The 144,179-nt window shown below is 33.0% G+C and overlaps 5 protein-coding genes and 7 non-coding genes across 14 annotated transcripts; 10 read left to right on the top strand and 2 right to left on the bottom strand.

Moving 5' to 3' along the window:
- The first annotated feature begins 333 nt into the window (after positions 1-333).
- On the top strand, positions 334-32,677 carry LOC134708378 (serine/threonine kinase-like domain-containing protein STKLD1). Of its 3 annotated transcripts, none has more exons than XM_063568859.1 (20): positions 334-420; positions 3,432-3,521; positions 4,906-4,950; positions 5,373-5,447; positions 6,172-6,276; positions 7,760-7,830; positions 8,791-8,903; positions 10,411-10,601; positions 12,124-12,191; positions 13,323-13,432; positions 14,834-15,073; positions 15,928-15,939; positions 18,820-18,881; positions 19,587-19,653; positions 20,405-20,533; positions 23,456-23,584; positions 24,785-24,916; positions 25,522-25,674; positions 27,053-27,132; positions 31,656-32,677. In XM_063568859.1, exons 1-20 carry the CDS (start codon positions 394-396, stop codon positions 31,725-31,727), a joined length of 1,971 nt encoding a protein of 656 aa, XP_063424929.1. In that variant the 5' UTR covers positions 334-393; the 3' UTR covers positions 31,728-32,677. The 3 variants fall into 3 exon arrangements, with proteins under 3 accessions (XP_063424929.1, XP_063424928.1, XP_063424930.1); XM_063568858.1 differs by lacking the exon at positions 27,053-27,132 and adding an exon at positions 29,108-29,190; XM_063568860.1 differs by lacking the exons at positions 15,928-15,939; positions 27,053-27,132 and adding an exon at positions 29,108-29,190.
- A 2,585-nt stretch (positions 32,678-35,262) lies between these two features.
- On the bottom strand, positions 35,263-37,937 carry LOC134708375 (mediator of RNA polymerase II transcription subunit 22-like). Its single transcript, XM_063568856.1, has 4 exons — positions 37,824-37,937; positions 36,994-37,145; positions 36,165-36,245; positions 35,263-35,493 (listed from the first exon to the last, which is right to left on the bottom strand). The coding sequence occupies exons 2-4, from the start codon at positions 37,117-37,119 to the stop codon at positions 35,275-35,277; spliced, it is 426 nt and encodes a 141-aa protein (XP_063424926.1). The 5' UTR covers positions 37,120-37,145; positions 37,824-37,937; the 3' UTR covers positions 35,263-35,274.
- Positions 37,938-42,109: 4,172 nt separating this feature from the next.
- Positions 42,110-56,375, top strand: LOC134708376 (large ribosomal subunit protein eL8-like). Its single transcript, XM_063568857.1, has 7 exons — positions 42,110-42,188; positions 46,041-46,161; positions 46,549-46,698; positions 47,397-47,617; positions 49,482-49,612; positions 53,351-53,420; positions 56,227-56,375. Exons 1-7 carry the CDS (start codon positions 42,186-42,188, stop codon positions 56,329-56,331), a joined length of 801 nt encoding a protein of 266 aa, XP_063424927.1. The 5' UTR covers positions 42,110-42,185; the 3' UTR covers positions 56,332-56,375.
- LOC134708668 (small nucleolar RNA SNORD24) lies at positions 47,124-47,200 on the top strand. The gene has a single exon (XR_010105865.1). It is a non-coding gene; the product is annotated as a small nucleolar RNA SNORD24 (small nucleolar RNA).
- On the top strand, positions 48,211-48,286 carry LOC134708666 (small nucleolar RNA SNORD36). The gene has a single exon (XR_010105863.1). It is a non-coding gene; the product is annotated as a small nucleolar RNA SNORD36 (small nucleolar RNA).
- Positions 49,266-49,342, top strand: LOC134708667 (small nucleolar RNA SNORD24). Its single transcript, XR_010105864.1, has one exon. It is a non-coding gene; the product is annotated as a small nucleolar RNA SNORD24 (small nucleolar RNA).
- Positions 50,159-50,238, top strand: LOC134708665 (small nucleolar RNA SNORD36). The gene has a single exon (XR_010105862.1). It is a non-coding gene; the product is annotated as a small nucleolar RNA SNORD36 (small nucleolar RNA).
- Positions 51,153-51,231, top strand: LOC134708695 (small nucleolar RNA SNORD36). The gene has a single exon (XR_010105891.1). It is a non-coding gene; the product is annotated as a small nucleolar RNA SNORD36 (small nucleolar RNA).
- Positions 52,721-52,799, top strand: LOC134708664 (small nucleolar RNA SNORD36). Its single transcript, XR_010105861.1, has one exon. It is a non-coding gene; the product is annotated as a small nucleolar RNA SNORD36 (small nucleolar RNA).
- Positions 53,164-53,242, top strand: LOC134708696 (small nucleolar RNA SNORD36). Its single transcript, XR_010105892.1, has one exon. It is a non-coding gene; the product is annotated as a small nucleolar RNA SNORD36 (small nucleolar RNA).
- Positions 56,376-93,484: 37,109 nt separating the features above from the next.
- LOC134706098 (probable ATP-dependent DNA helicase RecQ) lies at positions 93,485-94,174 on the top strand. Its single transcript, XM_063564807.1, has one exon. It carries the CDS (start codon positions 93,485-93,487, stop codon positions 94,172-94,174), a length of 690 nt encoding a protein of 229 aa, XP_063420877.1.
- A 1,861-nt stretch (positions 94,175-96,035) lies between these two features.
- LOC134705532 (uncharacterized) lies at positions 96,036-98,085 on the bottom strand. Its single transcript, XM_063564248.1, has 3 exons — positions 97,979-98,085; positions 97,184-97,537; positions 96,036-96,651 (listed from the first exon to the last, which is right to left on the bottom strand). Exons 2-3 carry the CDS (start codon positions 97,458-97,460, stop codon positions 96,341-96,343), a joined length of 588 nt encoding a protein of 195 aa, XP_063420318.1. The 5' UTR covers positions 97,461-97,537; positions 97,979-98,085; the 3' UTR covers positions 96,036-96,340.
- Between the last annotated feature and the right edge of the window lie 46,094 nt (positions 98,086-144,179).

Below are 144,179 nucleotides of genomic sequence, written 5' to 3' on the forward strand. Positions count from 1 at the left end.
GGGGCTATGGATTTTTTTTCTGGACAAACTTTTTATTTTCGCCTTCGGCGAAAGACAATCTTTTTTTTGGGCGAAAAGTCGAAAACAATTTTTTATTCCAATTTTAGCATTACATTTAGTAGCAAATTTTTTTTCTCAGGGTCAAAAACTGAAACAAACTTTTTTCCAAAAAAATCCATAGGCCCCCCCCCCCCCCCCCCCCCCCCCCGAAAATTAAATGGTTGCTGCCTTACATATACAGTACTTTTGAAACAGAATAAAGTGGACAGGTTTTCGAGATATGATTTTTTTAAGCTATATAAATTTACGGATAATTTTCAATGTCGCAACCGTTTCAGGTTTAATATTTTTATTTTTCAACACAACAACACGCAAGCGCAGACAGAAAGCTTCATGTTGTCAAGCATGGAGAACTACAAGGTACAAATTAAGATTTTTGTATATTGAATATGTTCCCCGAATTTAACAATGCTTCCCAAATCTGTTCTTAGTATTCCGTACTGAACAATCAATGTGTAGGCGCATTGGGGTCTCACAAATTAAAAGAGAAGGCCCGAAAAAAGATATTTGTTTTTTCAAAATTCTATATTTCTTTTTATGAATTTAATAATTTTGTATTTGGATTATAAGTTTTGAAGCGGTTTAATATATTTTAATATAAGAAAATCCAGTAGACTGTAGTGGGTCCTATCTGAGTGTGGCTTCATGTCAATCTCATTGTTGGATTATAAACCATTTTAAAACTAACAACATAAAATTATTCTCTTTCAAATGATAATTTTGTTTATAATATATGATAGGCAGATAGGTCTGAGAATGGGTCTTCAGTGGTCTCGCTAGCCCAAAATAGAAGGGCGCCGCGCCCTCAGCCGTGCCCTGAGTGCCTTCATCCGCGCCCTTCTGCCCTGACGTCCTTTTCCAAAATTCTGTTGTGCCGTTTTGGTAAAATTGCCATTTTTTCATCGATTTCTGATCTCCAAGTTAATTACATATATGACACCTGTGTGATTGCCCACAGGTTATATAATCATGTCATTACAATGATAAAGACTTCAAAGGTGTTAATAACTAGCTAATTTAATTAGGACAATGCATCTTTTTGTCATACATTTGATGAATGTGTCAGCAAGTGTGTTTAGCTTGGGTTTCGATCTTCAAGTCACAATGAAATGATAAATGAAGACTTTCATGACTTTAGAAATGTATTTAAGTCATCAAAATAAAACTATGCCTTCACAGAAATACCTTCCATCTCAAATTGTTAGCGACATGCACAGTTTTAATTAATCCAAACGTTTTGGAAATTGATTTTGGAGTTACTTCCACTGATTTAGCTTTATATTACAAATTTGTGCCCTAAAAATATTATCTAGTTCCAAAAAATGAAATAAATAACCAATTGAATATATAATAACATAATAATGTTACCGTAAGGATATTAACTGTCTTTAAACATATCAAAAAAAATATATTGCAATTTCTTTTTGATAATTATACTTTTACCAATCCATGTTCTAAACATTGATAAATACAAATGTAAGTAATGCACATGAAAGAAAAAATTGCCAACTGTGCAAGGGGTAAAAAGCCAGTCAAGGTTATTAAACACTTTCATATCTATATTAAGTAACATAATGTATTTAAAGCTGTATTTTTTATAAAATAATAAAATATATAATGTCTCACAATGGGTAGAGTAAACTATAAAAACAAAATATGTTGATCAAGATGTACTATAAAATTCATAACTACTCAAACAATGAAATAAAGACTAAGGTTGAAATGCATCTTTATTTAAAAGAAACACAACATATATACAGTAAAAAAAGAGATTCGGTACTCGTGATACACACAGAAACGGAGTCAAAAATATTAGCAGTGCCTTTTCTGATCATAAAAAGTGCCCTGCCCTCCACTGGCACCCTGCCCCTTTTGATTTCTAGCTAGAGCACTGGGTCTTGAACTAATCTATCAAGACTGATGACAGTATGTCTTTTTGAAAGGAATGCACTTTATATTAGGCATTTATAAATGTCCATTTTAATATTTATACATTGTAAACAAAAATTACAAAACAGCACTCAACAGTGAATAAACTCTTTGTTAAAATTAAATACACCTTATCACTATTTGTCTGCCATTACTGGATATCACACAGGTTCCTGTAAAATTTTGACGTCATACAACAAAACATCTGACGCCACAATGGAAAAGTGATTGCTGTATGCGTCAAAAGTTCAAGTGGTCGGGTCAACTGGGATTAGCAATAAGGTGTATTATACCATTGAATCATGAACGTGAATACATTTTACCTCATGTATGCAGGATTGTTGCAATAAAAATGCAAAATGTGATTGCAGTTTTAACTTTTATCAACTTACAAATGTACTACTCCATGCAAGACAATGCCAGTGTCATTGCAGCTGCAGTAATTCCTCATAATTTAAAGTGCTGTAATTACAATTGCTTTCACAATGGAAACAAAAGTATTGCTTTCTTATTTTCAATTTTATTTTGTAAAGATGAAACATTTTTCTTTCTCAAATCTGTCAACATGGTCAAGCTTTTAAGCAGTTTTTAAACTGAAATGTCATTTCTTCTTGTTAAAAAAAAAGTGCACCATGGCCATATAAGCATGATTTGACAAAAGATGATGAAGTTTATGAGTGAAACATTTTTTTCTGCCCTATTAAGGGACGACATCAATAGATCAATGTTGGATAAAAAACTTGATTCAAATATTTTTTTTTTTTTTTTGGGGGGGAGGTTGAACTGCTGCAAGATTTGGTTATCTGACATTGATTTTTACATATATCCATATGGGTCAATCAATTTTTCCCAAATTAAGTTAAGAGGGGTGGGGTCAGTGAAAAAACTATGTGAATTAAGTTTTTTAACCTTCATTGAACTTTTGATGTCGTCCCTAACGAAAATTTACAATCTACATTTGTACCAATGATGTTTGAAAAAAACTGTGTCTTACATGTGTCTCGAATTGTTACAAAGCTTACATGTTATTTTTCGTATTATACCATATGATTTACTGTCATGAGCATAAAATTATTGATGTAAAAAATTTAGAACTTGCTTTCATTGATAAAAATTACCATGGCAAAAAAGATAATAATTAAAAAAAGACAATACACTCAACAAAACGCATCAAACTAAACTAGATTTACATGTACATGATGTAGCAACACAAACCCCCCAAAAAATGAAAAAGAGTTCTACTGTTTACTGAACATCTGACACATGTCTGATACAGTCTTTTAGAAATTGAATTTTAAAATGCCTTAATGTTTAAAGTCACTCGTAATTGTAGTTAAACGAAAATTCTTTTTGATTAATTTGTCATAACTGTTTGTTATATTATTTTACCCTTGATAGACATTGCAACCATCATTTATTTTAATATCCTTTTTTTTTTACAGATTGTAAACCAGTTAGGGCAAGGAGCCCAGTCTACCATTTTTTTGGTAGAGGATCTGAAAAATGAGAACAAAACATGTATCTTGAAAAAGGTATTGATGAAATGTATTAATTAATCTTCTCTCATTTGGTATGAAAGAAAAACATTATGATGAATAACAGGAATAAAAATACTTTTCATTATGAAAGAGATCAGTCAATAGACCACTTTCCAGTTCACCGGCAAAAACTTGTCAATTATGCACGCCTTTATGACGTCATTTACCAGATAGAGGGGGTCGCCTGTATCCCTCCACTATGTATGCTCATCAAGCATCTTAGTGATCGTCATTGTGCAGGATAAACTAGAAATAATGGTTGATCTGTAGGTACTTACTGACAATTCCCTAATGACAGCAGTGTTGATTGTCAATTTTAATTCGTACAATATAGAATTCCAGTTTTCCAACCACTTGCTCAACATTGGAATGGAAGTGACGACGCCCCTAAACGCACAAATGACGTTCACTAAAACCAGAGTTTTTGACGGAAATGCATTGAACTCAAAAGTTGTCTATTGTGTATAATAAAAACAAAGGTTATTCAAATCACATGGCAAAAGATACATGTACATGTAAATGCCCCTTTGACAGGAATTCCTCATAGTTGTGGCTGATCTCTTGTAAGATATAAATACAAAAATTAAATAATCTCAACACCAAACTGAGTGAGATTTTATATATAATTATATGTTCAGGACATAACTTATATATACATGTACCGTCAGTAAATTGTTTCCAGTATTCAATCACCCAAGTTTTAATTTTCATCTGGCTGTAATTACTGTGTCACCTGTTACTTTCAAATAAAATAATTATAAACCTATTATTAACTACTAATTGTTATTTAGGGAGGTATTGTAAATGCTTAAATATAAGAAGATGTATATGTATGAGTGCCAATAAAACAACTCTCCATCCAAGTGATGATTTATTTGAAAAAGTAAACCATTATAGGTCAAAGTACGGTCTCCAACATGGAGCCTTGTTTAAAACTGTTCAAACAGGAAAACCAACTGTCTAAGCTATATAAAAAAGAGAAACAAGAAACTCTTATGGACTACATTAACAAACGACAACTCCTCAACATCAAGTTCCTGACTAATTAGGACAGGTGCTACCAAATGCAGCGGGTTTGAACGTTTTAAAAGATGCCAACCTTCATCCTTACCTGAAACAGTAGTGTAACATCACAAAATAGAACGACACACTATAAAATATAAATTGACATGGCTTAGCTCTATCAAAAGACATATTAACACAAGTGAACATAGACTGAAAGAATAAATAAGGTCTATGACTCAATGTAAATAAAATAGGGGGTGGGATTTCAGTATAACCTGGAACAAAATACGGCCAAATAGAATAAGGTACAAAGGTTTATGAAAATAATATAAAGTTTACATGACTAATATTATTATGTTTTTGTGTATTTCAGGTTGAGTGTTTTGATGAAAGTGAGGCAAACAAAGCTTTTAGAGAGGTTAGACTTTATATAATAGCTTTTAAAAATATTTTTATTGTGTAGTTTTTTTAAAAATTAGGTTGATTGTGAATGTCATTGACTGTGAAAGTTCACCTTCAATAGTGATTCTGGAGTGAATAAAAAATAATAAGCAGAAAATACCAAGAGGACATTTAAGAAATTGTAAGTCAAAAGAAAAATTACAACACCATTGGAAAAATAAAAATCAATAAAAAGACCAACCTGTCCACAAAAGACTACATGTACATGGAAAGCAGTATATCATCATTATGAACAACACGAGCACCACCATTCTTGTCTCATCAGAATTTTTTTGTTATACACCAATTATTTACAAAATTATATATTTTTATTGTTGAATTAAAATATTTTTCATTTTAATAAAATATATATGTATATTATATTCTTCTATATTCTAGTCTCTGGCTTTACAAGAGTTAAACCATCCATATGTATCAGGCTATAAAGAATTTTTTGTTATGTGGGAGAAGAAGGTGAGTTTGAAGATGAAGAACAGCAATAACAGAGCTGTTCATTTGCTCTTTTTGTCAAGTGTTTGTGGGAATTATGTGTGGTTAAATTGATTCAGCAAATTCATTTCTTTCCCATTGATTATTGACAGATGCATGTATTTTTATTTAGAATATATATATATATATATGTCTACCTTCTTTTAAATATCTAGAGTACTTACATATGATATTATGTGAGCTTTTAAAAAGTATATGATGATCTAAAGCAAAATCTGATTTAATGCAAGTATCAATTTGCAAGTTCATAATATCCATGTTTTCAAAAATTAATTGTAGGATTTATCTGTGTACTGATCTCATGTATCTATTTATTATTTTAAGGATAAATCTACAATGTATGTACTGATCTCATGTATCTATTTATTATTTTAAGGATAAATCTACAATGTATGTACTGATCTCATGTATCTATTTATTATTTTAAGGATAAATCTACAATGTATGTACTGATCTCATGTATCTATTTATTATTTTAAGGATAAATCTACAATGTATGTACTGATCTCATGTATCTATTTATTATTTTAAGGATAAATCTACAATGTATGTACTGATCTCATGTATCTATTTATTATTTTAAGGATAAATCTACAATGTATGTACTGATCGCATGTATCTATTTATTATTTTAAGGATAAATCCACAATGTATGTACTGATCACATGTATTCCATATCTTATTTTAGGATTCATCTATGTACATGTGTATAGCAATGGACTACTTCCCAAAAGGCCATCTTGGTCAATATATTGATGAAAAAAGACAGAGCAAAGAAATTATTCAAGAAGAGGTGAGACTTTAAAAGATTTGATCAAATTGAGATATTGTAGATGTACAGGTATTTTATTGGGATTGATGCATATAAATATCCCCCAACTACTGTCACATTTTATCTAGTGTCCCAGTGTAAATTCATTAATATCTGCAAAATCAAAATATGATAAAAACTCTGTTAAAAGCTCAGCTAGTTGTTCAAAATTTTTATTGACCAAAATTTCATACTCTACAGTCAGTACATTTAGTAACATTTTTGCATAGAAAATATAAAAAATGTAATATTACAATGCATTACAATTACAAATTACCATTACCCCAGGTCTGTGCACAATGATACTCTATAAGAAGGAAAGGAATTTGTCAAACTGCAATTTATTATAGCCAGAACTGATGATGTATGTGTCTCTTATAAATTCTATGCAAGTGTATATGTATTGATATACCTTAAAAAGCAACTTTATAAAGCATTTTATACCATGGTTTAGAAATGTGTAGGTTGGAAATCATAACCTCATATGCACTTCGGATTTTAATTAAATTGCATTTATCAACTTTACATCATATTTTGCTTGCTATAAGTTTTAAAGTATATTTCATGTGGGAATTGTTGTCTTAAGACTTCTGATGACTTGATATTAAAAATTTGTAAGGGTTCCGCGGAACCCAGTGTCTCGCCTATTTTTTGCTGTAAATCGCAGGCTCAACAACGAGGAAAAAAATCAATAAAAATATTCCTCTTGTTACTATTTTATGATTGTAAGAAAATCTAAGTCCATTTTAAAGTAAATTACAGGAAAAAGGGAGTAATATTTTTACAAACATTACTTCTGGATACAATCTTATGATCATAAATAAGCTTCTGTCCAAGTTTGGTACAAACCCAGGATAGTTTAAGAAAGACATTAAAATTTTAAAAACTTTAACCACAGAGTGAATGTAATGGTTCCCCGCAGAAAAACTAAGTCCATTTAAAAGTAAAATATGGAAAAAATGGATTTATTTATTTACAAAATTTACTTCTGGATACTATCTTATGATCATAAACAAGCTTCTGTCCAAGATTGGTACAAACCCAGGATAGTTTAAGAAAGTTATTAAAATTTTAAAAACTTTAACCACAGAGTGAATGTAATGTTTCCCTGCAGAAAATACTAAGTCCATTTATAAGTAAAATACGGAAAAAATGGAATTTTATTTTTACAAAATTTACTTCTGGATATTATCTTATGATCATAAACAAGCTTCTGTCCAAGTTTGGTACAAACCCAGGATAGTTTGAGAAAGTTATTAAAATTCTAAAAACTTTAACCACAGAGTGAATATTTGTTGACGCCGCCGCCGACGGAATGTAGGATTGCTTAGTCTCGCTTTTTCGACTAAAGTCGAAGGCTCGACAAAAAGAATCAAACCCTATGAAAAGAAGACTACTTTCGAAGTCTTGAAATAGCACGGTTTACTTAACTTAACTGTATATTTTACATTTTTTTGCATTTTAGAAAATAAAGACTTGGATTGGACAGATAATAGAAGCCTTAGTATATGCACATGAGAAGGGAATAATTCACAGGTATTTAAACAATGACTCTTCATGGCATTTGATGGAGAGTTGTTTTAAGAAAACAAATGTAATAGAGCACAATGGTACTTTAGATTTAGTTTTCAAAAAAACACCACAATTTTGATGTGCCCTGAAACCTGGTTGTAATTATTTGCAAAATGGTTTAAAGAATTCAGTAAATTTAACATGGTGTTTATTGAGAATGCATGCTTTCCAATTTAATATAAGGTAACTCTTGCTTTCTTATTCCTGAAACACAAACTCTAAAGAAGTTTTCAGAGAGAAAAGGTTAAAGGATTAATTACTACAATCTTTAAAAATTTGAACTCAACGTAAAAACAAAGAATCAGGTATCCAGTTTGATAATTAGTTTCTTCTTCTAATGATAAAGGGAAGTGATTTTGTCTATAAACTGCATTGTCTTGTAAAATACACTTTACAGTCAAAAATATGCACAATTTAGAAGTCACATCCACAATAAGCAAACTTTCTCAAAAAGGGTAACGTTTAATTCCACTGCAAATGTTTGCACCTGTCCTAAGTCAGGAATCTGATGTACAGTAGTTGTCGTTTGTTTATGTAATATATACGTGTTTCTCGTTTTGTTTATATAGATTAGACCGTTGGTTTTCCCGTTTGAATGGTTTTACACTAGTAATTTTGGGGCCCTTTATAGCTTGTTGTTCGGTGTGAGCCAAGGCTCCGTGTTGAAGGCCGTACTTTAACCTATAATGGTTTACTTTTTGAATTGTTATTTGGATGGAGAGTTGTCTAATTGGCACTCACACCACATCTTCCTATATCTATTTACAAAATATATAATATCACAATTGAAGTTATGCATTTTTTTCAGTTTTTCTTGTCCATATTCATTTACAGATTGTTCATTTTTTTAGTGAGCAAGAAAATAGAAAATATAGAGTAAATACCTATGTATTATCCTCTTTCTAAGTTTATTTTCCATTTCAGAGATGTTCGACCCAATAATATGTATGTAAATGAGGATGGTAATTTGGTTCTTGGAGATTTTTCTGTTGCCTCTGTAATGGGAGATACCAGAACATGTACAAGATCAACACTAGGTTAATATTGCTGTTCATTGCCATCAACACCAATTTCCCTAAAAGAACAAAAGCCTTCAAGTGTCATGATTTGGCAAAGTCACATATATAGATATATGTTGGTATTAAGGTAGCACAATACAAAGATTTTATAACTCCAACTACCAAGTTTTAAAATGCTGTAACTTTCTTAATAATGCTTGAAAATTTATAAAAGTGGTAGTTTTGGATAGCTAACAGATTACTCTTTCAAATTAATGCAATGTTAGCATTATGCAACAATTATGTAACCAATTATAATGTTAACAGTGTCTAAAATATTTTTCACCAAATTTCCACTTTCAAATGAAATTAGCTTATGCATAGGTATCCCTAGAGGCTTGATTTTATTATATGTTGTTCCTACGGCCATTATCTACAAAAGGGTGTCTCAGATTTCAGATAGAATGTATAGAACAAATGTTACACCTAATTAAACATTATCTTCTTTTATGTGGTAAGGATGTTTAACTAATTGGAGATTTATGAGAGAATAGAATACCATAGAGACAATCTGAGACACCCTTTTGAAGCCCATGATGTGTTGATTAAGATTTCGTCAAAATTTTCTGTATAGTTAAAGAAATGAAAGAGCTAAATTCATTCAAGTGACCTTTAATATACCAAGATTTTGCCACTTATTACATAATAATTGATTACTTAATGATTGCATAATAAAAAAATTACATTCATTTAAAAGATTAATCTTTTAATTATCTATATGTACTTCTTTTATTATTTTCTATGCATTCATAAGAATGTTACAGCATTTCAAATGTTAGTGATTGGAAGTAAAAAAATCTTTGTATTGTGCTACCGTAACATTTAAACTATAAAAAAAAAATATGGAATAAATTGCCAATGAGACAACTCTCCACAAGAGACCAAATGACACAGAAATAAACAGCTATAGGTCACTGTACAGCAATAAGCAAACCTGATACCGCATAGTCAGCTATAAAAGGCCCTGAAATCACAAATGTAAAACAATTCAAAACGAGAAAATTTGCCGCCTAATTAATATACAAAAAAAGTGAACTAAAAAGTAAAAACAAATATGTAACACCGCAACAGATAACAACCACTGAATTACAGGTCCCTTACTTGGGACAGACACGTACATTTAGAACAGTGGTGTAACAGTACAACATAAGAATGACCTATAAAATTCAGTTGAAAAAGGCTTCTTGCAGCCAAAGAGTCCTTCTCTCATAGCATCTATATTTAAAGTTGTGTTTTGTATACTGTTAATAAGTGTTATTTGTCTTTTGATCATTTTTGCTATGGCATTGTCAGTTTATTTTTTACTATTGAGTTTGAATATCCCTGAGTATGTTCTCTAAGCTCTATTTTTCAAATAACGATACTGAAATTGACTTATACTGGTATATATGTATTATGAGCAAACTTGGTTTAATCAGAAATACATCCTACTGAATTTGGGACATAGTTTCATCACAAAAAAAAAAAATCCTTTCTTTTTCTGTAGATATAACTAACTACATAGCTCCAGAAATGACTGACAAGTTTACCATGGCATCTGATGTGTGGGCCTTTGGTTGTATTTTATTGGAGCTGACAACCACATCCCTATATACACAAGAAGAAATTATGGATAAAATCAGAGACATCAAGGAAGATTCATTTGTAATGGAACAGATATTTGAAGAAATTTCAAGGGTAAATAAAAAGATAAATGTTACTGTGGCATTTGTTGCACACCTCAATGGTAATAAAAGAAAATGGTAGGTATTCCTTTTTCATAGCAAAAGGAATGAATGAATATGCATGGTAATACTAGAAGGACTTTGATCCTACAACAATTTTTTTATCAATGAATTTTTGACTGTAGTGTGTTACCCATAAACTTTTGTCACTTAATATATAAGAATGTGTAGATTGAATATTAGATTATGTTTTTTAATACTTTCAAGCAAATATATTTGTATTTTTACTATTTATTTTATCTTTCAATTTTTAACAAATTTCTGCTTTTAGTTTTAAGATCATGGTTTTCGTTTTGTAAAATGTAGAATAAAATATAGTACTGTAAATTCAGATTTTTTCCTTCAATGGGAATAATGCAAAAAAGATGTATATTAAATTAATAAGAACACGGCTTGAATTATGTACAGATATCTTGATAAAGATTGATCTGAAATCTCAAAAATAATTTCACATTGAGGTCCATCCTTATTTTTAAAAATCACAATGATTTCTGATTTACAGCTTTGAAAGTGAATATATATGAAAAATGACACAATTAATATAAAAAATGTTTCTGTTTGCAATACAGGCTATGAAATAGTGCAATAGCTATGAAATAACATAAGGGGAGATAACACAAGGGAAATATAAGTTTTTTTGTTGTTTTTTTTTAAATATAAAACATATTTTATTAACAATCGCCTGTTACATCAACCCTCAGTTGCCCAGGGGAGCATAAATAATATAAGTTAATAAAATGAGACAACATTACTTTTTCATTGTCAGAATTATTTTAGAACATATCGATTATTAATCTTGTCATGAGATACTATTAAGATAAAATTGATAATTTGATTTCCAGTTAATAAATATATACATGTAAAAATATTAATTAATAGTTCTGAGATGATCAGCATTATATATAAGAAAATGATCAACAGCAATCTTTATATTTATTTTTAAAATCTATTATTGAAAAAAATGAAATGTTGCGCAAACTATACAATCCTTCATTAAAAACAGTTATACAGGCAGCCAACCATAAAAAATAGATTAATTTTAAAATAAAGATTTTTTTTATGTCCCATTTATAGGCATTATGTTATCTGGTCTGTGCTTCCTATATTTTTATGCCCAATTTATGGGCCATTATGTTTCCTTGTCTGTGCGACTGTTCAATAATTTGTTTGTCAGATCATACTTTCGTCTGTCCTGCTTTAGGTTGAAGTTTTTAGTTGAGGTAGATTTTGATGAAGTTGAAGTCCAATCAACTTGAAACTTAGTAAACATGTTTTTTATGAAATGATCTTTCTAATTTAATGCCAAATTAGAGATTTTCTCCCATTTTCACGGTCCACTGACTATAGAAAATGATAGTGCAGATGGGGTATCTATGTACTTGGGACACATTCTTGTTACCATTCCTTTTCGTCATATTTTTACTGCGAACTTTTTTAAAAATTTCAAAGTAATCTTTGTTTTTCTTTTAATTCAGTTCTATTCAAGTGATATAATCAGCTTACTTAGAAATACTTTGAAGAGAAATAAAAGACCAACAGCCAGGTAAATTGTTATTTCATGGTAGATGACTCTTGTTGTGGCTACCAAATTAATACTGGTATAGTTAGCAACTTGATGAAAGAGGAACGAAAGATACCAAAGGGACAATCAAACTCATAAATCTAAAACAAACTGACAACGCCATGGCTAAAAATGAAAAAGACAAACAGAAAAACAATAGTACACATGACACAACATAGAAAACTAAAGAATAAACAACACAAACCCAACCAAAAACTAGGGGTGATCTCAGGTGCTCAGGAAGGGTAATCAGATCCTGCTCCACATGTGGCACCTGTAGTGTTGCTTATGTGATTACAAATCCGTAAAATAGTCTAATTCGGTAGGTCACATTCATGAAAGGGAAAATTATGCTACACTACTACTACATGAGCATTTAACAACCTTGACTGGCTTTTAAGTCCTCTCAAGGTTGGCACCATGATGTTACATTATGATTTAAACAGTTTATTGTTGAAAATTGTCAAAAGTTATGTTTTGAAGAAAGAGAAAAAATCTGATAGCAATTTAAAAATAAAAAAAAACATTTCCCAATGGTAGGAACCATGGGAAGTTCGTCCTATAAGATGCCAAGCCTTTAGAACAATTTCATGTATCATATAATAGTAAAACGAACTCAAGTTACATTGTATACAAACTTTAATTTTCTATATTTATCTTATCTATTTATAACTCTGTATTGCTACTTTCACTTTTCATTGTTTCTCTCACCATGACGACGTCAAATTCAATGCACCACTTTGAGTACTTCAGGGGCTCAATTTCTGTATAAAAATTGTCCTGATGAAGCCTGCCTTGCAGGCGAAACATGTAGACATAGATAATAAAATTGCAGATCTTTTGAAGTGTTGTTGTCAATTTTAATTATTATTTCCCAAATATAATATAATTTTTTAAAATACATTCCAATCAGGAGATGCTTATCAAGTAAATATAAAATTAATCAAAAGATCATAACAGTTTCAATTCATCACGTTAATTTATATTTCCCAGATATTATTTTCATTTATATTCCAAAAAAATATTGAGATTTGTTAGAATGTCAATGACACATCTTCACATTAAAAATACCTAATGGCTAGGTTGTAACTAATTTGTTTTTAATCATTTCAGAGAATTGCAGGACAAAAATAATTATGTACAGGAATGTGTAAAAAGAAGTGATGCTTCACAGTTAGAGAAGAGAAAGAGGAGAGAATCCATTATAATACCAAAAGACAAAAGTAGGTTTACTTCATCATGTATTACATATGTGGTAGATTTAGTATTGCTTGTGTGGTACATACTCAATTTTCTGGAGCGTACCTTGATAGTCAAGTGGTCTAAGTAGTCACTACTGTAATCAATAGCCACACCAGTCAGCACTGAGGTTTTTGGTTCGAACCTTGCTCATGCAGGTGCACTTGACTCTTGAAAATCTTAATTGACTAGGATTGTCAATTTTTATATCGAAAATCAGTGGTTTTCTTCGAGCACTCCGGCTTTATCCACCAATTAAAAATTGAAATAGCCCAAAAAAGCAGTGCTTAAAAGTGGCGTTAAACACCAAAAATCGATCAATCAATTTTCTGGAATTGCAGGTAATAGATCACCACAAATTCAAGTGTACAATGAGCTTCGATGCAGTTTTCTAGATCCATGCAATCTCCTTAATCAACAAAAATTGGTACTCTCAAATTAAACAATCAACAGTTTTATAATGCAACACACTGTTGATTGTAAAGAACACTGAAGGATTTCTAATTTATGAATTTCAAGCAAGACTGATTTTAAATGAGCATATTCCCTTTCCAAAATTATTACTGTATATTAGCATATTCTGCATGTTTCTATTTAAAAAAAAGAAGATTTGGTATAATTGCCAATGAGACAACTCTCCACCAGAGACCAATTGATGTAGAAGTAAGCAACTAATTAAGGTACAACCTTCAACAATGATAAAAACCCATACTGCACATCATACTATAAAATGCTGTAGGCTGAGAATGGCAAATTGCAAAGGAGTAAGTTGGGTAAGGGCCATATTTGGCCCCAATTATAAAGTTCATAGTAACAAGACAATAAATGCTTTAAGTTGCCGTAAAGACATGTTAGAAAGTTAAACAGAACTGTTTTTGTCAAAGTTTAATTCTAACACGTTGATTTTTACATCCAAAAAAGGTCAAAATAAGGGATTTTGGTGAAATTTTACAAAATCAGCTAGATTTCAACCAAATAAAGGACCAGGAAACATAGAGCGCATACGTCGACAAGCTTAAGATTCAAAATAGACATGTGAAATGTCTTCACAAACATTATTTTAAAAGATCTTTGTTTTCGACGTATGCGCTCTATGTTTCCTGTCCAATAATCTATGAAAATTTACCCATTTTCACTGATTTTTTCGTGAAAAATCGATATGAGTACAACTTGTGACGTCATAATGAAACGCAGAAATGTAAAATTTTCAACAAAATGGCTTATATCATAGCTAGTCAATGTATTAGCTGTAATTTATCGTGATATTGGTCGATAAATCTGAATTTGAAATTTACGCTAAAAAAGGGGGCCATTTTAGGACCTTATCGAACATACTCCTTTATATCATTTACTTTACATTATACAATTACTTTTCTATTTGTCAGCTGAATTGCCAAAAGGCCAAGGAATAAGACCAGTAGTACAGTATCTTGCCAATATGGTTGATTATGAAGACAATGTTAGATCTGCTTTGGAGTATCTTGTAGAACTTGCAAAGGAAGTTGAAGTGTTTGAAATTGATGCCAGCGGGAAACGTATGATTAAAGCTGCCATGCGAAATAATCTGCTAGATAAAGACATACAAATAGCTGGCTTTAATATACTTAACAGTTTAATTATAACAGGTAGGGTAGTATGAATAGAATTATAACTGCTTGTAGAGTGCTCATTCAACCATGTTTGTGTTAGTAAAAGTTACTCAGAGATATTTTGATTTAATTGGAGTAAGGGCTGATCCATAAAATCATATATATGACCCAGAGTAGGCAATTCTAAATTAAATCACAACTTTGGGTGGGTGTCAAATATAATTTTTGTACATGAAAGAGGAATACACTAAATTGCTCCTGTAAAAGGGTACCATGCATGTTTAAATGGAACAGCCCTAGCATTGTTCTTGTTGTTATCAATAATGATTACTGTATCTTTCTATCAAAGTCTTATAATTTCAGATTCCAACATTGGGTTTTGAGCACCATAGATAAGAAATAATGATAATTAATGGTTGGACAGTAGCATGAAATTAGCTAACATTATACCATGCATTTTTGATATATACTGTGAACCAACTTAATTTCGCAAGCGATTTATTTTCGCCAGTAGAAAAATAACGCGAATATAAATTGTCGTGAATATGTCAATTTTTGATCTTTCCTTAATAAACTTCATCAAGGTAACAGATAATCGGGAAATTAAATAGCTGCGAAATGGTCAAGAAAGGGTAAAACGTGAAATAAAGTATCTGCGAAAATACGTTGGTTTACAGTAGTTTAACTTAGGATTTTTCGTATATTTAGTGTTTATATGGTAAAAATTGATTATTGAAATTGTTTTAGATGCTAATTTTAAAAATGTTGCTACATAGGCATAACTTTCATTATGTATGTTCTTTTTAACTTATTGTTGTTTTTTTATCCCGACTATTTTTTAAATGTAACTTAATCATTTGATATTGATGAAGTTTGTTTTATGTTTTCAGCATTAAGAGAAGGTATAAATGTAAATGACCCCCAAGATACTAATGAATAATATTCTCTAAACCATAATACACACTGTTTATAACTAATTACCACAGCACACTAGGTATACCAATTTGAAATCTGGGAAGGGATCTGAATATCTAGTAGCAATTGATGAAAAGTTTTTAATGGTACAATGACAAAATCTTGCTATGATTCCCATGAAGCATTATTTATTTGTGAGAATCTGATTCAGATTTTACTTACCCACCATTTCAAACCTCTCATCAGTTGAACCTAGGGTTCAGATCCCTCTATGGTTTTGAATTGGAATACCTAGTGTGCACAGTAAATCATTCAAATGTTTAATTTATGTTCAATGTTTCACATACTGAATTCACAAACGTTTGTTGCAATTTTATGTTGTTTCTATGTATATGAATATTCTGATGTCTGAGGAAAAATTTACTGTTTCACTCAAAGTGAAAAATGAGTGGTAAAAGTGATCAATATTCTTTAAGAGTTATTACTTCATGAATTTGGTTTGACTGGTTTTAGAAATCAAATAAATCCACAGTAAATCAATTGTTACATGAATTAGCAAAATATATTATTGAGACACAAGTAATCTGTGAGTTGCTACTGGGAAGTATTTGGTCATAACAGATATTAAACCCTATGATATTAAGTGGTGTTGAAAAGTAAATTTGTGATCACTATCATAGTTTGTCTTTTTATACCCCCGCTTTAAAAAAGGCCGCTTTAAAAAAGGGGGGGTATACTGTTTTACCTCTGTCTGTCAGTCTGTCCGTCAGTCCGTCAGTCAGTCCGTCAGTCCGTCCCACAAAACTTTCGTCACATTTTTCTCAAGAACTACACATCCACCCTTTCTGTAATTTGGTATCAACATTTATATATGTCAGCCTTACCGTGTGATGCGTTTTCAAATTCATCACTTGACAACTTCCTGTTTACCGAACACTTGTATGATTTTACACATGATAGCCAAGTTGAAAATTTTCGTCACATTTTTCTCAGGAACTACAATACAAGGATTTCTGAAATTTGGTTTCAATATTTATATAAGTCAGCTATACCGTGTGATGTGTTTTCAGATTCATCACTCGAAAACTTCCTGTTTACCGAACACTTGTATGATTTTACACATGATAGCCAAGTTGAAAATTTTCGTCACATTTTTCTCAGGAACTATAATACAAGGATTTCTGAAATTTGGTTTCAGGATTTATTTAAGTCAGCTATACCGTGTGATGCGTTTTCAGATTCATCAATCGACAACTTCCTGTTTACCGAACACTTGCATATTTTTACACTATTAATATTATCCACTTGCGGCGGGGGTATCATCAGTGAGCAGTAGCTCGCAGTTTCATTTTGTACATGTTTAGCCATAATTATCCAAATCATTGTTGACAAAAATATTTTAACTGTGTGTTTATGCTATGCTATACAATTAAAATATTATTGCATTTGGTGATTATTATCCTAGTAGAATATGTATTGCTCTTGGAAGCTTGTGCAAAATAAAAATCTATTCAGGACAGTATTCACCAATAGCCATAGAATAACCCTGTAGTTTGAATGAATCTTCGTAGTCCTTAAATTGTAAAACCACAAAAGTTATTTTTAGTTTTTTTTAAAATGAAAGTGAAATAAGTTTTCAATTAAGAACAATTTTTAAAATTCCTTTGTCCCAAATTTACTGTGGCTTCCTTAGTTTCAATTATTTTATTTACAATTTATGAATAAATAAAAACTAATGTCTTTAGATAACACTGGGCATATATTGGATTCTATATATATATAGTTAATAAGAGTTTATATATATTAATAATACAGTTTTGAATGTAACGTGTCTTCTGATTGGCTGACGTTATTTTGTTACCAGCCCATATACATAATTTAGTCATGTGACCGTGACGTCATCAACATTTTTGCATTGTTTCTACGGTTTAAAATGTAATTTAGAATTAAATTATAAAAAATGACTAATATTTTTTTTCTGTTTAGTCGAAATAACATAAAAAAAATGTGGTACACACTGTTAAAAAACCCGCTACACGCGTTATTCAGTGTGCACCAAATTTTTTTATGTTATTTCTTCATAGACAGAAAAAATATTATAGTCATTTCTTAAATGAAAAATAATAATATGGTTTATGATATGTAACTTCAACATGCCTATAATTTGAAGTTTCTTTCAAGTCAACTGCATAATTAAAAAAAATAACATTATATATTATTGAATGAATTTGCATAAGTCTTATTTTAAAAAGTATGGCATGTCAGAATTCTAACTTAGAGAGTAGTTAAAATATAATATATTAATATGATATATATAAGTAGCATACAACAAAACAAAAATTTAATGTTGAACAGAAAAAGATGGTGAACAGAAGTGCTTATACATAATATCTGTTAACTTAGCAATATTCTAATTTTGCCAGTGTTCTAGACAGAATTATATATGCATCAAGTTAAAATTTGTTAGAATTTTGAAATATGATTTTCACACAAAATTAAAATCAGTACTTATTTTAAATGAAAATTAATCTTCCGCAAGACTTTCTTCTGATTAAACAACCTTCAAATTAAAGTCAATGGAAAAAGTTGAGCATCTTCATGCTTTTCTTCAAGCCCGATTTTTATTTAAACTAGATGTTGCGTATAGTCCAAACAAATTTTTTACCCAGCCTGATCTTAGACCTTTGTGTATATATTATCAAGTTTCGGCTATCTGCGAATCTATAATAATTCTAAGTATCAAAAGACATGTGGTCATCTTTTAAATTGGTAACAGTCCTTCTCTGTTGTTTTCAGTGACAAAGAAGCTTGTTTTATACAGATACTAGCTAGAATTAATGATGATATTCATATGTTTTTATTTTCAGCACAAACTGATGATGTTTTGTTCACACCAGAGATTATATCTATTGTGCCTGTTGCTATGGAGGTATAGTATTTTAATTGTTCTATCATATTCAATTTCTAGTTGACATGTATAACGAGTAATTTAGCCTCAGAACTATTGAGTGCTGGAGGTCAATCATTTTATACCCAGCATGATCATTGAAATAACTAGTTGCTGCTTTCCAATCAAGCAACTGCATTGAGGAGTTAAAGAGCACAGACAGGTTAGCTTGGAGTCTTGGTCAAGTAAAATATTTGTAATCTGACAAGTTATACAGTATCATTTGATGAAACTTATTACAATAGAGAGAGTATTAAAGTATGGCTTTTCTTTATAGTACTTATTCATCATGTCACTCAAAATGTATAGCTGTATAAAGGCAAAGGGCAAATAGATTGCATAAACCCCAATTTTGTCATTTTGAATTTAAATACGATTTAAATTTTTATGATTTTGAGAAAAATCCTGCTTAATTCAGATAAAATATTACAAAATGGGAGTTTTAATTATTGCGTTTGCAACTCTGTTGCATTATTCGCAATAATAAAAACCTCACAATAATTTCTGAATTTACATTACTTATTTATTTATAAAAAAATGCTTTTATTTTCTTGACTATTTTGATATCATCCACAATTCATTTTTCAAAAGCTGTTGGTGAAATTAACAATTACATATGATCAGTTGCAAGAAAGTATATATTAGTTTAATGTAATGCACCTCAATCATGTCAATATCTATTTACAGCACCATGAAGCATCAGCAGAACTCCAACAGTCTGGTGCAGCACTTTTAATGGCATTAGCCTCACAAGGTAATATATACCATCCATCTTTTATTGTGATTTCACATTGTTTTTGTGTACCAATCACAATATCTTATACTACTTTTATTTCTTTAACTGCTGACTATTACATCAATGTAGCAAAGTTTTACTTGAGATCAAGCTACAATAAATTGGCTATGTCAAAGATGTTGATTAAATTTTGCAAACAACTTTGGCTTGTTGAACTGCCTTTGACAATTAAAAAAAAAATGAAGCATTTGTGTCTTTTATATTTGAAATATTACTGATTGAGGTTTAGGTGAACATTTGTATAGAAAACACACAAAAGCAGATAAAACGTTCTTTAATTTGTCATAAATTAAGTCATCAAACCTTGATTTCAAATCCAGAGATTTTTTCTAAAAAAATTATATGTTGCTGTCTCTATGTGTTTATAAATTCTAATGACTTGGTTAACAATTGAATATGAGCAATCTCCACAATTTTTTTTCTTTCTCTTCAAAGAAAAAACCAGTATCACCATTTTAAAATATAGTTCTGAAGTTGCAATTCCATTTAGAAAATATTGTTTCATAATATTTAAAAAATAATTTATTTACCATTTAGTTTAAGATAAAGAAATTTTATAGCATAAATAATTATAAAAGGTATCATCCTCAAAAAGGGAAAAGTTGTGCATTTTAAGAATGTTTTTTTTTTAAAACAAATGGGAGACAACTTGTAGATTTAGAATTAAATGATATATCAGGAATTCATGCTAATGTGTTTATACTTACAGAGGGTGCAGCTGAGGTAATAGGTCTCTATGGAGGTGTAGAACACATTATTACTGCACTTAAGACACATCCTAACAACCCTGAGTTGTGTTCAACATGTTGCCATGCTTTGTGGAGTCTGGCAGTTGTGGGTAAGTACCTTACATTAAATATGACAGTAATGTCTAGTAGGAGAGATTGATGGCCAGGATTATGTATGATCTAATTAATAAATACAGATGCTGTGTAAATACTTGATCTAAAAATGCTGCTTTTGGTATTTATTACATCAGCCAATTGAATTCCTGCCTTCAATTAGTTGAAGGTGCATTTGTTAAGAAAACAACAGTGGATCCTGAAAGGTCAAAAATTAAAACAGAAAGTAGGACTTAACGCTGTCAGATCCTTGTAAATGAAGTGTGAACACAGGATATGTATTTCAATCAGATTATATATGATACCGATACTATAACACACATTAAAAGAACTTATATTGTTATAAATATGATCTCAGTTTGACTGTAATATGACAAGGACAAAAGATTTTGTATTTTCTAAGTTGTAGAATATACAAATTTTCATTTGGTCCAAGGACACAGTTATTGTCATTTGGTTTTCGTTGTCTACGAATATAGTCCCTTGTGTAAACAGTGTATAACTTGCATGTTTTATTTAATACACTTTCCCAATTTATTTCTTTATATAAAATGCATGAAATATTAAGTAGGGGGATGTAATTACATGTCAAAAAAATTTGGGTGCTGAAACTTTATGTTAAGTAGTGAATTGGTCCAGTTCTAAAAGGTCAAATTTTATCACGTCTGAAGCTGTCAAACTGAATTTTACACCCCCTTAACACAGAATTGTCACTATTTTGAGTTAGAGCTGGGAGAAGTTTCTATAATTTTGATATTATTTGTCTCACTGGTAGTACACTACACTGTAAAAATATTTTTGAGAAAGAGCAGGTGCGATTTTTTTAATTTGAATTTATTGTCTAAAAGAAATGCACTACGAAATAACTGTGTTCTCGGGCCTAAGAGATGGATTCCTGAAATCTAGGTTCTGTACTTTGGGAACTTTCCTGAATGATTTGCTGGTTTCAATTTGTCAAACTCAATAAAAGTAAAGGATTTACATCTTTGGTTTACAGAAATTCTGTTAAAAAGTGCCATTTTGGCATTCTACGGCTATAATAAGCATTTTAAAGCAGTTTACATTTCATGCCTAAGAGGCATGCAGACTTTCTATCTGACAGCTTTTTTTTATCCTGATATTTGTGTTTCTATGCTTAAATCAAATTAAATTAACCATTTGTGAACTCTAAATAAAGAGAAAAGTAGAATATCACAGAAAAAAGTGCAGCATATTTTGTATTCATGGCCCTGGTTAAACGGCCTAATTGATGTATGTAAAATGTGAAGCGCTTTGTACATCAAATCTGTAGTCCATCACAAATATTTCACTAAATCTGTAAAAAAAAGTATTTAACTATATTCAGTACACCTTACTCCTTTAAAGGCTACCATATGTTTTTCCTGTATGATAGTAAGTGGTCAAAATTTATGCCTATTGAGACAAAAACTAAATGCAAGTTTTCCATCGAAAAGTGAAAAAACAGGCTGTCAGACCATATTGTCTTTCAAAAAATTTAAAAGCAAGAGTCCTTTTGCATTTAGACTTCTTGTATCATAACACCCTAGCATAGAAATGAACAAAAAGTAACACATTTTCACTTTTGATAGCTTCTGTGTGCATTTTTATATGTCAATATGGACTACCGCCTAAATTGACTCTAAATAATTCTCAGTGCTACATGCTCCAAGACCATTTTATACTCATGTGGTATACTTTTTGTAACTTTTCTATACATTTAAAGTACATTTAATATATATGAAAGAATAATTTAAGCTTAAAAAACTTTAAAAACTTCAAATTGGCTGAGAAAAATGCATATTTATATAAGGCTTCCCTGCATTGGAAAATCTCTATTTTCAGGCATAGGCGCATGTAAATTTGACTTTGGAATAAATACAATACATCTGATAAATAAAATGAGTATACAGATGCTTTTAATACTTAATATCTAATATTCAAGAGCATTTAAAAAGCAAATTTTTGCAAAATTTCAAGTTTTTAGGCCAAAATCTTGACAGTTGAAGATATTTAATTTATATGTCAAAAATAAACATCCAAATGTCAATACTAAAATGACTATAGTTTCTGTTATATATGACATATGGCCATGAAACTTAGCAAACTATCTCATTATTGCCTAAGCTTAGGTTATGGAAAGTTTTATAAACATTGGTCAAGTCATTCTGTCCTATTAGGTCCAAGGACACAGTTATCGTCATTTGGTTTTCGTTGTCTACGAATATAGTCCCTTGTGTAAACAGTGTATAACTTGCATGTTTTATTTAATACACTTTCCCAATTTATTTCTTTATATAAAATGCATGAAATATTAAGTAGGGGGATGTAATTACATGTCAAAAAAATTTGGGTGCTGAAACTTTATGTTAAGTAGTGAATTGGTCCAGTTCTAAAAGGTCAAATTTTATCACGTCTGAAGCTGTCAAACTGAACTTTACACCCCCTTAACACAGAATTGTCACTATTTTGAGTTAGAGCTGGGAGAAGTTTCTATAATTTTGATATTATTTGTCTCACTGGTAGTACACTACACTGTAAAAATATTTTTGAGAAAGAGCAGGTGCGATTTTTTTAATTTGAATTTATTGTCTAAAAGAAATGCACTACGAAATAACTGTGTTCTCGGGCCATTTAGGGACAATTATAACTATACAGATATTTGAATTCCACAAAAAGTCATTGACAAGAGCAACACATAAATATATTGGGTCTTGTAAAAAACTTGTAGCTCACCTAGCACCTAACTTGCCCATATAAAACTTTTATCTTAAACCCCATATAACAGCAGACCTAGATGTCAAGACAAAACCAACAATATTTTTAAGTTTTCTACAATCAAATTCTTCCAATTTGATTACTATTGCAGCCAGAATATCAAGATAAAATTAAGATTAAGATTGAAATAATTTATTTTGTAGAGGATAATGTAAAGATAGCCACAGAACAGAAAGCCATATCTCATGTCTGTGGGGCGCTGAAGACACATATGAACTCACCAGATGTGGCAGAAGCTGCTTCAGCTGCTCTCCTGTCCCTAACACTAAATGGTAATGATAACAACATTATTCATGTTTTTGTCTTAAGATTTTTTTTATTTGCAATTATATATAAAGGAGTAGGTCCGGTAAGACCCCTTTTTGGCCCCAAAATATAGCAGTTTTACAAAATTGTAAAACAGTAAACTTTTAGTTATTTATAAGACAGTAGAATGCTTCTGCTACATAAATATGGGCTGTTTTTGACAATGCAGTGCACGTAGATCGGGTACTAGCACCATTAAGTCATGCTAAATCACTGAATTCTTCACAATTTTAGCATTTAAAATTTTAGACGGTTTTCGTATTAAACGAAAGTGGCCGCATTCGTGTTCATCCTTTATATTAAAATGTAAGTTCTATTTGATGATAATACATAACATTATAAAGGTTGAGGATGAACACAGATGCGGCCACTTTCATTTTTGACAAAAACATCTGAAAAGTGACATTTTTCGGCATATTTTGTGGATTTTTCATATTTGAGCTTAAATTGGATCGTTTTTACTGACAAAATCAGTTAAAATCTTTAACATAAACTAATAGATTAAAATAAAATAGACACTTAAGTGTTTAAAAAGTTGTCAAAATCTTTCGTCAGATGAACCTGAAATTTGAGGCCAAAATCGGTCCTTACCAGACCTACTCCTTTAATTGATACAATTTTTGCTCTGCCTGTTAAAGTAGGTACATAATTTATAACACATAAGCTTGTTCTTATTCTGACACACATGGAACGTGTTCCATTGGAATTAAAATACCAATCCATCATCACCATCATAGGAACAAAATCACCATACATCACCATCAAGAAGGGGAAAAATCACCAAAACATCACCATTATTAAAGGAAAAAATCACCAATAAATCACAATCGAATTGAAAAAATCACATTTTCATCACTATATTCAAGGAAATATTGCAAATACATCATTAAAGGAAGACATTATTCACCAATTAGTGAATACATCACCATCATTGCAACAACAAAAAAATCACCAATACATTACCATTATTAAAGGGGCACTAGCTATGAGATATATAAAACATTTAAAATATGATTTTTCTTGATCAATCATTTATAATGAAAGTGATTTAGTGAAATAATAATTTGTTTTATCAGTAACTATGGTTCAATTTTGTCAAAATAAGCCATATGAATTATTGTTTTCAGCCTATGACATTCTATGTAATAATGTATTAACTTTTACAGATGAGAATTTTGACAATGTGGGAGACTTGGACTGTGTTGGGTTATTAATTGATGCAATAGAAAAACATATGAAGAATGCAAAAGTTGTGAAAAATGCTTGTCTAGCGTTGGCCAGTCTAGTTGAACCAGATGGTTAGTTAAGTTACTTAATTGTGTTATCATAGAAATTTACAAACTACACATTTGAACATTGCTTGATAGACTTTAAGAATGAATTTAAAAATTGAATAACTGTGGATTGGTGTATTTTTATGGGAATTTTTTCCCCCTCCTTTTTCTTATTTTCAGTGTTAACTTTTAACTGAGCGTCACTAATGAGTCTTATGCAGACAAAACGCGCGTCTGACGTATTAAATTATAATCCTGGTACCTTTGATAACTATATTAGCATTAATTAATTATTGAAATTAATAATCTATAAATGTAACCATTTAAGTTAGTTAGCATTAATCAGAACATTTCACTTGTCTAATGACATATTTTTTTACATAGATAAGGCCATTAGTTTTCTGGTTTGAATTGTTTTACATTGTCTTATCAAGACCTTTTATAGCTGACTATGCGGTATGGGCTTTGCTAATTGTTGAAGGCGGTACGGTGACCTATAGTTGTTAATGTCTGTTTCATTTTGGTCTTTTGTGGATAGTTGTCTCAATGGCAATCATACCACATCTTCTTTTTTATATATTACCACTGATTTGCAGATTAATCCTTTAGTACTCATTTCTTTTTTCTAGAGGAAAGTGCATACAGAGTATTGACCAATGAGGTTTCAACTGGAGGTCATGTGGCAGGAGTTCCCATTATACTTAAAGCCTATGACCTTCACAAGGACAATGCTGAGGTTGTGGAAAGTATTGTGTCATTAGTAATGGAATTATCAGAATATGGTATGTAACAGTATTTAAAAAAAATCATTAAAGGGGAGATTGATTTGTTTATTACCATGATAATTAATTTTTTTTATTAAAGAAAATTTTTAGAAGTATATCCCTCAAACAAATTGATTTTATGTTTTTTTGGGGGAGGGGTGGTATATAATTTAGGAATCCCTCTCAGACTGTCTTGCCATGCATGTATCTTGTCATGGCAAATCCCTGTACATAGCTAGACAGATATTTGATGAAACTTTAAACAGGTATAGACATCTACCTGAAGTTTAAGCATAAAGGAATATTATCGGTGTCTAACTTGTTTAAAGGGAGATAATCAAATTGATTTTCTTAAATTTACTAAATGTATTGGTGAGTAGGGGATTTTATTTTGTTAAATGTTGATCTGTATGTCAAATAAATAATCAGTGTTTTCCCCTCAATTTTCTAGTAAACATGCAGGGAATAGACCACTTTCGAGTTCATCCGTCACCGGCAAAAACTCGTCAATTATACACGCCTTTATGACGTCATTTACCAGATAGAGGGGCTCGCCTGTATCCCTGCACTATTTACGTTCATCAAGCGTCTTAGTGATCGTCTTTGTGCAGGATAAACTAGAAATAATGGTTGCTCTGTAGGTACTTACTGACATTTGTCTAATGACATCAGTGTTAATTGTCAATTTTGAGAATTCAATTTGCCGAATAATTCGTACAATATAGAATTATAGTTTTCCAACCACTCGCTCAACATTGGAAGGAAGTGACGACGCCCCTAAACGCACAAATGACGATGATAAAGGCGCGTATAATTGACGATTTTTTTCCGGTGACGGATGAACTCGAAAGTTGTCTATTTCAAAATACCATTTTCCTTTTAGAAATTATAGCATCACATCCATAACACATTGAAAAAATAATTTCCATAGCATCAGAGGTGCATTTAGTGGGAAGTGGCTAGGGTCCCATTTTGTTGAAAAAATTTAGTTGATTATCAAGGGAATCACTGGAGCAGGCCTCTTTTATGGCAGTCAGTGCGCCCCCCCCCCCCCCCCCCCCCTCGTGAAAATTTCTGGAATCACCACTGAGCATCACTTCCAATCAATGTAGTGAGACTCCAGAATTATCAGCAGTAGTGGTGATACTTTTATTTTTTCTAACATGTTAGATTTTGTCATTCATAAGCATTGGTTATAGTTAAAATGATATAACTTTTAAAACATGCAACATGTGTTTCAAAATAGTTTCGGATTTGTAAAGAATAAAACCACAATGAAACTTTTTGACATAGAAATTATTGTCTACAACAACAAGATATTGTTTATACAAAATATGTATGCATGCAGACTGAATTTTTTCGAATATTTTATTACTGTATAAATATCACCTTCTAGATGATATATGTGAGGATTTATCAGACTATAAGATTGGTTTCAATCTTTGGGAAATACAACAAAAATTTACAAAAAATAAGGTGAGGTGTATGTCAAATGGCTGTTCTTTTGTGTGCATTGTGAGGTTGTTGGCATATTACTGTATCATTAGTTAGATGTGTGACTTTTAGCTATTTTGATGTGGTGTTTGTAAACATTTAATAAGATGTAAATGCTTTTGTAACAGAATAAACAATGTATGATGCATTTTGATAATGTTAACCAGAAAGGAGTAGGTCCGGTAAGGACTCATTTTGGCCTCCACTGACGAAAGCTTTTGACCACTTTTTAAACACTTAAGTGTCTATTTCACTTGATTCAATTAGTTTTTATGAAAGATTTTAACTGATTTAGTCATTAAAAACGGTCCGATTCAAGCTGAAATATGAAAAATCTCTCAAATATGCCAAAAAACGTCACTTTTCAGATGGTTTTTGTCAAAAATGAAAGTGGGCGCATTCGTGTTCATCCACAATCTATATATATGTTATGTATTATCATAAAATACAACTTACATTTCAATATTAAGGCCGCATTCGTGTTCATCCACAATCTTTATATATGTTATGTATTATCATAAAATACAACTTACATTTCAATATTAAGGATGAACACGCATGCAGCCACTTTTGTTTTACATGGAAACCGTCTAAACTTTAACTAAAATTATAAAATTTTGAAGATTTCAGTAATTTAGCATGACTTAATGATGCTACAACCCGATATATGTGCATTGTATTGTCAAAAACAGCCCATATTTATGTAGCAGAAGCATTCACCTGTACAATAAATAACTTAAAGTTTACATTTTAATAATTTTGTAAAACTGCTATATTTTGGGGCCAAAAAGGGTTCTTTAATACCGGACCTACTCCTTTATATGACAGCAAAAAGAGCCCTAAGATAAAATATTTATGTTCCCCAATGTCTAACTTGCTAAATACAGGCATAACTAACCATTGGTAAACACAGCTTTCTTCATTGCTTAACCTAAACTTCAAACCCATTTAAAAAAGTTTTCAGATTTTTTTTCACCCACCAAATTCTTCTTTATTGCCATTGTGGACTGTCAAAGCTTTAAAAATCAAACAAGATTGTCATATTTGACATGTGAAGTGATCACAGTTATGTGAATTAAATGGGAAATAATTTTTAAGTTTGGTTGGTGCTCTCATGTCCATTTTAACTAAATATAGAAAATATCTGCTCTTTAGCATGGATAAACTGCTGCAGGAAAATAACCTTTAAACAACCTCTGATATAAAAAAAAATTAAAAATCTTTGCTAAAATGCCTTTGGTCTTTAAGTGTTGGTTTTGTATTGGAAATTTATCTTTAATGAAGCAATATGAACATTTAAATAGTCAAACCTGTATATTAAAGTCTGCCTCAAGACCAGAGGAAACAACCTTTGAATTGAGGTTAAAAATGTAAATGGAGAGCCAGGATAGAAGAGGGCAAACGGTCAAGACAGGACAGGTTTTTCACACAATATAGGTGACCTTTGGTTTGACATATATATCACAAAATAAGCTGTGTTGCAATATACAAGTAAATCTTCATTGCTCTTCTTCTAATTATTTATATTGATATATTGTGTTGGTTTACTGACACATATTGCAACTAAATTCTTCAGTATGTGCAGACTTGAAGAAGATCAAAGCAGGTTTAACTGATTTTATGGTATTTTGCTGGTTTATGCTCAATCTGATATAATTACAGATTTTGTGTCCAAGCTTTGCATACAAGGATCTGGCAACATACGGTTTTGCCTCTTTTTATCAGGTAATTTCAAATCAGCCAATGAAATTCAGAATTCAAAAGTTCAAATTTGTGTAGGTGTGTGTTAATCCAACAAAATCAGAGGACCCCAAAATGTCTTTAAAACAGACGGTGGAAGGAGTATTTTACGATCCTTGTAAGCAATTCTTGGGCAATAGATCTGTGTTTTAATCAGATTCGTTTATGCTTTGTTGTGGTGATTGTTTTAACATGTTTTTTCATGATAACCTTACAGATGATGTGTGTGCTGAAATGAAACATTTAAATGTCGGACCAAATCTTCTATCACAGATATTTAAAAGGTTTAAAGAAAATAGGGTAAGATTAGTTGAAAAAAGAAAGGTTAATATTTCATTCGTACCAATCATACTCACCCTGTAGAACGCCACATACGGGGTGTCGGCTATGTTTGACACGGGGTGGCAATTTCGAAGCGTAGAAAAACTGTCAAAGTAAGTTAAAGTATCAAAATTTCTTTATTTAGAATTCTAAGTACCATATAATGTACTGCACGGAAGGAACGGAAACACAATCTATTTTCTGCAAGCAAAATCAGTCGTTTTCAGTGCTCTGTTTTCACAAACACCTTTCCCTAATTTTCCGTGTTGCAGATTTTGAGGCTTAATACGCAAATTTCTGGATAAAAATCTACTTTAGACGACTTCCCTCTGCGTCATTTATATAGAATTGAATTCCTATTATGGAATTTAACCAAATACCAGCTTCATACTTAAAATTACTTGGTTTTAAAACTAGTTTTTCATCAAAATATAAAGTGTCGCTTAGGGTGTCAGATTTTGCATCTCAAGGGGTAGAGGCTTCCAATAAAAAACGAATAGATTTGCATATTAATCAGCACATAACATAAACTCATAATTTTGTTGGTTACCTAACATATTCAATACAGAATAAAGAATGCCTGGATAACGTTAGAACCAAGATATCTAAAGCAGAGGTCACACTTTGGGATATCTAGGTTAATGCGATGAGATAATTCTTTGGGATATCAATGTCTATTGCGATAAGGTATGATAGTATCTTTTAATTTGGAACTGCATTATTAATTCCTGCATCTTGGGGATCTCCCATTCCGCGCTTACACAAGTGTTCGGTAATGTATCCAATAATTTTTGGTCCTCCCATAAAATATAAAAAATTAACGTGAAAAAGTCTGTAGCAAGTTACCATAGTTCAGATGTTATTCTTTTTGACATAAATCTGAACGTCCCAAAGAAAAGCCGAAGAGAAATATTGTCGAAAAGCCATGATATTTATTTGCTTTTATCATTAGGATAAAAGATAGAAATCAACAGTCATATACTTAAAGTTTTTTAAGATTTTGAATCGCTTTTTAATATTGTTGAGAATATAGTGTCACCGGCTTCAGGTCTCCTTCAAGCAGTATTGTCATTTGATGATAAAGATGCCGGTGAGTTTTTCATTTGAGAGATAAATCGATTTCGTTTCGGAGTGAGTGGTTTTTAAAGCATGCACAAGCGCTTTTGAGAAGAACCTGATGAAAACATGTGATGCCAATGATGGAGTTTAACTGTTCAGTGGTGGCTTCGGCAAAATCTTACATGGAGATCTACTCTATGATTTTCCTACATCTTTCGGTGCATTGAGCCACATCAGTGACTTTATATCTGACCATGATAGTGACTGAAAAAGACAGGGAATCATTTTCTAGCTTCAAATCAAAATATTTTGAGTCATTTTTAACTATTTATGAAATCAAAACCACATGTCTTATACGACTAAAAAAGAGGCAAAATAAAGTACTTTCAGTTTTTTTATTTGTTATCATGATATAGCAGTTGTGTTTGAATTAGAAAGGATCAGATAAAGATCGATTTACATAATTCATATGGAAATCTATTCGTTTTTTATTGGAAGCCTCTACCCCTTGAGATGCAAAATCTGACACCCGAGCGACACTTTACATTTCGATGAAAAACTAGTTTTAAAACCAAGAAAACTAGGGAGAGGTGTTTGAGAAAACAGAGCACTGAAAACGACTGATTTTGCTTGCAGGAAAATGATTGTGTTTCAGTTCCTTTCGTGCAGTACATTATATGGTACTAAGAATTCTAAATAAAGAAATTTTGATACTTTATCTTACTTTGACAGTTTTTCTTCGCTTCGAAATTGCCACCCCGTGTCAAACATAGCCGACACCCCGCATGTGGCGTTCTACACGGTGATACTTTCAATTTCTTTTTTATTGTTTAAAAAATTAACTTGCATGTCTGCCATTCTTGTGGATTGACCTACTCAATGGGAGAAAATCCTTCTTTCCAGCTACCCTAAGAGGGAATTTATGAGTTACAAACTTTTTCATTCAAAGTTTAGAAATCAGTAACAATGTATGTTAATTTGTTTAAAGAAGGAGCCTCCTTACTAAATCTGGTGTGTTGACAGGTATGTTGGTGTGGCATCAACAGATTTTGATTGAGAGTTTACAATTATTTTATGGTATTGATATAATGATCCTTTGATAATGTGTAGATTATTTAATCTTTAAATTTATGACAACAAAATTTTAAAAAGCTTAATATTGCCTTAACAACACAACGTAATTAAAACGTTTATCTGATTTTACAGAGTTATCTCCCTGTAGTGTTAGGTACCACCTTAACAGGAAGAGATTACTTGATGTTATTTAACTCCATCAAAGTTTATATGGTTGTTTGCATTGTACAGCATTTTGGCAATTTATCTTACCCTTTCACAATTGTGTATTATAACAAAAGTTAAATTGTTTATCTTTCTTTTATTCTTAGGATATAATGGACCCATGTGAAAAGGCTTTAGGAAAGCTACAGTTAATATCTGGACAGAAAGCTAAAGCATAATCAAATACCCATCATGCACCTGATTGCTCATTGAACTAAGATGTGAACTCTAGACAGTCCATATGGATTGGATCAGAATAAAGAGTGAACTTTAACAATATTTTATGGTTGAGAAGATAATATGTATTGTAAAGATAAACACTAAACAGAATATGCACCATAGAATATTTTATTTAAGCATTAGTCTTTTGTAGCATGATAACTGCCAAAACAATGAGGAACCAATTTGACAGGAATAATGTATTATTTAGGGCCTTTATAAAAACTTTGATGAAAAAATGGTCACACTTGAAATTGCAAGGCTAACTTTTGTTTTGGAAAGAATGAATATTACAAATATCAACACTAAGAAGGTTTCTAAAAGGTTACAAATAGTATTAACTAGTATTAAAATGGTATATTTGATTCATTTGGCAGAATTCAGTTTTTTTAGCAAGATTCTGACATTTTATACATGTATATTATTAGTTTTAAGTCCACAAGCAATCATATCTTATGTGTATTTTTGAATCTAAAATATGGCATTCTTTATGACACGTAAAAATGGCAATAAAATATAGTTTTGATTGACTGCAAGTATCTTATGTTATATATACATATGCAGGTCAGAAGATAAATTTATATTGTTACTTATTTATCGTTGAGAGCCTTTGGTGCCAGTTTGAAAGATATTGTAAATTAAGGGATGTTAGAATTACAATGTTGAGTATTTTTGTGTCTTAGACTGAATAATATGGTACAATTTACTGGTAATCAGTATTTTTATAGTCCATGCCATACACTGAACTCAAACTACTATTGTATTATTTGTGAATTTCATGTTTTGTATGACACATTTTATCTGTGATATTGTCAACTGTGATTTGTTTTTTATTCTTATTGTTTTTAAGACGTGTTATGTATATGGTATTTTTTATGACATTTTTATCAAATAAAATTAAAAAACCTTTTGAGAGTTTTGAGTAAGTGCAAATACTTTTGTTTGTCCTGTAAGTCAATCCATGTTAATAAAATGCACAAAACTATCAGATGAACGGCATTAGTAGTATACAGCTGATCAATAGTAAATTGTTTAAGCAAAAACAAAACCGGGTCACAAACCAAAATGGAAGGAAATACATCAAATATAAGAGGAAAACAAATGAACAGAAACACTGCGACAAAAACCAACACTTACATCCATAGAAAGTATTAGAAACAGACTATTTGATAACAACTGCCATATTCCTGACTTTGTAAATGAACTTTGTTACCAGAGATGAGCAAAAGATATGATGTACATATATGTGCACACAACAATGTTGAAAGTATAAAACATAATCATGCACATGCTGAACTGTCTCACCTCCTTCACTTATGATTAAATTTATGTTGAAATTCTGTTATTCGAAGCTGAAGGTTTCAACAAAACTTCCACAAGTATCACATACACTAAACATTATCAACAATCCATGAAAATGATGCCAGGGTCAGATGAACTCCATCAGACTGATATTGGAATTATTTTATGCACAAAATATAGTTACTCTAAGGTCATGCCAGCTGTATGTAACGGAGAAACAGACAAAATCACAAAGAAACTTCCCATTAAACAATTGCAATGAACCATAAAATGTGGTCAAAGCAAAACAAATCCTGCCAGGCAGATATGTTAACTTAACAACCATTCCGTACACTAAATGTTGTTGACCTTCTACTAATAGCATAGGAGAAACTGACAAAACCATGAAAACTTTACACTGAACAATGTACCATGAAAATGAGGTATAAGATCATATGAAACCTGCCAGACCGACTTACAATCTTTCAATACACTGATTGTAATGGCTCTAAAGCTTATACAATATGAGAAATAATTACACTGAAAATTATGCCAAATAGACCAAGCATGGATAGTTTGGTGAAAATTGACAGAAATTGTCTCAATTTCAGCCACATTTTGTCATAACAGAGTGCATGGTTAAACAACCCATAATCATTTAAGTAAGAAAGGAACATAGAAAATGATCGTGCAAGTGGCGGATCCATGTACTTTGGACACATACTTGTTTAAATTTCTTGGCTCACATTTTGAAAATTGCATGATTTTAAGACACGTTTCCTACAATAGTAGAGGGGCATTATGTTTTCTGGTCTGCGTTCGTTTGTTAGTCAGTCCATCCGTCTTTCCAGCTTCATGTTCAAGTTTTTGGTCAAGGTAGTTTTTGATGTAGTTGAAGTCTAATCAACTTGAAACTTAGAACACATGTTCCGCCAAACTAGACTTTTGACCCCAATTTCATGGTCCACTGACCATAGAAAATGAAAGTGCGCGATTCAGATTAAAGTTTTTGGTCAAGGTAGTTCCTGATGAAGTTGAAGTCCAATCAACTTGAAACTGAGTTTTCATGTTCCTAATGAAATGATCTTTCTAATTTTAAAGCCAAATTAGAATTTTTACCACAATTTCACAGTCCACTGAACATAGAAAATGAAAGTGCGAGTTTCAGGTTCAAGTTTTTGGTCAAGGTAGCTTTTGATCAAGTCAGAAGTCCAATCAACTTGAAACTTAGTACACATATTTCTTCTTATGGTATGATCTTTTTTATTTCAATGCAAAATATATTTTTTACCCAATTTCACAGTCCATTGAACATGGAAAATGATAGCGCAAGTGGGGAATCCATGTACTTTAGACACATTCTTGTGAATTAAATAAATAAAAAAAACAAATTTGTTGGGCACAAAATTTATTTGTTTCTGTGCCTCACATAAACATGTGTTAGTGGGGTCCTAGTTGACATGTCAGGGTTTTTTAGTTTATAAGAATCAAGATAATAACAGAAAATAACTATCAGTAGAATGCTACAAGGTTCTTTGGGTTTTGCTCATTGTTGAAGGTTTTCGGTGAACTATAGTTAACCAATCTCTGATGGAGAGTTTTTATTGACAATCAAATCTTGTTAATCTTCCTTCCTGTATTGTGGAGTTTTATTATTACAAAAATGCAACTTGGTTATAATCGCAATAATTAAAACACCATTTTGAAATTCTGTTTATGAATTAAGGAGGTTCAAGGGTACAAAAAATTTAGCAAAAATTTAAACATTTTTTTCTTCATTACAAATTTTATCTGTGACACATAAGTTGTTACTTTATGATATGGGACAAAAAAACAACAAAAAAATCAATTTGTTTTGGCCTAAGATGACTTTCAAAAAATTTTATCTTTGAAAAAGCTCCAAATTATCTCCCTTTGGTGAAAAATTGTCATTTTTTTTTGCATTGAAATTGAAATATCTTTTTAAACTCATCGGTGACTTATATTTTAATTTTTTTTTCAAATTAACTGCACTTAAACTCAACTATTGTACAATTTAGGCAATTTCTATAACTTATAACCGTGAGCCCGCTTTAATGGGATTTTTCTCCATATGGCAATAATCAAAATTGCATTTTAATTTAAAATGTCAAAATCCCAATAATAAATGCAAGCAAAAATTTTCGAATTTACAATAATCTATATAACAGAAGGTATCAAAACAAAAGACTAAAATCTATTTTAGATTTATTTATACGATGACGAATAATATTCATCTTCTAGTTCAAAGAGTTCAACAGACATCTCATCCTTCAAGTTCATCAATGTTTTGTCACATTCACTTTGTATGTTTTTATACAGTTGAGTGTTAGTGGTGATGGACTCATTCACTGATGGAAAGTCATTTAATACAAGAAACTGTTTGAGATCTGATACCAGCTTCATTAGAGATTCTCCAGCCCTTCCCTGCAAAAAAAAAAATTAGAAATTTTAATTTAGTACATACACATATAAAACTTAGAGGGAAAATCTTACCAATTGTATCATCTGCCTTAAATCTGTTTAGGATTTTCCTTTCTGCAGGTATGTTATTATATTTTGAATTATAGGAGACTTGAGAAAAAGTTACTGGTGAAATATTGGACTTACAAAAACTGGCTATTTTATAATCTTTAAAATAAAGAATGGATATGAGGAATGTGTCAAAGAGTCCACTCTTGGCAATACATTAAAATACGTTGCATGTCAACCTCTGTATTATGTTATAATATTTGGTTAAGTTTATATCTCATACACTTCTGGCAATATCTTTAACTCTTGCTGGTGAGACCTTGCCAAAAACCATGGCATATTCACAGTCGACTTATCGTGCAAGTATCTGATTTTGCTATAATGCTGGAATTGTACTTACAATGTATCACTTTTTCACAATCTTTTTTTTCAATTTTCATTCCATTTTGAACTTTTTTATCTTATAAAAACACAATTAATACCTGTACAGTCATCATGGTCATGACAGTGAAACAATCAGTGTTTGTATTTTCAAATAAAATATCTCCCAAACCTTTAATCCACACTTGGTATCCACTAAGAATTAAGTGGATCCCATAGTATGTGTAGTTTATTGGAATACTTACAATATTAGAAGCTCTGACTTGCATTTCATACTGGTCCTGCTCCGTCTGAGTCATCTTTGCAATCTGGGAATCCTCCTCTACCTGCCAATACAAATGTCATGCTCCAGATTAATAAATATAACCCAATACATGCATCTAAACCATCAACATTTTCTTTTTTGTCCTTGATATTCCGTTTCAATTTCTTACACTGACCACTTTAAAAGTTCCATTGAAAAAGATCAATATATTTGATTACAGACAGTGTTTATACTTGTTCAACAATTTCTATATAAGATTTTGAACAAATTTCTATTGTTTATAATTTGCTGTTTCAGAATCTAATGGATTCTGGGTATTTTTTCTAATGCATACACCTAAATGTAATGATTGGTTTAAAACGTTCTAACAATGGAAATTCAACCAATGAACTAAATAAAGGTAATTTTCATGTTGTTGTATGAACAATGAGATAAACCATAGTCCTTTAGTTATTAGAATCTAAAGGACTATGGTTTACCTTTAAAGGGGAATTGTTGGACTTACTAATGTCCTACAGAGGTGTTTTGGAATTTTTACAAATGTATTTCAGAATCTTTTTTCTATTTAAACGAAAAAAGTATATTAATATTTATGAAAAAATTACATCATTGTCATGTTTGTCATGTAAACAAACTACTTGATCAGAATTTCAATTTTCCTTATTTGGTGATGAAATTCAGTGCTGTTTATTTTAAATAGTAGGCCTAATTAACCTTCTCAGATAATCTGTAAAAGTAAAATTTCTGTATTAACATACATTTCAAAAAATTAATCTTATAAACAAAATTTGTCTCTTTGGTACACTCACCCTAGCTAGTCGTATTATTTCTGTAAAGTTATCAAACATGGACCTGACATCATCCTTTAACTTTTTGTGGTAGGTTTTTAACAAAGCCTCTTTTGTCTGTGATATTGCTCTTTGAGGTTGAGACATGATGTATCTATTTCAAACAACCATAACTACAAGAAAATTGTTATTATAATTTAATATTGGTAAATATAGGATAAATAGAGATTCCACCACTCAGGATTCACTCAGGTTCATCATAATCTTTTGGCTAATATGGCAGTATTTACACCACAAATTTTACTCTGAGTACAGACAAATCTGTGCACCTGCAAAAGTTTTAAAGCATGGGTGGACCTAGGAAATCAAATTTTAAATGCAATTTATGTTTAAGAAAATAATAAACTTTTCTGGATTTTGCTATCTATCATGTCTATTGTTTCTTCATTCCTGCAAAACATACAAAAATAAACTAAGTTGGGAAAAAGTTTGAGAAGCCCTATAACATATGACCTCAAGGGCATTCTTTACTTTATTTATTTACTATAGATCTCTTATAAAAAAAAAAATACTATCAATTTTTACGGCGTAGGAAGGCGCCCAGAAAAAAATAAAATAGCCTTCTTGTCATGGTTGTTGTTGTAGGAAGGCGTTGATGTAAGGCGTCAAAGAAAAAAAATATAATAGCCTTTCAAGACGTCATAATTATTTGGACTATCTAAATAGTAGAACGTCCCATTCCCCTGGTTATAAATTAGGGACTAGGAGTGGAAGATGTATCTATCTTTACCGCTCTTTCTTGACCGCATATACTAGTTGTTTCTTTAAATAAAAAAAGAGAGGTAGCTCACCAAAAGTTATCTTGACAATACCACAAACAAATGTTAGACGAGATTGAAATTATTCTTTTGTAATTTTTTTCCTCAACTAAAATGCATCAAACATTTTATTGATTTAGATTTTCACATGTTTTCGACCCTAAGTACATTTCGGCCCTTTTGTTTGTAAATAAGGATTATTTATGTCTTATACCTGAGACTACTATAACACAAACAGACTGTAGTCTCAGCTTATATCAATCAAGCGGAAATTTATTCATCAACAATATACACAGTTTTACAGAAAAATCTGTGGATTTTAATTGGAGACAACACTCCATCCAAGTAGTCAACATTATAGGTCAAAGTATACTGTCTTCAACATGGAGCCTTGGCTCACCGTGACGGAACAGCTAGCTATAAAGGGCCCCAACACATTGCTAGCTAGTACAAAACCAGATTCGAAGTCGATTTTAAAAGCTCCCTAGAGCTACTTTGTTTACAAAGTGTTACTTTGTTTACTTTGTATCGACAATAAATAAAACTTTGATTTGATTTGATTTAGATTCAAACGGAAAAACCAACGGTATATAATCTATATAAATAAATCGTAATGGTTCTATTTTTACCCATGTCTGTCATATTGGTTGCAAGATAGGATCATCAGACACTTTTTAAAAACTAGATATCCTAATGCTGATTGTGGAAAGTTTAGTTACATGTTAATTTGTCACTCAGTTGTTTTTAGGAAAAGACTTCAATTGTAAAAGATTACAGACATTTACGAAAAATTGTTATTTGACTTTAAAGGGCAGTTACTCTTAATGGGGTCAATTGACCATTTTGGTCATTTAAGTTATTTGTAGATCCGACTTTGCTGAACATTATTGCTGTTTACAGTTAATCTCTATCTATAATAATATTCAAGATAAAAACAAAACAAAACAAAAAACTTCAAAATTTGGCTTAAAACTAGTACGTATAATGGCATCAACCTAACAACGACTTGTTTGATTCGTCTGAAAATTTCATGACAGATAGATCTTATAGTCAATATAATACTTCCATGGGTTACAAACTAAAAGTAACTAAAGTGTGGCGGTCTTCGCGGCAATCAAGTTTATAATGATGCATAGGCTAGTCTAGTCTCGTGCAATTATAAGAGTACTGTGGGCACATATTAAATACTTAGTCTATCGCATGAGAAGGGGACATCCGCATTCCGAATTACATTGTAAAATGATATGTGTTATCGATTTGGAAATATATTTTGTGGAGCATTTAACAGAACAACCCGACAATATATATTAACATTGTGTTTTAGGAAACTTGTGTGATTTTGGTATCCAGTATGTTGTAGGGATGCCAGAGTTTTGCATCTCAGTTGTGACGTATCTAGAAAATCCTTGAGTTTGGCGTAATGAAAGATAGTTGATTATAAATAACAGTATTTTACAATCAAACAACTTAATCCAATTTCATATGACCAATGTTCCATATCGGGAAGTTTAAATATTAATACAAGAGACTCACTGGGTTCACATATACTCTATTTATCCATCCAACATATATGAGACATTAAAGATCTGAAAAGTCTAATTTCCATGTCCCGTCTTTCACCAGTATTTTTTTTATTCAGGCATCTTTTAGGAAACTTTTAAGTTCAAGTTCAGTATTAACTAGAGTATATAATGCACCAACTGCAACAATTTAAACATTCTTTTTAATATTGCTTCTAACAAAAAAAATATAATTTAAAGGATCAATCCTCCAAAAAATCATGTCCCCTGTTATTTTCTGAAAATTAAACCATTCAAAGAATATCTAAATTAAGTAAACAGCCTTCCATTTTCACAAATCAGATAGATTATATAAAACACTTCTCCATTAATTACTGGTCTGATTTTGTTTAAACTAAGGCATGTAAGAAAATTTTGAATTTTTAAGGGTATTTCAAATGTTGTCCCCAGGTGTAATTTCTTTCCTGTTACCCCTGGGTTTTTCCACCTGTCATGGGACACGTTTGAAAGACCAACATTTTATTTATTTTTATGTAATGTGAAGAGCATCATTGCCTGAATAGGTGAATAGCAGCCCGTTTGAAAAATGTGAACTCCCTAAAGATCAGAATTTTGAGAAAATAATTGTGTTGTTCTCTCCTGTTACAGCCTTTTTGTTTACCTTCTGAGAATATTTCATTGTCAGCACCATAACAGTACACGTTTTTTTTTTATAGTATCTTATCAAATTGATATGTAGATGGAATTAAACTTCAACATAATAATTCAAGTAAATGAACAAAAAGGACGTTATGTCATGTTACTTGATAAAAAGTAACAGCTCAACCATAATCAGTAACAGGAAGGATGTTCAAGACAATTTCACTGAAATATTCAAAAAGTTAATTTACTATATACCAACCATTTCATTTAATATAAGCTATCATCACCATATTAAATAAATTTCTAAATGATATACAGTATATTGAATGAAAAATAGGTTTTTTTTTGCTTTTAATAACAGCAGATAACATTGTGCAATTCTAGTAACAGAAAGAAATTTATTTTAGAATTTTTCATTACCTAGGCAGGTTTTTCATCTTGCAAACACAGTTTCAAAGGATAATTGACATTGTTTGATGTTATCTTCCAATTGTGACCACTCTGAAATGATTTATCTTTCTTAAACTATAAAATAAAGCATTTTTTGGAGGGAAAAATTATTTCCAACTCTGTTTTGTTACCGTTGTCCTGTTACTCAAGATTTTTTCATGTTACCGACATTCTGATTATATTTTATTATATTTTCTAAACCTTTTGTATTGCAAATGCTAAAAGCAATGATTGACATTTGATAAACTATTACAGAATATACTAGTAAACCACAAATAGTATATTAAACTAATTACTTATTCCTTATTCCCATTAGAAGCTTTAAAAAATTAATTCACTTTGGTATTGATATGCCAAAAAATTTTTGGTAACATTTTAAAAATTGCCATTGTTTCCACACTGTTTGAATTACAGACAACAGTTCCTAGATTCTCAAATTATGTGTGTTCTTCGATTTGTACTATTAAAATACCGGGTCTAAAGACATTTTTGGTTTTTTTTTCTTTTTGCCAAAAATTATACTTATCCAGATATTGTCTCATATACAATTAGTTCATAAGACATATTTACAAAACAGTAAGTCACATGGCGACATACATTAATAACCCGCCGCTCGAAGATCGAAAGCGGGGTGAACCGGTGCGTCACATGTTTCTCTCTCAGTTTTCGTTTCGAAATTAGCTTTTTTAAAGCATGATCATAGATCATCATAGAAACCTATGAAAATATAAATAAAGGTTCTTACATAAAAAAAATAATGAAATATAACGAAAGCACTTTATTCTGTTCACTCTATATATGATCGTTTATAAACGAGTCTAAATCGAAAACTACGTTCAAACCCATAATTGCGATGGATAAAAACCTCAATTTTTATACGTGTGCATGTAAAACAAATTTCATTGTAGAAGGGTCTAAAAACAGCACAACAACTTTTTCCAAAAGACCAAAAAAGTAAAAAGTATATTTAAACAAAACGCATTTGACTAACAGGTTGAACAACTGATGTTCTTTAACCCTGCTGACTGCCATTGGCGATTCCCAAATAAAATTGATCACTACTAGAGATGTAACAAAATGGATCTTAATATAATTTTAATACTAAACAGAAGAGAAAAAAAACTAGTCCGGATTTCGACAATAAATGTCTCGTATTTGGAAGGCCATATAAAAAGTACCCTCATTTTTAGAAAGAGTACCCTCTTTTTTAGATAGACTCTTGAATGTTGTTTGTGCTGTTTTTATACCCTTTTACAATGAAACTTGTTTTACATGCACACGTATAAAAATTGTGGTTTTTATCCAACGCAATTATGGGTTTGAACGTAGTTTTCAATTTAGACTCGTTTATAAACGATCATATACAAAACTGACTCTTGAATTTGAAGAGTCAATATAGGATGAACGGATCATATAAATTGGAGGGAAAATATGATGCAAGCCCAATCGAAAAAATATAAACGAGTCTAAATTGAAAACTATGTTCAAACCTATGATTGCGTTTGATAAAAAAAAAACGCTATTTTTATACGTGTGCATGTAAAACAAATTTCGTTGTTCGTATAGTACACATAAATGTGTATAATTTTTCAAGAGTTAAAACAAAATGTCTTGTGAAATGAGCAAATAATTTGATATATACCAATGATTTTCGATTTGTAGCCGTGTCATAGCTAGGCTGATTCTTAACATTTTGGGTCGATTATAAATTATAAGGGCGAAAGTATAAAGTTCCACAACCGGAAGTGAATATTGATGCTTTGTCTCTTCCGGTTAAGTCAACATGGTGGGTGAACTGTTTCTAAATAACAAATTTTCAATCTGCCCTTATCTTTGTAATCCTATATTATATTCATCAGAATACTTGATTATAACTTCACTGTATATCATTTAAGTCTGTTACACTGCAAATGTATGATTTTAATATTGTTAAAATTGGATGTCCGATCAAAATTGCTAGTTTACTAGCGACTATATCCATTCAGCATACATTGAGTTGAAAAACACGTATACATATTTATTATTGGTATGCTAAACCTTCAGTATGATTTGGGTTGAACCTGTCTTTTAAAGTGACAAAAGGAAGAGACTAGTGTTCGAATTGCTAAATATACTTTGCGTGAATGTTTGGCAAGTACTTGTCTTGTGAAGGTAAATTTTAAAGTCGGCATCGCCGCATGCATTGAAACTTAAACGGAGAAACTTGAGTTATTATATAGCTGACTGTCATGCAAATGCCTTTTACATTTAAGTCATGATATCAAATAGAAAGTAAATGTGTTTTTTGTACCACCAGTTTCCATGCACATGTTGCAAAAACTTGATGTTCTACAGTGAATGAAAGAACAGCAAACACTGACACATGTCATTCCAAAAAGATAACATTTAAAAGCAGATATTGACGTGTAAAAAGTAATGAACAATTGATACCCAATTTATATAATTTCAAGGCCGTTAATTTTCACCAGAAGCAAAGAAGCAGTGCATCTATTTTTGTAAGGGCAAATATCCACTTTTCATTTTATATTAGGACAAGATTTGATGTCCCACAGCCCCAGCTTGTCTGGCAAAACAGCCATTAGATGCCAGAGTAATCTCTGAATACTTCAAGCCAGACCTTAGATTACATTTTATCAAAGTTGGGTTGGATTCAGTAGGCTTGTACTGAAATTTGCCTTAGCTGTATGGCTAAACTTTAAGGAATTTTGGTTATCCATGCTCTTCAACTTCGTACTTCATTTGTTTTGTTTTTTTGATATTTTTTTATTTGTATTTCACTTATAAGTCTTATGCAGACAAAACACGTGTCTGGCCTAAATTAAAAAATCGGGTATTTATGATGAGTTGATTTACAAGCCTGCAAGCACTTTAACAAGCCAATGCCATAGAACTTGGGCTTGAGGGTAAAGACTGATGGGACAGAAATTTCTACAAAAATAAATAAACAAGTTAGAATTGAAATATAAAAGGCAGTGATTTCACCAAAGTTCTGACAATAAAATTAAAATATAGTGTGCCTAGTAGATTCAAACTAAAAATGTGCTAATGCAGGGTGATTAGGGGTTTGGAACCCCCCTTTATTTTTGGACGATCAATGCATTTGAATGGGGACATGTGTTGTAACTCCCACCCACTTTGTCCTGGATTAAGAAACCCCACCCCCTTTTTAAAAATGACTGGATCTGCCCCTGTAATGCTATAAGATGATGAAATTTTCCATTAATCCATTCTCTGACAACATATGAAGTAACAATGACAACACCAGCTCTGTGTAATAAGGTGACGGTGAATCTTTAATGCAAGGTTTTCTTGTGTTTAGGGTGACCTTGAACTTTATCGTCTAGTTATGGATTGTGTTGATGAAGAGAGCTTGGCTCTGATTATAGCCCTCCATTAACACTTGTATATCACAATTAATGATGTAATGGCACAATTGATCTTTGGGTGTTTATTTACCTTCTATTTTATTGTTAAGTGTTGAACCCCACTCACCCCAAAATAAATTTTAAAACATAAAACCTTTAACATGTATAAAAAAATGAAATAATCCTAGATCAGGGTCTAGACCAACTAATTTAACATTTAAGTTAGTATAACTCGTCATGTAGCTACAAGCACAAATAATAAAAATTGCAGGGGTTCACCTACATTAAGTTGTGAAGATAAAAGAACCCTAGAAAATTGTCTTTACTACATGTAGTTTACTGAAATCTTTTGTCTAAATAGTCGGGAGCCTGTAAGTCGGTGGTTGTCGTTTGATTTTTTGTTACATATTTGTTCTTTTTTATACAAATATGGCCGTTAGTTTCCTCATATGAATTGTTTTACATTGTCATATAGGGGCCTTTCATAGCTGACTCGGCTGTATGGGCTTTGCTCATCGTTGAAGGCTGTGCAGTGACCTAAAGTTGTTAATGTCTGTCATTTTGGTCTCTTGTGGACAGTTGTCTCATTGGCAATCAAGCCACATCTTCTTTTTTTTATATCAAACTGATATTTACTGATAATGATGGATTTTTAAGTGAAAATTATCCCGAACATTGTTAATCCAAACCAAATTATGACTCGATCGGTAAATCACCATTTTACTAGTATTGCTATAACATGATGAAATTTTCCATTAATCCATTCTCTTACAACATATGAAGTAACAATGACAACACCAGCTCTGTGTAATAAGGTGACAGCGATGTCTTTAATGCAAGGTTTTCTTGTATTAAGGATGACCTTGAACTTTATCGTCTAGTTGTGGAATTTGTTAATGAAGAGAGCTTGGCTCAGATTATAGCCCTCCATAAATGCTTGTTAATCACAATAAATGATTCAATGGCACATTTCATTGATTAGTGTTTGCCTACATGTACCTATAAAGGCTAGCAAGTGTAATTAAATAAAAAAAAAAAATTTAACATCACTTTAAAAAGAGGAAGAAAAATTGAAATTACCCAAGGTCACCTTTCTATCCTAGACTTGGTATAAATGAAATAACCACAGCCAAACAAAAGAAAATTTTCTGTGGTTCACTTGCATCAGTTTGGAAAGTAAGAAAACTGATTCATCTAAATATTGACTTTACTAATTATAAAAAATAAATTTTGAAATAGTCATCAATCTGATATAGTATTGCAATTTTTAGCAAAATTCATGAAAAAAGGATTAATCCAAACCAAATTATATCTCAACCAGTAAATCACTGTTTATTTGGTATTGCTACAACATGATGAAATTTTCCATTAATCCATTCTCTTACAACATATGAAGTAACAATGACAACACCAGCTCTGTGTAGTAAGGTGATGGCAAGTCCTAAATGCAAGGTTTTCTTGTGTTATGGGTGACCTTGAACTTTATCGTCTAGTTATGGAATTTGTTGATGAAGAGAGCTTGGCTCTGATTATAGCAATCAAGATGAAGCATACAGACAATTTGTGTGAAAAAGATGGCATCTATGCCTCTCATTTTGAAAAAAAAGTTGTTCTGTGCATTTTTACAAAACTTTAATCACAAGGTAGTTCAGAAGCTATCTTCAATAGATTTGGGAAAAATCACTGAAACGATCTTTTAAGACTCTAAAAGGTCCAGATAATAATTGCTTATAGTTAAACTGTCTTTTTACATTTGCCTATAACAAAATATATTTTTTGGCTTGGGAATCAATAACATGAAAGGAATGAAGAATGAAAAAAGTGTTAGTCTTAATTTTGTAGTAATGAAAAAAGTGTTAGTCTTAATTTTGTAGTATCTAAATTTACTGACAAACCTGTACTATGTTCTTACTATGAATTATCATTTAGTATTTTATTCCAAGAAGAATGATAAGTGTCAAGCTTGAACATGATGAAATTTTCCATTAATCCATTCTCTGACAACATATGAAGTAACAATGACAACACCAGCTCTGTGTTATAAGGTGACGGTGAGCCCTAAACCCAAGGTTTTCTTGTGTTACGGGTGACCCTAAACTTTATCGTCTAGTTATGGATTGTGTTGTTGAAGATAGTTTGGCTCTGATTATTGCTTGGCATTTTTAACACATCTAAAGTTATTAAATTATCAAGCCTTAGTACCCTTCAAATATATCCAGACAAACAATAGGTAACAAATCAAGATGTTTAACTAACTATAATTTATTTTGTAGCCCATTAAAAAGGGGAAAAAGAAGAAGGTGGCATCTGCCCCTTCTGTTATCAAGAAGGCCATAGAAACCAAAAAGACTGTCAACCCCCTGATAGAAAAAAGACCAAGGAACTTTGGCATTGGTAAGTTGGCATATACTAAGCTCTGATAAACAAAAGATACAAACCTCAATGTTAATTTATTTGTTGAGAAATAACTGTATTTTTAAGTTTGTTTTCAGATTGGTTAGAAGTAATGACAAAATTTTCCAGCATTCATGAAAATCTCGATGTTTGAAATAGTTATATGAAACCACTGTAGTCTGTACATGCTACATATACAATCTGTAGAAAAACATGTAAAATGGCAAAATAATGGAAGTTAATATTGACTCATTTGCTGAGGTGTTATATGCACACTTTTGTGTTCAATTAATTACAAAAATCTTTGACTTGCTGGTTCTTAGTTCTGTACTAAATGATGCAATGACTTCAAAATTTTTTTTTATAGAGAATGAATTTTAATTACAGGCCAAGATATTCAGCCTAAGAGGGATCTCAGCCGTTTTGTCAGATGGCCTAAGTATATCAGACTCCAGAGACAGAAGGCTGTGTTACTTAGGAGATTGAAGGTTCCACCACCAATCAACCAGTTTAGACAAGCTCTTGATAGACAAACAGGTAAATCCATCATTGTATTCGTCTGTCAGCAAATAAAATGGGCAGAAAGGCTTTTTGCTGTCAACATTTAAGATTTTTAATTTTTGGCTTAGCATCAGAAAGAGGCAAGAATTGACCATAAATATGGTCACATAAACTTGAAACTAATACTAATACTACACCATGATCATCATAAATATGCCAAATGAGGGTTCTGACATAATTTTGCACTTGTAATACTAGACATGGAAATATAAAAGTGCCAGTGAGTCATGATGTCTTATGTACATGATGGACATAACATTTTTGTTTGTAAATGAATAATTTGTGATATATATATTAGCTCAAAAATGCACTTGAAATTACCAACTATTTTTAATTAATGATCATAAAAACATAAAAAAAGTTTCAATATGTACGAGTGAGAATGGCATTTACAAGCATTTGAACGATGATGATAAACATATTTGCTATTTGAGAGCAGCATGATACAAAAAAATCTACCACCTAGATCTCTGAGTTCAAATTCTTGAAATGTACAACTCTTTTGAAGTATATTTCCATATTTTTTATATGAAAACTGATGTTGTGTACATGTATGTTGCTTTAACTTGAAACAAAGTGGTGAAATTCGAACAAAAATTTAACAAGAGTAAAAAGTACATGGAGTATAAACAAACAATTTGTATGTATATTTAAGAATGTCTATGATATTTTAGCCACCCAGGTATTCAGGCTGTTGGAAAAATACAAGCCAGAAACAAAACAGCAGAAAAGACTGCGTCTGAAAGCTCGTGCTGAAGAACGTGCTGATGGGAAAGACGACAAACCAACAAAAAGACCACCAGTTGTAAGATCTGGTATCAACACAGTTACCAATCTGGTAGAGCAGAAGAAAGCACAACTTGTTATCATCGCTCATGATGTTGAACCACTTGAAGTAAATATATAAACAAATATTCTGCTCGTTAAACATGGGGGGGGGGGGGGGGGGGTAAGAGAACTTTTTGTAATAGTATGCAAAATAAAGTTATTCTTCTTTTCCAAAGCAATTCTAATTGAAAATCAAAGGAAAAGTATGTCAAGACAATAATATATTAATTTGCTTTAAATGTAATAATCTTGAGATGTTTTGGTATCTTTGTCCACAATTATTTGGTGATTAATAATTGTCATTGGGAGAGGAGGGGAAAAAGTAAAGCTGACAAATATTTGGAGATGACTAAGAAAACATCTCTTGTTAAAATACAACAATGTTATCCAAGACAAACATGAATGTCTTTCTGCCTTATGGCTAGCATAGGCAGATTTAGAGAGTGGGCCCAGGCCCCCCCTTTTTGGGAAAAAAATGGTTGCTTATATAGGAAATCACTGGAGCGGGCCCCCTCTTAGCGCAGTCAGTAGGCCCCCTTTTATGAAAATTTCTAGATCCGCCAGTGGCTAGGATAGACTTTATCCACAAATACACTTTCATGTGGGTTTGTAAGCATGAAATGAGAATCTTCAGATACTATGCAGAAAAAGTATGTTAGATAGCAGTGATGCATGAATTTCTTCACCTGAATACTCTATGTGGATCAACATATCGAGCTTTTTAAGTCTGAGCTTTCTAACATGATTTATATTTGAAATTTCTGGTAAATAACCATCTTTGCTGGCCAAATCCCCAATGCAAATTTCCATAAAAATGAAACATATTTCCTTAAAGTTGAAATCCATGATAATTTCAAAGCTGATTTTTATTTTCATTAACAAGAGTTGTTATTTTTGTCGGTGTATTGAATAATTTATAATCTGAAGGTATTTCTTGCTCTTTGTGTAAATAGTTAAAAGTAATTGTGGTTTTAGTTTAAAATTTGTGTTTTGCTCTAGCTTTTGTGAAATTTTAAGGAAAGGTTTTAATTACAGTGATATTCTGTCAATCAAGGGCCTAATGCAAGTTAGAATTCAATATATTATAAATTCAGTCTTGTATACAGGGAAATCAAAAGAAGAACCTGATCTAATATATTTAACTGTTCATAAATTTATAGTCGTTACAATCTATAATAATAATTGGCTTCTTAAATACTAGTTAGATCTCCCCATGAACATGTACATAAACCTGAGAATTTCAATCAAAATTTGGTGATAATGATGAAGACAATATTTGCTATCTGATGCAAATTGATGGATAACAAATCTACCACCTAGATCTCTGAATTCAGAATTTTGATGAAAAGCTGGGTTTTTAATTAAACAGTTATTTTTGTTTAGTCTGTTTAAAAATATCTAGATTAAAATGACTCCAGTTTTGCCAGAGAATTGAAAGAAATAGTCTAATTAACTGCTGCTGTCAATCATTATTATCAATGGTAAATTTCTCAACAAATACTACAAGTCAACTAGGCTACCTTGCCTATCATGTGTATTGTATATGAACCCGGAAACTTATACTTATACTAAAAAAAAGCATATGAAATGTGCCTGTGCATCAGTAGGTTGTCTTGAAGCAAGTGACAGTTTAATATTTACCAAAACTTCGATAAGGAAAAAGAAATTTTGTTCCAATAAAAAAACTATTGAAATTATAACTTATATTAAAATCTGAATAGTGATGAGAAAAATATTTGCTATCTGATGTAAGTTGATGGATAAAAATTCTACCACCTAGATCTCTGAATTCAGAATTTTTGTAATTTTATAGAATAACACTAGAGTCTAGAATTTTAAAGAATTCAATATTCTTAATTACCATTATAAACTCATTTAAATCACTTTTGTTGCATTGGAAGTTTGAAATGATAAGTTTTTCCTGTTTTCAGATTGTGATCTTTTTACCAGCTCTCTGCAGAAAGATGGGTGTTCCATATTGTATTGTTAAAGGAAAACAAAGACTTGGACGTGTTGTACACCGAAAAACATGTACATCTTTAGCTATTACAACTGTTAACCCGTGAGTAGTGTATCAAAGATCAGCCATGGTTAGCTGTGACAATTATACCTAGGCCCCAAATAAAAAGGATGTGTGTTTACTGTACCCCTTCCTACCGTAAAGTTTTTTGGTCATTTTTGATAAAGCACTGTTAAAGTCACAATGTTCCTTAGACTCGATGTAAAAAAAAACTAACTACCTTCCCTGGTTTTTCTCCAGCATGTGACCGTAAACACTTTTTTTTTGCCTTAAAGTTATATACAAGGAAGGTGGTTTTTGTGATAAATGACCCCACCTTGATATGCCATTCATTTGAAAGATACCTCCATCAAGTATCATGTTGAATACAAAATAAAAAGCTTTTTATGCAGGTTGTCAGTTTATATGACATTCAATGGGTAGTGTAATGTTTAATAAAATAGACCTTTTACATCATTAAAACTTGTAAAGTATAATCCGGAATTCAGTGCCTGTATACCACATACCTACAAAATTAATATTTTTTACATTTATAGAATTTGATGAATTTAAGTTCTGATAACAAAAATAATTTATGAAAACACTTACTGGCAATGATGTAAAAAAAGAATTTCTTCACCTGACACTTTAATGAAGATAAAAAAACGAGCTTTTTAAAACTGAGCCAGCATTATATATATCTTGAGCAGATAAAGTCTAGGTAAATGAATTGGTTTTTGTTTCGAAACACTGAAAAATATAATCCAAAAGCTTGTAAAAGACCTAAACATGCAGAAGTGCAAAGAATTATGTACATTCTATAAGAAATGTTATGGTGTATAAGGGTGGATATAGTCCTATTCTCCCACTGACACTACTGACGACAAGGTCATGACAAAGCCATAGTTGCTGAAAGTGATGTTAAACACAAAAAAAAATGCCAATAATATTTAAGTACATATTGAATTTGAATTATGGAAGTACACCACTAATTCATGGTCCCATTGCTTTCTATGTTAAATTCCTCCGTTTCAAGCAGGCACACCTCTTTTATTTTAAGTTCAAATAAAGTGGCAATCATTGCATTTCAAAGCAACACTTTATGGTGTCTTGTACTGAAAAAATCAACATACCTTGCATGGCATATAAGAAAGAACTGGTTCCCAGAACTTCAGATGTACCAAAACAGGTACTTTAGATCTGACAAACAGAAAATGTACCCTCTTTTTACAATTTGATGCAGTTTTTTTAATATTCAAAACTAAAAGTCCAAAAGTGTTCTACAATGATCACTAGTCCTTCAGCTTTCATTTGATACCAACAATACCTAAATATTCTACATATTTTGAAAGTTACACTCATGCGTAGGAACTATTTTGTGTTAAATATGTACTACTTTCTGGTATGTGCTTTCTGGCCGGGTCTGAATTAGTGGTGTTACACCTTATGCCACAGTTAAATCCAAATAAAACTTGATGGGGATTAAAGAGTTCTTTGCAGTTCCACAACCCTTTCTATGATAGCATGATTTTAATTAAGTTGGTCAGAGAGCATGTGTAAAGAATTTCCATTTTTGAGAAGTTATTTATTATACTGTTAATGTTAGCAATGATGATTTAAGAATTTCTTCACCTGACAGAATTCATGAAGATTAAAATCCGAGCTTTTTAAAACTGAGCTAACAATAATTATTTTTTATTTTGTCAATGGTAAAATGTTTTCATCTTTGGGCATTAAGTGAATTAATGAAAGACTTTTAAAAAACGTGAGTAATGTTTCCGTTTGATCTGGGTAAAAGGCCAGAATCTAACCAAGTTTTAGGTTTTACTTTGATTGACCAATAATAATTAAAGTAAGAAAACACTCTTTTTAAACTAAGATTAAAAATTTGAATCCATCAATTGTTGATGGTTGGTTTGGACAAACTTTACTTCAACAAATAATTTTGGTATGTGTTTAACATGATGAAGGCTTTTCCAGAACTAATTGTAGGGGAGGGGGAATGGAAGGCATTTTTATTAATAATTTGATGGGTGGTGATTATTTAAGAATGATTGCTTGACAAATATCCAATTTGAAATGTATGCTTCTGCTGTTGTTTTTGTCGAGCCTTCGACTTTAGTCGAAAAAGAGAGACTAAGCGATCCTACATTCCGTCGGCGGCGTCAACAAATATTCACTCTGTGGTTAAAGTTTTTGAAATTTTTATAACTTTCTTAAACTATACTGGATTTCTACCAAACTTTGACAGAAGCTTGTTTATGATCATAAGATAATATCCAGAAGTAAATTTTGTAAAAATAAAATTTCATTTTTTCCGAATTTTACTTATAAATGGACTTAGATTTTTCTGCAGGGAAACATAACATTCACTCTGTGGTTGAAGTTTTTAGAATTTTAATAACTTTCTTAAACTATCCTGGGTTTGTACCAAACTTGGACAGAAGCTTGTTTATGATCATAAGATAGTATCCAGAAGTAAATTTTGTAAATAAATAAATCCATTTTTTCCATATTTTACTTTTAAATGGACTTAGTTTTTTCTGCGGGGAAACATTACATTCACTCTGTGGTTAAAGTTTTTTAAATTTTGATAACTTTCTTCAACTATCATTGGTTTGTAACAAACTTGGACAGAAGCTTGTTTATGATCATAAGATAGTATCCAGAGGCAAAATTTATAAAATAATAAATCCATTTATTCTGTATTTTACCTTTAAATGGACTTAGTTTTTTCTTCGGGGAACCATTACATTCACTCTGTGGTTAAAGTTTATAAAATTTTAATAACTTTCTTAAACTATCCTGGGTTTGTACCAAACTTGGACAAAAGCTTATGTATGATCAGAAGATTGTATCCAGAAGTAAAGTTTGTAAAAAGATTACTCTGTTTTTTATGTAATTTACTTTTAAATGGACTTAGATTTTCTTACAATCATAAAATAGTAACAAGAGGAATATTTTTATTGATTTTTTTCCTCATTGTTGTTGAGCCTGCGATTTACAGCAAAAATAGGCGACACACTGGGTTCCGCGGAACCCTTACAAATTTTTTCTATGGTAGGGTTGTTGTCTCTTTAACACATTCCCCATTTCCATTTTCAATTTTATGGTAGGGTCAAATAAAGTGCCTCCCCCTACAGCCCTTAATGATTGGTTAACTTACATTGTTAGCAATGATGATGCAAGAATTTCTTCACCTGACAATAGTCATGAAGATTAAAATCCGAGCTTTTTAAAACTGAGCTAACAATAGTTTAAACTTTAGTTTGTCAAGCATAATAAGATTCACAAGATTCTTATTTTTTTTTGAAACAATTGTAAAATGTTTTACATGTTTGGACTTTTATAAAATCATTTAAATAAGACTTTTTAAAACATGAGGAATGTTTCGCTTTTATCTGTGTTAAAGGCCAGACTGACCAACTGATAGGTTTTACTTTAATTGACCAATAAAATTAAAGAAGTAAGAAAACAGACTCTTTTAAACCAAGATTAAAAGTTCAAACCCATCAATTGTTGATTGTATTTGTTGAGGTATAGTTTGGACAGACTCTCTAGTTATAATTTTTGTCTGTCTTTAACATGCTTAATGAATTGTTAATTTTCATTGTTAGCAATGATGATGCAAGAATTTCTTCACCTGACAAAAGTCATGAAGATTAAAATCCGAGCTTTTTAAAACTGAGCTAACAATAATTTCATTAATTGTTTATGACTGACAGCTTAAAAAATGCATTGAACTATTCATCTCTATTAGATTCTAGGAGTAGTTTATAACAATTTAAAAATATTTTGCAGAGAGGACAAATCACAATTGAATAAATGTGTAGAAGCTGTAAAGACAAACTTCAACGACAGAGCTGAAGAGGTAAGCTATTAGTTACTTGAATGTTCAAATGTCTTCATTTGGATTTTCCTGAAATATGCTTGTTTGATTTGATAAAAGATCAGAGGTGCATTGCCTAGAGAATTGGATGTTTTTTTTTTACTAAAGGATTTTATATGTTATGCTTTGTTACGTTAAAGTATGTTGTCCTGTTGCAAATTGAGACACTTAGTGACGTTTTGGAAGCTATATAAGTGGTATTTTTTTTACAGTACCGTCAATACCAAAGTACAATAAAGTTATCTCCATTCAAATGCTACTTTTAAAAAAAAGGCAGTTGATAAAAAATTTGTCAGACTCAATGAAGTTCATATAATGTTTAGAGAATTTGTTATGACCATTCCCAGGTCCTTTAAAAAGATGGGATAGATGTAATTGATTTAAAGGATGTTTTCACTTTTGTGATGCATACAGTTTTAATAGGATATGATAAAACATGATTCATATTTTCTTGGCTGTGCCTGAGAAGTGTAAACAGATGGATGTGTCGATATGTGTTTAAATCCGGGTTGGCAACATATAACCAGTGAGAAAAATGGCCTGAGCAATACTCCTGAAATCCAGTTTTCTGATTTTGATTTTAATATGGATGAAAGCACTGGAGCTTGTTTCACAAATATTATTTCGAAAAAAATTGTTACTAAGTTGTATTAAAAAAGTGATTTAAAATGTCTTCAGATAATTTTTTATGCATAAAATTTTACCCTTGTCTGAAGTTTTTACCCTTGTCGACTGGTTTCCATTCTCCAACTTTTAAGTTTGACTAAACCAAATGTTATGAATCTTTTACACAATGCTTATCAGTCTTCACAGTAAACTGTCTACAAGCCTGCAGCTACATTTTTTTGAAAATTTTAGTTGGTTTCTGGTTTGTAGAGAAGAATTTTACAAGCCATGACTGTAGGACTTGTGGTTGAGCATGAAGAATGGCTTATTACCACAAAACTCCGATCTGGTCTGTTCTAGAGTTGTGCCTCTTTATAAATGGGAAAAAATGTAGAAATTTTCATATCCATTCCAAAACATCAGTTTGTCTCGACCAAGTGTTATGAAACTTGTACCTAATGTATAGGAATTGTCTAGGTCAAGTATGGTCAGATTTCCACTTCATTTTACCTGGATTTGACATTCACATTGGATATCTTCATTTCAGAACTAGTTAACCATTGACAAATGTTGTGGGAATTTTTCATTCAGGTTTTAAATGGGCTACATGTAATTGATCTTTGTTCTTTGTTAAGTGACTGGTGGTGATTACATGTTGTTTCTCGCTGGCAATCATACCACATCTTTATTTTTGGCCGGGGATGGATGATGTCCAATAAGATGCACATATTTTTTAGCCCGGACTAAAGGACAGACTACAATGATGGATACTTATAACAGGAAATGATTTAACCATGATTTTACTATTCCTTGGATGTGTCTGAGTAGTCTTCCTTACTGGAAATATCAGTCTAATCAATCTGCATTTAACTAATTTCATAAGGTAGTTATCAGCCACTAGGTTTTTGCTTGCTCAATTTTCTTACTCGTCAATACAATATCTTTTGGACCAACTTATCATTAATTGGTAAATTTCAATTTACAACGACAGATTTGTGTGCATTTGGGCCTATTTTGGGTAATAATTTTAAACATGTAATGTTTAGTCCCAGTGTACTGCAGATCCATTAACTAAATGAAGAATTGCAACTTTTATTTGACTTTTATTTACATTGATAGATACTGTAGAAGATTATTCAAAAGGCAATATAACTTTCTTGCTGCCTGTACCAATAAGGCTTATTATATTCAATAGATCAACAGCTTGTGTTTTGTCTCTATTCTGTTTATCAGATACTTCCTGTATAGTATTAGGGCTCTGAAGAAATTTTGATTTTGAGGGCGTTTTATTTTAAAAGAAATACACCAACGACTGGTTTTTATAATGAGACCACTTTTTCAATGATGGAAACTTATAACAAGAAATGATATAACCATGATTTTACATTCCTTGGATGTGTCTGAGTAGTGGTCTACATTGAAAATAAATTGTCTGATACATTGTATCTGACAGTTTCCACTGGTCAAATAATATTTTTTTCATATACAAATGTGCATTTTTTATATACAAATGTGCAACATTATGGGTTTGATTTAAATAAATGAACACTCAATTAGAATTATTACTTTTATTTACATTTACAAATACTGTAGAACAAGTTTTCTGTGGACTCGGTAGTTGAAAAACACTTTGTATCCACCACATCAGCAGGCTCACATTCTTCCCCCTCCATTCACTTTAATATCAGAAACTTCTTGTTAAGGTGAAAGGGACATTTTAAATTGATTTTGAGGGTGTTTATATCAAAATAAAAATAAGACTGGACTTCATTAGACTTACTTTTACAATGATGGATACTTATAACAAGAAATGATGTAACCATGATTTTACATTCCTTGGATGTGTCTGAGTGTAGTCTTCCTTATTGAATACATTGAAATATCTGTCTAATTAATGTTCTGAACTCTGAATACAGATAATAAATTTCCTTCTCTTGTCCTCCAGTACATGTTTTCTTGATACTGAATAAAAGTCCCTTCACCTTCATCTTGGACTGGGAAAAGAAAGTACAATTAAACATTTAAAAAGACACCTATCAAAAAAAAAAAAGTCACAATGTAACACACTTTTTATTATACTTGTCTCTAGAAACTGAAATAAATATTTACAATAACAAATTTAGTGTTATTAAACTGTATTTATGCGAGTAAATATGAAAAATGTATTAATTGTATTTTTCAGATCCGAAAACACTGGGGTGGTGGTGTTATGGGTAACAAGTCACAGGCTCGTATTACCAAGCAGGAGAAGATCAGAGCTAAAGAACTGGCACAGAAGATGGGTTGAGAGATCCATAGACATTATAAATAAATTATGGCTGAAGAAGAGAATGTTGTTCTTTGTTTAATATATATATATATATTACAGTTTAAGGTGTTGCTCTAGTCAATGCTAGTAAAAATATTATACGCTACAGATGCTTTATACCATAAACTGCCAAATGGCATGATTATTGACATTGGGAAAGGTCAGTAAAAATCACCTGAATATTGTTGCTTTGAAGAGGATTGATTTTTGCATCTTGTGATTTTAGAATATTTCTTGCAACATGTTAAGGTGCTCAGCACAGGGTTCCTGGCATCTGTTTTGATTTCTAGTGGATTATTGTCTCATTGGCATGTGCTTTTGTATTTCATTTTGAATTCATTTTGGACAAACAAAAAACAACTTTATTAACAAGTTTTGGAGTTGTTTTCATTGCTCTAGTATTATGGTCAGTTCACAAATAGGTATAGAGAAACTTCTGGGTGATTGTGACCGTGCAGCCTAAAACTCCATTGGTGTTGCTGGTGGGGAATGTAAGAAGCGAATCGAGCTTAAAACATTTGTGCAGTGCACTTGGATCTCCAAAAAAATTCCAGTTAGCAGTTTCCTTGTGTGATTGAAGTTTCTGTCTGTCGCATGCCATTGTCTTTGACCTCAATTTCATTGTTATTCAACAACTTGAAAAAAAGCTCATTTTGGCATGAGAATTTATCACAAATTATCTGGCACACTGACCTCAACCTTCTTTATTAAAAATGGATTAATATTGTGGTCAAGTCTATATCTTTTACTTCAAGTAATAGTTCAGCTGTATTTGATGTATGGGGTATTTATAATGTGTTCATGTCTGACTAGCAGTTTTCATCTAACTTTACCACATTTTCCTAGTTCATTGTTCGACATAGTTTCCATTGTTATTTCTGTGTATCACTTTGATCAATAGGTCAACTTTATTTGGGAAATGTCTATCTTAAAGGGCTCATCTGACCTTGACCTCAATCTCATGTTTAATTAGTCCCTTACGTTTTCATGGTGATGGTTGTTTCTCAGATGCTATAATCAATAGGTCAACAATATTTGGTGTATGGATTGATTACAAGGTGTGAACATATTTCTGATCAGGTTCATCTGACTGACCTCTTTTTATTAGTGATGTGAAGTTGTCGTGGTTATTGTAAAAGAAGATTGGTATAATTGCCAATGAAACTCTCCACACTTTTTGGACACTTGTGCAATGGAAAGGATCAATTATATACGGTGTTTGGAATGATTGACCAGTAAAACAGTAAGATGAGATCCGCAAATAAGTTGTCCGTCCACTCCTTGCTAGAGTTTTGGGCCAAAAAATATTTTTGAAGAAAATTTGATCAGCTTTAGATGACATAAAAAATGAGGGGTTTGAATTATATTCCAATCACTGCTGGAAAGATGTCACTTCAGATTGCACATCGATTCAGGTGAGCTACAAGGGCTCTATTGAACCTTATGTTTGACTGAACTGCACTTTATACTTGGTTAGTTCAAACACAGTAATAAGGTTCTGGATTCTAGTATGACGCTGACCTTGAGTGTTGACTGCTGTATTTTTGAGACCACGTAGGTGATATATTTTGTGGATGAAATATAAAAAAATATATGCTTTTCTGATGTATGTGAAGTTAGCAGCCGGTTCGTTATTCGTTATTCGATATTCAATATCCAATCGGCTGCTAGCAGCCGGTTTGATATTCAAAATTTAGTGAAAAAAATTATAAGAAAATTAAATACTTGATAACATAAAAAGCATGATTTTCATATTTAAAAAGACTGATAAAATACGTAGGAAATCGTTAAATGACCTTTTCAAGCTGTCGTAATTTCTCGTCGTAATTTCTCGTTGTCCTCGAATATAAACCCTTTTTCATGTTACATATTTGTCTATATGTAATATAGAGTTTTGTCAATAAAACGACTTCAAAGATGTACTTTTGTGTATAATATTTCTTAAGACAAAAAGAAAAACCCATAACTCTAGAAATATTTATAACTATAAATAGAAATATATATGAAAAGCCAAAACAACAAAAACAAATCATTCAAAGACAAAGGGCACAGGGTAATGGTGAGAGCCCCCTGATCTCTCAATCTTTCTAATATTTGACAGACATTTAGTCAATAGGTTGATACACACGTGACTAAAAGGAATTTGGGTACACTTCCTGTCTTCTATGTTTACGGAGCGCCCAAAGTGCCAGTTGGATATTCAAAATATATAGCGAAAACCTACCCGAGACCGCTTAAATGAGGTTGAGACCCCCCGGTTCTTTCAATGTCCATAAAATTCAACCAAATCATTGACTCTGTATATATAAAGGTTGTATTAGATGGATTTACCAGAATAACGTCATCTTCCATATCTACGGAGGGCTAAGATTGTCACTTTTCAGTCGAAAAATGTCAAAATTTTAGGACAAAGGGCACAGGGTAATGGTGAGAGCCCCCTGATCTCTCAATCTTTCTAATATTTGACAGACATTTAGTCAATAGGTTGATACACACGTGACTAAAAGGAATTTGGGTACACTTCCTGTCTTCTATGTTTACGGAGCGCCCAAAGTGCCAGTTGGATATTCAAAATATATAGCGAAAACCTACCCGAGACCGCTTAAATGAGGTTGAGACCCCCCGGTTCTTTCAATGTCCATAAAATTCAACCAAATCATTGACTCTGTATATATAAAGGTTGTATTAGATGGATTTACCAGAATAACGTCATCTTCCATATCTACGGAGGGCTAAGATTGTCACTTTTCAGTCGAAAAATGTCAAAATTTTAGGACAAAGGGCACAGGGTAATGGTGAGAGCCCCCTGATCTCTCAATCTTTCTAATATTTGACAGACATTTAGTCAATAGGTTGATACACACGTGACTAAAAGGAATTTGGGTACACTTCCTGTCTTCTATGTTTACGGAGCGCCCAAAGTGCCAGTTGGATATTCAAAATATATAGCGAAAACCTACCCGAGACCGCTTAAATGAGGTTGAGACCCCCCGGTTCTTTCAATGTCCATAAAATTCAACCAAATCATTGACTCTGTATATATAAAGGTTGTATTAGATGGATTTACCAGAATAACGTCATCTTCCATATCTACGGAGGGCTAAGATTGTCACTTTTCAGTCGAAAAATGTCAAAATTTTAGGACAAAGGGCACAGGGTAATGGTGAGAGCCCCCTGATCTCTCAATCTTTCTAATATTTGACAGACATTTAGTCAATAGGTTGATACACACGTGACTAAAAGGAATTTGGGTACACTTCCTGTCTTCTATGTTTACGGAGCGCCCAAAGTGCCAGTTGGATATTCAAAATATATAGCGAAAACCTACCCGAGACCGCTTAAATGAGGTTGAGACCCCCCGGTTCTTTCAATGTCCATAAAATTCAACCAAATCATTGACTCTGTATATATAAAGGTTGTATTAGATGGATTTACCAGAATAACGTCATCTTCCATATCTACGGAGGGCTAAGATTGTCACTTTTCAGTCGAAAAATGTCAAAATTTTAGGACAAAGGGCACAGGGTAATGGTGAGAGCCCCCTGATCTCTCAATCTTTCTAATATTTGACAGACATTTAGTCAATAGGTTGATACACACGTGACTAAAAGGAATTTGGGTACACTTCCTGTCTTCTATGTTTACGGAGCGCCCAAAGTGCCAGTTGGATATTCAAAATATATAGCGAAAACCTACCCGAGACCGCTTAAATGAGGTTGAGACCCCCCGGTTCTTTCAATGTCCATAAAATTCAACCAAATCATTGACTCTGTATATATAAAGGTTGTATTAGATGGATTTACCAGAATAACGTCATCTTCCATATCTACGGAGGGCTAAGATTGTCACTTTTCAGTCGAAAAATGTCAAAATTTTAGGACAAAGGGCACAGGGTAATGGTGAGAGCCCCCTGATCTCTCAATCTTTCTAATATTTGACAGACATTTAGTCAATAGGTTGATACACACGTGACTAAAAGGAATTTGGGTACACTTCCTGTCTTCTATGTTTACGGAGCGCCCAAAGTGCCAGTTGGATATTCAAAATATATAGCGAAAACCTACCCGAGACCGCTTAAATGAGGTTGAGACCCCCCGGTTCTTTCAATGTCCATAAAATTCAACCAAATCATTGACTCTGTATATATAAAGGTTGTATTAGATGGATTTACCAGAATAACGTCATCTTCCATATCTACGGAGGGCTAAGATTGTCACTTTTCAGTCGAAAAATGTCAAAATTTTAGGACAAAGGGCACAGGGTAATGGTGAGAGCCCCCTGATCTCTCAATCTTTCTAATATTTGACAGACATTTAGTCAATAGGTTGATACACACGTGACTAAAAGGAATTTGGGTACACTTCCTGTCTTCTATGTTTACGGAGCGCCCAAAGTGCCAGTTGGATATTCAAAATATATAGCGAAAACCTACCCGAGACCGCTTAAATGAGGTTGAGACCCCCCGGTTCTTTCAATGTCCATAAAATTCAACCAAATCATTGACTCTGTATATATAAAGGTTGTATTAGATGGATTTACCAGAATAACGTCATCTTCCATATCTACGGAGGGCTAAGATTGTCACTTTTCAGTCGAAAAATGTCAAAATTTTAGGACAAAGGGCACAGGGTAATGGTGAGAGCCCCCTGATCTCTCAATCTTTCTAATATTTGACAGACATTTAGTCAATAGGTTGATACACACGTGACTAAAAGGAATTTGGGTACACTTCCTGTCTTCTATGTTTACGGAGCGCCCAAAGTGCCAGTTGGATATTCAAAATATATAGCGAAAACCTACCCGAGACCGCTTAAATGAGGTTGAGACCCCCCGGTTCTTTCAATGTCCATAAAATTCAACCAAATCATTGACTCTGTATATATAAAGGTTGTATTAGATGGATTTACCAGAATAACGTCATCTTCCATATCTACGGAGGGCTAAGATTGTCACTTTTCAGTCGAAAAATGTCAAAATTTTAGGACAAAGGGCACAGGGTAATGGTGAGAGCCCCCTGATCTCTCAATCTTTCTAATATTTGACAGACATTTAGTCAATAGGTTGATACACACGTGACTAAAAGGAATTTGGGTACACTTCCTGTCTTCTATGTTTACGGAGCGCCCAAAGTGCCAGTTGGATATTCAAAATATATAGCGAAAACCTACCCGAGACCGCTTAAATGAGGTTGAGACCCCCCGGTTCTTTCAATGTCCATAAAATTCAACCAAATCATTGACTCTGTATATATAAAGGTTGTATTAGATGGATTTACCAGAATAACGTCATCTTCCATATCTACGGAGGGCTAAGATTGTCACTTTTCAGTCGAAAAATGTCAAAATTTTAGGACAAAGGGCACAGGGTAATGGTGAGAGCCCCCTGATCTCTCAATCTTTCTAATATTTGACAGACATTTAGTCAATAGGTTGATACACACGTGACTAAAAGGAATTTGGGTACACTTCCTGTCTTCTATGTTTACGGAGCGCCCAAAGTGCCAGTTGGATATTCAAAATATATAGCGAAAACCTACCCGAGACCGCTTAAATGAGGTTGAGACCCCCCGGTTCTTTCAATGTCCATAAAATTCAACCAAATCATTGACTCTGTATATATAAAGGTTGTATTAGATGGATTTACCAGAATAACGTCATCTTCCATATCTACGGAGGGCTAAGATTGTCACTTTTCAGTCGAAAAATGTCAAAATTTTAGGACAAAGGGCACAGGGTAATGGTGAGAGCCCCCTGATCTCTCAATCTTTCTAATATTTGACAGACATTTAGTCAATAGGTTGATACACACGTGACTAAAAGGAATTTGGGTACACTTCCTGTCTTCTATGTTTACGGAGCGCCCAAAGTGCCAGTTGGATATTCAAAATATATAGCGAAAACCTACCCGAGACCGCTTAAATGAGGTTGAGACCCCCCGGTTCTTTCAATGTCCATAAAATTCAACCAAATCATTGACTCTGTATATATAAAGGTTGTATTAGATGGATTTACCAGAATAACGTCATCTTCCATATCTACGGAGGGCTAAGATTGTCACTTTTCAGTCGAAAAATGTCAAAATTTTAGGACAAAGGGCACAGGGTAATGGTGAGAGCCCCCTGATCTCTCAATCTTTCTAATATTTGACAGACATTTAGTCAATAGGTTGATACACACGTGACTAAAAGGAATTTGGGTACACTTCCTGTCTTCTATGTTTACGGAGCGCCCAAAGTGCCAGTTGGATATTCAAAATATATAGCGAAAACCTACCCGAGACCGCTTAAATGAGGTTGAGACCCCCCGGTTCTTTCAATGTCCATAAAATTCAACCAAATCATTGACTCTGTATATATAAAGGTTGTATTAGATGGATTTACCAGAATAACGTCATCTTCCATATCTACGGAGGGCTAAGATTGTCACTTTTCAGTCGAAAAATGTCAAAATTTTAGGACAAAGGGCACAGGGTAATGGTGAGAGCCCCCTGATCTCTCAATCTTTCTAATATTTGACAGACATTTAGTCAATAGGTTGATACACACGTGACTAAAAGGAATTTGGGTACACTTCCTGTCTTCTATGTTTACGGAGCGCCCAAAGTGCCAGTTGGATATTCAAAATATATAGCGAAAACCTACCCGAGACCGCTTAAATGAGGTTGAGACCCCCCGGTTCTTTCAATGTCCATAAAATTCAACCAAATCATTGACTCTGTATATATAAAGGTTGTATTAGATGGATTTACCAGAATAACGTCATCTTCCATATCTACGGAGGGCTAAGATTGTCACTTTTCAGTCGAAAAATGTCAAAATTTTAGGACAAAGGGCACAGGGTAATGGTGAGAGCCCCCTGATCTCTCAATCTTTCTAATATTTGACAGACATTTAGTCAATAGGTTGATACACACGTGACTAAAAGGAATTTGGGTACACTTCCTGTCTTCTATGTTTACGGAGCGCCCAAAGTGCCAGTTGGATATTCAAAATATATAGCGAAAACCTACCCGAGACCGCTTAAATGAGGTTGAGACCCCCCGGTTCTTTCAATGTCCATAAAATTCAACCAAATCATTGACTCTGTATATATAAAGGTTGTATTAGATGGATTTACCAGAATAACGTCATCTTCCATATCTACGGAGGGCTAAGATTGTCACTTTTCAGTCGAAAAATGTCAAAATTTTAGGACAAAGGGCACAGGGTAATGGTGAGAGCCCCCTGATCTCTCAATCTTTCTAATATTTGACAGACATTTAGTCAATAGGTTGATACACACGTGACTAAAAGGAATTTGGGTACACTTCCTGTCTTCTATGTTTACGGAGCGCCCAAAGTGCCAGTTGGATATTCAAAATATATAGCGAAAACCTACCCGAGACCGCTTAAATGAGGTTGAGACCCCCCGGTTCTTTCAATGTCCATAAAATTCAACCAAATCATTGACTCTGTATATATAAAGGTTGTATTAGATGGATTTACCAGAATAACGTCATCTTCCATATCTACGGAGGGCTAAGATTGTCACTTTTCAGTCGAAAAATGTCAAAATTTTAGGACAAAGGGCACAGGGTAATGGTGAGAGCCCCCTGATCTCTCAATCTTTCTAATATTTGACAGACATTTAGTCAATAGGTTGATACACACGTGACTAAAAGGAATTTGGGTACACTTCCTGTCTTCTATGTTTACGGAGCGCCCAAAGTGCCAGTTGGATATTCAAAATATATAGCGAAAACCTACCCGAGACCGCTTAAATGAGGTTGAGACCCCCCGGTTCTTTCAATGTCCATAAAATTCAACCAAATCATTGACTCTGTATATATAAAGGTTGTATTAGATGGATTTACCAGAATAACGTCATCTTCCATATCTACGGAGGGCTAAGATTGTCACTTTTCAGTCGAAAAATGTCAAAATTTTAGGACAAAGGGCACAGGGTAATGGTGAGAGCCCCCTGATCTCTCAATCTTTCTAATATTTGACAGACATTTAGTCAATAGGTTGATACACACGTGACTAAAAGGAATTTGGGTACACTTCCTGTCTTCTATGTTTACGGAGCGCCCAAAGTGCCAGTTGGATATTCAAAATATATAGCGAAAACCTACCCGAGACCGCTTAAATGAGGTTGAGACCCCCCGGTTCTTTCAATGTCCATAAAATTCAACCAAATCATTGACTCTGTATATATAAAGGTTGTATTAGATGGATTTACCAGAATAACGTCATCTTCCATATCTACGGAGGGCTAAGATTGTCACTTTTCAGTCGAAAAATGTCAAAATTTTAGGACAAAGGGCACAGGGTAATGGTGAGAGCCCCCTGATCTCTCAATCTTTCTAATATTTGACAGACATTTAGTCAATAGGTTGATACACACGTGACTAAAAGGAATTTGGGTACACTTCCTGTCTTCTATGTTTACGGAGCGCCCAAAGTGCCAGTTGGATATTCAAAATATATAGCGAAAACCTACCCGAGACCGCTTAAATGAGGTTGAGACCCCCCGGTTCTTTCAATGTCCATAAAATTCAACCAAATCATTGACTCTGTATATATAAAGGTTGTATTAGATGGATTTACCAGAATAACGTCATCTTCCATATCTACGGAGGGCTAAGATTGTCACTTTTCAGTCGAAAAATGTCAAAATTTTAGGACAAAGGGCACAGGGTAATGGTGAGAGCCCCCTGATCTCTCAATCTTTCTAATATTTGACAGACATTTAGTCAATAGGTTGATACACACGTGACTAAAAGGAATTTGGGTACACTTCCTGTCTTCTATGTTTACGGAGCGCCCAAAGTGCCAGTTGGATATTCAAAATATATAGCGAAAACCTACCCGAGACCGCTTAAATGAGGTTGAGACCCCCCGGTTCTTTCAATGTCCATAAAATTCAACCAAATCATTGACTCTGTATATATAAAGGTTGTATTAGATGGATTTACCAGAATAACGTCATCTTCCATATCTACGGAGGGCTAAGATTGTCACTTTTCAGTCGAAAAATGTCAAAATTTTAGGACAAAGGGCACAGGGTAATGGTGAGAGCCCCCTGATCTCTCAATCTTTCTAATATTTGACAGACATTTAGTCAATAGGTTGATACACACGTGACTAAAAGGAATTTGGGTACACTTCCTGTCTTCTATGTTTACGGAGCGCCCAAAGTGCCAGTTGGATATTCAAAATATATAGCGAAAACCTACCCGAGACCGCTTAAATGAGGTTGAGACCCCCCGGTTCTTTCAATGTCCATAAAATTCAACCAAATCATTGACTCTGTATATATAAAGGTTGTATTAGATGGATTTACCAGAATAACGTCATCTTCCATATCTACGGAGGGCTAAGATTGTCACTTTTCAGTCGAAAAATGTCAAAATTTTAGGACAAAGGGCACAGGGTAATGGTGAGAGCCCCCTGATCTCTCAATCTTTCTAATATTTGACAGACATTTAGTCAATAGGTTGATACACACGTGACTAAAAGGAATTTGGGTACACTTCCTGTCTTCTATGTTTACGGAGCGCCCAAAGTGCCAGTTGGATATTCAAAATATATAGCGAAAACCTACCCGAGACCGCTTAAATGAGGTTGAGACCCCCCGGTTCTTTCAATGTCCATAAAATTCAACCAAATCATTGACTCTGTATATATAAAGGTTGTATTAGATGGATTTACCAGAATAACGTCATCTTCCATATCTACGGAGGGCTAAGATTGTCACTTTTCAGTCGAAAAATGTCAAAATTTTAGGACAAAGGGCACAGGGTAATGGTGAGAGCCCCCTGATCTCTCAATCTTTCTAATATTTGACAGACATTTAGTCAATAGGTTGATACACACGTGACTAAAAGGAATTTGGGTACACTTCCTGTCTTCTATGTTTACGGAGCGCCCAAAGTGCCAGTTGGATATTCAAAATATATAGCGAAAACCTACCCGAGACCGCTTAAATGAGGTTGAGACCCCCCGGTTCTTTCAATGTCCATAAAATTCAACCAAATCATTGACTCTGTATATATAAAGGTTGTATTAGATGGATTTACCAGAATAACGTCATCTTCCATATCTACGGAGGGCTAAGATTGTCACTTTTCAGTCGAAAAATGTCAAAATTTTAGGACAAAGGGCACAGGGTAATGGTGAGAGCCCCCTGATCTCTCAATCTTTCTAATATTTGACAGACATTTAGTCAATAGGTTGATACACACGTGACTAAAAGGAATTTGGGTACACTTCCTGTCTTCTATGTTTACGGAGCGCCCAAAGTGCCAGTTGGATATTCAAAATATATAGCGAAAACCTACCCGAGACCGCTTAAATGAGGTTGAGACCCCCCGGTTCTTTCAATGTCCATAAAATTCAACCAAATCATTGACTCTGTATATATAAAGGTTGTATTAGATGGATTTACCAGAATAACGTCATCTTCCATATCTACGGAGGGCTAAGATTGTCACTTTTCAGTCGAAAAATGTCAAAATTTTAGGACAAAGGGCACAGGGTAATGGTGAGAGCCCCCTGATCTCTCAATCTTTCTAATATTTGACAGACATTTAGTCAATAGGTTGATACACACGTGACTAAAAGGAATTTGGGTACACTTCCTGTCTTCTATGTTTACGGAGCGCCCAAAGTGCCAGTTGGATATTCAAAATATATAGCGAAAACCTACCCGAGACCGCTTAAATGAGGTTGAGACCCCCCGGTTCTTTCAATGTCCATAAAATTCAACCAAATCATTGACTCTGTATATATAAAGGTTGTATTAGATGGATTTACCAGAATAACGTCATCTTCCATATCTACGGAGGGCTAAGATTGTCACTTTTCAGTCGAAAAATGTCAAAATTTTAGGACAAAGGGCACAGGGTAATGGTGAGAGCCCCCTGATCTCTCAATCTTTCTAATATTTGACAGACATTTAGTCAATAGGTTGATACACACGTGACTAAAAGGAATTTGGGTACACTTCCTGTCTTCTATGTTTACGGAGCGCCCAAAGTGCCAGTTGGATATTCAAAATATATAGCGAAAACCTACCCGAGACCGCTTAAATGAGGTTGAGACCCCCCGGTTCTTTCAATGTCCATAAAATTCAACCAAATCATTGACTCTGTATATATAAAGGTTGTATTAGATGGATTTACCAGAATAACGTCATCTTCCATATCTACGGAGGGCTAAGATTGTCACTTTTCAGTCGAAAAATGTCAAAATTTTAGGACAAAGGGCACAGGGTAATGGTGAGAGCCCCCTGATCTCTCAATCTTTCTAATATTTGACAGACATTTAGTCAATAGGTTGATACACACGTGACTAAAAGGAATTTGGGTACACTTCCTGTCTTCTATGTTTACGGAGCGCCCAAAGTGCCAGTTGGATATTCAAAATATATAGCGAAAACCTACCCGAGACCGCTTAAATGAGGTTGAGACCCCCCGGTTCTTTCAATGTCCATAAAATTCAACCAAATCATTGACTCTGTATATATAAAGGTTGTATTAGATGGATTTACCAGAATAACGTCATCTTCCATATCTACGGAGGGCTAAGATTGTCACTTTTCAGTCGAAAAATGTCAAAATTTTAGGACAAAGGGCACAGGGTAATGGTGAGAGCCCCCTGATCTCTCAATCTTTCTAATATTTGACAGACATTTAGTCAATAGGTTGATACACACGTGACTAAAAGGAATTTGGGTACACTTCCTGTCTTCTATGTTTACGGAGCGCCCAAAGTGCCAGTTGGATATTCAAAATATATAGCGAAAACCTACCCGAGACCGCTTAAATGAGGTTGAGACCCCCCGGTTCTTTCAATGTCCATAAAATTCAACCAAATCATTGACTCTGTATATATAAAGGTTGTATTAGATGGATTTACCAGAATAACGTCATCTTCCATATCTACGGAGGGCTAAGATTGTCACTTTTCAGTCGAAAAATGTCAAAATTTTAGGACAAAGGGCACAGGGTAATGTTGAGAGCCCCCTGATCTCTCAATCTTTCTAATATTTGACAGACATTTAGTCAATAGGTTGATACACACGTGACTAAAAGGAATTTGGGTACACTTCCTGTCTTCTATGTTTACGGAGCGCCCAAAGTGCCAGTTGGATATTCAAAATATATAGCGAAAACCTACCCGAGACCGCTTAAATGAGGTTGAGACCCCCCGGTTCTTTCAATGTCCATAAAATTCAACCAAATCATTGACTCTGTATATATAAAGGTTGTATTAGATGGATTTACCAGAATAACGTCATCTTCCATATCTACGGAGGGCTAAGATTGTCACTTTTCAGTCGAAAAATGTCAAAATTTTAGGACAAAGGGCACAGGGTAATGGTGAGAGCCCCCTGATCTCTCAATCTTTCTAATATTTGACAGACATTTAGTCAATAGGTTGATACACACGTGACTAAAAGGAATTTGGGTACACTTCCTGTCTTCTATGTTTACGGAGCGCCCAAAGTGCCAGTTGGATATTCAAAATATATAGCGAAAACCTACCCGAGACCGCTTAAATGAGGTTGAGACCCCCCGGTTCTTTCAATGTCCATAAAATTCAACCAAATCATTGACTCTGTATATATAAAGGTTGTATTAGATGGATTTACCAGAATAACGTCATCTTCCATATCTACGGAGGGCTAAGATTGTCACTTTTCAGTCGAAAAATGTCAAAATTTTAGGACAAAGGACACAGGGTAATGGTGAGAGCCCCCTGATCTCTCAATCTTTCTAATATTTGACAGACATTTAGTCAATAGGTTGATACACACGTGACTAAAAGGAATTTGGGTACACTTCCTGTCTTCTATGTTTACGGAGCGCCCAAAGTGCCAGTTGGATATTCAAAATATATAGCGAAAACCTACCCGAGACCGCTTAAATGAGGTTGAGACCCCCCGGTTCTTTCAATGTCCATAAAATTCAACCAAATCATTGACTCTGTATATATAAAGGTTGTATTAGATGGATTTACCAGAATAACGTCATCTTCCATATCTACGGAGGGCTAAGATTGTCACTTTTCAGTCGAAAAATGTCAAAATTTTAGGACAAAGGGCACAGGGTAATGGTGAGAGCCCCCTGATCTCTCAATCTTTCTAATATTTGACAGACATTTAGTCAATAGGTTGATACACACGTGACTAAAAGGAATTTGGGTACACTTCCTGTCTTCTATGTTTACGGAGCGCCCAAAGTGCCAGTTGGATATTCAAAATATATAGCGAAAACCTACCCGAGACCGCTTAAATGAGGTTGAGACCCCCCGGTTCTTTCAATGTCCATAAAATTCAACCAAATCATTGACTCTGTATATATAAAGGTTGTATTAGATGGATTTACCAGAATAACGTCATCTTCCATATCTACGGAGGGCTAAGATTGTCACTTTTCAGTCGAAAAATGTCAAAATTTTAGGACAAAGGGCACAGGGTAATGGTGAGAGCCCCCTGATCTCTCAATCTTTCTAATATTTGACAGACATTTAGTCAATAGGTTGATACACACGTGACTAAAAGGAATTTGGGTACACTTCCTGTCTTCTATGTTTACGGAGCGCCCAAAGTGCCAGTTGGATATTCAAAATATATAGCGAAAACCTACCCGAGACCGCTTAAATGAGGTTGAGACCCCCCGGTTCTTTCAATGTCCATAAAATTCAACCAAATCATTGACTCTGTATATATAAAGGTTGTATTAGATGGATTTACCAGAATAACGTCATCTTCCATATCTACGGAGGGCTAAGATTGTCACTTTTCAGTCGAAAAATGTCAAAATTTTAGGACAAAGGGCACAGGGTAATGGTGAGAGCCCCCTGATCTCTCAATCTTTCTAATATTTGACAGACATTTAGTCAATAGGTTGATACACACGTGACTAAAAGGAATTTGGGTACACTTCCTGTCTTCTATGTTTACGGAGCGCCCAAAGTGCCAGTTGGATATTCAAAATATATAGCGAAAACCTACCCGAGACCGCTTAAATGAGGTTGAGACCCCCCGGTTCTTTCAATGTCCATAAAATTCAACCAAATCATTGACTCTGTATATATAAAGGTTGTATTAGATGGATTTACCAGAATAACGTCATCTTCCATATCTACGGAGGGCTAAGATTGTCACTTTTCAGTCGAAAAATGTCAAAATTTTAGGACAAAGGGCACAGGGTAATGGTGAGAGCCCCCTGATCTCTCAATCTTTCTAATATTTGACAGACATTTAGTCAATAGGTTGATACACACGTGACTAAAAGGAATTTGGGTACACTTCCTGTCTTCTATGTTTACGGAGCGCCCAAAGTGCCAGTTGGATATTCAAAATATATAGCGAAAACCTACCCGAGACCGCTTAAATGAGGTTGAGACCCCCCGGTTCTTTCAATGTCCATAAAATTCAACCAAATCATTGACTCTGTATATATAAAGGTTGTATTAGATGGATTTACCAGAATAACGTCATCTTCCATATCTACGGAGGGCTAAGATTGTCACTTTTCAGTCGAAAAATGTCAAAATTTTAGGACAAAGGGCACAGGGTAATGGTGAGAGCCCCCTGATCTCTCAATCTTTCTAATATTTGACAGACATTTAGTCAATAGGTTGATACACACGTGACTAAAAGGAATTTGGGTACACTTCCTGTCTTCTATGTTTACGGAGCGCCCAAAGTGCCAGTTGGATATTCAAAATATATAGCGAAAACCTACCCGAGACCGCTTAAATGAGGTTGAGACCCCCCGGTTCTTTCAATGTCCATAAAATTCAACCAAATCATTGACTCTGTATATATAAAGGTTGTATTAGATGGATTTACCAGAATAACGTCATCTTCCATATCTACGGAGGGCTAAGATTGTCACTTTTCAGTCGAAAAATGTCAAAATTTTAGGACAAAGGGCACAGTGTAATGGTGAGAGCCCCCTGATCTCTCAATCTTTCTAATATTTGACAGACATTTAGTCAATAGGTTGATACACACGTGACTAAAAGGAATTTGGGTACACTTCCTGTCTTCTATGTTTACGGAGCGCCCAAAGTGCCAGTTGGATATTCAAAATATATAGCGAAAACCTACCCGAGACCGCTTAAATGAGGTTGAGACCCCCCGGTTCTTTCAATGTCCATAAAATTCAACCAAATCATTGACTCTGTATATATAAAGGTTGTATTAGATGGATTTACCAGAATAACGTCATCTTCCATATCTACGGAGGGCTAAGATTGTCACTTTTCAGTCGAAAAATGTCAAAATTTTAGGACAAAGGGCACAGGGTAATGGTGAGAGCCCCCTGATCTCTCAATCTTTCTAATATTTGACAGACATTTAGTCAATAGGTTGATACATACGTGACTAAAAGGAATTTGGGTACACTTCCTGTCTTCTATGTTTACGGAGCGCCCAAAGTGCCAGTTGGATATTCAAAATATATAGCGAAAACCTACCCGAGACCGCTTAAATGAGGTTGAGACCCCCCGGTTCTTTCAATGTCCATAAAATTCAACCAAATCATTGACTCTGTATATATAAAGGTTGTATTAGATGGATTTACCAGAATAACGTCATCTTCCATATCTACGGAGGGCTAAGATTGTCACTTTTCAGTCGAAAAATGTCAAAATTTTAGGACAAAGGGCACAGGGTAATGGTGAGAGCCCCCTGATCTCTCAATCTTTCTAATATTTGACAGACATTTAGTCAATAGGTTGATACACACGTGACTAAAAGGAATTTGGGTACACTTCCTGTCTTCTATGTTTACGGAGCGCCCAAAGTGCCAGTTGGATATTCAAAATATATAGCGAAAACCTACCCGAGACCGCTTAAATGAGGTTGAGACCCCCCGGTTCTTTCAATGTCCATAAAATTCAACCAAATCATTGACTCTGTATATATAAAGGTTGTATTAGATGGATTTACCAGAATAACGTCATCTTCCATATCTACGGAGGGCTAAGATTGTCACTTTTCAGTCGAAAAATGTCAAAATTTTAGGACAAAGGGCACAGGGTAATGGTGAGAGCCCCCTGATCTCTCAATCTTTCTAATATTTGACAGACATTTAGTCAATAGGTTGATACACACGTGACTAAAAGGAATTTGGGTACACTTCCTGTCTTCTATGTTTACGGAGCGCCCAAAGTGCCAGTTGGATATTCAAAATATATAGCGAAAACCTACCCGAGACCGCTTAAATGAGGTTGAGACCCCCCGGTTCTTTCAATGTCCATAAAATTCAACCAAATCATTGACTCTGTATATATAAAGGTTGTATTAGATGGATTTACCAGAATAACGTCATCTTCCATATCTACGGAGGGCTAAGATTGTCACTTTTCAGTCGAAAAATGTCAAAATTTTAGGACAAAGGGCACAGGGTAATGGTGAGAGCCCCCTGATCTCTCAATCTTTCTAATATTTGACAGACATTTAGTCAATAGGTTGATACACACGTGACTAAAAGGAATTTGGGTACACTTCCTGTCTTCTATGTTTACGGAGCGCCCAAAGTGCCAGTTGGATATTCAAAATATATAGCGAAAACCTACCCGAGACCGCTTAAATGAGGTTGAGACCCCCCGGTTCTTTCAATGTCCATAAAATTCAACCAAATCATTGACTCTGTATATATAAAGGTTGTATTAGATGGATTTACCAGAATAACGTCATCTTCCATATCTACGGAGGGCTAAGATTGTCACTTTTCAGTCGAAAAATGTCAAAATTTTAGGACAAAGGGCACAGGGTAATGGTGAGAGCCCCCTGATCTCTCAATCTTTCTAATATTTGACAGACATTTAGTCAATAGGTTGATACACACGTGACTAAAAGGAATTTGGGTACACTTCCTGTCTTCTATGTTTACGGAGCGCCCAAAGTGCCAGTTGGATATTCAAAATATATAGCGAAAACCTACCCGAGACCGCTTAAATGAGGTTGAGACCCCCCGGTTCTTTCAATGTCCATAAAATTCAACCAAATCATTGACTCTGTATATATAAAGGTTGTATTAGATGGATTTACCAGAATAACGTCATCTTCCATATCTACGGAGGGCTAAGATTGTCACTTTTCAGTCGAAAAATGTCAAAATTTTAGGACAAAGGGCACAGGGTAATGGTGAGAGCCCCCTGATCTCTCAATCTTTCTAATATTTGACAGACATTTAGTCAATAGGTTGATACACACGTGACTAAAAGGAATTTGGGTACACTTCCTGTCTTCTATGTTTACGGAGCGCCCAAAGTGCCAGTTGGATATTCAAAATATATAGCGAAAACCTACCCGAGACCGCTTAAATGAGGTTGAGACCCCCCGGTTCTTTCAATGTCCATAAAATTCAACCAAATCATTGACTCTGTATATATAAAGGTTGTATTAGATGGATTTACCAGAATAACGTCATCTTCCATATCTACGGAGGGCTAAGATTGTCACTTTTCAGTCGAAAAATGTCAAAATTTTAGGACAAAGGGCACAGGGTAATGGTGAGAGCCCCCTGATCTCTCAATCTTTCTAATATTTGACAGACATTTAGTCAATAGGTTGATACACACGTGACTAAAAGGAATTTGGGTACACTTCCTGTCTTCTATGTTTACGGAGCGCCCAAAGTGCCAGTTGGATATTCAAAATATATAGCGAAAACCTACCCGAGACCGCTTAAATGAGGTTGAGACCCCCCGGTTCTTTCAATGTCCATAAAATTCAACCAAATCATTGACTCTGTATATATAAAGGTTGTATTAGATGGATTTACCAGAATAACGTCATCTTCCATATCTACGGAGGGCTAAGATTGTCACTTTTCAGTCGAAAAATGTCAAAATTTTAAGACAAAGGGCACAGGGTAATGGTGAGAGCCCCCTGATCTCTCAATCTTTCTAATATTTGACAGACATTTAGTCAATAGGTTGATACACACGTGACTAAAAGGAATTTGGGTACACTTCCTGTCTTCTATGTTTACGGAGCGCCCAAAGTGCCAGTTGGATATTCAAAATATATAGCGAAAACCTACCCGAGACCGCTTAAATGAGGTTGAGACCCCCCGGTTCTTTCAATGTCCATAAAATTCAACCAAATCATTGACTCTGTATATATAAAGGTTGTATTAGATGGATTTACCAGAATAACGTCATCTTCCATATCTACGGAGGGCTAAGATTGTCACTTTTCAGTCGAAAAATGTCAAAATTTTAGGACAAAGGGCACAGGGTAATGGTGAGAGCCCCCTGATCTCTCAATCTTTCTAATATTTGACAGACATTTAGTCAATAGGTTGATACACACGTGACTAAAAGGAATTTGGGTACACTTCCTGTCTTCTATGTTTACGGAGCGCCCAAAGTGCCAGTTGGATATTCAAAATATATAGCGAAAACCTACCCGAGACCGCTTAAATGAGGTTGAGATTTAGATGAATCCAGATCAGATCAAACCAGAACCCTAGTAGAATCGAGTTGTTTCAAGTACAAACCGTCACCATAGGTTGAAGTTAGCTTTGCGGGGGAAGATATACAGACCTATACCACGCACCTTCACACAGCTTACACAACCACCCCGTTTGATGTAAAATCCAGGTCCAAATGCGTTATTGACGGCTATATTTCACACATGCAACTTATAAGGGCTCCAACACTTCATGCTGGCAGAATTGTGTTTGCCAACATAGGAAGGGCTCCCATAGCCATTCCCGCTAACATGGGTAGGAATCCCCTTTCTTTTTGAATGTTTTTCTTCAATTGGGTAGTGCTTATTTTCAGAGTCATACCACTAGAACCTTTTCTAGGAGCTTTTTCAATCTGTCGCAGGGTAAGCAACATTTTGTGTGCACCTTGCAGGTTTGTGTTGGATAAACGAATGGTGACCGGGCAACCTTTTTTGGCTGCTTTTTGTAATTTATTAGCTTGACCTTTTATCAAGTTCAAACCGTATTTTGATAGACTATTTATGCATACCTTGCGAAAAAGGAAGCGGATGGTGAGATGTTCACTGCGGAGATTGATAGGATCGCCGTTTTGATCGGTGAGGTATGTCTGCATGCGATTGATGGTTCTCAAGATCATGGGTAAGTACACCATGCTTTTTAGCTATGAATGATCTGTATCCCGGGATCGATTGCGGGGGAAAAGCTGTAGATAGTGGACTGTTGGGTGACGTGTACGTAGCTTCCATTGATGATGCTACTGTTCACCAGAATGCTGTTGATGCTTCTGATGCTAACAATGTATTCTCCCTCTTTGTAACCGTTTGTTGCCCGATCAAATGTGTAGAGATATCGCTTAAATCCCAATATGGTGTTCGATTCCTTAAATTGTAGTTAGGTAAGGGGTCAAACCAGGTAAGAATGCGACTATCGTTTCCAGAGACAAGAATGGAAAACCCTTGTTTTGGATCTGTGTTGTTGACGATTTGTTGCAACAGTATGGTGTCCATTTATTTATTAAAACACGACGTTCAACTTCTGACCTTTCGATTCGAACTGAAGGACATTGCAAGTGCAAATTCTTCGGTGTTGGCGGGAACATAACGCTCGAATTCCGCTCGAATCTGCATGTCCACTCGGACTGATGACTTACATCGATGACAAACAGCGGCTATAAGTCAATGAAACCAGAGGGGTTGACGCCACCGTTAACGTTACTGAGGAGGGTGTCAATGTTGTAGAATTTCTTTCTGAAGTCTACAGCCTTCTTGAACACTATGGCAACCTTGTTTTGTGAGAAACCGGCATTAAAGTGGACAACTGAGCACTGATCGAACACGGAAGCATTATGGATTTTGTCATTATCTCTGTCGGTTTGGAAGGCAATGGTGATATATCTAGGCTTTTCGCGACCACTATTGGCAGCTAGGCAGCACTTAAACTGTGAGGCTTGGGGAACGGCTATGAAATCGCAATGTCTCATTAAAACTCCTTAGTGGATCTTGGATTTATTCTGGATGGTTTTGTACAGTTGCATCTTGTTTTCGTCTGCAGGAGTGACGTGAGGGAGGAACCAAGAGATTTAAATCAGGATTATTTTTGCCACGTTATTGACGGCGGCTGCCCTAAGAATGACATTTGCATCTGAATTGCGAACGAGTGGGAGTTTGTGCCTGTACAATATTTTGTTGTAATCATTCCAAAATATGTTTCAGGGGGATGGCAAACGAGTATGATCCTTTGTTAGTGGTCTTGGTGATAATGAATCCATGGCAGGCTGCAAATCCAGTGTTCTCAGCCTCGGCATCGGTGGTCCTTATGCCACAGTTGGGACCCTGCGATTTTGAGAAGTCGTCGGGGTAGGTTAACATTCCCAGCATAGTGGTGGCGATGCCAGGGTAGTTAATGTGTTCAATTTGCTGGCCGGAGGGTCGATAACAGATAGTTTTGAAGAGATACATGATACCATTGTGAATGAGATCAACGTCTGCATATGGAGTGCCGTCGTGCTTTTGAAGTCGCCCTCCTACCAAGCGATAACGCTCGGTTTGGTGGAGGAACAGGTCCTGCGTTTCGATGTTGATTCGGGTCTCCGCTCCAGAGTTGGCGCCGGCTCCAGGTTCGAATACGTGAACTTGGTATTTATATTTTTGAAGACTTTCATCGAAGGTTAACACTTCTGTGATTGTAAGGATGTCAGACATTATGTATTTATTTATAGCGTTGGAGGAAGTTGTGGATGATAGCGATGCCAAGACCAGAGATGAGATTGCTTTACTGGGTTTGGTTGTGGGGCTTACTGCGTTTAACAATTATCTGTTGATTGGGTTTGCTGCGTTAGACACTGGGTTTTCGAGGGCGGGTCACTTTGTCAACGACATGGTCGACGACTTTGGCTACCACCTTTTTAACTCCTATCATTGCTGTATTGGTGGCAGCGCTGATAGCCTTACTTTCCAAGGTCTTGGCAGCAAAGGAGGTGAACATGCGACCAGCGATAGATAACGCAGATAGTGTCAAACAAACTTCTACCACCGTATGCATTCTTCAACCAAAACCTTTCTTAACTGATATTACGATGGAGTTGCTTATATTCCTTGATAATGATGTGTTCACCTTTCTTCATGGCATCGAGGATCGCTACAATTGCGTTGCGCACACCATTGTTTCCAGCACTGTAGGCAGCGTTGCACAGATCAAAGCGATAGAGGAGCTGGTCAAAGTCGGAGGGTTGAAATAAGGTTTGAAGTCCGCTACATTGCTCATCTTGCTTTAGATATGCGACACAATCTTCTTTATTGCCTTTGGGTTCTCGAGGTTTAACTGCCTTGATACATGGCACCGGAACTGTTCAGGATCTCTGCATAGTCGACAAGGTCTTAAAAACTTCGGGCTCGAACGATTCTGGTTTCTTTTTCACCATGAGTTCCTAGAGGTCAAGGGTTCCTTTGTGCCTTACACCATCCACGAAAATATCATCGCCGTCAGAAGTAACTGCATGCTGGTTAGCTTCCGATGAAGATACCATCGGTTTCAGGTGTGTTCGGCGGAAGGATTGTTACTGATCTGCAAATACTGCTGTGCTCGAGGTCCGAGGATGATGTCTGTAGGTGGTGCTATGGGCAGTGGGTAGTCAAACTTGGGCGGTGTAGGAGGGATGGCTGTCACTGCTGCAAGAAGGTATATATACGATCGTTTTGGTGATCGGTGAAGCTGCCTCTCCCACATGCTTAACACCTTGGAAAGGTCCCGGTTAAGTTCAATCTTCTCGAGACGATGCTGCATGTTACTGGCTTAAATCTTTCGCTTGATCTCTTGCAACTCCCTGGCGAGCGCCTCACACTGTTTAGGGTCTGTAATCTTTATAAACGTTATTTATTTACAGAGTTGACGTGAACTCCCCTAGGCGATGGTTTGAACACCTCTAAGCGTTTGTTTTTAACGTCCCTAAGCGTTGGTTTGAACAGTGATACCTTTGCTGAAACCATAGGCAAAAATCTATCGAAAGGTAAAAAAAAAAAACCATAGGAAAAAAAAAAAAAAAAAAAAAAAAAAAAAACCTAAAAAATACATGCATTTCTGCTCGTTTTTCCATAAAATTGAAATGAAGAGATCGAGCGATAAATCTTTGTTGATAAACACTACAATAATTTACGGACCTATTGGTGGTAGGAATAGGAAAATACGGACTGTCAAACAGGTAAATGCCATATAAAACATGCTTAAAACAATCTGAATGTTCATATAACCCCACTGTGAAGGCTATATTATTCTTCAATTATCTAAAAGTCTATTTTATTGTACAAAAACTTTCATATTAAAAAAATTCACCATGTCCATAATGCGTAACTAAACTTCTAACTGTGTATTGCAACCTTATCGGTAAATTAAAGCACTCAAAGTCCGCGTACACCACGAAAGAGACTCTCATCGAATGGGTGGTGTTGACAAAGGTCAGCTGGTATTTACCTTTTTGGACAGCTCGATCTTGACTGTCTTACGGTTGATGCAACACTCTTTGTTGGTCTCCAGGACATTCTTGCTATAAAAGTGTTTCGAGCACCTGTAGCCTTCGATCATCAATAAGTTGAGTTCTCTATCCCGCTGTTTACCAACGTTTGAAATGTGCAGCGGGTATACTTCACTATCATCTATTCTAGATACAGTAACCGCCAGGGTGGAATTGGCCTTTTCAAATTCATTAATATCCTTAAGGCAAACAAGATTGAGCTCTGTGTAACCTTGTCCGTTTGTTTTGGGTCTACTTTTTTTTTCTGCCTATTTTTCACATTGATTACAGTCTTCTTGGCTTTGATCCACACCGGCTAATCAATGTACTAGGACTCACCCAGCGGTCGGTGTTTGTTAATATTGACTTGAAGTTTTACAATTGCCTTCGAAGTCCAGCCCTTTTTTCAAATGTCCACTGTGCAATCTTTTCTACGATCTTTTCATCCATCTCCTCAAGGCCTAGGTTTCAAGCAAGTCCGTGGTTAAGGTGAAAATCTGGTTTCCCGAGTGAAAGTATCCCTCGTTCTCATCATCCATCTTACCTGTTTGGTTAATTTTCACTGTGCAGCATTACATTGACTTTTTGATCCTTTTTATCCTTTTAATGCACAATCGTCTATAAGTTGAGAGACCTCAAGGTAGGTCGTCACATCCATGTCAATAATGGGGTCATTTTGCAAGTACTAGTAGTTTTAAAAATACCTTCTTCAGTGGACAAATGGTGGATGTACCTCAATTTTATCCCCAATGGCTTTCCTATCTTCTCTGAATTTTCCTGTAACTTCTCCAGTAGTTGATCTTTCGACATCCTGCTAACCCCTATCAACTCATCCTTTTTGGCCTGGGTGATTATATCCTTCCTCGTATAGGGTTGGGACAAAGATCAAATAATGTTGATCCTCGTTTCGATCAACTGAACCAACTGATCCTTCCTCATCCGGGAGTACCATCGGAGGTGGTTCATTTTGGCAATACCTCTCAGGGCATTAACGTTTTCAACAACTAATTCCAGCTATTTTAAGCTATTGGATTCATGTCTTTATCCTAACAATCCAAAATAAAATCATTTTAGGTCACCCAAAACAACTACTAGTATCCCAAATTCAATGGGTTTTCAAAAAGTATAAAAGTCGTGGTAATCATACCCGGTGCGCCTGGTTTTTTCATCCCAAAGCTCACAATTTGCAGAGCTCAATTGGGCTCTCTCTTTGCCAAGACGGTGGTCAGCTGCTTGTTTAATCTCTCACAATCCCAATTGAGGACAGTTACCCCCTTCCAACATAAGGTTATAATTTTTGCCTACCTATTAACTAGATGTCTGCTAAATATTAGGCAGATTGAAGGATCAGGGAGCTATCGCCATAGCCCTGTACCCTTTGTCCTAAAATTTTGATAATTTTTAGCTGAAAAGTGACAATATAAGCCCTCCATAGATATCGAATACTGTGGATTCATTTATTTTCGTGGATATCAATTTTCGTGGAATGCTGAAAACTTGCATATTCGTGGATATTTGATTTCGTGGTTTTTGTCAATCACTGTATACAAAGCCTATTCAAAATATGCTATTCGTTGTACATTTGAATTCTTGGTTCACCAGTACCCACGAATTCCACGAAAATTGGTATCCAACGAATATTAATGAATCCACAGTATAACAATATTCTGGGAAATCCTTCTAATACAACCTTTATATCAACATATTCTATGATTTTATTCAATTTTATGGACATTGAAAGACCAGGGGGGTCTCATCCGCATTTAAGCGGTCTATGGTCGGTTTTCACTATATATTTTGAATATCCAACTGGCACTTTAGGCGCTCCGTAAACATAAAAGACAGGAAGTGTACCAAAATTCCTTTTAGTCACGTTTTGATCTACCTGTTGACTAAATGTCTGCTTAATATTAGGCAGATTGAGAGATCAGGGATCTATCGTCATAGCCCTGTGCCCTTTGTCCTAAAATTTTGATAATTTTTAGCTGAAAGTGACAATATAAGCCCTCCATAGATATCGAATATGACAATATTCTGGGATATCCTTCTAATACAACCTTTATATATATCGAGTTTATGATTTTGTTGAATTTTATGGACATTGAAAGACCAGGGGGTCTCACCATCATTTAAGCGGTCTATGGTCGGTTTTCACTGTATATTTTGAATATCCAACTGGCACTTTGGGCGCTCCGTAAACATGAAAGACATGAAGTGTACCCAAATTCATTTTAGTCACGTTTGTATCTACCTATTGACTAGATGTCTGCTTTATATTAAGCAGATTGAAAGATCAGGGGGCTATCACCATTGCCCTGTGCCCTTTGTCCTAAAAAATTTTTGATAATTTTTAACTGAAAAGTGACAATATAAGCCCTCCATAGATATCGAATATAACAATATTCTGAGAAATCCTTCTAATACAACCTTTATGTATACAGAGTCTATAATTTAATTAAATTTTATGGACATTGAATGACCAGGGGGGTCTCACACTCATTTAAGCGGTCTCAGGTAGGTTTTCACTGTATATTTTGAATATCCAACTGGCACTTTTGGCGCTCCGTAAAGATGAAAGACAGGAAGTGTACCCAAATTCCTTTTACTCACGTTTGTATCTACCTATTGACTAGATGTCTGCTTAATATTAGGCAGATTGAACCATCAGGGGGCTATCACCATTGCCCTGTGCCCTTTGTCCTTAAATTTTGATAATTTTTAACTGAAAAGTGACAATATAAGCCCTCCATAGATATCGAATATAACAATATTCTGGGAAATCCTTGTAATACAACCTTCATGTATACAGAGTCTATAATTTAATATAATTTTATGGACATTGAATGACGAGGGGGGTCTCACACTCATTTAAGCGGTCTCAGGTAGGTTTTCACTGTATATTTTGAATATCCAACTGGCACTTTGGGCGCTCCGTAAACATGAAAGACGGGAAGTGTACCCAAATTCCTTTTAGTCACGTTTGTATCTACCTATTGACTAGATGTCTGCTTAATATTAGGCAGATTAAAAGATCAGGGGGCTATCGCCATTGCCCTGTGCCCTTTGTCCTAAAATTTTGATAATTTTTAACTTAAAAGTGACAATATAAGCCCTCCATAGATATCGAATATAACAATATTCTGGGAAATCCTTGCAATACAAACAACCTTAATGTATACAGAGTCTATACTTTAATATAATTTTATGGACATTGAATGACCAGGGGGGTCTCACACTCATTTAAGCGGTCTCGGGTAGGTTTTCACTGTATATTTTGAATATCCAACTGGCACTTTGGGCGCTCCGTAAACATGAAAGACAAGAAGTGTACCTATATTCCTTTTAGTCACGTTTGTATATACCTATTGACTAGATGTCTGCTTAATATTAGGCAGATTGAACGATCAGGGGGCTATCACCATTGCCCTGTGCCCTTTGTCCTAAAATTTTGATAATTTTTAACTGAAAAGTGACAATATAAGCCCTCCATAGATATCGAATATAACAATATTCTGGGAAATCCTTCTAATACAACCTTTATATATACAGAGTCTATAATTCAATTAAATTTTATGAACATTGAATGACCAGGGGGGTCTCACACTCATTTAAGCGGTCTCAAGTAGGTTTTCACTGCATATTTTGAATATCCAACTGGCACTTTGGGCGCTCCGTAAACATGAAAGACAGGAAGTGTACCCAAATTCCTTTTAGTCACGTTTGTATCTACCTATTGACTAGATGTCTGCCTAATATTAGGCAGATTGAAAGATCAGGGGACTATCACCATTGCCCTGTGCCCTTTGTCCTAAAATTTTGATAATTTTTAACTGAAAAGTGACAATATAAGCCCTCCATAGATATCGAATATAACAATATTCTGGGAAATCCTTCTAATACAACCTTTATGTATACAGAGTCTATAATTTAATTAAATTTTATGGACATTGAATGACCAGGGGGGTCTCACACTCATTTAAGCGGTCTCAGGTAGGTTTTCACTGTATATTTTGAATATCCAACTGGCACTTTTGGCGCTCCGTAAAGATGAAAGACAGGAAGTGTACCCAAATTCCTTTTACTCACGTTTGTATCTACCTATTGACTAGATGTCTGCTTAATATTAGGCAGATTGAACGATCAGGGGGCTATCACCATTGCCCTGTGCCCTTTGTCCTTAAATTTTGATAATTTTTAACTGAAAAGTGACAATATAAGCCCTCCATAGATATCGAATATAACAATATTCTGGGAAATTCTTGTAATACAACCTTTATGTATACAGAGTCTATAATTTAATATATTTTTATGGACATTGAATGACCAGGGGGGTCTCACACTCATTTAAGCGGTCTCAGGTAGGTTTTCACTGTATATTTTGAATATCCAACTGGCACTTTGGGCGCTCCGTAAACATGAAAGACGGGAAGTGTACCCAAATTCCTTTTAGTCACGTTTGTATCTACCTATTGACTAGATGTCTGCTTAATATTAGGCAGATTATAAAATCAGGGGGCTATCGCCATTGCCCTGTGCCCTTTGTCCTAAAATTTTGATAATTTTTAACTGAAAAGTGACAATATAAGCCCTCCATAGATATCGAATATAACAATATTCTGGGAAATCCTTGCAATACAACCTTAATGTATACAGAGTCTATAATTTAATATAATTTTATGGACATTGAATGACCAGGGGGGTCTCACACTCATTTAAGCGGTCTCAGGTCGGTTTTCACTGTATATTTTGAATATCCAACTGGCACTTTGGGCGCTCCGTAAACATGAAAGACAAGAGGTGTACCTATATTCCTTTTAGTCACGTTTGTATCTACCTATTGACTAGATGTCTGCTTAATATTAGGCAGATTGAAAGATCAGGGGACTATCACCATTGCCCTGTGCCCTTTGTCCTAAAATTTTGATAATTTTTAACTGAAAAGTGACAATATAAGCCCTCCATAGATATCGAATAAAACAATATTCTGGGAAATCCTTCTAATACAACCTTTATGTATACAGAGTCTATAATTTAATTAAATTGTATGGACATTGAATGAGCAGGGGGGTCTCACACTCATTTAAGCGGTCTCAGGTAGGTTTTCACTGTATATTTTGAATATCCAACTGGCACTTTGGGCGCTCCGTAAAGATGAAAGACAGGAAGTGTACCCAAATTCCTTTTACTCACGTTTGTATCTACCTATTGACTAGATGTCTGCTTAATATTAGGCAGATTGAACGATCAGGGGGCTATCACCATTGCCCTGTGCCCTTTGTCCTAAAATTTTGATAATTTTTAACTGAAAAGTGACAATATAAGCCCTCCATAGATATCGAATATAACAATATTCTGGGAAATCCTTCTAATACAACCTTTATATATACAGAGTCTATAATTCAATTAAATTTTATGAACATTGAATGACCAGGGGGGTCTCACACTCATTTAAGCGGTCTCAGATAGGTTTTCACTTGTCTATATATTTCTTTTTTGGGCATTCCATAAATATTTCTATTTATAATTCATAATGTTTTCTAGAGTTAGTGGTTTTTCTTTTTGTTGAAAGAAATATCATGTATAAAAGTAAATCTTTGAAGTTGTTTTATTGACAACAATCTATATTATATAAAGACAAATATGCAACATAGAAAAGGGTTTATATTCGAGGACAACGAGAACTTACAACAGCTTGGAGAGGTCATTTTACGATTTCCTACGTATCTTATCATGCAGTCATTACATGTATAACTATGAGAATCATGTTTTTAATGTTATCAAGTATTTCTTTTTTTTTTCAAGATTTTCAACAAATTTTTGAATATCCAACCGACTGCTAGCAGCCGGTTGGATATTGAATATCGAATATCGAATAACGAACCGGCTGCTAACTTCACATACATGCTTTTCTGTAAGGCTTTGACTAAATACTTTTAATTTGTCCCAATTAAGTTTCAAAAGGCAATTAAGTCTAGTTTGTTGGATGTGAAAGTTGAACCAAAGAGGAAGAAGCCTCTTGAATTTTAGTTTAAAGAAAAGGTCACTTGTAGAATTTTTGGACAACTGGTTTCCTGGTGCTAACTTTAGCTTGTATGCAGGATTTGGACGACACTTGTACTATGGACAACATAGGCCAGGGGGAAGTCTATCGAATTTAGGGTCACTTTATCAAAGTCACTTTTTTTGTTTAAAAATTACATTTAGATAGTTTCTCTAGCCTGATTGCATATGAAAATTAGGAAAAAGATATAGTAAAATTAGTTTTATGGTAAAGGGACCCCATATTCAAATTATAACATTTCGGAAAAATAGTTTCTGGATGTCAAATTATCTCCTTTATTTAAGCTTCGTTTTGGTATGATTTTCCTCTATCATTTTACGCTTTTATACAGGTATGAAAAAAGCAAAAATTATACTGGGTAAATTTCCTCTCCTCTCGAGGGTAAAAGTGTTTTGAACCAATGAAATAGATATCCTTAAAAAGTGAAGTTTAGTTATATCAGTTGTAAGCCGTTTGTTAGGTATGTGGTTAACTATGCAATCGCGGTGTAAACCGTTAGTATAAAGATCTATAAAGCTTTAGATATCAGATGGTAGAAGAAGACCTGGATTCAGATAACAACGCTAGATGAAAACTGACGAGAAAAGGTAACACCCGGCCCCGAAAGCTTTATTATTGTAGAGCCTAGGTTGTATATCGCAAAGCGATTTGGTGATCTTTGGTGCCACGATATCTCAGAAGCACGAGTTCGAATCATGGCGAGGGTAAAACAAAAAAAATGCGAAAACAAATTTACTTATCTAACATTGTTGGGCAGATGTTTAGACTAATCTTGTGATAAAAACACTTGTGTCAAAATTATCCTTGAAACGCACATCACTAAAAGAGTCCATAGTTTTTTTTTATATTGACAGCTTCTTATTTTATACGTTGAGGGTGTTTTTTAACAGACCGTGCACATTGCTATGACAGAGTTTGCATTGTTGTTGAAACAATATGAGAAATTTAACATAAACTTGATGTTCTATGTTTTCAACATATATTCATGATATTGTTTATGTTTTTTTAACGTGTTTTTAACAGACAGTGGGGATTGTCATGGAACTAAACTGTACTTATCAAAAGAGACTATTGACAACATATAGTTTATGTTTGTTGAGTGTGTTTTCAGCAGACAGTGGGGATTGTTATGAAAACAAACTGTGACTCTCCGAAGACTTTCCCCCTTGTTTTTTTAGCAGACAGTGGGGATTGTTATGAAAACAAAATGTGACTCTCCGAAGGCTTTCCCCCTTTTTATACATGGGCTGTTCAAGAAAAACAGAAGCTATCAATCTTCGTGTCGTGATCTTTGTAATCATCTGTAAAGCATTTAAGATAATGACCTTTTACAGCTAGACTATGTACATTCCTGCATCTGATTTAGCACACATTAGATGATACGACAGCTGCAGTTTAATGTCTGCTTTTTATATTGACATGTTATTGTATAAATTCAACAGCCTGCTTTTGTCACCATCCGTCTGTGATTCAACGTAATTTAATCGTCTTCGTAAAAGTGCAGTTGATTCATAAATTTTTGATTTTGGAGGATGAGAGGGACCAAAAACAAAGGGACATAAAAAATCTAGGTCGAAGAAAAATAGACAAAAACGTTTCGAAAAAGGAAACATAACGAAAAGATAAGCAACAGATGACAAAACACTGCATAGAAAAATAAAGAATAAAACACACAAACGATAATTTGATGATATATTATTTTATGCATGGCCGTCTCTTTTCTGTATTAAAGATAATCCCATTGAACAATGAATGAAAGACAATTTCTAAAAACTGTAAAACATATTAGGTTTAAACTATATCATGCACTGAAAATCAAATGACAGCCGTTTTAAAATTTGATAATGGTATTCTAATCTTCCTGCAAACTGACTAAGAGACTTAATAAAAAATGTCTAGATGATGCTTTGATAATTCTTCAGAAATAGTCTCAGAAAATACATTAACAGTGTCCAATAGGAGAGAGAAATGTAAGTGTGTGCTCTTATAAAATGTTAAAATCAAAACTAGAAAAAATGAATTTTGAAAAATTGATACGTTGACATATTGATCATATCCATAGTTCCGTTCTATAAATGTGGCATATATACAAAACATATTCAAACTTAGCAAATCAAAGTAAGGATGAACAACTATAAATACCAATACAAATCAAATTAAAAAAAATGTGCAATTGAAGATCCCAAGAAGTATGATAATTGTATATATCATGAGACAGCAACAGGTAATCCTTTAGTTATTTTACGTTTTTTGATTGAGTTAAGCCTTCAAAGTGATATTTAATCGTGTGTTTTTCTATGGTGTGATGTTATACTAATGTTTATGAAAAAGGGAGAAGGTTTGGTACCATTAAATTGTTTAATCCCACTGCAAATGTTTGCACCTGTCCTAAGTCAGGAATCTGATGTACAGTAGTTTTCGTTTGTTTATGTTATTTATACGTGTCTCGTTTTTCTTTTTATATATAGATTAGACCGTTGGTTTTCCCGTTTGAATGGTTTTAAATGTCTAGTAATTTTTGGAGCCCTTTATAGCTTGTTGTTCGGTGTGAGCCAAGGCTCCGTGTTGAAGGACGGACATTGACCTATAATGGTTTACTTTTATAAATTGTTTTTTGGAACGAGAGTTGTCTCATTGACACTCATACCACATCTTCCTATATCTATGTAAGTTTTTGAGATAACAGAATTTTTAGATGTTCAAATTCTGAAAACATATTTTGATTGTATCTATAATAGTTATCAAAGGTACCAGGATTATAATTTTGTACGCCAAACGCGCGTTAAAAGCGGCTTCGTGTACTTATTTAAATCGAAGACTTCCAAAAGTTTAACATGCCTTATCATTTCCGAATAGAGGACACATTTCTTTGTATTTATTATTAATATAAATAATATTTATATCACTAAGCAACTTTCTCTGCTTGACTATATCACCAACCGAGGGGCCATCACTGTTGTAATGGTATTCACATATGATGAGATTAAAATTATGCAACTATTTTCATGACGGAGCAAATTAATGTGCTTTATGTGACACACAATATTCTGATTTTTTGTTTTGGATTGGTCATACTATTGGTGATCTTCAATTCTTTAATTGGGTTGTGGATTTTCAAATATTTTGTCATTGAGCATTGCCGACAAGACATTACAAATGTCATAATACACATCTATGTCAACTCAAAAGGCAATTATTTTACCATGAACTCTTTTGATTGATTCACAAATGTTAAAAAATAAATGACATATTTGAAATATATATTTTCACTAGTTTGCATAAGAGCAAATGACTTTTCCCCCATATAACATTAATTAGAATATATATATATTCGATGCGTTAATAGTTCTTGTGTTTTTTTTAAATGTTAATAAACCTAACCTAACCAACATTTAATATTTTAGACCAGTTGGTCTTCAACATGATAAATTTGAAATGAAAAGGTCACCTTTACCTTGACTGCTTTAATTTACTCTCAAAACTTTTTTGAATGATTCACTAATGTTAAAAATAAATGACATATTTGATATCACATATATCTGCTTGTTTGGAAGAGAACAATGACATTTTCCCCATACAAAATAAATTAAAAAATATATATTCGATGCGTTAATAGTTTTTGTGCTATTTACAAATGTTAAATACACCTGTTATTACCACACAAATGTCTCAGCGTATTTTATACCATTTCATTAAAAAAGACTCATAAAATAGACATAACGACTAAAGAAAATTAATTACATATATTTGAAAAAATTCACACAATAAAGATGATGATCAACAACTTTGGGACAAAATGAATCAGACAGTTTAGGCATCTTTGAATATATATATATCAGACTTTGTTGAATTAGTATAAAACAAACTCGTATACATCACCAGAGAAATGAGTCAGTAAAAAACTGAATTTATTGCCCTAAAGAAATGATAGTTTTAGATGTTTTTGAACTCCATAGTAACTGTTGAATGTGTGATCTGACTATTTTGGTTCGAGCGTAACTTGTCAGTATCAAGTGCATGAAACTTGCGCTGGCCGTGTCTGCTAGTAAAAACAAGAAAAAGCGGTATGATTGCCAATGAGATAACTATCCACCAGAGAACAAATAGATTACCGTACGGCCTTCGACAATGAGTGTCACCAATACTGTATATTCAGCAAAAGGAAGACAGATTTAACGAAACGTAAATTCAAATGACCAGAATTATGATCCAAAAAATGATTATCAAAAGATAATACGAGAGATAGTAACGAACGACAACAACTTCAGACTTGGGACAATTACATATAGAATGAGAGTTGGTCAAACCCTTCACTGACCTGAACCAATAGTGTAACAGATAGTAACAAAAAAACTTTTCGAATACGACGAAAAAGACGGGACATACAGATCAACATAGATAAAAAAAAAAATCAACTTACTACTACAGTACCGACCCAACAATATTCGCAGGTTAAATCGGATGCAAAATGAGAAGCTTTTCACCTCTTTGCTGCACTAAAAAAATGAAAAGTTTATTGTTTGATCTACGAAATATGTTATTGTAATAATTAAAGGTATCAACGTCCACGTACTGAACATAATTACAGAAATAGTTAGAACGATGCCAAATTATAAACTTTGTCTTTGTCTTACTATAGCAATTAGTATAAGTCTTTTTCATTCATATCACAATGTTCAAAAGTATAGAGCTTGTGGATCCAAATTTTTCTCTTTCGCTTCCATCAACTGATTCTCAATTACTGGTCACTTCTATAATTTAAAAGGTAGCTTAATCACTATGATCACAATGATGTTTTTTGAGCGAAGATGACTTGTAAGGGGACAGATTTTTATTGGGTTTCTACAATGGTCGAGTAAAAAAGTAAACTGAGTTCTCCGTTTTCCAGTAACAGTTGTAAATTATAACGATTGACGTATAGATTTGTTCTGTACCAGAGCTCATGAAAGACAAACCAGTGTTGGCTTTACAAATTGCCTACATTCGCCCCATTAGGACACTGGCTTGTAGTTCTCTCTTAGGCAGTCGTACGTTTATAATAACAAACGATCAGTACATGCGCTAGTGAACTTGTACGAAAGAAGGATACAGTCTGATTGACAATTTGGTGTTATTTTATTTTGGAGATCATTCCCAATTAAGGAATTGTATCTCCACCTCTTGCAATGGTCTGATACCCTGGTCATGCTTTATATCCTTTGGATTGATTCGGCTCTACAAAGATTCTTAATAAGTATTATACGTTTTGGAGGTTCAACTACTCACTGTAAAAATAATCATATTATAACCAGACCATTTTAACCTTTTGTTGAATAAATCTTGTAAATTCTCATTACTTTGAGATGATTTGGACCACATGCGTTATTTTCTCTATTCTAAAAGTAAACTCGGTTGATAAATATTATGTTGTTTAAATGTCAGTACTGATGTCAGAAACAGAAAATGATATCAAATAAATAAAAATAATTATCACTTATCTGGAAAATTTGGTATATAAACCTGTTAGTAATAATAATAATCATCATTCTTTATACTGTCAGCACATTACGGAAAGTTGTTAAGCTCAGCTATAATGTCTATTGTACTTCCATCTGTCTTTACCTGCGGAAATGATTTAGGAAAGGAATGGTCACTGGGTCAACAATTTGAAAATGACGGATGGCTAGAATCTAAACTAAAATGTTCGATGCGAAGGGGAGAATACAACAGTTTAATTGCCTGTGACAAGTTAAGACTCTTCGTTGGAACAAAACAAAACAGTACAGATAAGTTCCACTGACAATCAAAGATTATCTGGTTAATTTGAAATAATTTGATGTATTCGAAAAAGATCAAAAGAAAAAAAAGCAGTAAATACAAAACAACAGCGAAAAAGAATGTACAGGGCAGTTTAAAGAGGAACTGATGGATACCTGTCACATATAGTGCACGCCGTGTACTATAAAACTAGAAATACAATAACCACGACAACTTCACATCACTAATAAAAAGAGGTCAGTCAGATGAACCTGATCAGAAATATGTACACACCTTGTAATCAATCCATACACCAAATATTGTTGACCTATTGATTAAAGCATCTGAGAAACAACCATCACCATGACAACGTAAGGGACTAATTAAACATGAGATTGGGGTCAAGGTCAGATGAGCCCTTTAAGATAGACATTTCCCAAATAAAGTTGACCTATTGATCAAAGTGATACACAGAAATAACAATGGAAACTATGTCGAACAATGAACTAGGAAAATGTGGTAAAGTTAGAAAAACAAAAGCACATGCCAATGAGACAATAATCCACTAGAAATCAAAACAGATGCCAGGAACCCTGTGCTGAGCACCTTAACATGTTGCAAGAAATATTCTAAAATCACAAGATGCAAAAAACAATCCTCTTCAAAGCAAAAATATTCAGGTGATTTTTACTGACCTTTCCAAATGTCAATAATCATGCCATTTGGCAGTTTATGGTATAAAGCATCTGTAGCGTATAATATTTTCACTAGAGCAAGACCTTAAACTGTAATATATATATATATATTAAACAAAGAACAACATTCTCTTCTTCAGCCATAATTTATTTATAATGTCTATGGATCTCTCAACCCATCTTCTGTGCCAGTTCTTTAGCTCTGATCTTCTCCTGCTTGGTAATACGAGCCTGTGACTTGTTACCCATAACACCACCACCCCAGTGTTTTCGGATCTGAAAAATACAATTAATTCATTTTTCACATTTACTCACATAAATACAGTTTAATAACACTAAATTTGTTATTGTAAATATTAATTTCAGTTTCAAGAGACAAGTATGATAAAAAGTGTGTTACATTATGACTTTTTTTTTGATAGGTGTCTTTTTAAATGTTTTATTGTACTTTCTTTTCCCAGTCCAAGATGAAGGTGAAGGGACTTTTATTCAGTATCAAGAAAACATGTACTGGAGGCCTTGGACAAGAGAAGGAAATTAATTATATGTATCCAGAGTTCAGAACATTAATTAGACAGATATTTCAATGTATTCAATAAGGAAGACTACACTCAGACACATCCAAGGAATGTAAAATCATGGTTACATCATTTCTTGTTATAAGTATCCATCATTGTAAAAGTAGTCTAATGAAGTCCAGTCTTATTTTTATTTTGATATAAAAACCCTCAAAATCAATTTAAAATGTCCCTTTCACCTTAACAAGAAGTTTCTGATATTAAAGTGAATGGAGGGGGAAGAATGTGAGCCTGCTGATGTGGTGGATACAAAGTGTTTTTAAACTACAGAGTCCACAGAAAACTTGTTCTACAGTATTTGTAAATGTAAATAAAAGTAATAATTCTAATTGAGTGTTCATTTATTTAAATAAGACCCATAATGTTGCACATTTGTATATATATAAAAAAAAAATATTGACCAGTGGAAACTGTCAGATACAATGTACCAGAACGTTTATTTTCAATGTAGATCACTACTCAGACACATCCAAGGAATAGTAAAATCATGGTTACATCATTTCTTGTTATAAGTATCCATCATTGAAAAAGTGGTCTCATTATAAAAACCAGTCTTTGTGTATTTCTTTAAAAATAAAACACCCTCAAAATCAAAATTTCTTAAGAGCCCTAATACTATACAGGAAGTATCTGATAAACAGAATAGAGACAAAACACAAGCTGTTGATCTATTGAATATAATAAGCCTTATTGGTACAGGCAGCAAGAAAGTTATATTGCCTTTTGAATAATCTTCTACAGTATCTATCAATGTAAATAAAAGTCAAATAAAAGTTGTAATTCTAAATTTAGTTAATGGATCTGCAGTACACTGGGACTAAACATTACATGTTTAAAATTAATACCCAAAATAGGCCCAAATGCACACAAATCTGTCGTTGTAAATTGCAATTTACCAATTAGTGATAAGTTGGTCCAAAAGATATTGTATTGACGAGTAAGAAAATTGAGCAAGCAAAAACCTAATGGCTGATAACTACCTTATAAAATCAGTTAAATGCAGATTGATTAGACCGATATTTCCAGTAAGGAAGACTACTCAGACACATCCAAGGAATAGTTAAATCATGGTTAAACCATTTCCTGTTATAAGTATCCATCATTGTAGTCTGTTCTTTAGTCCGGGCTAAAAAATATGTGCATCTTATTGGACATCATCCATCCCCGGCCAAAAATAAAGATGTGGTATGATTGCCAGCGAGAAACAACATGTAATCACCACCAGTCACTTAACAAAGAACAAAGATCAATTACATGTAGCCCATTTAAAACCTGAATGATAAATTCCCACAACATTTGTCAATGGTTAACTAATGATTTAAAGTGTTTTCTTTTGGTGTGATGTATGTTTAAATAGAATAACCATTTATTTTGGTGGCAGTCAAATATTTTGGAGGTGGTGTTTTTGACATTAATATTGAAATGGCAGTACATGTAATGATTTTTTACATTTATTTCATTCAACAGGGGGAAGTCCTTTCGGAAGGCTTTCCAACATATGAGGGAGCTTCCTGGATTTTTTCCAGGAGTACCTAGATTAGGGTTAAGTGCAACCATCACTACCAAGGACTAGGCAGATGTCATTGAATCACTTGGGATGACTAATCCAGCAGTAGTAAGAGCAAGTCCAGACAGAGAGAACATTTATCTACAGATTAAAGTTAAAGAGCCATCACTTGACATTTATGATTGTTACGAAAATTTATACAAACCAGTTTGTAATGATTTGTTAAAAAACCCTGATATTTTCCCAGTTACCCTTTTTTTCATGCCTCTACAGTATATTGGTAATGCAGCTACTTACTGTAATTTCATATTTGAAATACCAACCTTAGATACTTGTTTATATGGTTTTTTATGTAGTGGGCAAGATGATGATGTTAAAAATCATGTTATTAAAGATTTATCATGTGAGAAGCCCAAAATAAAGCTTGTGTTTTGCACTTCAGTTGTAGGAATGGGCTTTAATTCACCCTCCATTGAGAGAGTCATACATGCTCGTCCTCCAAGGTCACTTTCAGACTATATACAGGAGATAGGTCGTGCTGGTAGAACTGGAAAAGATTCAACAGCACTTTTATATTGCTTTAATAGGGATGTTGCTGCTAATGTAAAAGATATTAAAGATGACATAATTGGTTTTTGCAAGGAAAAAGGTTGTCTTAGAGAGTACATTTTGAAACAATATGGTTTTCAAAAATCAGAAATAGACCTTCATCAATGTTGTAACAACTGTAGACCACATTGTTTGTGCATTGAATGTCAGATGCTCAGAATAGATATTTAAATTGATAAAACTGAAATATACTGTGTAAAATAATACACCAGATGAAAATTTAGGATTAAACATCTGTAGATCAATAATCTTGTAAAGATAAAATAAGAATACAACAGGTGACCAATCAAGGCTACAGATAAGCAGCCTCTTTTTTTATTTTATATAGCATATTTATTAAGTCAAATGCAAGATTTAAAACTTTTTAAAAGCATATATACATTAAGATAACTGCAAACATAATTACTTTTTTTTCTTAGACTTACATAGTGAAGTGCACAGGCTCACAAAAATTAGACTTTATATTCAGTACTGTATCATTAATAAATTATTGAACAATGTTGAAGTTAATCGTATATTAAGTATTTTCTTCCCACCAAAAAATAAATAAACAATACATGTATAACCTGCCCATACATATAAATTAAAATATATGATTTGGAAGGACCTGCTTTGACTTTGTCTGAAATATATCTTTTATTGTCTTCTGGTATTATTTTGTTCAAATTCTTCAGCATTGCGTTTAACTGTTCAAAATTGTGTCTCAAAAATAAAACTTATTTTTTTTAAGATGTGAATACAGAAAAATATTCATACAATGTCATGAAATTTTACATCTTCTACAGAGTTTTATTCTCGTTAAAACTTTTCTCTCCTGCTATTTTTTTTTTCAAAAACATTTTTTTAAAACTGATATGAATGCTAATGCTTTCAAATTTTTGAATTGTTTATGGTAGTTTTAAATCTTATGACATATTTTTGCATACTATAGCTATAGTATCTACATCATATATATCTTTAATCAATAAACAATTATTTGACAAGGTATAGAGAAATACATATGTACAATATTTACAATATATACAATATTTACAATATATACAATATTTACAATATATACAATATTTACAATATATACAATATTTACAATATATACAATATTTACAATATATACAATATTTACAATATATACAATATTTACAATATATACAATATTTACAATATATACAATATTTACAATATATACAATATTTACAATATATACAATATTTACAATATATACAATATTTACAATATATACAATATTTACAATATATACAATATTTACAATATATACAATATTTACAATATATATATGATATTTGAAAAGTCCAATTAGTACAAGACATGTTACAAAAATTAACTGGGGGGCTTCATACTAGATAAAGCCTGGTGTACACATAGATTAATTTATAATTTTGATTATTTGCAGAGTTTAATAACCTTAAATTTCTTTTTCAATGACATTAATAATTTATATTTTAAAATATTTGGTTTGGTGTATCTATATTTTTGTATGTAATTTTCACTCTCCTGTTCACAAAAATGACATTTTAAAAGACAGTGAAAGTTATCCACGAGTTCATTGTTTTTACATTGAGTGCAGTTGCTACATGTATTTGGTCTGCTGGTATATAAAAAAATAAATATATATAAAAATTATTCCATTGTGCTTCAAGTGTTTTGGGAGTATTAACACGATTGCAATATATGTTGAATGAATTAATTTGATATACAAAGAAGGAATTTAAAAAAAAATAATATGTTTCATACATTAGTAATGAAATTAAAAAATATCACAGACAGTGCTTATTGTTAACTTTGAATAAAATAGTAACTGATAAAAAAAAAAAAATAGTTCCAGACTACATGTGGTATAAATGAATATATAAAAAAAGTGTCAGAAATTAATTTTTAACAAGACTAATTAAAAAATTGGTTAAACGTGTAACAGTGTATGTTCCTGGTTTAAATAACTTAAATCAGATTATAGGTTTTTCATGTAAAAAAACGGTATATATATATTTATATACTTTATGACAATATCCTCTCTTTTAAAATGCTAGTAAATAATATATAACTATAGGAATATCTGTATTTATACATTTCTAATATATGTTATAATGCCATAATTCATTTCGTCCTTCAAATTAAAAGTTTCAATAGATATACAGGTACAACTACACAATGATGAATATCCATTTCTAGTTATTTGATGTACAATGCCTATGTTTAGACAAATAAAGAAATATATAAAATTTAAAAAATCCACCATAGTTGCAAAAAAAATCTTAGGAAGTAGCACACATGAATAAGATAGATTTCTTACATTTTTAATAAAAAGACAACAATGTTAAATCAACAGTTCAAAAACAACCTTTGAATTTTTTTGTGGATCCCACCCACAAGATCTTTCCTTTTAACAATTCTTTTGGGATTTTTTGGGATTTCTTTAAAACTGTCAAATTTTCGCCCTTTCACATAATTAAAAGGGCCAACCTTCCTCAAAATGCTTACAGCAAGATCAAGGTCTTTAGATGTAGTTTTTTTAGTATGGCTTGTTGTCGGTTTTGGGATATTCAAAAGTTTGTCTACATTATCTCCTATTTTGTAAATTATGTTTGCTGACCCGCTGGCCCTTCTAGTTGCAGTCTCTGTTTTGTTGGCACCTATAAATAAAAATAAAATTATGATGCAATTCTCTTGTAACAGTAATATTTGAGCAGATACTATAAGCATTCAATCGATAATATTTGGTGTAGTTTGTAATTTGCACATGTCTGTAGTGCAGTTCTCATCAAACTGACCTCATTTGCATGGTTCAATGATGACTTAAAATGTTATTTTAATGTGATGCTTATGGTATGGTTTTTTGTTTATATTTTTAACATACATTCAATTATGAAAAACAATATAGGCCAGAATATTTTACATTTTATCTTTGATGATGATTTTGGAGATCAAGTAGATAAATTCCACACTCACCGTTCCGGAGTTATGGTTCTTGAAGGTTACAAAATTGCATTTCCATTTGACACAGTGCCTTAACAAATTTTTTTACCATTCTTCCAAAGCTTTTAAAATGTTAGTTTGTTACTTGTTGTAACTGATGACAAAATATTCTGTTTACACTCAGTATGACAACTCCTTTCTTTTTAAACTGAATTAATGAATGTTTTTTTTTTAAACAACTACTCTTACCTAGACCTCTTATGATGTCTTTCTGGTTCCTGATAGCATGCTCCTGAACCAGGTCTGCCTCCTTGTTTTGACCATTTCCACCTTTGGTGTTGACAAATGCTCCTTCCAGAACTCTCGTTCTTGTGTGTGGAGACAACAAAAAGTTAACCTGCAGGATGGTGTTGACACATTCCGTGAAATATTTACTCATTGTTGAGTTGGAATAGAAAAATTCTGCATTTTCTTTCATATTCAGTATGAGTCTTTCTGTATCCCCTTCCTTTGCTGTATCACTCATGTTGATGATTTGCAGTCCCCATGTTATTAAATTGCAATAATAGTTGTAGATGAAATCATCATTACTGCAATTTAGACCTAATAAGAAACAAAATACTTTTTAAAGATTAATTTTATACGTTTCAAAAAATTCTTCTTCTATGTGATTTTTTTTAACTCATTCACATCCAAGTGTTATACTTTATAGTAGCAAAGTTAAAAATGAATGACATCATAGGCTGTTTGTTGCCTTTGACATGTGTCAGTGTGTAAAAAATTTTTATTGACAGATAATAGGAATAATATTCCTCCTATGCAAATTGGTGATTGTTATGGAAAAAGAGAGTTTATATACAGGAATTTGATTTCATTCAGTTTCAATAAAGTCTTTGATCAGTTATTTTACTTTTTTGTTAATTTGTTGATCTTACACCCTTCGCTGTGAGGTATTACATTCATTTCGATATTCCTTATACTGTTATGACAATGTTTAATGTCTTTTAAAAATGGAAATTATATTCATTATATTCTAAAATTAACCGTAAATCTTGGAGAATATGTGACTCAGCACAGTATCTCTATTTTGTTCTGAGCTGTGAGGTAGGTCATCTGCCGCTATGCGAATCAACGCTTTAACAATAAGCAACAGCAACTCTTCGTGTGCTTGGTAGTTAGACTTCACATTGCAATTTGCATTCGTTCTCCTTAGAACAGTTTTCAAATGGAACAAAGTCCCACACTGTCCTAAGGATTCTTGCTTATAAAGCGCTTTATATGCTTTCTGAAAAAAAATTTATAGGCAGTGTACAAATATCTGAATAACTGTTCAAATTACATAGCTAACATACAGTTGATGGCTGCTATACATTATTAGATAAATTAAATTTATACACTTATTTTTTTTGTGCCTTAAGGGCATATGAAGATTTGTTCACCCAAGAATATTCACATTCCATCCGATTCCAAGTGAATTTGAATATGGTATATGAGCTGCATTACCTTGTGATTAAAAATAGAGATACAAATGGTTGTGTATATGTTCTCCCGTTGAAATTTCAGGGAATTTGATTTTAATTTCAAAATTTCTTCAAAAACAATGTTTATGTAGCATTCTTTTTAGGACTACCCAAAATCAGTATAGAAAAGAAAAAAATAAACTATATATATATATAAAAAAACATACGGCCAAAAGATCTTGCTTGACATGCCACAGTTCACATGTCACTGGAGCCAAATGTTGAAAGCGACCCCTTGGTGTCAATGCTAAATGTCTTATATTTTTGGCATTTTGCAGCCTCTCCCTGGTCAGCATATCTCCACCCAAAACAACCCCATGCCTATCTAACATATCTGTATTACCTGTTAAAAAAATCTGATATTTTCTATTTATCAATATTGATATATTTATTAAAACTTATTTTTCTGCACATTTTCAGGTTGCCGTTTGTTAATGTGTTACATATTTGTTTTTCCTTCATTTTTTTTTTATATAAATAAGACTTAGTTTTCTCTTTTGAATTTTGAAACATTTTATTTTTGGCCTTTTTAAGCTGACTATGCTGTACAGACTTTGCTAATTGTTGGGGGGCCGTACAGTGACCTACAAGTGTTAATCTCTGTGTTATTTTGTTTTTTTATGGAGGGTTGTGTCATTTGAAATCATACCACATTCAATAATGACCGCAATTCTGATTAATATATTGTCTTGTATGTGATATAATTTCAGATCATTTATAGGTTTGGGATTGTGACGTCCATTTTCTCTGAATAAGAAACACAATTTCATATATAGAGGCCAGCTGATCACATGCTTGATTTTATTGCTGTGCTGAAGACATTTTGGTTGATCTCTCTTTGACATATTCCCCATTTCCATTCTCAATTTTATCGTATACTAATTTTATTTTAATGGATGTTAAAATTAGAAGATTAACTGATCATATATTAAAGAAAAATCAATTAAGCACAATTAAAAGAAAAGGTTTCCTGACTCTATTGTAAAACTATGATCAGATAATTACCATATGCCTTTGTGTACAACTCTATTATTTGGTCCTCATAGTCACTCATGATATTTAAACAATCCTCATTTTTTTACTCATCCTTGAACATGATTTTTAATGTAAAAACCTGTTGTTTTTTTTTACATTCTGTCACTGTAACTTAAAAAAAGAAAGCATATACACTTTAAATGCAGGAAAACAGGATTTCTTGAATGAAGGAGAAGACATTGTTTCTAATACATTTAAATTGAAATGAGATTGATGATTTATCATATAACAGTAAGTACACCAAAGAGATTCAGGTATTATTATTATTATGTTCCGGTTATCTAATATTTGACATGAAATTTTAGAAAAAACTGTATTCACAATTTGAAACAGACAATATGTACAGTATATTAAATATTTACTATTTCTAGTGTAACTATTGACATCAATTTGTATTTGGTAAATTCTAAAATGTGTAATTTTTTGCCAAAGTTCAGAGTTAATATTGGTACCGATGTGGTATGTGTTGTGGTAATTTTCTGTTCAGCCACTCAAATTCCTCACTGTCGCTCAGAAGACGACCAATCAGTAATTTCTTCACATCAATCATTTTAACAGTTTCACATTGATTCAACACTGTACTGTTTTGTTTTGTTCCAACGAAGAAGCCTAACTTGTCACAGGCAACTAAACTGTTGTATTCTCCTCCTCGCATTGAACATTTTAGTTTTGATCCTGGAAAGCCGTCATTTTCAATTTGTTGACCCAATGACCATTCCTTTCCTAAATCATTTCCGAAGGTAAAGACAGATGGAAGTACAATAGACATTATAGCTGAGCTTAACAACTTTCCGTAATGTGCTGACAGTATAAAGAATGATGATTATTATTATTACTAACAGGTTTATATACCAAATATTCCAGATAAGTGATAATCATTTTTATTTATTTGATATAATTTTTTGTTTCTGACATCAGTACTGACATTTAAACAACATAATATTTATCAACCGAGTTTACTTTTAGAATAGAGAAAATAACGCATGTGGTCCAAATCATCTCAAAGTAATGAATTTACAAGATTTATTCAACAAAAGGTTAAAATGGTCTGGTTATAATATGATTATTTTTACAGTGAGTAGTTGAACCTCCAAAACGTATAATACTTATTAAGAATCTTTGTAGAGCCGAATCAACCCAAAGGATATAAGGCATGACCAGGGTATCAGACCTTTGCAAGAGGTGGAGATACAATTCCTTAATTGGGAATGATCTCCAAAATAAAATAACACCAAATTGTCAATCAGACTGTATCCTTCTTTCGTACAAGTTCACTAGCGCATGACATTGTACTGATCGTTTGTTATTATAAACGTACGACTGCCTAAGAGAGAACTACAAGCCAGTGTCCTAATGGGGCGAATGTAGGCAATTTGTAAAGCTGCCAATACTGGTTTGTCTTTCATGAGCTCTGGTACAGAACAAATCTATACGTCAATCGTTATAATTTACAACTGTTACTGGAAAACGGAGAACTCAGTTTACTTTTTTACTCGACCATTGTAGAAACCCAATAAAAATCTGTCCCCTTACAAGTCATCTTCGCTCAAAAAACATCATTGTGATCATAGTGATTAAGCTACCTTTTAAATTATAGAAGTGACCAGTAATTGAGAATCAGTTGATGGAAGCGAAAGAGAAAAATTTGGATCCACAAGCTCTATACTTCTGAACATTGTGATATGAATGAAAAAGACTTATACTAATTGCTATAGTAAGACAAAGACAAAGTTTATAATTTGTCATCGTCCTAACTATTTCTGTAATTATGTTCAGTACGTGGACGTTGATACCTTTAATTATTACAATAACATATTTCGTAGATCAAACAATAAACTTTTCATTTTTTTAGGTCAGCAAAGAGGTGAAAAGCTTCTCATTTTGCATCCGATTTAACCTGCGAATATTGTTGGGTCGGTACTGTAGTAGTAAGTTGATTTTTTTTTATCTATGTTGATCTGTATGTCCCGTCTTTTTCGTCGTATTCGAAAAGTTTTTTTGTTACTATCTGTTACACTATTGGTTCAGGTCAGTGAAGGGTTTGACCAACTCTCATTCTATATGTAATTGTCCCAAGTCTGAAGTTGTTGTCGTTCGTTACTATCTCTCGTATTATCTTTTGATAATCATTTTTTGGATCATAATTCTGGTCATTTGAATTTACGTTTCGTTAAATTTGTCTTCCTTTTGCTGAATATACAGTATTGGTGACACTCATTGTCGAAGGCCGTACGGTAATATATTTGTTCTCTGGTAGATAGTTATCTCATTGGCAATCATACCGCTTTTTCTTGTTTTTACTAGCAGACACGGCCAGCGCAAGTTTCATGCACTTGATACTGACAAGTTACGCTCGAACCAAAATAGTCAGATCACACATTCAACAGTTACTATGGAGTTCAAAAACATCTAAAACTATTATTTCTTTAGGGCAATAAATTCAGTTTTTTACTGACTCATTTCTCTGGTGATGTATACGAGTTTGTTTTATACTAATTCAACAAAGTCTGATATATATATATTCAAAGATGCTTAAACTGTCTGATTCATTTTGTCCCAAAGATGTTGATCATCATCTTTATTGTGTGAATTTTTTCAAATATATGTAATTAATTTTCTTTAGTCGTTATGTCTATTTTATGAGTCTTTTCTAATGAAATGGTAAAAAATACGCTGAGACATTTGTGTGGTAATAACAGGTGTATTTAACATTTGTAAATAGCACAAAAACTATTAACGCATCGAATATATATTTTTTAATTTATTTTGTATGGGGAAAATGTCATTGTTCTCTTCCAAACAAGCAGAGATATGTGATATCAAATATGTCATTTCTTTTTAACTTAAAAAATAAATAACATATTTGAAATATATATTTTCACTAGTTTGCATAAGAGCAAATGACTTTTCCCCCATATAACATTAATTAGAATATATATATACATTCGATGCGTTAATAGTTCTTGTGTTTTTTTTAATGTTAATAAACCTAACCTAACCAACATTTAATATTTTAGACCAGTTGGTCTTCAACATGATAAATTTGAAATGAAAAGGTCACCTTTACCTTGACTGCTTTAATTTACTCTCAAAACTTTTTTGAATGATTCACTAATGTTCTTTTTTTCTTGAACAGCCCATGTATAAAAAGGGGGAAAGTCTTCGGAGAGTCACATTTGTTTTCATAACAATCCCCACTGTCTGCTAAAAAACCAAGGGGGAAAGTCTTCGGAGAGTCACAGTTTGTTTTCATAACAATCCCCACTGTCTGCTGAAAACACACTCAACAAACATAAACTATATGTTGTCAATAGTCTCTTTTGATAAGTACAGTTTAGTTCCATGACAATCCCCACTGTCTGTTAAAAACACGTTAAAAAACATAAACAATATCATGAATATATGTTGAAAACATAAAACATCAAGTTTATGTTAAATTTCTCATATTGTTTCAACAACAATGCAAACTCTGTCATAGCAATGTGCACGGTCTGTTAAAAAACACCCTCAACGTATAAAATAAGAAGCTGTCAATATAAAAAAAAACTATGGACTCTTTTAGTGATGTGCGTTTCAAGGATAATTTTGACACGAGTGTTTTTATCACAAGATTCGTCTAAACATCTGCCCAACAATGTTAGATTAGTAAATTTGTTTTCGCACTTTTTTTGTTCTACCCTCGCCATGATTCGAACTCGTGCTTCTGAGATATCTTGACACCAAAGATCACCAAATCGCTTTGCGATATACGACCTAGGCTCTACAATAATAAAGCTTTCGGGGCCGGATGTTACCTTTTCTCGTCAGTTTTAATCTAGCGTTGTTATCTGAATCCAGGTCTTCTTCTACCATCTGATATCTAAAGCTTTATAGATCTTTATACTTACGGTTTACACCGCGATTGCATAGTTAACCACATACCTAACAAACGGTATTATATATTCGATAGACATCCCCCTGGCATATGTTGTCCATAGTACAAGTGTCATCCAAATCCTGCATACAAGCTAAAGTTAGCACCAGGAAACCAGTTGTCCAAAAATTATACAAGTGACCTTTTCTTTTAACTAGAATTCAAGAGGCTTCTTCCTCTTTGGTTCAACTTTCACATCCAACAAACCAGACTTAATTGCCCTTTGAAACTTGGGACAAATTAATAGTATTTAGTCAAAGCCTTACAGAAAAGCATATATTTTTTTTAATTTCATCCACAAAATATATCACCTACGTGGTCTCAAAAATACAGCAGTCAACGTCATACTAGAATCCAGAACCTTATTATTGTGTTTGAACTAACCAAGTATAGGCCAGGGGGATGTCTATCGAATTTAGGGTCACTTTATCAAAGTCACTATTTTTGTTCAAAAATTACATTTAGATAGTTTCTCTAGCCTGATTGCATAGGAAAATTAGGAAAAAGATATAGTAAAATTAGTTTTATGGTAAAGGGACCCCATATTCAAATTATAACATTTCGGAAAAATAGTTTCTGGATGTCAAATTATCTCCTATATTTAAGCTTCGTTTTGGTATGATTTTCCTCTATCATTTTACGCTTTTATACAGGTATGAAAAAAGCAAAAATTATACTGTGTTTTCTTTCTCTCCTCTCGAGGGTAAAGTGTTTTGAACCAATGGAATAGATATCCTTAAAAAGTGAAGTTTAGTTATATCAGTTGTAAGCCGTTTGTTAGGTATGTGGTTAACTATGCAATCGCGGTGTAAACCGTTAGTATAAAGATCTATAAAGCTTTAGATATCAGATGGTAGAAGAAGACCTGGATTCTGATAACAACGCTAGATTAAAACTGACGAGAAAAGGTAACACCCGGCCCCGAAAGCTTTATTATTGTAGAGCCTAGGTTGTATATCGCAAAGCGATTTGGTGATCTTTGGTGCCACGATATCTCAGAAGCACGAGTTCGAATCATGGCGAGGGTAGAAAAAAAAAAGTGCGAAAACAAATTTACTAATCTAACATTGTTGGGCAGATGTTTAGACGAATCTTGTGATAAAAACACTCGTGTCAAAATTATCCTTGAAACGCAAATCACTAAAAGAGTCCATAGTTTTTTTTATATTGACAGCTTCTTATTTTATACGTTGAGGGTGTTTTTTAACAGACCGTGCACATTGCTATGACAGAGTTTGCATTGTTGTTGAAACAATATGAGAAATTTAACATACACTTGATGTTTTATGTTTTCAACATATATTCATGATATTGTTTATGTTTTTTTAACGTTTTTTTAACAGACAGTGGGGATTGTCATGGAACTAAACTGTACTTATCAAAAGAGACTATTGACAACATATAGTTTATGTTTGTTGAGTGTGTTTTCAGCAGACAGTGGGGATTGTTATGAAAACAAACTGTGACTCTCCGAAGACTTTCGCCCTTGTTTTTTTAGCAGACTGTGGGGATTGTTATGAAAACAAATGTGACTCTCCGAAGACTTTCCCCCTTTTTATACATGGGCTGTTCAAGAAAAACAGAAGCTATCATTCTTCGTGTCGTGATCTTCGTAATCATCTTTAAAGCATTTAAGATAATGACCTTTTACAGCTAGACTATGTACATTCCTGCATCTGATTTAGCACACATTAGATGATACGACAGCTGCAGTTTAATGTCTGCTTTTTATATTGACATGTTATTGTATAAATTCAACAGCCTGCTTTTGTCACCATCCGTCTGTGATTCAACGTAATTTAATCGTCTTCGTAAAAGTGCAGTTGATTCATAAATTTTTGATTTTGGAGGATGAGAGGGACCAAAAACAAAGGGACATAAAAAATCTAGGTCGAAGAAAAATAGACAAAAACGTTTCGAAAAAGGAAACATAACGAAAAGATAAGCAACAGATAACAAAACACTGCATAGAAAAATAAAGAATAAAACACACAAACGATAATTTGATGATATATTATATTATGCATGGCCGTCTCTTTTCTGTATTAAAGATAATCCCATTGAACAATGAATGAAAGACAATTTCTAAAAACTGTAAAACATATTAGGTTTAAACTATATCATGCACTGAAAATCAAATGACAGCCGTTTTAAAATTTGATAATGGTATTCTAATCTTCCTGCAAACTGACTAAGAAACTTAATAAAAAATGTCTAGATGATGCTTTGATAATTCTTCAGAAATAGTCTCAGAAAATACGTTAACAGTGTCCAATAGGAGAGAGAAATGTAAGTGTGTGCTCTTATAAAATGTTAAAACCAAAACTAGAAAAAATGAATTTTGAAAAATGGATACGTTGACATATTGATCATATCCATAGTTCCGTTCTATAAATGTGGCAAAATATACAAAACATATTCAAACTTAGCAAATCAAACTAAGGATGAACAACTATAAATACCAATACAAATCAAATTAAAAAAAATGTGCTATTGAAGATCCCAAGAAGTATGATAATTGTATATATCATGAGACAGCAACAGGTAATCCTTTAGTTATTTTACGTTTTTTGATTGAGTTAAGCCTTCAAAGTGATATTTTATCGTGTGTTTTTCTATGGTGTGATGTTATACTAATGTTTATGAAAAAGGGAGAAGGTTTGGTACCATTAAATTGTTTAATCCCACTGCAAATGTTTGCACCTGTCCTAAGTCAGGAATCTGATGTACAGTAGTTGTCGTTTGTTTATGTTATTTATACGTGTCTCGTTTTACTTTTTATATATAGATTAGACCGTTGGTTTTCCCGTTTGAATGGTTTTAAACGTCTAGTAATTTTTGGAGCCCTTTATAGCTTGTTGTTCGGTGTGAGCCAAGGCTCCGTGTTGAAGGACGGACATTGACCTATAATGGTTTACTTTTATAAATTGTTTTTTAGAACGAGAGTTGTCTCATTGACACTCATACCACATCTTCCTATATCTATGTAAGTTTTTGAGATAACAGAATTTTTAGATGTTCAAATTCTGAAAACATATTTTGATTGTATCTATAATAGTTATCAAAGGTACCAGGATTATAATTTAGTACGCCAGACGCGCGTTAAAAGCGGCTTCGTGTACTTATTTAAATCGAAGACTTCCAAAAGTTTAACATGCCTTATCATTTCCGAATAGAGGACACATTTCTTTGTATTTATTATTAATATAAATAATATTGATATCACTAAGCAACTTTCTCTGCTTGACTATATCACTGTTGTAATGGTATTCACATATGATGAGATTAAAATTATGCAACTATTTTCATGACGGAGCAAATTAATGTGCTTTATGTGACACACAATATTCTGATTTTTTGTTTTGGATTGGTCATACTATTGGTGATCTTCAATTCTTTAATTGGGTTGTGGATTTTCAAATATTTTGTCATTGAGCATTGCCGACAAGACATTACAAATGTCATAATACACATCTATGTCAACTCAAAAGGCAATTATTTTACCATGAACTCTTTTGATTGATTCACAAATGTTAAAAAATAAATAACATATTTGAAATATATATTTTCACTAGTTTGCATAAGAGCAAATGACTTTTCCCCCATATAACATTAATTAGAATATATATATATATTCGATGCGTTAATAGTTCTTGCGTTTTTTTTAAATGTTAATAAACCTAACCTAACCAACATTTAATATTTTGGACCAGCTGGTCTTCAACATTATAAATTTGAAATGAAAAGGTCACCTTTACCTTGACTGCTTTAACTTACTCTCAAACGTTTTTGAATGATTCACAAATGTTAAAAATAAATGACATATTTGATATCACATATCTCTGCTTGTTTGGAAGAAAGCAATGACATTTTCCCCATACAAAATTAATTAGAAAATATATATTCGATGCGTTAATAGTTTTTGTGCTGTTTACAAATGTTAAATACACCTGTTATTACCACACAAAAAATTTAAATGTCAAATAGCAATGTATTTTCTCAGCGTATTTTATACCATTTCATTAAAAAAGACTCATAAAATAGACATAACGACTAAAAAAATTTGATGACATATATTTGAAAAAATTCACACAATAAAGATGGTGATCTACAACTTCAGACAGTTTAAGCATCTTTGAATATATATAGATATCAGACTTTGTTGAATTAATATAAAACAAACTCGAGCACATCACCAGAGAAATGAGTCAGTAAAAAATTGAATTTACTGTAAATTCAGAAATTATTGCGTGCATTTATTATTGCGATTTTGTCATTTTACACTTGAATGCGATTTTAATTTTTACGATTTTGAGAAAAAGTCATGCTTAATTCAGTTAAAATATTACAAAATGCGAGTTTTAATTATTGCGTTTACAACTCAGTCGCATTATTCGCAATAATAAAAACCTCGCAATAATTTCTGAATTTACAGTATTGCCCTAAAGAAATAACAGTTTTAGATGTTTTTGAACTCCATAGTTGAATTTGCGATCTGACTATTTTGGTTCGAGCGTAACTTGTCAGTATCAAGTGCATGAAACTTGCGCTGGCCGTTTTATGCTAGTAAAAACAAGAAAAAGAGGTATGATTGCCAATGAAATAACTATCCATCAGAGAACACATTGGGTAAATGTAAACAACTAGATATAGGTTACCGTACGGCTTTCGACAATGAGTGTCACCAATACTGTATATTCAGCAAAAGAAAGACAGATTTAACGAATCCAAAAAATTATTACCAAAAGATAATACGAGAGATAGTAACGAACGACAACTACTTCAGACTTGGGACAGTTACATATGGAATGAGAGTCGGTCAAACCCTTCACTGACCTGAACCAATGGTGTTACAGATAGTAACAAAAAAAAACTTAAGATAATTACGACGATAAAGACGGGACATACAGATCAACATAGATACAAAAATCAACTTACTATACTACAGTACCGACCCAACAATATTCGCAGGTGAAATCGAATGCAAATGAGAAGCTTTGAACCTCTTTGCTGCCTAAAAAAGAATGAAAAGTTAATTGTTTGATCTACGAAATATGGTGATGTAATAATTAAAGGTATCAACGTCCACTGAACATAATTACAGAAACAGTTAGGACGATGCCAAATTATAAACTTTGTCTTTGTCTTACTATATCAATCAGTATAAGTCTTTTGCATTCATATCACAATGTTCAAAAGTATAGAGCTTGTGGTCTCTTTCGCTTCTATCAACTGATTCTCAATTACTGGTCACTTCTTTAATTTGAAAGTTAGCTTTATCACTATGATGTTTTTTGAGCGAAATGTCTTGTAAGGGGACAGTTTTTTATTGGGTTTCTAACATAGTCGATGGTTACTAAGCCAAATGTAAAAATTCGTTTATTTTTACTACGCTCTGAATGTCATAAATGTTACATATTAATATTTATATAGTAAATTGAGATATCCGTTTTCCAGTAACAGTTGTAAATTATGACGATTGACGTATAGATTTGTTCTGTACCAGAGCTGATGTAAGACAAACCAGTATTGACAGCTTTATAAATTGCCTACATTCGTCCTATTTGGACACTAGCATGTAGTTCTCTCTTAGGCAGTCGTACGCATCGTTTGTTTTATGTTTATAATAACAAATGATCAGCACAATGTTATGGACTAGTGAAATTGAATGGAAGAAGAATACAGTCTGATTGAAAAATAGGTGTCATTTTATTTTGGAGATCATTTCCAATTAAGGAAGTGTATCTCCACCTCTTGCAAAGTTCTGATACCCTGGTCATGCTTTATATCCTCTGGATTGATTCGGCTCTACAAAGACTCTTAAAAAAATATTTTACGTTTTGTATTTTCAACTACTCACTGTAAAAATAATCATATTATTACCAGACCATTTGAACAATTTGTTAAAAAAATCTTGCAAATTGGTTACTTTGAGATGATTTGGACCACATGCGTTATTTTCTCTATTCTAAAAGTAAACTGAGTTGATAAATATTATGTTGTTTAAATGTCAGTACTGATGTCAGAAACGAAAAATGATATCAAATAAATAAAAATAATTATCACTTATCAGGAATATTTGGTATATAAACCTGTTAGTAATTCAAGTAATAATAATAATCATCATTCTTTATTCTGTCAGCACATTACGGGAAGTTGTTAAGCTCAGCTATAATGTCTATTGTACTTCCATCTGTCTTTACCTACGGAAATGATTTAGGAAAGGAATGGTCATTTGGTTAACAAATTGAAAATGACGGATGTCTAGAATCTAAACTAAAATGTTCGATGCGAGGAGGAGAATACAACAGTTTAGTTGCCTGTGACAAGTTAGGCTTCTTCGTTGGAACAGAACAAAACAGTACAGATAAGTTCCACTGACAATCAAAGATTCTCTGGTTGATTTGAAATAATTTGATGTATGCAAAAGATCAAAAGAAAAAAAGCAGTAAATACAAAACAACAGCGAAAAAGAGCAGTTTAAAGAGGAACTGATAGATACCTGTCTCAAATAGTGCACGCCGTGTACTTTAAAACTAGGAACAATAGTGATTTTGGTTTCTTATTCTTGAATAATTATTTTGAATGTCTCGAATGTTAACTGTATTTTAGTAAATTAATAGAAACAATTTATAGTTATTATGAAAATAAAAACAGAAAATCTAGAAAATTGCTTGTTTCTTTATTGATAATGTGGTCATATGTATATATTAGATGTGTGGTTTTCACTTCATATTTTTAGCTCACCTGGCCCGAAGGGCCAAGTGAGCTTTTCTCATCACTTTGCGTCCGGCGTCCGGCGTCCGTCGTCGTCGTCCGTCGTCGTCGTCCTGCGTTAACTTTTACAAAAATCTTCTCCTCTGAAACTACTGGGCCAAATTTAACCAAACTTGGCCACAATCATCATTGGGGTATCTAGTTTAAAAATTGTGTCCGTTGACCCGTCAAACCAACCAAGATGGCGACCATGGCTAAAAATAGAACATGGGGTAAAATGCAGTTTTTGGCTTATAACTCAAAAACAAAAGCATTAAGAGCAAAACTGGCATGGGGTTAAATTGTTTATCATGTCAAGATCTATCTGCCCTGAAAATTTCAGACAAATCGATAGTCAATTTTTAACAATTTTCATAAAATTTGTAAATTTTTACTAACACTTTCAACTGAAACTACTGGGCCAATCATTATAGATGGTGATATATGTACGCAGCAAGAATGTTCAGTAAAGTTAGATCTACAAGCACATCACCATCACCAAAACACAATTTTGTCACGAATCCATCTGTGTCCTTTGTTGAATATTCATATATACCAAGGTGAGCGACACAGGCTCTTTAGAGCCTCTAGTTTTATTTGGTATTGTTATTATCGTACTGTATACTGTTAACTATATTAATGCCCGGACATCTAGAATATTAGGCAAGTAGAAGATGTTGAGCGTTGTATTACTTGGTTGTCCGACTTTATATACGTGCATAAGACGATTAATTACAAACGCGAATTTAAGAAAAGCAGTGAAATATAATTTTCGCTTTAATTGCCAACAAAAATACATCTGCTAAATCTTTATAATCGAGGGAAATTGTTCTAAAATTTACATACAAACCAAAAGAACAGTTTTGTCAGTAGAAGGTAAAGAAAGGCAATAGTAGAAAGTAAAATCACAAAAATACTGAACTCAGAGGAAAATCAATTTGGAAAGTCCATAATCACATGGCAAAATCAAAAAACAAAACGCATCAAAAACGAATGGACAAGAACTGTCATATTCCTGACTTGGTACAGGCATTTTCAAATGTAGAAAATGGTGGATTAAACCTGGTTCTATAGCGCTAACCCTCTCACTTTAATAACAGTCTCATCAAATTCCGTTACATTTACATGATGCGTTAAATAAACAGTCACAATCAATAAAATAGTCAAAATATGGGAACATCAGTCATCATCGTATAACAATTTAACAGGACACAACAACATCTACTATCTACGAACACATGGATTGATTTGAGTGTCTGACGTCAGAAAAATTATATACGTCACATAAATTTGTCGTGACGTAGTATACTGCTGTTCGAAATTCAGAAATCGATTATGAAAGAAACCAATCCGGGTTACAAACTAAAACTGAGGAAACACATCAAATACAAGGGGAGAACTACAACACCATTGAGTTACAAAACTAAAAAGTAACAAACAGAGAAACGAACTATAATATAACAATGACCATGTTCCTAACTAAGTACGGGACATTTCAGAAAAAAATGGTGGGTTGAACCTGTTTTTGTCGAGCTTGCAGAAAGCTCGACATACGGATAGTGATCCGGCGGCTGCGGCTGCGGCGACGGCGGCGGTGTTAGCTCACTTCTTAAAAGCTTTATATTTTAGAAGGTAGAAGACTTGGATGCTTCATACTTTGTATATAGATGCTTCATGTTACGAAGTTTCCGACAGTCACACGTCGAATGTCCTTGACCTCATTTTCATAGTTCAGTGACCACTTGAAAAAAAAGTTCAGATTTTTTGTAATGTTGAATTCTCTCTTATTATAAGTAATAGGATAAATATATTTGATATGTACGTACCTTGCAAGGTCATCATGTTTGTCAGACAGTTTTACTTGACCTCGACCTCATTTCATGGATCAATGAACAAGGTTAAGTTTTGGTGGTCAAGTCCATATCTCAGATACTATAAGCAATAGGTTGTGTATATTCGGTGTATGGAAGGACTGTAAGGTGTACATGTCCAACTGGCAGGTGTCATCTGACCTTGACCTCATTTTCATGGTTCAGTGGTTTTAGTTAAGTTTTTGTGTTTTGGTGTGTTTTTCTCATACTAAACGCAACAGGTCTACTAAATTTGTTTTATGGAATGATTGTAAGGTGTACATGTCTAACGGGCAGATGTCATGTGATCTTGACCTCATTTTCATGGTTCAGTGGTCAAAGTTAAGTTTTTGAGTTTTGGTCTTTTTATCTAATATCTAATGCCATAGGTCAACTATATTTGGTGTATGGAAATATTTCATGATCATTATGTCAGTCGCGCAGGTTTTATTTGACAGTGACCTCATTTTCACGGTTCATTGCACAGTGTTAAGTTTTTGTGTTTTGGTCTATTTTTCTTCAACTATAAGTAAAAGGTCAACTATATATGTTGTATAGAAGCATTGTTAGCTGTACATGTCTGCCTGTCATGGTTCATCTGACCTTGACCTCAGTCTCAAGGTTCATTGGTCATTGTTTAGTTATCTTGATTAAAGTTTATGTGACAGTTGTAATAAAGCTTTATACTTAGGACTATCAAAATAATATCAATGATAAGTACAGAAGGCGAGACATTTCAGCGTGTGCACTCTTGTTTTTATAACCTTCCGCTTTTATGGCAATGTTAAATATAATTCAAATGACAACGTAACATGACAGGACTACAATACAAATAAATGGGAGAACATACAGAACAGAGAAGCACACAAATAAGAGCTATCAGAAGGTATCAGCTTTATAATTGAATACGACAGACGCGCGTTTCGTCTACACAAGACTTATCAGTGACGCTCAGATAAAAAAAACACTTCATCAGTTCTAATTTTCAATTATTGATTCTCTTGGAAGTTTCTGATATCTTGATTGACAACCTATTTGTTACGTTAAGAGGACATGTTTTTAAACTGACTATCGGCATTCTCATGGAAACTAACTGTGTCCCTTTTGATGCCGACTTGTTTCGTTATTCATATGAGGCTGGCTTCATATAAACAGTAGATTGTAACGCGGAGTTCACAATATGTTTATTATAAATAACAATAGACTAAAGTGTTAAGACCTTATAATAAGGTGAATATTTCGACGTGATCATTCAAATAGAGAAGAAAGAAAAACTGGGATCCTAAATTGAATTAAAAGATTTAAAATACCTCTCAATAGACAAAAGTGACGCTTGACAAAACAAGTTAAGGACCAAATCGAAGACCCTGATCAAGAACCTGTAAATTGATTAAATTTCAATAAAATGTCACATGTGATGACTTAGTTTTATTTTCCCTTTCGTGACATTTTTTGTTTTGCCTCTCATTTTTTTTAAACCAACACCTGCTCGCTATAATTCATTTGACATTCATACATTTCATTTATGTCCACGCCCTTTACGACTTCGTTCAACGAAATAAATCTGACTTTTCATGTCCACTTATATCTAAGAAGTCATTTTCTACGCTGTGTACTCTCCATTGCATGGTGAACAGCAATTATATATTATTATTAATTTCACCAAGGATACTCCTGCTTAAATACCATATCAATATACAAATTAATACTTCTAATACAGATACAGATACCCCAAGGGTGACTGGGGAATAGAAATATGGTCACTTGGTCTTCTCCCGACCGGCAGTAAAACACTTGCCGAAGTGGGGTGTCCGTTTGGTTGTGTGGGATGTATCAAGTTCGCAGTCACGTCCGGTCAGAAGGGGGACGTTAAATCCGATGTCTCGTGTAAAGAGGGTGCCACGCTCTTTGCACGTTAAGAACCCTTGTAACAACTCTTTGAGGGGTCCGTAGGTGACCTGTTGCAAGGCAAAATTTCTGTCCCTATCCAATATACCCTCATTTTTTAATGGCAGTCCAAATTTCCCCGACCATCATCCCAGATGGCCACTATTATATCAACCTACCTATTGTATTTATTGTGAACTTGTTCTCGTCCTGAATATGCATGAAATATTCCCACTGGACGTTAAGCAACCAACAATCAATCAATCTAATACAAATGTTTACTGTTTGATGTCGGCTCTGGTTAAATTAAACCTTGGAGTCTTCAAACCAAAGAATAGTTAACCATAGCTGTATTTAGCAAAATATTTCGGAAATGTGGGTCACCAATGTTCGACAACTAGGTACGTTACTACACGCTCTTTCATGTTTTAATTCGAGCAATACTGGTACATTATTAAAGAGGACACGTGCGTCTGATGTACAATGTTATAAGCTTGGTATTTTGATGAATGTCGTTGGTAACAAAACAAGTCTTACTAATACTTCAATGTTACTACCATAGCATACGTTCCACATTTTTCTATATTTGGAAATGCTTGTCCATTCGTGTCATGTGTTTTAAATTTGTAATTTGATTTTGCTATGTGATACGGGACTTTCCGATTAAATTTTCCTCGGAGCTCAGTATTTTTGTGATTTTACTTTTTTTCTATTACGTATTCAACCTTAGTGACTGCTATCATTACTGTGATCAAATGATTACATTTAAACATTGTGCAATAATGAATTGAAGATCCCAAGAAGTATGCTACTTGTCCTGATTTTTGTATTTCACTGTTGTTCAAGTAAAAGTACACGCGGGTATTGTTTACAACAATGAGATAGTAACATGTATTATAATCCTTTAGTTTATACATATTCAAACATAATGTTAATATGAGGAAGGCGCTACCTTAAATGCCAGCTTTATAATGTCCTAGATATTGATTGGTTGTTGGTTGTTTAACGTTCAATGGCAAATATTTCATGCATGTTCAGAACGAATGTCCAAGGCTACAATAACGTTTTGTTTATGTCTCAAATTAAATAAAGTTCAGATGGAAAATGCTATTTTTCTTGAAAAAACTATTCTGATTCCCAAATTGATGAATAAAAAAGCATAGGACAAAAAAATATTTTGAATCCAGATCTTTGCCAAAAACGATTTTATCTTTCAGATATGCAAAATAAATTTAACTTAATTCATATATCTAAAAACATAAAAACTTCCCAAACCGCACATGTCAGTCTGTACACAGTATTTTTTAGGTGATAATAAGACTGTATTTGCCAATTTGTTATGATAAACCTTAATACTAGTGTTAAATTTTGAATAAATAATTTTAAATGATAGCGCTGAAGGGCTTCAGTAAAAAAAAATCTGACTCGAATAAAAAAAACATTTGTATTTCTGATCATCTTCAGTTTGTGAGTTCTACATTAATATCATGTACTTTTAAATTCAGAGTCGGTTTTATATCATTTCTTGCATTTTTATTTTTGTTACATGTACATAATGTAGCTTACTTTTCAAGTTCTTATATGACAGCAAAAAAAATTGAGAATGGAAATGGGAAATACAAGCATGTTAAAAAAAAAACACATTTGGTTTCAGACAATAACTTGAGTTAAGTAAATGGATTTCCATGAAATTTTACCAGGAGGTTCAAACACAAAACTCAAAAGGAACATAAGAATTGATTTTGGGGTGATACATGTAGTACATTATTGGGGGTATTTTTATTTTTTTATTTTGGGTTTTTCTTCCAAAATTTACCTTATTTTACATCAATTATACTCATCTAGTACAGCTTTGGCAGGAGATGCACTCAAAATAGGGTGTTTTAAACATTTTATCTGTAGTCTGTGCATTTTTCCTATGATGTACATGTACTTCTTGATAATGTTGATGTGAGTATCATGATAAAGAAAATATATTTGGTAACCGTTAGTATATATTCACAATTGACATGCACCAGAGCGAGAAACCGATCTTCTTTCCCTTTAATTCCAAAAATTACACATGATTTTTTTCTCTCTCAGAAACACATGAGTTATTTGGTAAATAAAACATTTGTCAACTTTCAGTAATAAAAATTCAGTTTAGCTTGTTTGAATGTTTCACTGATTGTGTGAAAATTTTAACAGCAATGTACAAAACACTTGAATAAATTGCATTATCTGCAGAATTATTGATAACTTTGCTCACAATAAATTCACAAGGACTTAAAACTAACATATTGTCCATGCTATTCTGATCTGAGTTTTATACATACATATACTGGCATGGCTGTGCTGTTTCAAGTTGTCTTCTTTTTTTGATTTCTTTAGAAGTATTTGTTTAACCTGTTCAGTCACTATAAAGTGTTACAATTCTTATTTAGACGCAACACATTAATAGTGACCAAAAAGGTACTGCTTTCACATGAGAGAAGCTAGAAAAAAATTAAATGTACACATTTTCAATATTTTTGTAGGACTTACTATCATATGAAATTAAGGAGATATGTAGTTAGAGACTTCTGCTGAATAGAAATATGTGGGTCTACCTGCTACCTGTTTTCAAATTAGTCCATATTGAAGTTTAAAGGATCCAAAATTAAAATATGTTTGATTTCAACTGACAAAAAATTTTGTGTTATTAATATGCTCAAAATACATCTGCGGTCGTATCAGGGTGTGCATGGAAAAGCATTTTATTGCCTTTAGGTTTGTACTTTTTTGTTTGTTTTGGTCATGTAAATAAGTTTGTAGTTCTGTTGTGAAGTTGCTAACATGAGAGTACACAAATTGCACCTATATTGTGAGTTTTTTTCACCAACTTTTTCTATGAACCAGACAAAATAGATATAGGAAGATGTGGTGTGAGTGCCAATGAGACAACTCTCCATCCAAATAACAATTTAAAAATTAAACCATTATAGGTTAAAGTACGGCCTTCAACACGGAGCCTTGGCTCACACCGAACAACAAGCTATAAAGGGCCCCAAAATTACTAGTGTAAAACCATTCAAACGGGAAAACCAACGGTCTAATCTATATAAACAAAACGAGAAACGAGAAACACGTATATATTACATAAACAAACGACAACTACTGTACATTTTATTCAAAAGTTTATTCTGTGCTGATTTTTTTTAGACTATCCTTGTTTACAATATAGTTACACGGTCACCAATTTAATTTTGAGTTCATCCAGAGTCAGCGAAAAATGGTTTTCAACTGACCTCCAAACAATCCATGATTCTGTAATGAGGTCAGTACCCAAATTTCATACATCATTACATTCAGAAAAAAAGGACACATTAAATAGTATTAATAATATGAATATAAATTTCTATCACTTAGTCAATATCACTGTTTGCTGTTTGTATCATCGATCTAGAACTCGACAGTGGGTACTGGCATGCAAAACCGATTTTATTTAATTGAAATGTCCTGCTTATAAAATATGAGAAATGATGTTACAACAAGAAATGTTTCTCCTAATACATGTTATATATAAATCTGAATCCATGTTTGGGTTTGTTCATATTGTTGATTTTTCTACTTGTTTGCATAAGAGCAATGGCTTTTCATCTTTTTTTTATTCGAGCGTCACTGATGAGTCTTTTGTAGTCAAAACGCGCGTCTGGAGTATATACTAAATTTAGTCCTGGTATCTATGATGAGTTTATTTTCCTCCATATAAAATTTATTAGAAAATATATATTCGATGTGATTATAGTTCTTGTGTGTTTTAAAAATGTTTATGCACCTGTTATTACCAAACAAATGACAAATATAAATATATCTTTTATCATTTGGTTAAAAAGACTCAGAAATAATGACTAATTTTTAATAAAATATATATGGTAAATGCACATCTTTATTGGTGGTGATATAGCAATCAACCACTTCATTACAGAATGACCCAAATAGCCCAAGCTTCTTTGGATATATCAAACTTTGTTGAATTAGTATAAAAAGACATTTGAAAGAAAAAATAAAATATTAATTGATCTATAAGTAGTAAAAACATTATGGTTTTTGATGGTTTTCAACTTCATAAATTACTGATTTTGTGCACCAACAATTTTGATCCGACTGCTACGTGTGATAATCAGGTGTAAGAAACGTACGCCAGTCTTGTATGCTTGTAAAACAAAGAAAATATAGGATGATACCCTATGAGACAACCATCCTCCAAACATTAATGAAATTAGATAAATGAAAACAAACTTTGATCACCTTAAAGCCTTTGAAATGAGTGCAACTATTATTGTATATTCAGCATACTGAGCTGGTGATTTCATCGGGGAATTAAAACTCCACTAGAAGTAGCATCAATCCAGTTGTTGTTAATAAACTCACCATAGAAACAAGGATTATATTAATGCCAGACGCGCGTTTAAACTCTTGGAAGTTCAGGACATATAACTGTTGAAATTATGCCGTACAGTCATATATTTTGACCTTTGTAATAGTAGTCCATATCAATTTTACTTTCTGGGATATGTTTTTACGATACCTAGTAAAAGTTTTAGCCACAAAGGGATATCCTATGGGGAATTGCATATTTACAGAATTGCATTCTATATAGGATTAAAGAGAGAACATCTTTAATTTTACCAAATCTGATTTATATACAGACGAATGAATTCATCGTAGTAATAATCTTTCAAAACACAGTTTCTGATTAGCCGTAAGTTCAAAAGGGTGTTCATTCAAACAGTTAATATGTGTGTGAGAAAAAAATATAAGTAAAGGCAACAGTAGTATACCACTGTTCAAAACTCATTAATCCATGGACAAAAAGCAAAATCGTGATAATAATCTAAAACCGAGGGAAACGCATTGAATATAAGAGGAGAACAACGACACACCACTGGAATGTACCACACACAGAAACCCACGAGAATAACATATATAACATCAAAACCAAATACATGAATTTGGGATAGACAAGTACTGTGACACGTCTTATCGCAATGTGAATTTGCACACAAAAATAAGACAAAAACAAACGACGCAACGTTAAAATGTAACACACACACAGAAACGAACAATAATATAACAATGGCCTGATTTGGTACAGAACATTTTTAAAGGAAAAAATGGTCGGTTGAACCTGGTTTTGTGGCATGCCAAACCTCGCACTTTAATGGCAATGTTAAATATAATATTGAAATGACAACATAATATAACAGGACTACAATACAAATAAATAGGAGAACATATTAAACGAAAAAAGTACAAAGTTCTTTTAAAAAAATTGTTAATTTTTAAAACTTTTACGTTATGGACATTTAACATGATAGATGCAATATTATTGATGAGATGACTGCCTGAAAATTTTGGAAAGAATTAAGGGACAGTTGAGGATATTTGTTGAACCATCTGCCAAAATAAATTAAGGTATTTTCGCTTCGCCTCTCTGCTAATCATTGTTACGTGCTTTTTTGCATATGGTGTAAATAAAATCATTACATATACCAGGATAAGAAAGTTCATTGTTGAAATCCTGGCTCACTCCTTAATGGTTTCCTTAGCAGAGAGGTATCACCGACAGAAGTTATATATACCGAAGTGCTAAATTGAAACGATAATCGAGGAGGTGACTTCATACACCAAATAAATTGAGAAAAAACCAGTAGAGATACATAGAGAATAATACATGGCAAAATCCGTATCATATGTCGTATCATCCCGAGACATCAATATCAGCCCAAGGGCCGTTAGGCCCGAGGGATGATATTGGTCGAGGGTGATACGGCATGTGATACGGATTTTGCCATGTATTATACGCTTTATCATATATTTCAACAGAAGAGTTTTATATTATATGAACTGTTTTCTGATCCATAGCTATGGGTTACCTTCAGTTCTGCTTTTGTCTTGTTTCAAAGCTTTGAAATAACTGCTCAATTATTTATACGAAGCACCTAGGTTACCTTACAATCTGTTGTTTTGAAAATATTTTGTTTATTTTTGTATATATTTGGGTGTTTTGTATTTTTTATAGTTGCATTTAGTGTGCCAAAAAAATTGTTGTAAAAACTTGATGTTCGTGACGTCACATACAATATGAAAACTTGATGTTCGTGACGTTACATACCAAATATGACGTCATTCAAAAAACCTATTTTTAGAAAAAAAATTCTTAAGCAAAAAAAAACAAAAAAAAACTGACTTTAGTTTAAAAAAAAAAAAAAAAAAAAAAAAAGGTATGCGATACGGATTTTACCATGCGATACGGGGTATGCGATACGGGTTTAGCCATGCGATACGGGGTATGCGATACAGGGTAGGTGATACAGACTGGAAAAAAGAACCTTTATTAGATATACAAAATAGCTGTATTTTGTACTAAATATATGATAAATAGTTTTATCTGACTCAATATGAATAGGGAAAGAATTGCGAGCATGAATTAGTTAATAGATCAATATCTGATTGACATTCTGCTAATGTACCTGCGCAATTAAAAGTATACACTTTTCCGTGAAGCAATCACAAATCTATTCCTTACATCTTTAAATTGAATAATACACTTTTATTTTACCTGCACATGCAAGAAAGCATTGACTTCGAACTGTAAAAAATCTCAAAGTTTAAGGAAAAAAATGCTAGCATTGAGATTTAACTCGGAGTTGACATGAATAGAAAAGTATGAAAATAGGTAGACCTTTATAGGGTGAATAATTCGACGTGAACATAGAAAAAGATCAGAAAAAGTGTGATCCTACATTGTTGACAATTAAAACTTCATCAAAATAGAGATCAGTGACGCTCGGACGAAACAAGTTAATGACCAAATCAGTTAGATTAATAACCTGTAAATTGGAAAAAATTATTTAAAGATGCCTGAGAAAATGCCTTAGTCTTATTACCCCTTTCGTGACCTTTTTTGCCTGATTGCCTCTGTGCAATATTTATTAACAACACCGCCTCCGGCATAATTCATTTGACATTTATACCCGTGTGTAGTCACATTTCAGTCATGACTGTCAACGCCATTTCCGACTTTGTTCAACGAAATCAATCTTACTTGTCATGTCCAACAATATAAAGAAGTCCATTTCTACGCTATATGTTCGCCATCGCGTGGTGCCCAACACTTATATTTTTTCCCCGACATTTGGTGACTATGTCGAACCCATTGAACTAGAAATAAAGGATACACCAGATACAGTTAAGTCGGCCTTATATCTTGACTTACATCTAAAAATTTACAATGAGGGTCGATTGAAAACCAAAGAGATGATTTCAGCTTTCCAATTGTGAACTTTCAATTTCTAAGTAGCAAAATTCAAGAAGCACCTGCATACGGTGTATATATCTCCCAATTGATACGATATTCCCGTGCTTGAATTTCCTAAAACTATGTCTGTGTTATAGACGTATATCTTTGGTGTTTCAAAGTAACAGTATTTTTCAATTTGGTGTTTTCTATAGAATATTTTGGAAACTTGAGGTTATCTGGTTATTAATGCTTGTATACAGGAAGAAAAAGGGTGAACTTTCGATTGGTTTACTTCCAGTAAGTGTTATTTCTTATTTTCAATGGAAATTTATGTGAAATTTGTCTTTAGTACTTGACAGGATAAAATTGTCCCATGCCAAGTATTTCTTTATTTGAAACAAAGATAAATTATGTAAAATGTTTTGAAAAGCTCAAATTCAACAAAGACTCATAGAGGAAAAATGAATGATGGTATGATATCTTTAAACAGGAAAACCATTTGCCTGATTAATGACATGAAAATCATAACGAAAAGAAAAAAACGTAAGACAGCAACTAAAGACAACCATTCTATCTTTGATTTATGTTTATGATAACAAATGTTCAGCATGAAATCCTAAAGGACTAGTAAACTGGTATAAAAATACGGAAATTGTTTGATTGAAAATTTGCGTTTATTCAAATTTGGACATCATTTCAAAAGTAAAGAATATATCTTACAGTAAAGATATGATTCCCTGTTAGAATTTGGCTATGCTTGAGATCCTTTTACTTTGTTAGGCTCTACGAAGTTTGTAATACGTTTTTGAGTTTCAACTATTTGAGACTCTCTGATAATACACGCATCTTAAAACATTATCATCCGGTACAGTGTTAATAGTATTACCAGAACATTTGAACAATTAGTTAAATGCAAGTCCTAAATTTGTGATGATTTGAACCACATCATTAATGTGTGTATTCGTTACCTAATTTTAGACTAAATTGACAAATGCCAAAAAGATTAGTACTTTTGATGTCAGAGACAAAAACTGATACAAAATAAAAAAAATAATTATCACTTATCGAAAAGATTTGGTATATAAACCTGTAAGTAATTCAAAGTACAATAATAATCATCATCTGTTGGACTGTCAGCGCATAACTGAAAGTTGTTAAGTTCATCTATAATGTCTATTGTACTTCCATCTGTCTTTACCTTCGGAAATGATTTAGGAAAAGAATGGTCACTGGGTCAACAAATTGAAAATGACGGATGTCTAGAATCTAAACTAAAATGTTCGATGCAAGGAGGAGATTACAACAGTTTAATTGCCTGTGACAAGTTAGGCTTCAATAGTGACTTTTGTTTCTTATTCTTGACTAATTATTTGTTATGTCTGGAATAGTTAGCTACAACATGTATGTTATTATTGTATTGTTCTCTGTTACCAGTCTTTGTCACATTATGTATATATTATATATTGCCATAGCATGTTCTATAAGCTTTTGCAAATAAAATTCATTCAATTAATATGTGGTCATGTGTATATATTGGTGTTGTTGTTTTCATTGATATTTTTATTTGGTATTATTATCATCGTACTGTAGACTGTTAACCATATCAATACCCGATTGAATATGCTGACATCTAGAACATTATGGAAGTTTGGAGGTTTTGAGAGTTGTATTACTTGGTTGTCTAACTTTATTTGTGCATATAAAACGATTCATCACAAACGCGAATTGTTTTTATGATCATCGTTTTACCTTGTCTGCAAGGTAGTTGTAATCTCAAAAACATGCATTTTTGCGCCTGTCCCAAGTCAGTAGCATCTGGCCTTTGTTAGTCTTGTATCATTTTTAATTTTAGTTTCTTTTGTATAATTCGGAGTTAAGTGTGACTTTCATTATCACTGAACTAGTATACACATTGATAAGGGGCTAGCTGAAGGACGCCGCCGGGTGCGGGAGTTTCTCGCTGCATTGAAGACCCATTGGTAGCCTTCGGCTGTTGTCTGTCCTAGGGTCGGGTTGTTGTCTCTTAGACATATTCCCTATCTCCATTCTCAATTTATGCATAATTCGATTTTTATTTAATATTTTTTTTTTCTAAAATCAACATACAAACCAAAAGAACAGTTCTGTCAGTATCAGGTAAAGGCACTTCATCAGTTCTAGTTTTTGATTGTTGATACTCTTGTAATTTTCACAGTAGATTAAATATACAATTTGAAAAATTCACTTTTTTAAAGCTATTTAATTCTATCATTAACATGCAATCAGAATTTTCATTTCATTCATGACTGGTGTTTGATAATATATTCCATATTAATGACGTTACAGGTTTATATAAGGCCACACCAATTTGATAAATAGTTCTTTGGACATTTGCTCTAAAAAATATGGGGCGAGCGAACGATTTTTTTTTTGTTTTTTAAAACATTCTTGAAAATTTTTGACAAGCGAGTGGTCTGCAAACGGAGCGAACGATATATTTAAAAAAAAATTATTACATGCTAGTTTTATCAAACAGAATAAGAAGGAAAACACTAATGTTTTGATGCATAAGACCTGTTATCCCATTTGAATACTTTATTCTGACTCTAAAACAACTGTAGATTCTTTCACCTTGCAGCAGCAAATATTTGAAAAAAATTCTCTTAAATGTGACTTAGAAATGGCAATACCAATGACCTTCACAAATATAAAGAGTATGCAAACTATATGACAACTATCAAATTGATACTCTCAGTTTGTAGTTTTTTGATGAATAGCCTTTTTTGACAATGTTTAAGGTTAAATTCCACCAAGGGCTGTTCCAAAAATAAATGTAGTGGGGGGGGGGGAGAGGGAAGGAAGGCACTTTTTATTTATTTACATACATTTTAAATTGGATATTTCATTTAAATGTTCAAGCAATCTTTCTTAAATACCACACATCAAATTTTAATACAGGTGCCTTCCTCCCCCCATACAATTAATTCTGGAAAGACCATAAACAAAACATGTGATTATCCATGGTTGAAGAATTTTTGATTGTTTATAATTGCTTACATCTACTTCTAGTTGTCTTATTGGCAATTAACCACATCTCCTTCTTGTTATATTAAGAGATGTGATTGGAAACTAAAAGACAAACTGGAGGATATGTGTTCTCAAAACTAGCTACTACTGTGAAATGTAAGATGCACTTACTGGGAATGAATACATTTTTAATATCGGATCGATTTATTTTTGATAGTAGGATTTTGACATGTTTCATAGTAAATTGCAGTCTTTTATATGGATGTGGTCAATATACTACAAACGTCAAAGCTTTTTGAAGTTTATTCTGCACATTTGTCCCTGATTCTTATGTTTCTGAAGGCCACCTATAGTACTATCCAGGTCATTGAGGTGACACGAAAGTTTCTCTGGGCCTAACAATATCTCCTGCCCTGTTCACACGATTTTGTTTTATTTTTTTTAGGAAGTTTTATTGTTTTTTTTTTATTAACACATTTTTAAGGGGACATGTGGGTAATTCATTTAAATTATTGTTTGGATCGGAGGGTGTTCTATCTATTTCAAAATTCACAAATTTACAGTTTAACTATCCCAACACAAAAATGTCCATGTCAGTGCCAACATTGATAGGTGAAGTCCGAAATTACTCTTACGTCAAACGGCTGTTTTGTCAGACAAGCCCCAGCCCAGCTTTTCTGGCAAAAGAGCCGTTGGACGTAGGAGTAATCTCGGACTATGAGAGGTGATGCCAACGGCTGTTGACGAATTTGTATGTGTTTGATATCGAAATATTGACTTCATCCTTTTGGCTTGATAAAAGATATGTAAATAATGACAAACAACGGAAAGCCGTTTGTTGATCTTTGTTCAATGATTGCCGATCCTCGGCATTGAGCAGAAACCACAACAACTGATGGCTTGACATTTTGATTTTAATCATGTTTATATTTCCTTTCACTTTTTATTGATTGACCACACGTGCGTTTGAATCCAGCTTTGATAACAGGGGAAAAAAAGCGTCAGTAAGAAAAAAAAATTCAAGGCAAGACTAATTTCGGAGCAGCATCCGGACCAGAAAATACAGAAGCGGTAGGTTTTTTTTGTTGAAAACTTGATTTCGAAAAAACAGGAGCGGGAAAATCCAAAGAACTATAAATCAAATTGGTGTGGCCTAATAATGGGAATTTAGGTCCACCATGGTTGATATGTTTTTTTTCATGTGTATCACCGTCTATCAGAGAATATCCCATGTCAAATTGTGGCTGATTGTGTTCAGATAGAACAGAAATATCATTCATCAGAGTTTCTTTTCTGATGAAAATAGGGACAAAACATTAACGCAAAGTTTTATAATTTAAATATCCATTTCCGAAGTGTGTTTGTTAATAATATTATGTTTTTGATAAACAAAATGGCATTTTTTCTCTGTTAATTGAAATCAAAGGAAATTGAGTTCGTCATTTTAATATTGCAAATTGAAAGAGAAATTAAAATAGTTTTTTACTTTGTCTAATAAAAAAGAATGGCCAACGTAGATATAAGTATCTTGTCTTATGGAGGAATAAAGACTACTCTGTAAAAAATATCACCCTATTTCAAACAAACAAAAAATCTGAAAGAGGGACGAAAGATACCAAAGGGAGAGTCAAACGCATAAATCTAAACTGAAACTGACATTATCAAGATGCTTGATATCTTGATTGACAACATATGTGTTACGCTAGGAGGACGTGTTTTTCAATATAGTATCGGTATTCCCATGATAACCAACTGTGTCCCTCTTATAACCGACTTGTTCCGTTATTCGTATGAGGACGACTTCCTACGGAAACTTCTTAAGAAGAAAGAATAGAAGTTAACCATATCCTTTAACTTTCCTTTCCGATAAATGGATGATGTTAACTAAATAATTCAAAATTTGGTGACTATGTTGAACGCATCAATCCCATCGATCTAGTGATAAGGGATACAACAGCTACAGTTAAGTTTGACTCATAGGTTGACATCTAGATATTAACCATAAAAGTCGGTTGAAAACAAAACTTTACGACAAAAGAGATTATTTCAGCTTCCCAATTGTGAACTGTCCATTTCTGTGTTGCAACATTCTAGCAGCGCCTGCATACGGAGTATTTATTTCCCAATTGATATTGGACGATATATTCCTATCATAATTTACTTGATAGAGGGTTGTTACTCACAAGGATGCTATCAAATCATGAGTTCCAAATGGAGAAGTTGAAACCATCCCGTCGTACATTTTACGGATGTCATCACGAGTTGGTTGACCGTTATGCATTACCAGTTTCACAGATAATAGCTGTTAAATTCTAATGTCGTGACTAGAATCCAATTTCCTTTTCACGAATGTGACCTACCAAATTAGACTTATTACCGGGTTTGTACTAATATGAGCAATTAAGTGGGTGGCACATGTAAAGCAGGAGCTGCTACCCTTCGAGAGCATTAAGGAACCCCCAGTTTGTCGTTGGATTCGTGTTGTTTATTTTTCTATGTAGTGTTTTGAGTACTATCGTTTGTCTGTTTGTCTGTTTGTGTTTTTTGTCAGTGTGTTGTGTCAGTTTATTTTAAGATTTATGATTTTGAATGTCGTTCCAGTATCTTTTGCTCCTCTTTAATTGGACTTATGTAGTATGGGGACAACTCTAGAGGTTTACAATATAAAAAGGTGATGTGGTGTGATTGCAATTGAGACAGCTCTTCAATAGAGACCAAAATGACTATTTAGGTCATCGTACGGCCTTCAAGAATGGGCAAGCCCATACCACACAGTCAGTTATAAAAGGTCCGGAAAGACAAATGTAAAAGAATTCAAACGAGAAAAGTAACGGGACTAATTGATGTGAAAAGAAAAACGAAAAACAAATATGTAACACAGCAGCAAACGTTTACAACTGATTAACAGGCTCCAAATTTTGGACAGGTATATACAGAATGTGGAGGAGTAAACTTGTTAGTGTTTTTTAGGTACAATATCAAACTGCTTTACTAGATCTTTATATGGACGAATTAAAAAAGAAAGGAAACATTTCCCGTGTTTAACTGAAATATCTTAATTCAGAAAAGGACAGTTAATATTTGAATTATATTTGATTTATTTAAAGCAAGTTCCTTTAAATAAATTTCGGCAGTATATGTAGAAAATTCTGAAATATTTTACGAAATAATATCAACTGCAGTTGATGTTGAATTTATCAATTACATACAATTTAGACGGGTCTTTACTGATTTTGGTCATAAACTGGTGAGTTAAATAGTTATCAAAGGAACCAGTATTATAATTTAGTAAAGCTTTCCATGAAACAGTCATTAGTCAACTCCTTACACCTACATACTCAAATATTTCCGTTTAATTTGTATTCTTTCTAAACATGCAAAAAAAGCATTTTCAATCGGACATTGTCAGACTTTTAAAAAAACAAAAATCGAAATGTACGGGGGAAAATGCAAACACTTAATTCAAACGCGGAGTTCACAATATGTTAACTATAAATAAAAATAGATTAAAGTGTTAAGACCTTGTAATATAATATGGTTAATTTTCCGACGAGAACTTTCAAACAGATAAGAAAGTTAAAGCTGTGATCCTCAAGTGAATTAAACGATTTAAAATACCTCTAAATAGACATCAGTGACGCTTGACAAAAAAAGATAAGGACCAAATCGAAGACCCCGAGAAATAACCTGTAAATTGATTAAATTTCAATAAAATGTCAGAGATGATAACTTAGTTTTATTTTCCCTTTCGTGACATTTTTTGTTTGGTTGCCTGTCAATTTTTTTTTAAACCAACACCTCCTCGGTATAATTCATTTGACATTTATACCCGGCGTGTGTTGTCACATTGTATTTATGCCCACGCCCTTCGCGACTTCGTTCAAAGAAATAAATCGGACTTTTTATGTCCACGAATGTTTAAGAAGTAATTTTCTATGCTGTGTACTCGCCATTGCATGATTAACAGCACTTACATACAATTACATTATTGATATTCTTAATATTATTATTAGTAACTGCGATGTTAGTTTATGGGGTTTTAGATGTTCAAATTTAGAAAACATTATTTGAAAAAAATATTTGTTTTAAAAAAAAACCGACTCGTATATTATCAAAATCTGAGTTTTGCAACAGTATAGTTCAGTTTTAAATACCTTATAAATCGCGAAAAAAAGACATGTTAAATAACATTAATAATATGAATATAATTATCTTTCACTTAGTCAATATCACTGTTTGCTGTTTGTATCACCGATCTAGAACTCGGCAGTGGGTACTGGCATGCAAAACAGATATTATTTAGTTGAAATGTGCTTATAAAATATGAGAAATGATGTTACAACAAAAAATGATTCTCCTAATACATGTTATATATAAATCTGAATCCGTGTTTGGGTTTGTTCATACTTTGGTCATGTTCAACGTTTTTGTTATGTTGTGGATTTTTCAAACATTTAGCCATCGACCATTGCTGACAAGGCATTAATTGTCGAAATACAAATCTAGGTCAAATCAAAAAGCAATTATTTTACTCTGAGCTATTTTGCATGATTCACAAATGTTAAAACTAAATGACATATTTCAAATTGATATTTCGATTTGTTTGTATAAGATCAGTGCCTTTTCTCCCATATAAAATTCATTAGAAAAGATATATTCGGTGTGTTAATAGTACTTGTGTGTTTTAAAAATGTTTATACACCTGTTATTACCAAATAAATGACATCTTTTACCATTGGCTAATATGACTCAGAAATAAAGACTAATTTAAAAAAAACCAAAATGAACCAAATAGTCTAAGCTTCTATGGGTATATCAATGTTGAATTAGTATTAAAAAGACATTTGAAAGAAAAATGAAATATTTATTGATCTTTAAGTAGTAAACATATTATGGTATTTGATGGTTTTCAACTTCATAAATTACTAATTTTGTGTACCAACAATTTTGATCCGACTGCTACTTGTGAGAATCAGGTGACAGAAACGTACGTCCGTCGTGTATGCTTGTAAAACAAAGAAAATATAGGATGATACCATATGCGACAACCATCCTTCAAAGAACAAATTAGGTAAATAAAAACAAACATAGATCACCTTGAAGCCTTTGACAATGAGTGCAACTATTTTTGTAAAATAAGCAAAAGGAAGACAGACATGGCAAAATATGAAACTATTAAGGTGTAATAGTAACAAATTATAGTACCTCACATCCGGTTGGATACACAAAAGGGTAAACAAAATATATACCCTTGAATTTGACAGTCGAGGAACTAATCTTATATTTCATTGAAGTAAACCATGTCTGTGTCATAGACATATATCTTTGGTGTTTAAAAGCACCATTTTTTTTATTTGGTGTTTTCCATAGAATATTTTGGAAACTAATGATGTTATCTGGTTACTTAAGCTTGTACACAGGAAGAAAAAGGGTGTAAATTCGATTGGTTAACTTAAATTCATTTCTATTTTACCTGTACATACGAGAAAGCATTGAATTCTCAAAGTTTAAGGAAAAAAATGCTAGCATTGAGATTTAACTCGGAGTTGACATGAATTGAAATGTATGAAAGTGGGTAGATCTTTATAGGGTGAATAATTCGACGTGAACATAGAAAAAGATCAGAAAAAAATTGATCATACATTGTTGACAATTAAAACTTCATCAAAATAGAGATCAGTGACGCTCAGACGAAACAAGTTAATTACCAAATCGAAGGTAAGATTAATAACCTGTAAATTGGATAAATTTATTCAAGGATGCCTGAGAAAATGCCTTAGTCTTATTACCCCTTTCGTGACCTTTTTTGCTTGATTGCCTCTGTGAAATATTTATTGACAACACCTCCTCGGCATAATTCATTTGACATTTATACCCGTGTGTTGTCACATTTCAGGCATGACTGTCTATGCCATTATCAACTTTGTTAAACGAAACATATTTTACTTGTCATGTCCAATAATATTAAAAAGTCCACTTCTACGCTATTTGTTCGCCATCGCGTGGTGCCCAACACTTATAATTTTTTTCCCGAAATTTGGTGACTATGTCGAACCCATTGAACTAGAAATAAACGATACAACAGTTACAGTTCAATCGGCCTTATATCTGGACTTACATCTAGAAATTGACAACGAGGGTCGATTGAAAACAAAAGAGATGATTTCAGCTTTTCAATTGTTAACTTTCCATTTTTAAGTAGCAACATTCCAGCAACACCTGTATACGGTGTATATATCTCCCAACTGATACGATATTCCCGTGCTTGTATTTCCTAAAACATGTCTGTGTCATAGACATATATCTTTGGTGTTTCAAAGCACCATTTTTTTAATTTGGTGTTTTCTATAGAATATTTTGGAAACTTGAGGTTATCTGGTTATTAATGCTTGTACACAGGTAGAAAAAGGGTGAAAATTCGATTGGTTTACTTCCAGTAAGTGTAATTTTCTTATATACAATGAAAATGTATGTGAAATTTTGTCTTTAGTACTTGACAGGATAACATTGTACTCATGCCAAGTATTTCTTTATTTGAAACGTTGAAACAAAGATAAATTAAGCAAAATGTTTTGAAAAGCTCAGATTCAACAAAGACTCATAGAGGAAAATGAATGATGGTATGATACCTTCAAACAAGAAAACCATTTGCCTGATTAATGACATAAAAATCATAACGAAAAGGAAAAACGTAAGACCGCAACTAACGACAACCATTCCATCTTTGATTTATGTTTATGATGTTCAGCATAAAATCCTAAAGGACTAGTGTACTGGTATAAAAATACAGAAATTGTTTAAATGAAAATTTGCATTTATTAAAATTTGGAAATCATTTCAAATTAAAGAATATATCTTACAGTAAAGTTCTGATTCCCTGTTAGAATTTGGCTATGCTTAAGATCCTTTTACTTTGTAAGGCTCTACGAAGTTTGTAATACGTTTTTGAGTTTCAACTATTTTAGACTCTCTGATAAAACACGCATCGTAAAAGATTATCATCCGGTACAGCAAAACTGGTGTTGTTAATTGTATTACCAGAACATTTGAACAATTCGTTAAATGCAAGACTTAAATTTGGGATGATTTGAACCACATCATTAATGAGAGTGTATTCGTTACCTTATTTTAGACTGAGTTGACAAATGCCAAGTTGTTTAAATGTCAGTACTAATGTCAAAGACAAAAACTGATACCAAATAAAACAAATATAATTATCACTTATCGAAAAAAAATGGTATATAAACCTGTTAGTTATTTGAAATATAGTAATAATCATCATCTTTATACTGTCAGCACATTACTGAAAGTTGTGAAAATTAACTATAATGTCTATTGTACTTCCATCTGTCTTTACCTTCGGAAATGATTTTGGACAGGAATTGTCACTGGGTCTACAAATTGAATATAATGGATGCCCTGGATCAAAACTTAATTGTTCGATGGGATACAGCAGTTTATTGACCAATGGCTATGTCAATTTAAGCCTCTCCACTGGAACAGAACCAACCAGTACAGATAAGTTCCACTGAAAGTCAAGGATTCCCTGGTAGATCTAAAATAATTTGATGCACGAAAAAGATCAAAAGAAAAACAGCAGTAAATACAAAACAACAACGTAAAAGAGAAAATGTACACAGCATGTACAGAACAGTTTTAAGAGGAATTGATGGATGTCTCATATAGAATACGCCGAGTATCATAAAATAACGACTGTTGGTATCTTATTTTGACTGAATATTTTTCATGTTTCGAATGATAACTGCTTTTAAGAGCTATTCAAACGTGAATGAATACAAACAATGTAGTTATTAAGAAAATAAAAACAGAAAATATAGAAAATTACTTGTTTCTTGATTGATAGTGTGGTCATGTGTTCATATTGATTTTGTTATTGTTGTTTACATTTCATTACTTCAATTTTCAATTGTAAATGTTATGTAAAGTAATGTAGATTATTTAACACATCAACTTAACCAAACGGTACCGGTAACTTCCAATGAAAATCAAATATTGTCTTTGAATTTAAAATAATCCTATGTACGCATGTGATCAGCAGAGGATACAAAATAAAAACCAAATAGCATTCACATGACAGTTTCAAGTGGTAATGATGGATGCCCGTCTCATATAGTGGCTGTGCATGCAGAGGTTGCACTTTGTAAATACAGCTATTTCACAAGCCACGTCTCTTTTGGGGAGATATATAATATTCATTAATATGTAATTTGTTAACGTACTGATTCCCTGATTTAATATTTGTGTTTCAACTCATAGAGACATAACTTGAGAATTTTACCAGTAAAGAAAAAAAAATGGTAGCGTCTAAAATTTAATACTTCGGAGGTACAAAAGTGGACGTAGGGGTAGTATAGAATTTTAGTATACATAAACTCATTATAGATACCAGGATTGCACTTTGATATTTATGCCAGACACGCATTTCGTCTACAACAAACTCAGTGACGTTCGAATTAAAAATGTTAAAAAGGCCAAAATAAAGTACGAAGTTGAGGACCATTGAGGACCAAAATTTCGAAAAAGTTTTGCCAGCTAAGATAATTTATTCCTGAGGTAGAAAAGCCTTAGTATTTCATAAATTTAAAGTTTTGTTAACAGTTAACTCATAATGATGAACATATCAATTATAACTCAAGTCAACATAAGTGTTGACCACTGAGCTGGTGATACACTCCCGGGGTTTAAAACTCCAATAGGAGTGGCATCGACCCAGTGGTTGTAAATAAACTAATCATAGATACCGGGATTGAAGTTTTGTATTAACGCAAGACGCGCGTTTAACTCTTGGAAGTTCAGCACAGCCATATTGTTTGACCTTTGCTAAAATAGTAGTCCATATCAATTTTTCTTTCTGAGATACCACTTTCCACAATACCTAGTAAAAGTTTTAGCCGCAAAGGGAGTTCCTGTAGGGAATTGCATTGTTTATATTTACAGAATTGCATCCTATATAGGATAAAAAAGAGAACATCTAAAATTTTACCAAATCTGATTTATATACAGACGAATGAAATCATAGTAGTAATAATCCTTCCAAACAAAGTTACTGATTAACCCCAAGTTCATAAGGTTGATCATTTAAACAGTTAATATGTGTGTGAGAAAAAATATTAGAACTCTTTTAAAAAGTTGTTAACAATTAACATGAGAGATGTAATATTATTGCTGAGATGACTGCATGAAAATTTTGTACCGGTGTGTGCAAATTGTAATAGAAGGGACTGTTGATGATATTTGTTATACTTCTCCCAATATAAATAAAGGTATTTTCGCTTCGCCTCTCTGCTAATCATGTTTACGGGCTAATTTTGCATATTGTGCAAATAAGCTCATTACAGATACCAGGATAAGAACGTTCATTGTTGAAATCGAGGTTCACTCCTTAATAATTGCCTTAGCAGAGATATATCACCGACAGTAGCTATAACCTAAAGTGCTTATTTGAAACGACAATCGATTTTATGAGTAGGTGACTTCGTACACCAAATAAATTGAGAAAAAAAAAACCACTAGAGCCACATAGATTAATCTGACTCAATATGAATAGGGATAAGAATTGCAAGCATAAATTAGTTAAAAGATCAAGATATCATTGACATTCCGCTAACGTCCCTACGCAATTACAAGAATACACTTTTCTGTGAAGCAATCGTAAATCTTCTAATTAAATCATTAAACTTGAATTATTCATTTTAATTTTAAACGTTTAAACTCTTGGAAGTTCAGAACATATAACTGTTGCAATTATGCCGCAAAGCCATATATTTTGACCTTTGAATAAAATAGTAGTCCATATCAATTTTACTTTCTGGCATATGATTTTTTACGATACCTAGTAAAAGTTTTATCCGCAAAGGGAGATCCTATGGGGAACTGCATTGTCTATATTTAAAGAATTGCACCCTCTATAGATTTCCCCAAATCGGATTTATATCCAGACGAATGAGCCCATAGTAGTAATAATCCTTCCAAACACAGTTACTCATTAACCCTAAGTTCATTAGATTGTTTAAACAAACAGTTAATATGTGTGTAAGAAAAAAATATTAGAACTCGTTTGAAAAGTTGTTAATTTTTAAAACTTACCACGTTATGGACAATTAGCATCATAAATGCAATATCATTGCTGAGATGACTGCCTGAAAATTTGTACCAGTGTGTGCAAATTGTAATTGAAAGGGCAGCTTATGATATTTGTTGAACCATCCGCCAAAATAAATGGAGTTATTTTCGCTTCGCCTCTCTGCTAATCATGGTTCACTCCTTAATTATTTCCTTAGCAGAGAGGTATCACCGACAGTAACTATATCCTGAAGTGCTAAATAGAAACGACAATCGATTATTTGAGTAGGTGACTTCATACACCAAATAAATTGAGAAAAAAGCCCAGTAGAGATACATAGTTTGATCTGACTCAAAATGGATAGGAAAAGAATTGCAAGCATAAACTAGTTAATAGATCAATATCTCATTGACATTCTGCTAACGTCCCTACGCAATTACAAGAATACACTTTTCCGTGAAGCAATCGTAAGTCTTCCAATTACATCTTTAAACTTGAATTATTCATTTTAATTTAAATGCACATGCAAGAAAACATTGACCTTCGACCTGTAAAAAATCTCAAAATTGAAGGAAAAAAATGATAGCATTGAGATTTTGCTAGCAATTCGGAATTGACATAAATAGAAATGTATGAAAGTGTTTAGACCTTTATAGTGTGAATAATTCGACGTGAGCATAGAAAAAGATCAGAAAAAGTGTGATCCTACATTGAGTTGACAATTAAAACTTCATCAAAATAGAGATCAGTGACGCTCAGACGAAACAAGTTGAAGACCAAATCGAAGGTTAGATTAATAACCTGTTAATTGGATAAATTTATTTAAAGATGCCTGAGAAAATGTCTAAGTCTTATTACCAATTTCGTGACCTTTTTTTGCTTGATTGCCTCTGTGTAATATTTATTAACAACACCTTCTCGGTATAATTCATGTGACATTTATACCCGTGTGTTGTCACATTTCAGTCATGACTGTCCACGCCATTACCGACTTTGTTCAACGAAATCAATCTTACTTGTCATGTCCAGCAATATTCAGAAGTCAACTGCTACGCTATATGTTAGGCATCGTGTTGTGCCCAACACTTCTAATTTTTTCCCCAAAATTTGGTGACTATGTCAAACGCATATATCCCATTGAACTGGCGATAAAGTATGCACCAGATACAGTTAAGTCGGTCTTATATCTTGACTAACATCTAGAAATTGACAATGAGGGTCGATTGAAAAAAAAACTTTACGACAGAAGATATGATTTCAGCTTTCTAATTGTGAACTTTCCATTTCTAAGTAGCAACATTCCAGCATCACCTGCAAACGGTGTATATATCTCCCAATTGAAACTATATTCCCGTGCTTGTATTTCCTATCATGATTTCTTGATAGAGGGTTGTTACTCACAAAGAAGCTATTTAATTGAGAGTTCCAAATGGTGTAGTCGAAATCACCCCTTCGTTAATTTTACGGACGCCATCACGAGTTGCTTGACCGTTAGTGAATAACCGTTCCACAAATGATATCGAATATGTTTCTTACGTCGTAACTACAACCCCCTTCCCTTTCATAAATTTGACCTATCGAATTAGACTATTTACCGGATTTGTTATCTCACAAGCAACACGACAGGTGTCACATGTGGAGCAGGATCTGCTTACCCTTCCGGAGCAAATGAGATCACCCCTAGTTTTTGGTAGGGCTCGTGTTGTTGTTTCTTTAGTTTTCCATGTTGTGTCGTGTGTACTATTGTTTGTCTGTTTGTCCTTTTAATTTTTAGCCATGGCGTTGTCAGTTTTCGATTTATGAGTTTGACTGTCCCTTTGGTATCTTTCTTCCCTCTTTTATACATTCAAAAGTATAGATATATAAATAAAGAACTCGATATTTGCTCAAATTAATATTTCTGTTTTAGATCAATTGCAGAATTGTCAGTTTCTTTTTATATTTATTTTATGTAAAACATTCATCTCTTTTTAAATATTGTTTTTTTTATATGTTTTGGATTTCTGTTTGACGTCCATTTTCCTTCTCAATTTTTTCTTAAACTGTTAATTACAATCCTAGTATCTATGATATGTTTATTTGAAATACAATGAAATACTTGAACAAGTTCTTTTATAATAAGGAAAATTAAATTATCTCAGTTACAATAATTTTTCCCCAATTTCAAATCGTATATAAACGATAGAATAGAAAACCATCAGATCAAATATTTCAACTTCGAAACTTTTGATTTTTTAATATGTCAAAATTTGACGATGTTTAAATCGAATTATTCAAAACAATCTAACTAAGGTCAACGTTAACGATGTTCAAATCGGATGAATATTCAGAACATACAAACTAGGGTCAGCAACTTACTTTCAGGGAATGGAATGAACAAACAAACATAGGTAAAAGAGTAAAACCGAGTAAACAATCATCTCCTCTTTCTGTACAGCGGGTTATTTCACGGGGTGTTCATTTTCGCTTATTTCCGCGGATAGAACAAAATCGCCAAAATAAATTCCGTCTATTAAAAAGTGTACATTTTAAGGTACTGATAAAAGTTTTGAACCCGCCAAAATTATTTCTGATACCTTATGCAATGAAAAACGCGAAGTTTTACACACGCGAAAATAACCCGCTATACGGTATACTTTGATCACCAGCGTAAACATGTTGCTAGCGAGTTGAAACACACACTCATTGTATTGGTCAACTATTTTGTAACGGTGATGACGATGTGCTGATTATATTCGTTCTTTCTGTATGATACGTCTTTGAACAGTTTAAGTAAACAACACATCTCTGTAATGGAAATCTGTATAAAAAGAGCTAGTGTACCAAATCGATTGAGATATGTAACAGCCAAACAATCAGGCAAGATAGTTAAGAACTTCTGAGAAAGTTGCTAGAGCTCAATCATTAATGTTTTGAGAAATCAAGAAATATTTTATCCAAAGATATCTGCTCCTGCATAACAATAACTGACATATGTTTTAAGTTATATAACTTCAAGAAAATTTATTTTAACAGGAGAAAATCTTTAAATATACATAATTGCACACGAATATAAGAAAACACAATGTCGTATTCATGTAGCAAGCACCAAAAGGAAAATTTCAGTTCAAACTCCCATCAAAGAATTTTGGACTTATAAATGTTTTTCCATATCTGCACAGTATCGTCTATTCAAGACGATACGGTACATTGTAAAGCAAATTTTGGTAATTTTTATAGATGAATTGATGTAATTTGACAGGAAATTTGGAAGAGAGATCGAAAATCAAATGATAATATAAGAGCAAGACAAATCAAAAATAAGGAAACGAAGTTTTACAAGTTTTTTGTTTTAAGAAAACAGCTATCGAAATTTACGTCACCAATACTAATATGTAGGTATAATGCGCAATTAACAATATGTTTACTTTATTAACAAACATAGTCGATAGTTTAAAATCTTTAAGGAGGTGAATAATTTGACTTGAACATTGAAAAAAATAAAATAAAAAAGCTGGGACATTACATTGTGATAAACGATTTAAAATACCCGATTTAGACTCATCAATGACGCATCTTCACTTCCGTTACCTATTATGTTTGGTTGTCTCCTTGGATTTCATTATCAATGTCAAAGGAGATGCCCTTGTCTTATCTTCACTTCCGTTACCTATTATGTTTGATTATCTCCTTGGACTTCATTATCAATGTCAGTGGAGATGCCTTGTCTTATCTTCACTTCCGTTACCTATTATGTTTGATTGTCTCCTTGGATTTCTTTAACAACACCGCCTCGGCATAATTCATTTGAAATTTATAATCGTTGCGTCCAGGATTGTTCACGCCTTCACAGAAGTCATTCAACGTAAACAATCTGACTTTTCAAGTTCGCTAAGGTTCAGTAGTCAATTTATACGATTCAGTGAAACTTTAGCTAATAAGTGAACTTTTTGTAAATCGATTTCTTGTCCAGTCCGGCTGAAAAATGAAGTCCCATTTTCTCCTTTACAGTCTTTGTAAAAACACCCCATGTAAACCGAACCCAGTGTATTCCGAGTTTCGGTCTAATTATGTAGTCTATATACTCTGAATTACATCAATTATTACCTGTCAAAACAGGTTTGTTGATTAATCTTAAAGGATGAAATAATTGTTCGATATTCAATCAGATCATAATTGTTTATACAAGATGGGGTTTCAGGATAACAATAAGCAAGTTTTTTAACCATAAACTTACAGAATTGAGCTTTTTTGAAATTCAAAAATAAAACAAAAGAAACGCCAAAAAAATATATCAGATAGAACTTACGTTGGTACTTTTATAACTTTTCAAATGAAGAAGTAGGAAATGAATATCGTGTTTCAGAATTGCTGAGTTCCCTGCTGTCAACCAGTGACCCTGATATTAAATAACCCGGATATTGACAATCCTTTGGTATCATATATTGAACGACAATGCTTCGATCGTGATTGAATTTTTGTTTGATAAAATTCTGGCTTTAAGCAAGCTATATCAGAAAAGAAAATGAAGAATGGAACCAAAATGAAACTTTCATTTAAAAATCCAAACAACGTGTGGATTCTAATGAATAAAAGTGAAACTGAAAAGTCGGAGACTGGTAATACGAGGTAGATTTGACATACGAGAGTTTATTAAAAAGGTTGAAATATAATTTTAATTCGAGGAACAACCATTGTTTTTTTTAATCAAAAGCCATTGAACACGAAGACTCAAAGGTTGCAGTCTTGCGTTTGACTCTTCATAGGCTTACATGGTAAACAGTTGTTTAAAAAAATATATAAAAACAAAAATATTAAAATTTAGAATGGAAATGGGGAATGTGTCAAAGAGAAAACAACCCGACCATAGAGCAGACAACATCCGAAGAGACATAGAAAACACATTTCATGTTCATATAATTTACGTACTAATGTGAAATTGTTATTTTATCGAAAAAAAGTTGGCCATACCACGGAGAATAAAACCTATATAAACCTGATGTCAAAACTTTTTTTTCCTAATTTCTGTTTTCTGTTTATACCTGGTCGCACCTCTTCAGGTACAAACGATATACGTCCACTTTCCTGAATTGATATCCCCAAAAAGATGACAGAAAAAGTTGAGTTCTGAAAAACAATCAGAAAATAATGGAATATTTTGCTTCCCTCCATGTTTTGACCTGGACCGAGAACTGGAGTTGTTATACAAAACTAAGATCTCACAAACTTGTTTACCCCAGCCTCTGGCCTTTGTTAGTCTTGTACTATTTCAATTTTAGTTTCTTGTGTACAATTTGGAAATTAGTATGCCGTTCATTATCACTGAACTAGTATATATTTGTTTAGGGGCCAACTGAAAGACGCCTTTGAGTGCGGGAATTTCTCGCTACATTGAAAACCTGTTGGTGACCTTCTGCTGTTGTTTTTTTCTACGGTCGGGTTGTTGTCTCTTTGACACACTCCCCATTTCCATTCTCAATTTTACTTACCTTAAATTATTAAAAGCTATTGAACACTTGTAATGTTCATGTCATAATATCTTCACAAAAAACATGACATAATTTCAAATAAAAACCTTATTACGGTATTTGTATATACTAGTTTACAATTCACAATGAGACAACACTTTTACATGCATAATATCTGACGTCACAAGTCATTTATTTTGGTCAAAAAGGAAAGCCTAATAAACCGGCTCCTGTCCAAACAGATCCGTTTCAACAGCCCCATTCATAGCCGGCCGGTGTATACAGGGTTTACTGTATATGTATATTTGCTACCGCAGGTTTTACAACATTATAACATATCTGATTGACAAGTATTTATTCTACAATTTTGAGATCCTTTACACTATTGTCAGTTTTTTACACCCTTTTGTAAACTATCAGTATTAAATTTTCTCAATCTTTGAATTAAATAACACTGGTATTTATGATAAGTTTAATTTGAATAAAATCTTTGAACGAATGCATTTATATTAACGGGAAAATGAAATATCTGATTTACAAATATTTATTTGCTGGTCTAATACTTCAACTACAAACACATTTCATATAAAAATATAATTTTCTTTGAATTGTGTTCCTAAGTCAATGCTGAAATTGAACTGAAAATCGGAAATTAAAAGCACCAGTTATTTACAAAAATAGTTTTAAATGAGGATATTCCCAATCCTTGAGAGTATATTGGGTTTCCAGACGGTTACAAAATGTCATTTTACAAAATTGTGTAAAAAAACCATTTAACACATTTTTTGTTACCAAATAAGCTCACCATAGATACCAAGACAGAACTTTTTTTATTGTTGTACCCTTTTTAGTTTTGAAATAGATGTTTGTTTTGTTGTGCAATTAAATTGAAAGAATCACTTGAAAAATACTTTTTCTTTCAAAATAATGTGAGAGATGTAAAACAAAAAGAGAAATTTTAATTTTGACCGATTTGAATTTTCTACCAATATAATCGCTCTAGCTCTGGGACTATATTACTGTCTCTGGTAATACAGATGTGATATTGAAAAAGCCGTATTATACTCTCGATTCAATAATATCCAGTCTTCAGTATATATGGTACTTCATGTAACAGTCTGAAATGCACTCCTTAATTGGTAATTGTCATATGTTATCGACCATAAAATGAAAGAACTATTTGACAATGCACGTTTAACAAAACAGCAGAGTAAATTTAACAATAAAAAATAAAATCAGCATTGCGATTGAATTAATAACCAAGTGAAACTAATCACAGAATGTTGTTATCGACCCGAGTTGCACTACGAGTGTTATTTTAAGGAAAGATTTAATTTTCTTCTAGAACACATAAATTTGCTCAAGAGTTTTGGGGAATTTCCAATGACTCAATTGTATGAATTTAGTGTTTTGTGTTGTTGACAACTATTTCATTTTGCTGATTGAGCGTGCTGAAATTGATGGAAACTAGATTTACCTGTGCATGCTGCCTTTTTTATTATACTTTTATTGGTTTCATTTTAAAATACAGACTTTGCGATATTTCTGCTGGTATTTTCTTGTACTAAAATTCGCAAACATTGAGCAATTATCTAAAAATTTAGCAGATTTAAAAAGGTATTACAAAACATACTTTTCGTGAAGGCAAATCAAAGGGAAGAAGTCCAAAAAAACGAACAAAACCACACGGTCTTTTAATCGACAACTTACGTTGTGCGATATGAATTAATTGCGCGACAAATTCATGATACTTTTATTGTTCTGTGCATTTTGAAACGAAATTACAACATACAACATACAACGATACAATCAAACGAGCATTGTGATTCCCTTATTTTTTTATAAGCCTTATACATTTGATGAGTACATGCTTATCACATGGTATGTAAATTGAAAGTGGTTTATACTTGTCAAAGGAGAGGGCATGTTATTGACGCCATTTTAGCACTGAATTCAATGACTATCAGTTGTCTTTCGATTCGATATACGAGTTGTGCTATATACACGATATAGTCATATGTAACTATAACAAGCATACAATGTTTTAGCAAAATTCTGTATTGTCAGGGTAATTTTTTGCTGTGTTCGCTTTTGTAATTCATCTGCATTTTAACCTTTATTCCAAGGTCACTTCTCTCAAAGGTCAGTTTTCTCTGATCCATACGATGACCTTTATTCAAATGGCTGAATGTTCTTAACTGATATTTGTTCGACGCGTCTATTAACAAAGGTTATAGTGATAATACAATATTTGTAACAGGCTGAGTATTTGACGAAAACAATAAAAAAGAATGAAAAAAATCGACGATCCTACATTGAAGTTAGCAATTCATTATACCATATGGAACAAGAAAAAAATACCGGATAAATTTTTGGTAAATATGTTGATTCATATCAATAATCTGTTATTAAACTAAGTTCAGTTTTGATGTCACGAAAGAGACCATATGGATATATTTCCATTTCAGCATTTTTTTATATTGCTTTTCGTAATGTGACATTTAAACCACCTCGTTTAGTATAATGTCATAAGGACACGAAAGAAGCACATGCGTTCGATTCCATTCATAATTTACTAAGACTATTAGTTTTCTTAAAATTTGGCAGTGGTTCTCTCCGGGCACTCCGCCGTTCTCCGCCGTTCTCCGCCATTAAAGTCCGATCGCTAAAAACTAGTGTACAAGAACTTAAAGTGACGTTAAACGCAAATCAATTCATTCAGAAAATCAATTAATCGTATTCATATATTTATACTCAAGTTTAAAGTGTTTAGAAATGAAAGTTAATAAAAACAATTGTTGCAAATATTGGATATTATGATTATTTTTGTTTTGACGATATCTGTACATGCACAACACAGATTCATAAATGTAATCTAGCTTTAATGTAATGCAGAGTGCACGTTCTTTAGGTGTACAATTAAAATATTTGCTCGTTATAAATGACATCACGCTGTCAGTAACATTATGAATATGTGAACAGGTCTAGATTGCAATGTCTAAAAACTTTTATGACAGTGTCATCATTGCTTTTTTTATTTGATATGTAAATTTAATACATTATGACCAGAATTACCTTACTCTGATACATTATCTTTTATTTCCCACAAAAGATTTTGAAAATGTTTATATGGAACACTACCGATTAAGTATAGTTAAAAGTACAATGGATAAGTTATATGTATATCAAATGCAAGAAGAAGTAGTGGAATAATATTTTTTGCTTGTTACTTGTGGCTTCCTTACCTATGAGCTTGCCTACTGAAATAGTGTGTTATTCGGTACTAACCATTACCTTGGTCAGGTGTTACTATACTTTTACAAACGCAATTGCTATACAGAATGCCGTTAGCTGGAACAGGCTAACTCACATTGATTTTAAAGGTTTAAAGCTTCAAATTTAAAGGTATCCGTTACCTTTGAAAAGATGATAAAGCCGCCATTATAAAATTGTGATTATAGTCTGAATGTTCTTAACCGATATTTGTTTGACGCTTTAAATAATAAAACTTTATAGTGATAATAAAATATATGTAACAGGTTGATTATTTGATGAAAAAATAGGTAAAAAGACTTAAAAAAAACCCGATTATCCTACATTGAATTTAGCGATTCAGTATACCATGTGGATAAACAAAAAATCCGGATAGAATTTTGTTAAATAGATTGATTCGTATCAATAAATTGTTATTTTTTGATATCAGGAAAGGGACCATGTGGATGTTTTCCAATTCTCAGCCTTTTTTTATATTGCTTTTCTAAATGTGACATTTAAACCACTTTTTTTTCAGTATAATGTCATAAGGACACGAAAGTAGCACCTGCGTTCGATTCAATTCATAATTTACTAAAGACTAACGTAGTTCAGCGGTTCTTTCCTGGCACTCCGCCGTTCTCCGCCCTTAAAATCTTATCGCTAAAAACTGGTGCAATAGTACTTAAAGTGGTGTTAAACACAAATCAATTTATTCAAAAAATCAATTTAACGTATTTGTATATGTATGCGAAAGCTAAAATGTATAGAAATGAAAGTTAATAAAAACTGTTATCGCAATATTGGATATTTTGATTATTTTTGTTTTGACAATATCTGTACATGCACAACAAAGGTTAATAAATTTAATTAAGCTTTTATGCAATGAAGAGTGTACGTTCCAAAGGTATACGATTAACATATTTGCTCGTTATCAATGACATTACGCTGTCAGTAACACTATGAATATGTGAACAGGTCTAGATTGCACTGTCTAAACACTTTTATGACAGTGTCATCATTGCTTTCCTCATTTGCTACGTAAAGGTAATCCATTATTACTTGAATTACCTAACTCTTGTACGTTACCTTTGATTTCTTACAAAAGATTTTTAAAATATTAATATGAAACACTATCGATTAATAATATTTAAAAGTGCAACGGATAAATCATATGAATATCGAATGCATGAAGTAGCAGTGGACTTTTTGAACTTATTACCTAATACTT

The sequence above is a fragment of the Mytilus trossulus genome, chromosome 2 (genome assembly GCF_036588685.1).
Source record: "Mytilus trossulus isolate FHL-02 chromosome 2, PNRI_Mtr1.1.1.hap1, whole genome shotgun sequence".
NCBI lineage: Eukaryota > Metazoa > Mollusca > Bivalvia > Mytilida > Mytilidae > Mytilus > Mytilus trossulus.

Bases quoted from the DNA above. Each gene is read 5' to 3' on its own strand.
- LOC134708378 (XM_063568858.1), top strand. From the start codon at position 394: ATGTTGTCAAGCATGGAGAACTACAAG. The intron at 6,277-7,759 runs GTGAGACTTTAA...TTTGCATTTTAG, and splicing joins AAGAAATTATTCAAGAAGAG to AAAATAAAGACTTGGATTGG. The intron at 19,654-20,404 runs GTAATATATACC...TTATACTTACAG, and splicing joins AATGGCATTAGCCTCACAAG to AGGGTGCAGCTGAGGTAATA.
- LOC134708375 (XM_063568856.1), bottom strand. From the start codon at position 37,119: ATGTCTCAACCTCAAAGAGCAATATCACAGACAAAAGAGGCTTTGTTA. The intron at 36,246-36,993 runs GTGAGTGTACCA...TTGTATTGGCAG, and splicing joins AAATAATACGACTAGCTAGG to GTAGAGGAGGATTCCCAGAT. The intron at 35,494-36,164 runs GTAAGTATTCCA...TTTTTTTTGCAG, and splicing joins AAGTCAGAGCTTCTAATATT to GGAAGGGCTGGAGAATCTCT.
- LOC134708376 (XM_063568857.1), top strand. The intron at 47,618-49,481 runs GTAAATATATAA...TCCTGTTTTCAG, and splicing joins ATGATGTTGAACCACTTGAA to ATTGTGATCTTTTTACCAGC. The intron at 53,421-56,226 runs GTAAGCTATTAG...TGTATTTTTCAG, and splicing joins TCAACGACAGAGCTGAAGAG to ATCCGAAAACACTGGGGTGG.
- LOC134706098 (XM_063564807.1), top strand. From the start codon at position 93,485: ATGACTAATCCAGCAGTAGTAAGAGCAAGTCCAGACAGAGAGAACATT.
- LOC134705532 (XM_063564248.1), bottom strand. From the start codon at position 97,460: ATGAGTGATACAGCAAAGGAAGGGGATACAGAAAGACTCATACTGAAT. The intron at 96,652-97,183 runs GTAAGAGTAGTT...TTTTATTTATAG, and splicing joins AGACATCATAAGAGGTCTAG to GTGCCAACAAAACAGAGACT.